The 144179-nt window shown below is 41.4% G+C and overlaps 4 protein-coding genes and 1 long non-coding RNA gene across 9 annotated transcripts in view; 3 read left to right on the top strand and 2 right to left on the bottom strand.

Annotated features, from left to right (window-relative positions):
* Positions 1-3274, bottom strand: part of LOC117507376 — a 9095-nt gene extending 5821 nt beyond the window's left edge. Inside the window, exons 1-3 of one of the 4 annotated variants that reach the window (XM_034167227.1) lie at positions 3157-3274; positions 2864-2967; positions 89-1154 (exon numbers count right to left, since the gene is read on the bottom strand). In XM_034167227.1, the coding sequence (XP_034023118.1) occupies positions 89-1068 (980 nt within the window). In that variant the 5' untranslated portion in view covers positions 1069-1154; positions 2864-2967; positions 3157-3274. Of the gene's footprint in view, positions 1-88; positions 1155-2863 lie in introns of all 4 variants that reach the window. The other 3 variants (XM_034167224.1, XM_034167226.1, XM_034167223.1) reach the window with 3 other exon arrangements.
* An 11682-nt stretch (positions 3275-14956) lies between these two features.
* LOC117507378 (dysbindin-like) lies at positions 14957-67365 on the top strand. The gene is made up of 4 exons (XM_034167228.1): positions 14957-15173; positions 66569-66721; positions 66786-66929; positions 67145-67365. Exons 1-4 carry the CDS (start codon positions 15131-15133, stop codon positions 67354-67356), a joined length of 552 nt encoding a protein of 183 aa, XP_034023119.1. The 5' UTR covers positions 14957-15130; the 3' UTR covers positions 67357-67365.
* On the top strand, positions 26527-40849 carry LOC117507379. Its single transcript, XR_004559699.1, has 3 exons — positions 26527-26966; positions 27413-27415; positions 40839-40849. It is a non-coding gene; the product is annotated as an uncharacterized LOC117507379 (long non-coding RNA).
* Positions 67366-70216: 2851 nt separating the features above from the next.
* Positions 70217-89401, bottom strand: LOC117507989 (protein LSM14 homolog B-like). The gene is made up of 8 exons (XM_034167712.1): positions 89190-89401; positions 73674-73837; positions 73445-73574; positions 71294-71485; positions 71135-71212; positions 70893-71026; positions 70697-70827; positions 70217-70597 (listed from the first exon to the last, which is right to left on the bottom strand). Exons 1-8 carry the CDS (start codon positions 89314-89316, stop codon positions 70456-70458), a joined length of 1098 nt encoding a protein of 365 aa, XP_034023603.1. The 5' UTR covers positions 89317-89401; the 3' UTR covers positions 70217-70455.
* A 32268-nt stretch (positions 89402-121669) lies between these two features.
* The window catches only part of LOC117507380 (transcription initiation factor TFIID subunit 4-like), a 52264-nt gene continuing 29754 nt past the window's right edge, over positions 121670-144179 (top strand). Inside the window, exons 1-11 of one of the 2 annotated variants that reach the window (XM_034167230.1) lie at positions 121670-122778; positions 127235-127368; positions 127668-127787; positions 135852-135941; positions 136168-136290; positions 136464-136553; positions 136639-136851; positions 136998-137139; positions 137261-137366; positions 138550-138719; positions 138802-138932. In XM_034167230.1, coding sequence (XP_034023121.1) covers positions 122310-122778; positions 127235-127368; positions 127668-127787; positions 135852-135941; positions 136168-136290; positions 136464-136553; positions 136639-136851; positions 136998-137139; positions 137261-137366; positions 138550-138719; positions 138802-138932 — 1788 coding nt within the window. In that variant the 5' untranslated portion in view covers positions 121670-122309. Of the gene's footprint in view, positions 122779-127234; positions 127369-127667; positions 127788-135851; positions 135942-136167; positions 136291-136463; positions 136554-136638; positions 136852-136997; positions 137140-137255; positions 137367-138549; positions 138720-138801; positions 138933-144179 lie in introns of both variants that reach the window. The other variant, XM_034167229.1, reaches the window with a different exon arrangement.

Here is a 144179-nt window from a genome sequence, read left to right on the forward strand (position 1 = left end):
ATAACAACAGCTACTTATGAGATGTCTGCTGTGAATGATGAGTAACAGCGAGATTATCTTCTCTCTCGCTCTCTTGTGTTTTACCTCTGACTGCTGGTTGTGAAGCAGGATGAGGAGGCGTGAGATCGATGAGGAAGAGGATGAAGGACTGATGCTCTGCACTGTGCAGCAGCTCAGGCGGAGGTTTGGATAGGCCAAGGAGCCAAGCAGGAAGTCCTCCGTCTGCAGGTGCTCCACCCTTCTGAGCCGCCCGTCCCTGAGCTCGATCAGCGAGCCCGCTACAAAGTGAGGAATCAGCCACGGGAACTGGCTGTTTGAGGAGGAGGGATGCTCAGAAGAGAGGTGCACACGCAGTCCTGCTGGGACATCCTTTGTGGAGCTGTCAGCCTTGTTTGTGGTATCACCATCTGAACCTCTGACAGAGAAAGGTGGTTTGACAGTTGATGTATGCAGTAAATCAGGTTGACAGAGGGATGCTACAGAGTCTGATTTATCAAGTCTGGCAAAATGCTCCATTTTAATGTCATTTCTCTCTATATGCAGGCTTTTGCTCTGTCCATTGCTCCGCCTCTCTGTGTTTAAGCTCTTGTCCCTCGATGCCTTGAGTGTGCCTGAGCAATACCCCCTCCCCACCCCACTGAAACCCTCAGTGAATAAAGAGACAGGGCTGAACCTGTACAGGTGGTGCGAGAGCCTCATCTGGAGCTCGTTGGTGCCAGAAAAGTGGCTGTGATGCTGATAGTGGTGGGAAAAGTAACAGTCAGTGTTCAGTGGGTTGAAATCCGTCCACTCTGGGCAGACACTGAATGCAGAGAGGTAGTGAGGTTTAGATCTGGTGGACTTGTGCATCTGTGTCCAGGAATGGTGCAGTGGAAGAAGCCGTTTAGGTATGGGCCGAAAGGGACCCGTTTGTTTTGTCCGAAATCCACTGTGGCTCTTGTATGGGTACGGCACCTTGAATGTTGCAGTATCACACTGCGGCTGCGTGGAGCTGAGCCTTGGGTCCCTCTTCTTGAGTGGGAGGTTGTCCCTGACCGGTACTAGAGCCGGGGTTGGTGAAATGCTCATTGGCTCACTCTGGTACTGCAAACCCCACTGCAGAAACTGAAGAGGCGGTGTGAATGTGGAGCACAGATCTCACGGATCTCTCTGATCTTGAAAGAAAGAAAAAAAAAAAAAACGCAATTCAGTCTGTCTGTTTCTCTGTCAATCACTCTGGACAAGTTGCTTGATAAACGACAGAACACTTTTCTTCCTGTCTTTCGTCTGTCACCTTGTAAACTCGTAGGCAGTTAATACCATTTTGACATCTCAACAATGACTTCAGCATCAACTCCAAATTGAAGCTTTCAAACCAGCAATTGCAATATTGATGGGGGTTAGATTGACTGACATCTACCAACTCCCTTGTAAAAAGTACTATGGCAACCAAGTGCAACAGTGTGGTTGGAAAGAATGCTCATAGTGAGTACAAGGCAATGCAGAAGCTAACAGTGTAAATGCAAAACATTTCTGAAGTTGAATGTATATTTTTAACAGTAAAATTTTTTGAATTAAAAAAAACCTGGTGTGAGAGTGCAAGGACAGGTGCTGCAGAACGTGACCCACTTTCCATACCTGGATGTGCAATTACATGCTGACATCAATGATGAGATCTGACCAGATAGGAACGGCCTTTAGCCAGCTTTGCACTTGTGTTTTCAACAACAGAGACCTTTGACACAAGACAAAAAGCCGGCGTCATGTCAACCCTGCTGTATGGATCTGACAACTGGACAACCTACTGCCGCCACCTGAAGATCCTTGAATGATTCCACCATTGCCACCTGAGAAGTAGCCTCTGCATCAAGAACCAGCTTCAGCGGGTGGGTCATGTTGCTGGGATGGATGACAGCTGTCTTCCCAAGCAGATCTTCTACTTTCAGCTAAGTGAAAGAAAACAGTCCAGATGAAGGCAGAAGAACCACTACAAGGACCTCCTGAAGCACAACCTCAAGAGCTGCTCCATTGACTGGAAGACCTGGGAAGAACAAGCAAGGGACAGAGCCAGCTGGCAAATAAAGATTCACGGGGGAATGAAAGTCTTCAAAAAAATGTGGGCAAAAAATACAGAGGAGAAGAGGAAGGAGAGAGGGCAAGATCCTGAATGGCAGAAGCCTCCCGCAGCAACCACATGCAGCATCTATCAGAAAGAGTGCGCATCAAGACTGGGCCTGTTCAGTCATCCCTAGGTCCACTGTCCTCTCTGGGAATTGTCCAACTGACCATCTTCCTTGCTCCTGAAGGATTGCCATGATGATGGCAGTCCTAGGAACACCTAAGATGCTGCACAAAGAACCCTCGGACTTCCAGGTCTCTGGTAGAAGACCCAAGCTTGAGGAACACACAGACAGGCTATATTCTACTGATGAATCAAGTGGTTTTGAAGAATGCTATAGCTCTGTTCTCCAAGTGTACCTACTGTAGGATCCCTTCAAAATCCCATCCACATCCAGCCGCCCTCACTCTGTTTTTGAAAAGTACCCTTTCTTCATTATATTTACAACAGTGCAAGAATAGATGTTCTACAATATTACAATGTGCACAGAGCTGTGAGTGCACCTTTGCCTATTAAATAATTTCGATCAAACCTCAATCTTTTTATAAGTATGTGCTCTCATTTGCTTCTTCCTGTAATTGTCTTTGCCCTCACTGACTTTTGTATTTTATACCTGTATTAAGAGTATTTGTAAGTTAAACATTCCTCATGCATGCAGTTAAAGCAAAAAAAATGCATTTGGTTGAATGACTGCAGTGAGTAATTCCTCACTGTGAATTTTGGTTTCCCAACATTTGCCAAAGGAAATTTCATGTGTAGACTTACATTTTTCTTCTATGCATCCATCTCTCTGTCCATCCAGATACCATCAAACTGCACGTTCATGCAGGATGTCACAGATCTGCTCACCTGTCTGTTGTCCTTCCAGGCTGCAGAGTGAACAGGAGCATCCACAGAAGCTCTACAGAAGATCACACGCACTATCTTCCTCTTCTCTTTTCCCTCCTACTCACTTTTACATTTTGCACTCCCACTGTGCTCAGCCAATCCTCTTAACCTTTTTCAGACTGATTTCTGTCTTTTTTCTCTATGAATCACTCTCATCTGAATCGGTTCACCTCATGGATGGTACCGAGTAGCACTCCCAGCTTCTCTTCCATTTGTACTCACCCTCCTCTTCCTCTCTTCATGCTCCCTCTCGTTGGATGTGTATAATTAGAAATGAGACTGCTGTGCAGCTCCTCAGCTGATGGTAGGCGTGTGACTGCCTGATGGCTTTGGCATTTCGCCTGGAGTAGTCGGGTGAGAAAGAAAAGACCAACCTGGACATGAAACAGAAACTAAATTCTTTGTGAGAAAATGCTTTGAAGAAGAGTGGAATCTGATCACAGATCAGACAGGAGAAGTTTGTCTCGCTGCTTCTCAGCAGGATTTCTCACCGCCAAGTAAGATTAACTGGTTCATCTTGAATCACCCAGATGTTGCACAAAATGAACGCTTTGTACAGCTTTAAAGGGGTCATACTGTGCAAAGTAGTTCTTTTTTGAACTACCTTTGATGGTTCAATGGAACATCCATCCATTTTCTTTACCCACTTACTCCGATTAAGGGTCACAGGGGGACTGGAGCCTGTCCCAGCAGTCACCGAGCAAGAGGTGGGGTACACCCTGGACACAGATGGACAGTTTAAAGTTACGGATGGAACATGGAATTTACAGTGCATCCATAAAATATTCACAACGCTTCACTTTTCCCACATTTTGTTATGTTACAGCCTTATTCCAAAATGGAATAAATTCATTTTTCCCTCAAATTCGACTCACAACACCCTGTAATGACAACATGAAAAGTTTTTTTGTTTCATTTTTGAAATTTATTAAAAAACAACAACAACAACAATAATAATAATAATAATAATAAAACAACTAAGAAATCACAAGTTGTAACCTTTGCTCAGTATTTTGTTGGCGCATCTTTGGCAGCAATTACAGCCTCAAGTCCACTTGAATATGATACGACAAGCTTGGTGGACCTATCTTTGGGCAGTTTTGTCCATTCCTCATTGCAGCACCTCTTAAGCTCCGTTAGGTTGGATGGGAAGCATCAGTGCACAGCCATTTCCAGATCTCTCCAGAGATCTTCAATCAGATTCAGGTCTGGGCTCTGGCTGTAACACTCAAGGACATTCACAGAGTTGTCCTGAAGCCGCTCCTTTGATATCTTGGCTGTGTGCTTAGGATCATTGTCTTGCTGAAACATGAACCGTCACCCCAGTCTGAAGTCAAGAGCACTCTGGAGCAGGTTTTCCTCCAGGATGTCTCTGTACATTGCTGCATTCATCTTTCCCTCAATCCTGACTAGTCGCTCAGTTCCTGCCACTGAAAAACATCCCCACAGCATGATGCTGCCACCACCATGCTTCACTGTAGTGATGGTGTCTGGTTTCTTCCAAACATGACACCTGTCGTTCACGCCAAAGAGTTCAGTCTTTGTCTCATCAGACCAGAGAATTTAGTTTCTCATGGGCTGCCATGTGCCTTTTACTAAGGAGTGGCTTCCCTCTGGCCACTTACCACACAGGCCTGATTGGTGGATTGCTACAGAGATGGTTGTCCTTCTGGAAAGTTCTCCTCTTTCCACAGAGGAATGCTGGAGTTCTGACTTAGTGACCATCGGGTTCTTGGTCACCTCCCTGACTAATGCCCTTCTTCCCTGATCTGTTGTGTGGGCCGCTGAAGAGGAGGTACTGCTGGCCCACCACCACCAGAGGGCACCCTGCCTGGAGTGCGGGCTCCAGGCACCAGAGGGCGCTGCCACCTCACAGGAGCAGCCGGGGTGACAGCTGTCACCTACGACAGCTGTTACCAATCATCTGATCCGCAGCGGTATATCTGCAAGACGTCATCTCCACTTCTTTGCCGAGATATCGCTCTACCGAGGAGGTAACGTATCCAGCCAATCATATTGTCTTTTGACCATAAATACTTTTTTGCCTTCACGCAGAGAGTGAGTAGAACAGCAGGAGACTGTATTGGACCCCTTTTGGATAAGTACTCACATTCCTGCACTAACAGTGTTTTCTTGACGAGAGGTGGAGGTGGTTTTTCCACCATACGTGTTGCTGGGTGCAGGCGCACCCACATCTGACTGTTTCTGTTCCTCGCCAGCAGTACCAGATCCGACAAGCGGAGGCAGTGGCCACCTGGGAGTTCGGGACTTGGCGGCTCCAGTATTCCCGGGGTTCGGTGGCGTAGGAAATTGTGTGGTTCCGGTTCTGCTTGGGACAGACGAGACGTCTTCGAGCCTGCCCACATGACACCTTTGTGATTCGACTTTATTGTCTATTGTTGTAATCAGTTGTGTTTGTTGTGCTTATTTCACAACAGTAAAAGTGCTATTTGACTTCCTCCATTGTCCGTTCATTTGCGCCCCCTGTTGTGGGTCCGTGTACCTACACTTTCCCAACATGATTGCTCAGTTTAGGCGGGTGGCCAGCTCTAGGTAGAGTCCTGATGGATCTGCACTTCTTCCATTCACAGTTGATGGAGGCCACTGTGCTCATCAGACAGGTGTGTGTGTGCCTTTCAAAACCATGTCCAATCAACGGAATTTACCCCAGGTGGACTCCAATTAAGCTGTAGAAACATCTCAAGGATGATCAGTGTAAACAAGATGCACCTGAGCTGAATTTTGAGCTTTATGGCAAAGGCTGTGAATACTTACGTACATGTGATTTCTGTTTTGTTTTTTGTTTTCATCATTTTTCATAAATTTCCAAAAAAAGTTTTTTTTACATTGTCATTATGGGGTATTGTGTGTCGAATTTTGAGGGGGAAAAATGAAGTTCATCCATTTTGGAATAAGGCAATGACATAAAAAAATCGTGAAGTGCTGTGAATAATTTCTGTATATATATATATATATATATATATATATATACCACGGTCAGGGAGAATTCCATGTCTAACTGGCGTGCATTATTTTCGTAAATACGCACACGTAGTTCGGCGAGTTAAATCACTGTAATAATCACTCCGCTCTGGTCGTCACCATAGCAACGGACCAAACAGTTGGCGCAGATCAGCTGTGTTTTGACAAGTGAATGACAGAAACGCGATAAAAACATGGATTTCCAAGTGAATTTTAATATTGTTGGCCAAAATAAAACGTTTGAGGAATGGAAAGAGGAGAGCAAACGAGAAGAACAGCAAAAGCAACGGTGTAAAGATTTAACATCGGACGAACTTGACAAGATTGAAGACGGGAAAGAAGAAGAGGACGGTTCTATCCTTGCGGGCGGCCGAGCGCTCCGCATCAAAACAGCGAGCGTAGTTTCTGGACCTGTTTGACAGAGTTTGTCACAGCGCGACACAGCAGAGAGAGAAGAGGCGGAGCGGTGTGAGCGGCCCGCTGCGGCGCGAGCTCATAGGCTCGCGCGTCAGAGACAAAACATAAAATAGTCCCAAATACTCGCACATTTTTATCAAGTTCTGTCAACTTAAATAAATATTTGTGTGTTAGCTCACTGTGTGGGACCATGGTATAAGCAGATTAAACAACACGAAGCTGTGCATTACACGGTTTGAATGCACTTGGCGGAGTAACACCACTCCGCTTCGCGTTGTGGTGTTTCAGACTCCGCATTGTGCATTATATATATATATATATATATATATATATATATATATATATATATATATATATATATATATATATATATATGAGTAAGCCAATATAGAAAATTAATGGATGGACATCATATATCTGCTTTCTATTGAACAAACGACCTTTGCCCTTGAGTGGCCTTGAAAGGCCAAACTCAAAATTATAACTGTTTTAACTCAAAGAGTTTATAGCAAAGATGGATTAATTTTGGGCACAACTGCTCAAATGTCCTTGCTCCACAGAATCAAATATTATGGTATCACTAAATCACAGAGAAATAATTTGCAATAGATTGTGAAGTGGGGGTGTCACACCCTCTGGCTACCATTCTAGTATTTAGACTGCATCACTTTTCAGTCTGCCTGTGGTGTGTTCAGCTATAAACCTGAATAACTGCTCTTCAGACACTTGGTGGCAGTAACTTGTTGAAAAGGGGATATAATAAGACACCTTTACATATTCAAAGGTAAAATTTAAGTATTAAAACCAACTCATGGAAGCAATTGGAGTGTTTTAGTGGCTGCACAGACATCAGAAGTAGTGTCACCCTGCCTGAGTGCTTTCTGCCCCCCCAACATTCCACTGTTTGCTCAAACCTTTTATATCACTTCCATCTACAAGAAAAAAAGAGGACTCAGTTGTCGCTTGAAGGCTTTTTGTTGAGTGGCACAGCAGCCTGCGTCGTCTCTGCTCTTCATTTTGTTCATTTTGTGGGACCTCAGCAGGTGAACCCCCAGTGGTGGCACAGCCCACGCGTCATTTAGAATGAGGTACAGAGGACTTCACACTTTGAGTCATATTGTTTCATCTGCCCACTCTCTCTCACACACACAGACACACAAGAAAGTTCACCATTGCCTTGAAGCCTCTGCCACATCTAGCACATTTACACCACAACCACTGACATTTGCACAGTTTGTTTTTATTGATAGAAATTGCCCGTCCCTCCCACCACTTCCCAACTGCTGCATTTCACTTCAGCCCGTGTTTGCAGTTTCACTCTGTGGTTTTGCACAAATGGCAAGCGAGTGTTTTGGCAGCTGCCCCACATGTGCACATACATATTTAGACATTTGCTGGTCAAGCTGAAGCATCAAAACCGGTGTCCCAGTCAGCCGGTTGGCTTGGGGGGGGGCTCTTTTAAAATACAGTCGTGAACAAGTCTGTGCACTTTTGAGCTTTTACATGTTTTAATTTGTTATGACATCAAATTAAAGGCCTTGTAAATATTTAAATTTCTAAAATGACATCTTTAAACATACAATGAAAACTAATATCAACAATGTAATATAGTATATAAAACTGTTAAAGCCAAAACAAAGGTATGCATAATTAAGGACTCCCTGAAGTATAATACTAGTAAATAATCACTTTTACAGCCAGTTTTATCTAGACAAGTCAGGGGATGGATACATGAACATTTCCAAATCACTGAATATGTCTCGGATGTCATTTATCTAAATCCTTAATTAACACATGCAGTACAGTCGTGTATGGTAAATCTGTCTGGAGCTTGCAGTTCTCAAAAACTGCAAGGAGACTCACGACAGAAGCCACCAAGACATCCATGGGACCTCTGAAGATATAGGCTGTTGTGGGTGTGATTGAAAAAATTGTGCATCATGCAACTTTTGTCTTTTGCATCACCAGTGGCGGCTCCTGAGATTTTTTCTGCAGGTGCTATGGGGGAACTTGGCATTTTTATGAGTCTGCTATGGGCTCGTGTGTCACAGCGGCTCTCTGCTACACCTCTGCCACATTCATGGGCATGCGTACACATAGCCACATTCTGATCTGCGACAGTCACTAATGACATACAGAATGACCAAAATCACACACACAAACCTAGGTTACTGTTCAATACAAATATCCAGAGACATACACATGTAGTCTACAGCCTCAGGGAAAAAATGCCAACAGCAGGCAGAGGAAAAAAATCTTTCACCTACCATTGATGTCTTCATAACAGCACAATGCACCTGTTGTTGTGCTTAATAGCAAAAGCATCAATGATTTGGTTGCTGTCCAGAGGCCCGTGTTCTCTTAGGGTTAAATGCCAGGAGTGACGCCGGGTCACTGGTTTGTCTGTGCCTACTGCTGTTCCTCAGGTAGTTCTTTAGGCGACACAAACTTCACTTCTTTCCAATTCCACTCATGGATATTTGGGCAGTAAAAACTGAACCATTTCAGCAACTTGAAACTACACTCACTACAGTACGACATCATCATTGATGCTGAAAAATGCGTCCATGCCTTTGTCTCCTCTAGGCTTGACTACTGTAACTCCCTGCTCTTTGGGATCTCTGGAAAACAAACCTTCAAAGGCTCCAATACATTCAAAACAGTGCAGCTAGAATTCTGATGAGAGTACGTAAACATTACACCTATACTCCATAACCTTCACTGGCTCCCCATCAGCTACAGAATCCATTTTAAGATTGCTCTCATCACCCACCAATGCATCCATGGCAATGCCCCCACATACCTTAAAGACCTCTTCACTCCCCACAAATCCTCCTGTTCCTTCTGTTCATACAACACTAATCTTCTATGCCCCCCTCACAACAAACCTCACACCATGGGAGACAGGGCCTTCTGTTCAGCTCCCCCTCATATTTGGAACTCCCTCTCTGACCATTAGAGGGCTCCACAAACTGTGGAAGCTTTTTCAAAAAACGTCTCTAGACATACCTATTTAGACAGGCCTATCACAGGTCTCAATATTTTGAATCTGTTGCATCTTAGTCTTTTTATTTTATTATTTTATTTTATTTTGGTTTTATTTTAAGATTTTCTGTTTGTATTCTCTTATTTATCCTTAGTTTTATTTTTCCCCATGTAGCACTGAGATTTTTATTAATGAAATGTGCATTATAAATAAAACTTATTATAACTTATAAAGTTATTATATTTATCATGACATTGTTGAACGTGATGTCATTGAACATCATGTTACACTCATTTTGTGTAAAACAATCAGTTCTATTAATGAATGTTTATTTTCTTTTGAGTGAAATATTTAGAAATCTGAAAATGCCATGTGTCTTACTGTGGAAAACTGAAAGGATGATGTCATCGCCCTGCCTCTGTAACATGTTGAAAACAGTGTAATTTTACACTGTAATTTAGCATATTTTGTTTTTTTTTCTTCTTCTTCTTGGTGGTGGGACAAAGCACTGGCGTCCTCCAGCTCAATCTGAAAAACTCACCCAGAGCAGACAGACACTGAGGGATGTCTTTAAAAACTCCAAAAATAAAAACCCTTAAAAAAAAACCTTAACAAGTACGTAGTGTATATTTTGCCGGATACAGCAAACATGCACCTAATGATATTTGACCAGGTCTCCTCGCTGATTGGCTAGTTCAAATGACATCATCGTATAGGGTATCTCAACATGGCAGCGGCGTCCTCGGTATTGAGTGTTGGTGCCAATTTTTCATCCTTAAATGCCGTTTTGGGTGTTATGAAGTCGTTTGAATCGGAACAGAAAATCACCTACTGTGGAGAGATTCTCGGACGCTAAAAGCAGCTCAAAAATGTGGCATTGTTGTGCCCAAAATTATTTCCACCACCGCGCCCAAAATTATGTCCACTGGTGCTTTTCGCCACGCGGTGGAAATAATTTTGAGCACGGTGGAAATAATTTTTGCAGTCTTGGTAATTTTCTGTGTAGGCCGGGGATGAAAAACAAAACCTGCAAATTCAAGACAGAATAAAAATGAAAATACAGAAGTCCACATCTCTGTCAGTGTTATGTCTGCAAAACCTTCGATCAGTCCACCCGTGAAAATAGTGAAAGGTAAAATATGCCAATTTTCAATAATGAAAATCACCAATATCGAGCTACTATCATGAATGTGAAATAAGGAGATCTTAAACTCTGATCGCCTTTACGTTCCCACCCGACCACGGCCGTTCTGTTCCATCATGAATAAATTTAGACGGCCGGCAAAACAGTGCAACTCGCCATTTTGCCCGTGCCGTGTACAGCGAAATATCACCCAGTTCAACTTTGCCTAGGGTGCTGTCATGTTGAAATAAACTCTATGATGATGTCATTTGAACTAGCCAATCAGTGAGGAGATCCGGTCAAATATCGCTAGGTGCATGTTTGCCGTATCCGGCAAAATATAACCTGCCTAACAAGTAACTTCCATCATAACGAATTAATGCATTTTCAGACGTTATCTTCCAAAACAAGCGTATCGTGGAGAACAGTTTTCATTTGTGATGATGAATTCTGGTAACAGGTCAGATTAGAAGATTTACTGAATCTGTAAGCCAGCTTCTAAAGTTTTAGCTTTTGATGTTAGCTCCACGTCTTTTCTACATTTTTTTGTAGAAGCGTTACAGCGCTACACACAGGCCTGGCATCTGTACTACAGCATTTTCAAGCGGTTTCATTGGATTTATGAGAATGGAGATATTTTTTGAATGGAACACTTTTTGAAAATGACAAAGAAAAAGATTGTATAGTAGTAGTTCAGTTTCAGTGTAGACAAGGCCTTAAAAACATGGGATGAAAATAAATTAAAATAATAAATGAGGAATTATTTTCTTGGGGTTGCTATGGGGGTGGTATGACAAATCCAGGGGAGCTCTAGTGCCCCCTGGCGCCACCTATGTGCATCACCAGTCACAGCTTTATCGAGTAGTGGAACAGAGAAGGATTATCATTCATGAAAACAGATTCACTCTAGGCTTGAATCTCCCATGTGTCTTCTGGCAAACTGGCACTGTTATTTCACATCATCTTTTGAAGAAAGTCCTTCTCTGTTCCATTCCATGTATCCACCCCCTGATTTCTCTAAAGCAAACTGGCTGTAAAAATGATGATTTACGTGTGTTATACTTAAAGGTGTTCCTACTTATCCACACTGTTGTTTTATATGTTTTTATTAAATTTATGTGATATTGTAGAGATTTTAGCAATTTTAATATCAAGAAGTCAGTATTTTTGTTTATATTTTGATGTCCAAAAAAAAATTCAAATGTGTAAAAGCTCTATGGTACACAAACCTTTTCACATGACTATACCTCTGCTGTATTTCATAAAAAGACAATATTCTATGTGAAGCCTCTGCATTGTGTAATCAGCGAGTGCAAATGTGCTGAAGTGGAACTGACATCTGTTTTCCACTAGATGGAGGCAGCTTAACAGATTTTAGCATTTTGTAGTGTGACATGACAGTACATCTCTTTGAATCTCACCTCTTCCCATAACTTGAGAATTATGTGGTGCAGAAATCTGATTCCATTAAATTTAAGGTGTTCCTCAGGGCAGCAGAGTAGCATAGTAGTTAGCACAGTTGCCTCACAACAGGCAGGCCATGGGATCGTTTCCCATCTGTGGCCTTTCTGTGTGGCGTCTGCATATTCTCCCCATGTCTGCGTGGGTTCCGGCTTCCTCCCACATCCAAAGACATCCAGGTTAGGTGGATTGGAAACTTTAAATTGTGTGTGTGTGTGTGTGTGTGTGTGTGTGTGTGTGTGTGTGTGTGTGTGTGTGTGTGTGTGTGTGTGTGTGTGTGTGTGTGTGTGTGTGTGTGTGTGTGTGTGAGAGAATGTGTTTGTTTGTCTATATGTGTCCCTGCGAGAGACCGGTGTCCTTTCCAAGGTGTACCACACCTCATGCCCTATGACTGCTGGGATAGCAGTCATAGGGGCCCCCCCGTGACCCTTAATTGGAGTAAGTGGTTGAAGTTGTGTGTGTGTTCCTTGAGTGGTGTCTGGTTTATGAGAGTAGAAATCAATCGGCTTGACTGACACAGTACAATGGGGACGCCTGAGGAGCTCAGTGCAAATCTGAGAAAGAGGATTGTAGATCAAGAACACCAGTGTCACAGTGTCACTGTGCTGTGAACTTACCCACCTTAAAGCTGGATTAAAGTTTGCTAATGATGAGATAGACAAAGATAAATCCCATCTGGAGGGAAGTTTTGCTTTTAGTTGATACATGTTTTGGCCATGACGAGGTATGTATGAAGTGGTCATGGTGAGGCATTCAACCCCAAGAACATTGTACTAAGTGTTAACTGTGATGGTGGAATAATGAAAGAGAAGGACTACAGTTAAAAGATGAACATAGTTTGGTTTTCCAATGAGACAATGACACCAAATGCACATTAAAGCTGGTTGTGGAATGATTAAAGCAGGCCAACATTAAGCTTTTGGAAAGGCTTTCCAAAAGTCCTGACCTCAGCCCTGTCAAAAAATACCTGAACACTACTTCAAAGTCAAATCTGCAGCAAGTATCACACAATAAAACAGTAAGCACCAGAACCATACAGATGTGGACCTTTGTTCTACTACAAACACCTGTACAGCAACCTTGTGACTCCATAAGGTCTTCCTAGGTGTCGCTCAGCGTCACTTTTGAGATACGTGAATAGAATAGAATAGAATAATTCTTTATTGAACACCGAGGTGGAAAATTGTCTTTGGCTCACCAGCACAAAAAAGACAACACTAAAATACAAACATAGTCATACAATGTTCAACACTTTCACATACAGACACACGAAAGGTGTAATAAATGTTTTTTTTTTTGCGCGGAAGTGTAATTTAATAGCTCATTTTCTGAAAATTACTTGTAATACGATGAATACTGCAATTAGCTTGTTGCATTGCTCAAACCTTTGAGGATCAGGATGTGAGGTGGCACAGACATAACAATGTGTATAACGGTTACATAATGGTAAAAAAAAATATTTTTTTTGATTTTTGCAAATTTCTAAAAACAAAGCAAAAATGAAGAAATCATGTACATAAGTATTCACATACTTTGCAATGAAGCTCAAAATTGAACTTAGGTGCATCCTGTTTCCATTGATCATCCTTGAGATGTTTCTACCGCTTATTTGGAGTCTACCTGGAGTAAATTCTGTTGATTGGACATGATTTGGAAAGACACATACCTTCCAGAAGGACAACCATCTCTGCAGTAATCCACCAATCAGGCCTGTATGGTAGAGTGGCCAGACAGAAGCCACTCCTTAGTAAAAGGCACATGGCAGCTCACCTGGAGTTTGCCAAAAGGCACCTGAAGGACTCTCAGACCATGAGAAATAAAATTCTCTGGTCTGATGAGACAAAGATTGAACTCTTTGGAGTGAATGCCAGGAGTCATGCTTAGAGGAAACCAGGCACCATCGCTACAGTGAAGCATGGTGGTGGCAGCAACATGCTGTGGGGATGATTTTCAGCAGCAGGAACTGGGAGACTAGTCAGGATTGAGGGGATGACCCCACGCACACAGCCAAGATATCAAAGGAGTGGCTTCAGGACAACTCTGTGAATGTCCGTGAGTGGCCCAGCCAGAGCCCAGACCTGAATCTGACTGAGCATCTCTGGAGAGATCTGATAATGGCTGTGCACCAACACTCCCCATCCAACCTGATGGCGCTTGAGAGGTGCTGCAAAGAGGAATGGGTAAAACTGTCCAAAGATAGGTGCACCAAACTTGTGGCATCATATTCAAGAAGACTTGATGCTGTAATTGTTGCCAAAGGTGCATCAACAAAGTACTGAGCAAAGGGGGCAAATATTTATGTACATGTGAATTCTTAGTTTTTTATCTTGATAAATTTGCAAAAATAAAAACTTTTTTCTCATTGTCATTATGGGGTACTGTGTGTATAATTTCGAGGGAAAAATTAATTTAATCCATTTTTGAATAAGGCTGTAACATAAATGTGGACAAGTGAAGTGCTGTGAATACTTTCTGGATGCACCGTAATTATTACACCGCTACTGTTTGGATGTATTTGTGTCAAAAGTATTTTAGAATGCATTTAAAAAAAAAAAAACAGGTCTTCACAATGTGGACCTTCTGATTCCCTCATCCACTTTCTGGAGACAGGTTATCGGATCTTCATCAGAACCCAAAATCTCAGAGCTGATATGCAGTAGTAGTAGTAGTAGGCAGTAGTATTATCACTGCTATCATGTCACGAGGCATAATATTACAAACTTTGTGGTCATCCGATGACCCTGAAGGTGAAACACAGGTGTGACGCTGTATATGCAAAGAAATAAAGGATTAAGTGCAGTACAAAGAAAAAAGAGGTGTAAGGAAAACTCAAATAACAGCAGCATGAGTCTGTCTTTCAGTGGTATTTCCACTGAATAAAATCCCTCCTGTCCTTTTCTCAGCTTCCTCTCTCACACTCGACTCCTCCCCCTCCTTGCTGCTATTGGCCAGTTGTGTTGCTACACAAAGCCACAACTGGAGACTCTTTCTCATCCAAGAGGCTCAGTACCCAGAGTCCGCTGAGGGAAGGAGGCTTGGAGGGAAGCAGTGTGACGGCCGGCCTCAGTTAGTCTGGAGCAGAGAGACAAAGCAGAGCAGGTGTGAGATGATTACTGTCCTCTGCACTGAACTGTGACAGATCTGATCGTCTGTGCAGGTGAAGATCCTCTACAACATGAACTCCTCATCTGCCAACCTCCATGGCACACGCCTACCCTGTGAGTACTTCAGAAAGCAAAAGTTGACAAGTGGTGATCTTTGCATCTGGATCTGAAGAGATGCAACCATGAAAGCGTAGTAGTCTGCTGCTTTTATTTGCAGCTGCAGGTCAGGAGCATAGTGTGCAGAACATGTTTGCATGCGTGCGGTCATTTGTGTCTCGTGTCATGTTGTCTTTCTCAGCTTGTGTCTGCAGCACAGCCTTCATCAGCCTGTAGGAACCTAAATGAATCATTTAGAGGCACAGCAGGTCACAATACCGTGTGACAGGTCACGATGTGGAACGCAACAGTTCAGGCAGCGTGTTAAATAGCTGCTGTTGTAGTTGCTGCCTCAAGGGGCCGGTCCAAGTGCTCTGCCAGCCAAACTCAGACAGGAAAGCTGAATCATCTCCGTGAGTAATGTTCACTAATACCGAGTGAGTATTGGTCACGCTCTCCGTGCACATTCCCACACGGACTCACACATACGCTGAGGCAGGCCGTGGAGCTTCAGACAAAGAGCTCTTATGTCCTATGAGATATGGCATCAGACTGACAGGGGGGTCTGCAGTCTGTCCCTGAGACGTCCCAACCCAGACAGGACACGCAGACTCCAAAGAGAATTATCGCCTGTGGGATCAGATCAAATAAGCTGCAGAAAATGAACAAATGAATGAGTTCAGAGTGTGATTTCATGAGGCTGAACAGGATCAAGCTGTGACTTTGGAGAACTCCCCATCTGTTGCTGTGTCCTGTCATATTACAGTTTTGTGGGAATGTGCCAGAGAGGAGGATCACGGTGTGCTGTGGAGAAAAAGAGCAACCAGCTGTTGAACGCAGCTTTGGTGTTGAAGAACTTATTTCTGGTCTCCGTGTATATTTAGTTCAGTCCCTTTGGGTGTGACCCAGATAGAGGCACTGGAGACGTAAATTAAAGGCCAACAACAACAACAAAAAAGCAGACGATTGAGTCTTGTGGAACTGATCACATTATATGTGCATTTCTAGTCTGCTGCTCCAGAGTTTATCTTACTGTATATTCCAAAACGGAAGCAACACAAATGGGACCAATTTCGGCAACTGAGAAACAAGTGGGCTTTAATTATTACGTCCGCCAAGGATGTAATAATTTTATTTATTTGTCTGTCTGTCTGTCTGTCTGTTAGCAGGATTACGTCAAAACTACTGCACAGATTTTGAAAACATTTGCACGGCAGATACATATTAGGCCGTGGAAGATTCTGTTAAATTTTGGAGGTGATCTGGATCTGGATTCTGATCAAGATTTCACTTTATATAGGCTTTGAAGGATTACGTAAAAACAAACAAAACAAAACACTTCACAGATTCTCACCAAATGTTTACCACAAATACATATTAGGCCATAGAAGTCTCCATTAAACTGAAGTGATCTGGATCCGGTCTCTGGATCAAGATTTCACTTCATATAGGCTTTTAAAGATTACATCAAAGCTACTTCACAGATTCTCACCAAATGTTCACCACACATTGGCCTTAGGCCTTGAAAGACTCCATTACATTTTGGAGGTGATCTGGATCCGGATTGTGGTTCAGGATTTCATTTTGTAGACTTTTAAGGATTATGTCAAAACTACTTCACGGGTATGACATCATGATGTAAAGCCAGGATCAGGAAGACACTATTTTGTTTCAGCTTGTGAATTAAATATCAGATTGCAACATCTCGATCAGTTGGACCATTTTGGATCAGTGTGCAATTATTGCATTGTGTTGTGGAATCCAGATCCAGGTCAAGTCTGGGTCATGATGTGAATCACATATCTTTTATTTTGAATCCTCGTCAAATTTCTGATTGCTGTTATTGTAGCTATTTTTACTACCAAGCAAAATTCTGCATGTTAAATTATCACTAGAAAGTGTCTATATATGTGTACACATTTCATTGTTAAACAAACACTTTTTTAGTGTTATCTTAATCACTGTCAGTGTTAAATCAACACTGACAACATTAATTTCACACTGTCAGTGTGAAATTCCAAAACGTTAAGAGAGTAGACGTGCTATAGTGTTAATTTAACAACGGTAATTTTGCTCCGTAAAGACAGTTATATGCATTTGTGCACTTCTTATTTATCAGCAGTTTCTTTTTCTACACTGTTAGAAAACGTTGAGAGGCCATCAAAAATTTAAAAGCAATCAAAATATTTTAATCAGTGCAGTATTTCATTTGGAATGATAACACAGATTTCTGTTTCACTCCAAATTGTGCAAATTTATTTAGCAAACTGAAAATAGACGTAATGTTACGTGTCTTTTAAAAAGAAAACCCTCCCAAATAATTCACAAAAACAAAACATGCTTTTACGATACCATGAGGTGTTTTTTCAGGCGAGTACAAAAAGACTTACTTCTGAACAGTTGCAATAGAATATTTTTTTTTGCTATTAAAGGTCGCATGATGTACAAAAAAAGTCACATAACATTCTAAAACACATGGTGCTGTATGTGTGGGAGGAGGAAGAGACAGAGAGCTTGTTAAACCTTGTAAGAGATGATGTTACAGCAATATTGGATAAAAAAAAATAAATGGAAATATTTAGCTATACTTACCCTTCCATTGCTGTGAGTATTGTACAGTAATTACAGTTTTTGTGACAGCCTCAGTAGAATAACAATTATTGCAAGAGCCAGTAGTCACATTCCATCACTCATTGGAAACTATCATTTTGATATTGCGTTTTTCTCAATATTCTAAACTAATTTTCGTGCAAATCTAAACGTCAGCTACTGTCACATGCTTTACAGCAGGCTGGGTAAGGTCGGGTTCAGGAACATGCACCACTGTCATCCATCACCTCATCCACCACGCCACCAAAGTGCCCGGGGTCCTGAATGGCAAACATTCAAGCAGACATCCGGTCCACGTAACCTCAGAGGATTATTCCAGCCCTGTCTCATGTTTTTTTTTCCGTGCCCCCATCACAAAAAGCACCCAATTTTCGTGAGACGGTTTTTATTTTGCTATAATTTAAATAAATTATAGCAAAATTAATAAATATAATTTTCCCCTTCTCCTAACTCTAACCATAACTGTAACATAAGTGTCTACCCTACCCTAACCATAACTCCCATACCCCATCACCCTTCATTTCGTGCCCCCATCATGAAATGAATTTGTGTCCCCGTTACAAAAAAGCGTCCCATTTTTGTGGCCTCACCACAAACCCATAGATTAATGTATTTTTTGTAATGCTGCCACGATCTGCTGTGAGACTGGGTTAAACATTCCCAGAGAAACATGCCACATGTCCAAAATGTTATAAAAAATTACATAATTTAATACTTGTAAGGGACACACTCAAAAACACTCAGCAAACCACTTCTTGTAATCACTGAATATACAGTAGATGAAATTGTCATTCAAAGTGTCTGGTAGCAGAGAAAGGATTGCTAAAGAAGATAAACATGCACCTGTTTACCTCACGAGTTAGCTGCTTACCTTAGCCTCTGTGTCATGATCAGAGCAGTATTCCAGCAAACACGATTAAGCCAATTCCCCGCTTATTGTGACAAGTCGCAAACTTTCTAAGCGAGGGTTCCATTCCAGCAATCTCACTAACGTCAAGTCTCGCTGAGTTACTGTAGTAACTTATACTTCTAAGTTAGTCTGGTCGCTACCAGGCTAATTGTCAGGCTTAGCCTGAGTTGCCGCTTAACCATACCTGTCAACTCTGGGAAATATCAGAGAGGGAGATATTTTTTGCCATAAACGTACCATGAATGTGCAACCCACCCTTGAGCCCTGTAGAGTGCTGTGCTGCATTTTTTTTCTTAGTTACTTTCTTATTAGTTAATTAATCCTAATTAATTAATTAATTTATTGCACAGTATGTAAAATAGCACAAAAAAAAGCCCAGTAGAGCTACGTGCCACTCTTTACAGGTTTGAGTTCATCTTTTGTAGGTTTGAAGTCACTGGCCTTCAATCTGAGTTGAGTTTGAATCAAAATCAAAGTCAAATTTATTGCCAAGTAAGTTTGCACATACAAGGAATTTGATCTTATTGGAGCAAAAGAAAAAAGAAAAGAAAAAGCAATTCTATAAGTTAAAGAGCCAAATAGACAAACCCATATTCACTGTTAAATAAATAAAATGGAATGGAATACCAAGGCACACGCCGAAACGTGAACAAGTACTGGCCACCACTTCAAGTTGGGCCAATGCAATGCATTCTGGGTAAAATGTCCTGATAAATTAATGTGTCCTTATTCTGAAGATTGCAGTGCTTCATGCTACTACTGTGGTGAACATATTGACGTTTCTTAGAGGTTGTTAAAATTATGTCCGTAGATATGTTTGATGTCTAAATTAGCATGACACCATAAGTGAATGGTTGGGTTGTATTATGGGCTTCAAAATGATGAAGTTTGTGCTGTTGGAGTATAGTCATGTTGGAAAAATTCCTGAAATTTCTCCTGCTTGTTCACAAAAAGCAACCAACTTAATAATTGAAATTTTTTTCTGGAGTCTGACGTATCACTCCATAAAATTTTTTATGGAGTGATACATAGCTTAAAGTTGTTTAAATTAATATATCACTCCATATTTTTTAAATTTATTTTATGGAGTGATACATAGTGTAAAGTTATTTAAATTAACGTATAACTGCCTAAAATTTTTAAAATTTGTTTTATGGAGTGATACCTTAGTTTAAATAACTTTAAACTAAGGTATCACTCCATAAAAAAACACTCTGAAAACACTAAGTCATTTAAAGTAATGTATCGCTGAATAAAAAAAAAGAGTTTAGCATTTTTTATGGAGTGATATGTTAGTTTGAAGGATGAAACACACAAGTCAGAAAAAAAAAATTAATTATGACATTATCTGCTTTTTGTAAACATGCAGGAGAAATTTCTGGGATCACTCCAATAGGACGAAGCATGGCATTTTGAAGTTCATGATCCAATCCAGCCATTTACTTATGGTGTCAAGTTGTTTCATGATTTAGACATCAAAAACACCTTCAGACATAATTTTAACAAGATCTAAGAAACTTCAACATGTTCACCACAGCAGTAGCATAAGGCATTGCAATCTGCAGAAAAAGGACACATTTATTTATCAGTACATTTTACCCAGATTGCATTACATTGGTATGATAATTGTACACATTTAGTCAATCAGCAGTTTCCTGCCAGCCTTTCTCTCTGAGATTGTTTATTGCTGCCATGTTACCTCTTTTCCTTATTAGATGTTCAAATTCCTCATAGGTCTCCATTATAAGTGCCTGCTCTGAGTCAGTGAACATTGCTGCTCGCTCTTTACATTTTGGCATTTGGAATCCAGCTGATCTGTGTTCGACCTCAAGGCCTGCCTATGAATGGTGTGCACACGCAATTAGTCGACTGCCTGAACCTGTCTTGACTTAGTTTGATTGCATGAACGTGGCTCGGCCTTTATGGAACTGCTTTTGCGCCACCTCATTTGTTAGGCTTATTCAAGTCAGGTGTTTCAAATTAAGCACCACTTTTCTGAGCTTGCTCCATGGAATGGGCCCCTGGACCTTTTGTATCATGTTTTGTTCTGTTTAGTTCTGTTTAGTTTAGTTTTGCTTGTTTTTTCTGTGGGTGATTTCTCTTGCTGGGTTTTCCAGCTTGGGCTTTGTCTGTCCCTATCTCTCTTGTCCGTCTCTCTTGGTGCTTGGTTGTGGGTGCTACACTCTGTCTGGGCCACACCCTGTTCTGGAACTTTCCACACACCTGTTTCTAATCTGTAGCTCATCACCTGGCTGTATTTAAGCTCCACTGGTTGCACTAGTTCCCCGTCAGATTGTTGTGCCTTCGTTTCCAGCTCTGTTTTCTAGTCCTCCTTCCACATTGTGTTTTGACCACCTGCCTGTTTATTCCATCCATGCCTTACGCCTGATGTTTTGGATTTGTTTGCTGATTTTGGACTGCCTTGCTGTGTACCAGACCTCACTGAATCTCTCAGTAAATGATTTTAAAAACCAGAGCTGTGTTGTCAAGTCCAGCATTTGTGTCCAGACGTCTCTGTCCACTAAATCTGATACTCTGGGCCACTTGGTGGTGGTGCTAGGTACTACGTCATTACAAAATAGGCTTATTCAAAGAGAAGGAAAAAAAAAGGACTGGAGTGGACATCATCACTGACTGAACTAGACATTAAGAAATATCTGGAGCCACCAACTTGTTTATGAAATGAATGAAATGACAGAATGTAAATAAAGCAAACTGCTTATTGCTTAACCACAAAAAATTGGGGAGTTGGACAGCAGGGTTTATCCAGTCTACTAACTGGAAAAAAAAAAGCTTCAGATTCACAGTTGCAATACCACAGCCATTACCTGGGTGATAACAGAGGCAACTGAAAGCCTGGAGCAATCATAGTCATAATCATTTTCAGTGCCAAGGAACAAAGCTGGTGAAATTGCTTACTTAGTACAAATGTATTTAAGAGAAGCCAAATGGATTCTATTCACAATAATTAATTTTCCCTCCAAAAACCAAATGCAAACACCCTGTAAATTGTGGCAATCCCCCAGAATATTGTGGAAACGACGTCAGTGTCCACTCCAGTCTTTTTTGATCTAGATGGCCTGTTGTATGCAGAAATTCAAGCCCCTCCTTGATATATATTTTTTTATTTACTCAACTTAAAAGCATTAGTTATATGTTATATTTCAAGTCTTATTAAATTCACAAACATCTGTGCAGCTGGTTGCCATAAGTTTTGATGTTTTCTCATTTTTTAAAAAACATGTATTGCTTTTGAATCGACTTTCCTTTTGTTATTGTTCTGTTGTGGGTATAAATTCATTTTGTGTCAAGATAAACCAGGCAGGATTTCGTTCTCCATTACTCGAGTTTGAAACAATTTACGTTGACAGATAGTAGTACTGATAAATAGTGAAATAGCCCAGTGAAGGTTTTGATTTGATTTGTTGGTGTCAGGCATGGTGGCGGCGTGGCTCATAACAGGTGGACACAAATGCAAGTTCTCACCAGGGATGGAGAAAGTACAAGGTTTAATCGTCAAAGCAAGCAGGGAGTCAGTACACAGGTGATCCAGCAGTGAGGCAACGATAACAGACAGGCAAAAGGCTGAGGCATGGTTCAACAGACAGGCACAGGTCAAAATACACAGCGTGGAAGCAATCAGAGACAAAGGCAAACTCAAGGTCGAAGGCAAACTCAAGGTCGAGGACAAAGCAAGGTCAAAAATCCGACAGGTAAAAAACAAGGCAAAGGAGTACTTGAAACTATGGCTGGAGAGTGACATGAAATCAACAATCTGGCAGTGAGTAGTGAGACTGTGAGGGCTTAAATAACTGGTGGTGTAATTAGAGGAGAAATGAGAAGCAGGTGTGCAGAAGGTGCTGGAAGGGGGCGTGACCAGGGAAGACAGGTAAGTGCAAAAGAGAGCTGTGAGGCAAAAGCAAAGTGAACTGGGGCAAGATAACTAAGTGACTGAAAAACCAACGGTGCAAAGCAAGTAAAGTATGGCATAAAACTAACAGTGTATAGTGTGACATGTTCCAGACAAGCAATAATGCGTGAGCAAAACAAAAGGGGAAACCAAACTAGGAAATAACGTGACTAATCCAAATAGCGGGAAACATGAAGATCTATGATTATAATAGAAACTAGAACAGGGACTGATACAGATTACAAACTGAGCAGAAAATAACTAACATGAAACAAAACCAGTAACCACAAAATAGATGATAAACAGAATAAACAAACGCAGTGACTACAGAATAATGTAATAAATAAAAGATAACTGATAAACAGAAAATAGAATAAATAACAAATGGAACATGATATGTATGACAAGAAACACTGAAGGTGAAAAATAACCAAAACCTGTGACTAAAGCATAATACAAGAAATGTGATAACTAGAACTAGACTTATAGGACCAGGAGTGAACAACCAATAACTGTTGGGAAAGTGTAGGAACACGGACCCACAACAGGGGGCGCAAATGAACGGACAATGGAGTAAGTCAAATAACAACGCTTTACTGTTGTGAATGTGCACAACGAATACAACCAATCACAGAAATGGACAACAGTCAATTTACAAAAGTGTCGTGTGGGCAGGCTCGAAGATAGGAGACGCCTCTCCAAGGTAAGACCGGTACCACACGGCTTCCTCCGCCACAGGACCCCGGGTATACTGGAGCCGGCAAGTCCCGAACTCCCAGGTGGCCACTGCCTCCGCGTGTCGGACCTGGTACTGCTGGCGAGGAACAAAAACACAATTAAAGGTGGGCGCGTTTGCACCCAGTAATCCACACGGCAGGAAAGCTACCTCCACCTCTCGTTGGGAAAAAAAAGGTCTGTTATCACTCACAAAGTCACAAAAGGTTACTGTCAAGCAGTCAGCTGAGAATATTACCTTCCAGGTAGAACGATATCTCGGCAAATGAGGTGGAGATGCCGTCCTGCTGATATACCCCACTGATGATTGCCGTCAGCTGTCTCAGGTGATGGGTGACAGCTGTCACCGAGGCTGCTCCCGTGAGGCTGGCGGCGCCCTCTGTGTGCCTGGGAGCCCGCACTCCAGGCAGGGCACCCTCTGGTGGTGGTGGGCCAGCAGTACCTCCTCTTCAGCGGCCCACACAACAATAACCAACTATAGAATAAAAGAAAACCAAAGAAAGAATCCGTGACAAAAGTGTAACATAAAGAAAAGCAATGAATAACTGAATGACTGCAAACTGAATAAGGTAACGAATAGTAAATAGTAAACAAAGCAATAAACAGAATCACACAGACTAACATGGTAAAGTATAAACTAATGAAAGGTAAAACCAGAGACTCAAAGAGGAAATAAGGCAATGAACGAAAATCTAGCCCCTGAGCCGGGGCTGGGAATGACAGTTGGCACAATTCAATAATATTAATAAAACACAAGACTCTTGATTAAAAAGGTATAAGTGGAGGGAAAACAACCCCAGAGGGTTTATAGAATGCCCTTGACCAGCAAATACAACAATAACAATGCAATTCATTAACAACTAAATGCACACAAGGTGACTCATTATACATAGAAGAAACTTCTATTTTGTAATTGCACATAAGCTAAAATAATAATAATAATAATTTTATATATATATATATATATATATATATATATATATATATATATATATATATATATATATATAATAGTTGTAATCTTAGTGGTTTATTGTGTTTATGAACATTTAAAAATTACTTCACACATTATATAATTTAGGATACACAATGTTGCTTGAAAGTTTGTGAACGCCTTGAGCTTTTTACGTTTGACTTTTTTAGAACATAAAAAACTACAACAAAAATGCTTTTGATATTAAAATTTAAAAAATTATGCCCTTTAAACTAAATGAAGGTTTTTTTTTTTTGGGGGGGGGGGGGGGGGGGGGGGGGGGGGGGGGCTTAGTGAAATACACAAATAAATGGATGTTCTTATTCTCTGCAAAACTGCAAAAACTGGTCATGAGCAGATTTCAAAGCAGAGACCAGATGAAATGTACAATGCTAATATTGTGTTCTGTGCTTCTTGAAGCAGCAGGAATACCAACATGGACACAGATTATTCTGTTACAAACAATGCCACCTGACGACTCAGTACTTTAATTGTGTTAGCATGATTAGACTATTACCCACCACAAATGGCTTCCTTACTAACATTATAACTATGTCAGTTCTGTAGTCCAAGCTGTCCAGCCTGAGGGACACGAGTTTCTCTCATTATTTCTCTAACAAGTCCACATACCCGCTGTTAAACACAGTCCTCCAAGTATCGACTGAGGTACGCCTCCAGGCATACACCGAGTTTTCACCACCGAGAAAGCCAGCTCGAATTTATCATGTGTGCATTCTTCCCCAAAGGTATAAATCAAAAAGGCACAAATCTTTATCCCACTTGCTCATGTTCTTAGCAATTAGAAATACCTGGGGAATTAACTGATTTTGTATGATTCAATTAAAAACTTCATTTTCACTATGCATTCACAAAACATAGACTCCAGCATGCTAACACCTGTCACTACGTGATGGAAAATTGCACCTTGATTTAAATGAACATAGTATTAGGTTTGGGTCTGCACCAGGTTTTGTAGATGATACAACTGTTCCCTGTGTAGGGAGTAAGGAAGTGTTAGGAGAATCTTCAATGGCATCACAAGGAATCACCAACAACAGACAAAAATATGATTGGTCTTGGTAAGCAATCTTGTGTGGCTAGGAGATTGAAAATGTCCATTTTATGGCACAAAAATACAACATTTGTGGTTAGAACTTTACATACACTCACCATGTCATGGTAATTATGGCTTTTAATAATTAGATTAGATTAGCTGAGCTAGAAGTTTATTGATCACTTGGGAAGACTCCCTCAGGGAAATTGAGGTTCCAGCAGTATTGTATAGCAGCACACAGGGTAAGAAGCACACAGAGTATCAAAAGTGAAAAAAAAAACAGTTTGCAAATATAAATACAATTACACACTATAAATACAAATTCAATTTATTTTATTTGTATAGCACCAAATCACAACAAAGTTGCCTCAAGGTGCTTCACACAAATAAGATCTAAACTTACCAACCACGAGAGCAAGCACACAGATAACAGTGGTAAGGAAAAACTCCCTCTGATAATTTGAAGAAGAAACCTCAAACAGACCAGGCTCAAAGGGGTGACCCTCTGCTTGGGCCATGTTACCGAATTGACAAAACAATTTACAAAACGAATATACAGGATATTTTGCCGGTGCACAGGACAGGAGAGTTGCAGAAACAGACACCACACCCATCTCTGGATGGAGCCGCACTTCAAACAGAGAGAAAACAACAGAATCAGGCACCAGAAAGACAAGAAATACAGTATAATTTGTCAGCATTAAACTGAAGAAATACTAAGGTGATCGCCGGCCACTAGCCCAAAGTTTCACTAAAAGACCCAGACTATAGATAAAGTTGAGGCCAGCGCAACTTACCAGACATACAGATCGCCACTGGTTTACTGGCTACTACTGTTCCTCTCATTCCTGTCCTCTGTCTTCCTGTTACTCCTCCTCCCCCTGAGTGAGGAGTTGTACAGTCTGATGGCCTGAGGGACAAAGGAGTTTTTCAGTCTGTTGGTCCTGCACTGGGAAGGAGCAGTCTGTGTCTGAAGAGGCTCCTTTGGTTGCTGATGATGTTGTGCAGAGGGTGACTGGCATCGTCCGTAATGTCCAGCAGTTTGTCCAGTGTTCTCTGCCACCATCACCAGAGAGTCCAGCTTCATGCCAACCACAGAGCCAGCCCGCCTGATCAATTTGTCCAGCCTGGATGTGTCCTTCTTGGATTTACTGTCCCCCCCAGCACACCACAGTGTAAAAGAGGATGCTGGCTACTACAGACTGGTAGAACACTGAAAGTTGATGTTGTCTTTGGCCTGTTCTCTTGCCAGGGTGGAACGATTGGATAGCATACACCATTAATGACTTAAAAAAAACAAGAACTGGGTGCACAAGTTTGAATTTATTTAGGATCTTCTCTAATCCACGCAGGGTCAAAAGCAAGCTACACCTACACCATATGCTTTTGGTAGCCATCAACAAGATTCTGGTATAATTTTGGCTGGATAGTTGACCATTCTTCTTGGCAGAATTGGTAGAGTTCATTTAAACTGTCTGGTTTCCTGGCATGGACCCGACTTTTAAAACGTAGTCCACACATTTTCAATAGGGTTGAGGTCAGAGGATTTGGGAAAGCCATTCCAGAACCTTAATGTTAGCCTGCTTTATCCAACCCACAGCCAGTTTTGATGCGTGTTTGTGATCATTGTCATGTTGGAACACCCAGCTGTGGCCAAGTGTCAGCTGCTTTAGCTGTTGACTTGAGGTGAGGCTGGTGAATTTGGAGGTAGGTCTCCTTCTTCATTATTCCATCCACTTTGCAAATGCACCAGTACCACTGCAGCAAAACAGACCCAAAGCATGATGCTACCACCACCATGCTTGACAGATGATCCAGTGTTCTCAGGTTTGAAAGCCTTTCTTTTACTCATCCAAACACACCTCTTATCATTGTGGCCAAATAGCTAAATTTTTGTCTCATCTGACCATAAAACCTTTCTCCAGAAGGCATTTGGCTTGTCCATGCAAGGGGTCGGTAGGTAGGTGTCGATTGTGGAACAGCTTCTTCTTTCTTAGTTGGCACCATCTCAGTCCATTGCGATATAAAACTCAATTATTTGTGGACAATGACGCTGGTGTTCTAGCAGGTTCTAGTTCATGGCCGGCCTGAGCCTGGGTGGTTCCTGGGTTGTTCCTGGACATTCTAACCAATTTCTGAAGTTGAAGATTTGGGTCTTTTTCCAGACATTGGCAAAGTGGTGGCACATCCGACTAAGTTGGACTTCTGTACAGTTGTTTGAACTGATGATCTTGGAATCTGCAGTTGTTTATAAATGGCTCCAAGAGACTTTCCCAACTTGTGCAAAGCTACAATTCTCCTTCTTAACGCTTCACTGAGTTCTTGGACTTTCTCATTGTTCTGTGTATTGGTCAGCGCAATGACTGCTGTCAAACACATCCTTCATATGCTGGCAAACAGACATTACCACACTGAAAAAAGACATAGTTGAATTAAGTTGTCTGAACTTAAGTTAGCAAGTTAGATCTAACTTACAAACTTAAATTCAAATAACTTAACTCTTTGAGATGTTACCAATTGAAATAATTTATTTAAGTTTGTTCTTTTTCATTGCAGTTGTTGTCAATCATGATCACTAATGAGGAGTTAATAGCCGTAAAAGACACCGCACCACATATTAAAAGATTTAAATGAATATATTGTGTATGTGAAGATTTGACCCTGCATATATAATTTTGACCCTGTGTGGATTACAGAAGTTCCATTCAAGCCTATGCACTCAATTCTTGTTTTTTTTAAGTCATTAATGATACAGGTTGTAAAAGTATTCCATCCTTGCAAAAGAACAGTTCAAAGACATCATTAAAAGCCCAAAATTACCATGACATTCATGTCCGTAATAAGTGTATGTAAATGTCTGACTACAGCTCTGTAGTATGGCAAGAAATAGGCAAAATGTAAAGCAGGCATACATTTCTTTACATTTGTTTTCATTATTTGGAGAAAAATATATATTTTTTTGTGCTGGATTCTGTCCTCATCCAACATAGTAGGTTCTATCAAAAACCTAAGGGTCACACATGTTCACATATCCATCCCCTGCTTTGTCGAAAGAAAATTTCCTGTAAAGTTTGATTCTGATCAAACTTTTACATACTGAATTTGGGGTTTTCATTAGTTTTCAGTTATAATCATCAAAATTGAAAGAAATAAACACTTGAAATATATCAGTCTGTGTGGAATGAATGTATACATTATACAAGTTTAACTTTTTGAATGGAATTACTGAAATAAATAAACTTTTTCATGATATTTCATGACCAGCACCTGTATATATCTTTTGTCCAATTACTTATGGCCTCTGAAAATTAAGGCAGTGTGCATCCAAATGGCTGTAGGTTTTACATGGTCAATGCAGTATTGTATTGGTTATGTGTAGGGAACAACATCAGTGCTCAGTCTGAAAGGTCAAAAACCTATTTAAAATTTTTTGATGACAGCCTCATGCTATTTAGATCTAAAATTTAATGATTAATGTCCAAATTTATGTTTTGTACTCTATGCATGGCCACATTTTTTTTTTTTACCATGTTTACTGGTTACAGTGCAAAAAAAAAAAAAAAAAAAAAAAAAGAGAAACAAAGAGAAACAGCTGAAAATATCACCTCCCAATTAATTAGAGTTAAAATAACCAGGGAGAAAAAGTGAAGCTGTTGACCTCATGCTGATCTCATGTTTGTCTGCTCACCGTCTGTGCCTAAAAAGAATTGCTTTTGGCACATTTGCATGTTTTTTTATATGGTTTGTTGCCTCACCAGTGATGGATATCATATTAAATTACATTTACTTTAGCTAAGTCAGTCTTGAACTTTCAGTGACTCTTGCTGTCTGGTTGCATTGCTTGAGGCTTTTTTTTTATATATACTGTAGGATGTTTATTGTCTAGTCATGATGGGTAAGAGGATTTGTAAATTTAGTGGGAAAATCCCCCAAAGGTTTAGCCGCAGTATTGTCATCTGATGGAGCCTATTGTGTTGATGCAAGCTCGTCATGAGCATGTGTTTGTGGGGATATGGAGGCCAGTGGGACAGGACACTGACCTACAAACGCTGCTATTGTCAGAGTGGCTTTAGTCCAAGCAGGAGGGAAGGAAGGGGTTAACACTGATGTCACTGTTGTCCTGTCAGACTGGGCTGATGGTGCTGGACACACATTTTATCCTAGCGAAAACAAGCAGACCTTCTATAGTGGGGGAAAAAAAGCACGTCCACTCACATACGTGCAGACCAGACAGGCACACAACAACCACTGGCATAAATAATTTACTGCTATTGCAATTGGAGCCAAGCCAATGGCAGCTTTCCAAGAGTGAGTCAAATTGAAAACTATGCAAACCGCATAGTTTCCAATCCAGAGTTATTATTGGGGATTTTATAAGAGTGAGCCATCTGTGTGTTCCACTGCAGCTCACTGCATTTTCTGTTTGTGAAAAATCAGTACGGTAATTCAATTAAAATCATTCATACCAACCCTACTCCACCCAATACTGAGCATTTTATTAGCCTCTTGGATTCTTAAAGGAAAACTCTCTCTTTTTTTTGAAGGATTGCTGTAGGAATTTCAACAGGATCCCTGTAGGAAAGAGGTCTTATATGTTTCCTACAGGGTTCTGATAGGAGCTGTTCCAATTTTTGTTAGAAATCCACAGGATTCCTGCAGGAGTTTTGAGTAGGGAAATCACAGTTTTCAATCGGCTCTTGAGACCTATACTTGACAAAACCTGTGTGATGTCACCCATATAGAGACTCGGAACAGCTGATGTGAAGCCCATGTCTGGCCGTCGCCATGTTGGCAGCAGCGCCAGCGCTGATTGTGGCTACGTCACTATGAACTCATTAATGCCTAAAGGCGTGGAGCATGGGTGGTTCAGTGTGTGATGAAAGAAGCCTGAACATGCCCATCTTCAATTCCAGCTAAGCTAACAGGCTAATCTCAGTTCAGGTGTTTAGTAAGTCATCTTTTTAGGGACTGGGTGGTGGTGGTCCTAACAGTTTAGATTGGTGTGGACATTAAAAGTTATGAGCCGCTTATTTTCTCAGTAATTATGCATTAACAGATCAGACAACAGATAGCTGCTAAAAGTGCTAACGCCGTTAACATACAACAAACATTAAATAAGATGAGAGTTTTACTCAGCATGCATATTGCAGCAGGCATGTGTTAGATCAGGGGTGCCCAAGTTCAGTCTTCGAGATCTACCTTCCTGACACTCTTAGTTGTCTCCCTGTTCCAACACACCTGAATCCAATGAATCCATTAAAAGCCTGCTAACGAGCCTTTCATTGAATTCAGGTGTATTGGAACAGGGAGACAAGAGTGTCAGGAAGGTAGACCTTGAGGACCGAACTTGAGCACCCCTGTTTTAGATGATCCGATAGGATGTTTCACCACAAAGCAAGACATATTATTCCAGGAATTTGTAATAAAATACTTCAAAAGACAGACACAACACTGTACAACCCTGTACTGTTTCTTATCCCAGGCTGTAAACATGCTTATTTCTGCTCTAAAGTTGGACATTTTAACATGAAGTTGAAGCCAGCCTCAAGTGGCCAGTCAAGGAACTGCAACTTTGTCTTTTTCTGGTAGGAGTTCTTGTGAGACCATCGAAGTTGACCGCTTGCTTGAGACATGCCTAATCCATACAGTTTCACCAAATCAAACCATAATGTTTGTATTGCTTTGTGATTGATGAAAATGAAGTCCAAGACATATCTTTACTTCGAAATTTTCCTGTATTGATCCTCTCTAAAGAAAACCAGCTGTAAAAGTAATGATTTCTATTAAAAACAAACCAATTATTTGCTATGTATCAGAGACGTCTGGACACAAATGCAGGACTCAACAATGCAGCTCTGGTTTTTAAGATTGTTTACTGTATGACATAACAGGGTCCGGTGTTGCAGACTGAACGGTCCGCCCCTAAAAATCGCTTCACCTTTTGCATCTGCGCATGCGTCATTTCGGACCACAGCAGCATGTCTGAGGCGGAGTCTCTTCACCCAAAGCAATCAAATGGATTAATTGGATTATTAACCATCAGCTATTAAAGATAAAACCACTTAAATCATTTTAAAGTCAGTTTTAAGCATAAACAAGGCCGTTTAAAGCAGAAACTCAACAAAATTCCGTGGCACTTTGAAATGACCGACGTGCAGTGAACATCACATCAGCTACCAGCTCGTTCAGGTGATAAGGCGTGGTCAAAAAAACAGGCAGGTGGTCAAAAAACATAACGTGGCAAGCAGGAAAAAAGAAGAAAAAAAAAAAAGGTACAGAACTTGAAGCGAAGGCACAAGGTGCAACGAACTAGTGCAACCAGTGAAGCTTATATACCTCCTGGTGATGTGCTACAGATTAGAAACAGGTGTGTGGAAAGATCCAGAATAGGGTGTGGCCCAAACAGTGTGCACTGCCCATCACCAAGCTCAAGGAGAGACAGACAAGAGAGATAGGGAAAGACAAAGCCCAAGCAGGAAAAAAAACCCAGCAAGAGAAATCACACACTGAAAGAACAATCCAACCAAAAATAAACAGAACAAAACAGAAAAAAACATGATACAAAAGTCCAGATCATGACACCATGTCTACATCTAGGCTCTGAAAATGGAGGCACTATGTATATAAATGGCTGTAATCCCTAACTGGTGACTATAATACTTTCGCTGAATTAAAGCTAAAAGTCAACACAAGAAGTGAGACTTGTGAGATATTGATCAGATTGCTTGCTAAATTTTATTTTTGTTTGTGAGGTTCTGAGAGTGTGTTTGTCCGAGAGAGATGGAGACAGAAAACTGAAAGACACTGATGAGTGATTGGAAGAATATGTGAGGAATGTCTATGTTTTCTTTTTCCCCCCAATTTATGAGGTAATAAGGGATTGCGCCTCACTATGGTGCTGCTGATAGTTGCTGTGTTGTTGTAAATTCTGTGTGTGGTTGTCAGTACAAAGTGCAAGAATTATGCACACATTCATGGCCATGTAAAGTCAAACCCAGACCTAATTCCTTTGACAGCTCCTGCTCAAGTTGGACCTTTGCTCTCATAGAAAAGACCACTTTAAATGAGGAGTTGGACAAATTTGTCGTAATTGTGATCCTTCCTGTTTTTATTCTTGTCTTGTGTGCAAATTTATGTGAACAAACCCCAATGTATAACTTGGGATAAAATTTCTTTCAAAGAAAATTAAAAAAATAAAAATAACCACAGGTATATACAGTAGTGTTCAGAATAATAGTAGTGCTATGTGACTAAAAAGATTAATCCAGGTTTTGAGTATATTTCTTATTGTTACATGGGAAACAAGGTACCAGTAGATTCAGTAGATTCTCACAAATCCAACAAGACCAAGCATTCATGATACAACCCCTGGCAAAAATTATGGAATCACCGGCCTCGGAGGATGTTCATTCAGTTGTTTAATTTTGTAGAAAAAAAGCAGATCACAGACATGACACAAAACTAAAGTTATTTCAAATGGCAACTTTCTGGCTTTAAGAAACACTATAAGAAATCAAGTAAAAAAAGATTGTGGCAGTCAGTAACGGTTACTTTTTTAGACCAAGCAGAGGAAAAAAATATGGAATCACTCAATTCTGAGGAAAAAATTATAGAATCACCCTGTAAATTTTCATCCCCAAAACTAACACCTGCATCATATCAGATCTGCTCGTTAGTCTGCATCTAAAAAGGAGTGAACACACCTTGGAGAGCTGTTGCACCAAGTGGACTGACATGAATCATGGCTCCAACACGAGAGATGTCAATTGAAACAAAGGAGAGGATTATCAAACTCTTAAAAGAGAGTAAATCATCACGCAATGTTGCAAAAGATGTTGGTTGTTCACAGCTGTGTCTAAACTCTGGACCAAATACAAACAACATGGGAAGGTTGTTAAAGGCAAACATACTGGTAGACCAAGGAAGACATCAAAGCGTCAAGACAGAAAACTTCAAGCAATATGTCTCAAAAATCGAAAAATGTACAACAAAACAAATGAGGAACGAATGGGAGGAAACTGGAGTCAACGTCTGTGACCGAACTGTAAGAAACCGCCTAAAGGAAATGGGATTTACATACAGAAAAGCTAAACGAAAGGCATCATTAACACCTAAACAGAAAAAAACAAGGTTACAATGGGCTAAGGAAAAGCAATTGTGGACTGTGGATGACTGGATGAAAGTCATATTCAGTGATGAATCTCGAATCTGCATTGGGCAAGGTGATGATGCTGGAACTTTTGTTTGGTGCCTTTCCAATGAGATTTATAAAGATGACTGCCTGAAGAGAACATGTCAATTTCCACAGTCATTGATGATATGGGGCTGCATGTCAGGTAAAGGCACTGGGGAGATGGCTGTCATTACATCATCAATAAATGCACAAGTTTATGTTGATATTTTGGACAATTGAAAGGATGTTTGGGGATGATGAAATCATTTTTCAAGATGATAATGCATCTTGCCATAGAGCAAAAACTGCAAAAACATTCCTTGCAAAAAGACACATAGGGTCAATGTCATGGCACAGGGTCATTGTCAATGAGCAGATCTGATTTGATGCAGGTGTTAATTTGGGGGATGAAAATTTACAGGGTGATTCCATAATTTTTTCCTCAGAATTGAGTGACTCCATATTTTTTTCCTCTGCTTGGTCTAAAAAAGTAACCGTTACTGACTGCCACAATCTTTTTTCTTGATTTCTTATAGTGTTTCTTAAAGCCAGAAAGTTGCCATTTGAAATGATTTTAGTTTTGTGTCATGTCTGTGATCTGCTTTTTTTCTACAAAATTAAACAACTGAATGAACATCCTCTGAGGCCGGTGATTCCATAATTTTTGCCAGGGGTTGTATAGGCCCAACACCATAGTAGGAGAAACATGCCCATATCATGATGCTTGCACCACCATGCTTCACTGTCTTCATTGTGAACTGTGGCTTGAATTCAGACTTTGGGGGTCGTCTCACAAACTGTCTGTGGCCCTTGGACCCAAAAAGAACAATTTTAGTCTCATCAGTCCACAAAATATTCCTCCATTTCTCTTTAGGCCAGTTGATGTGTTCTTTGGCAAATTGTAACCTCTTCTGCACATGTCTTTATTTAACAGAGGGACTTTGCGAGGGATTCTTGCAAATAAATTAGCTTCACATAGGCTTCTAACTGTCACAGCACTTACAGGTAACTCCAGACTGTCTTTGATCATCCTGGAGCTGATCAATGGGTGAGCCTTTGCCATTCTGGTTATTCTTCTATCCATTTTAATGGTTGTTTTCCGTTTTCTTCCATGTGTCTCTGTTTTTTTTTTGTTTTTTTTTTCCATTTTAAAGCATTGGAGTTCTTTGTAGATGAACAATTCAATTCAATCAATTTTTTTATATAGCGCCAAATCACAACAAACCGTTGCCCCAAGGCGCTTTATATTGTAAGGCAAGGCCATACAATAATTACGTAAAACCCCAACGGTCAAAACGACCCCCTGTGAGCAAGCACTTGGCTACAGTGGGAAGGAAAAACTCCCTTTTAACAGGAAGAAACCTCCAGCAGAACCAGGCTCAGGGAGGGGCAGTGTTCTCCCTCAGCCCCAACCAGTCCCAGCAGAAGACTGCCCCTCCCTGAGCCTGGTTCTGCTGGAGGTTTCTTCCTGTTAAAAGGGAGTTTTTCCTTCCCACTGTAGCCAAGTGCTTGCTCACAGGGGGTCGTTTGACCGTTGGGGTTTTACATCATTATTGTATGGCCTTGCCTTACAATATAAAGTGCCTTGGGGCAACTGTTTGTTGTGATTTGGCGCTATATAAAAAAAAATTGATTGATTGATTGATTGATTGATTGATTCTGCTGGGACTGGTTGGGGCTGAGGGAGAGAACCAGGAAAAAGACATGCTGTGGAGGGGAGCAGAGATCGATCACTAATGATTAAATGCAGAGTGGTGCATACAGAGCAAAAAGAGAAAGAAACAGTGCATCATGGGAACCCCCCAGCAGTCTACGTCTATAGCAGCATAACTAAGGGATGGTTCAGGGTCACCTGATCCAGCCCTAACTATAAGCTTTAGCAAAAAGGAAAGTTTTAAGCCTAATCTTAAAAGTAGAGAGGGTGTCTGTCTCCCTGATCTGAATTGGGAGCTGGTTCCACAGGAGAGGAGCCTGAAAGCTGAAGGCTCTGCCTCCCATTCTACTCTTACAAACCCTAGGAACTACAAGTAAGCCTGCAGTCTGAGAGCGAAACGCTCTATTGGGGTGATATGGTACTACGAGGTCCCTAAGATAAGATGGGACCTGATTATTCAAAACCTTATAAGTAAGAAGAAGAATTTTAAATTCTATTCTAGAATTAACAGGAAGCCAATGAAGAGAGGCCAATATGGGTGAGATATGCTCTCTCCTTCTAGTCCCCGTCAGTACTCTAGCTGCAGCATATTGAATTAACTGAAGGCTTTTTAGGGAACTTTTAGGACAACCTGATAATAATGAATTACAATAGTCCAGCCTAGAGGAAATAAATGCATGAATTAGTTTTTCAGCATCACTCTGAGAGAAGACCTTTCTGATTTTAGAGATATTGCGTAAATGCAAAAAAGCAGTCCTACATATTTGTTTAATATGCGCTTTGAATGACATATCCTGATCAAAAATGACTCCAAGATTTCTCACAGTATTACTAGAGGTCAGGGTAATGCCATCCAGAGTAAGGATCTGGTTAGACACCATGTTTCTAAGATTTGTGGGGCCAAGTACAATAACTTCAGTTTTATCTGAGTTTAAAAGCAGGAAATTAGAGGTCATCCATGTCTTTATGTCTGTAAGACAATCCTGCAGTTTAGCTAATTGGTGTGTGTCCTCTGGCTTCATGGATAGATAAAGCTGGGTATCATCTGCGTAACAATGAAAATTTAAGCAATACCGTCTAATAATACTGCCTAAGGGAAGCATGTATAAAGTGAATAAAATTGGTCCTAGCACAGAACCTTGTGGAACTCCATAATTAACTTTAGTCTGTGAAGAAGATTCCCCATTTACATGAACAAATTGTAATCTATTAGACAAATATGATTCAAACCACCGCAGCGCAGTGCCTTTAATACCTATGGCATGCTCTAATCTCTGTAATAAAATTTTATGGTCAACAGTATCAAAAGCAGCACTGAGGTCTAACAGAACAAGCACAGAGATGAGTCCACTGTCCGAGGCCATAAGAAGATCATTTGTAACCTTCACTAATGCTGTTTCTGTACTATGATGAATTCTAAAACCTGACTGAAACTCTTCAAATAGACCATTCCTCTGCAGATGATCAGTTAGCTGTTTTACAACTACCCTTTCAAGAATTTTGAGAGAAAAGGAAGGTTGGAGATTGGCCTATAATTAGCTAAGATAGCTGGGTCAAGTGATGGCTTTTTAAGTAATGGTTTAATTACTGCCACCTTAAAAGCCTGTGGTACATAGCCAACTAACAAAGATAGATTGATCATATTTAAGATCGAAGCATTAAATAATGGTAGGGCTTCCTTGAGCAGCCTGGTAGGAATGGGGTCTAATAAACATGTTGATGGTTTGGATGAAGTAACTAATGAAAATAACTCAGACAGAACAATCGGAGAGAAAGAGTCTAACCAAATACCGGCATCACTGAAAGCAGCCAAAGATAACGATACGTCTTTGGGATGGTTATGAGTAATTTTTTCTCTAATAGTTAAAATTTTGTTAGCAAAGAAAGTCATGAAGTCATTACTAGTTAAAGTTAATGGAATACTCAGCTCAATAGAGCTCTGACTCTTTGTCAGCCTGGCTACAGTGCTGAAAAGAAACCTGGGGTTTTTCTTCAATTAGTGATGAGTAGAAAGATGTCCTAGCTTTACGGAGGGCTTTTTTATAGAGCAACAGACTCTTTTTCCAGGCTAAGTGAAGATCTTCTAAATTAGTGAGACGCCATTTCCTCTCCAACTTACGGGTTATCTGCTTTAAGCTACGAGTTTGTGAGTTATACCACGGAGTCAGGCACTTCTGATTTAAAGCTCTCTTTTTTAGAGGAGCTACAGCATCCAAAGTTGTCTTCAATGAGGATGTAAAACTATTGACGAGATACTCTATCTCACTTACAGAGTTTAGGTAGCTACTCTGCACTGTGTTGGTATATGGCATTAGAGAACATAAAGAAGGAATCATATCCTTAAACCTAGTTACAGCGCTTTCTGAAAGACTTCTAGTGTAATGAAACTTATTCCCCACTGCTGGGTAGTCCATCAGAGTAAATGTAAATGTTATTAAGAAATGATCAGACAGAAGGGAGTTTTCAGGGAATACTGTTAAGTCTTCTATTTCCATACCATAAGTCAGAACAAGATCTAAGATATGATTAAAGTGGTGGGTGGACTCATTTACTTTTTGAGCAAAGCCAATAGAGTCTAATAATAGATTAAATGCAGTGTTGAGGCTGTCGTTCTCAGCATCTGTGTGGATGTTAAAATCGCCCACTATAATTATCTTATCTGAGCTAAGCACTAAGTCAGACAAAAGGTCTGAAATTCACAGAAAACTCACAGTAACGACCAGGTGGACGATAGATAATAACAAATAAAACTGGTTTTTGGGACTTCCAATTTGGATGGACAAGACTAAGAGACAAGCTTTCAAATGAATTAAAGCTCTGTCTGGGTTTTTGATTAATTAATAAGCTGGAATGGAAGATTGCTGCTAATCCTCCGCCCCGGCCCGTGCTACGAGCATTCTGACAGTTAGTGTGACTCGGGGGTGTTAACTCTAAACTAACATATTCATCCTGCTGTATTTACCAACAGGGACTTAGAAGAGAGAGACCTAATGTTTAATAGACCACATTTAACTGTTTTAGTCTGTGGTGCAGTTGAAGGTGCTATATTATTTTTTCTTTTTGAATTTTTATGCTTAAATAGATTTTTGCTGGTTATTGGTAGTCTGGGAGCAGGCACCGTCTCTACGGGGATGGGGTAATGAGGGGATGGCAGGGGGAGAGAAGCTGCAGAGAGGTGTGTAAGACTACAACTCTGCTTCCTGGTCCCAACCCTGGATAGTCACGGTTTGGAGGATTTAAGAAATTGGCCAGATTTCTAGAAATGAGAGCTGCTCCATCCAAAGTGGGATGGATGCCGTCTCTCCTAACAAGACCAGGTTTTCCCCAGAAGCTTTGCCAATTATCTATGAAGCCCACCTCATTTTTTGGACACCACTCAGACAGCCAGCAATTCAAGGAGAACATGCGGCTAAACATGTCACTCCCGGTCTGATTGGCAAGGGGCCCAGAGAAAACTACAGAGTCCGACATTGTTTTTGTAAAGTTACACACCGATTCAATGTTAATTTTAGTGACCTCCGATTGGCGTAACCGGGTGTCATTATTGCCGACGTGAATTACAATCTTACCAAATTTACGCTTAGCCAGCAGTTTCAAATTTCCTTCAATGTCACGTGCTCTGGCCCCCGGAAGACAATTGACTATGGTTGCTGGTGTCGCTAACTTCACATTTCTCAAAACAGAGTCGCCAATAACCAGAGTTTGATCCTCGGCGGGTGTGTCGTCGAGTGGGGAAAAACGGTTAGAGATGTGAACGGGTTGGCGGTGTACACGGGGCTTCTGTTTAGGGCTACGCTTCCTCCTCACAGTCACCCAGTCAGCCTGCTTTCCCGGCTGCTCGGGATCTGCCAGGGGGGAACTAACGGCGGCTAAGCTACCTTGGTCCGCACCGACTACAGGGGCCTGGCTAGCTGTAGAATTTTCCACGGTGCGGAGCCGAGTCTCCAATTCGCCCAGCCTGGCCTCCAAAGCTACGAATAAGCTACACTTATTACAAGTACTGTTACTGCTAAAGGAGGCCGAGGAATAACTAAACATTTCACACCCAGAGCAGAAAAGTGCGGGAGAGACAGGAGAAGCCGCCATGCTAAATCGGCTAAGAGCTAGTAGCTACGCTAAGCTAGCGGATTCCTAAAAACACGCAAAGTGAATAATGTGTAAATAATTTAGAGGTGATTCAGCAGAAGGAGTGCTTTAGTTAAGGCACGTAAAGATTACACTGGGAAACAAATCGTAATCTAGATAACTAGATCAATCTAACTGCGCAGATTAAACAGCTAACAGATACAGAAAAACACCGCTGTGCTCCGGAACAGGAAGTGATACAATACCGCAGTGAGAGCCAACCACCAGTAGAGGCAAGCCTATAATTTTTTGCACCTGCGTATAGGTTTTCCCATCTCCAATCAACCTTTTAATCAAACTACGCTGTTCTTCTGAACAATGTCTTGAACGTCCCATTTTCCTCAGGCTTTCAAAGAGAAAAGCATGTTCAACAGGTGCTGGCTTCATCCTTAAATAGGGGACACCTGATTCACACCTGTTTGTTCCACAAAATTGACAAACTCACTGACTGAATGCCACACTACTATTATTGTGAACACCCCCTTTTCTACTTTTTTTTTTTTTTACTAATAGCCCAATTTCTTAGCCTTAAGAGTGTGCATATCATGAATGCTTGGTCTTGTTGGATTTGTGAGAATCTACTGAATCCACTGGTACCTTGTTTTCCATGTAACAATAAGAAATATACTCAAAACCTGGATTAATCTTTGTAGTCACATAGCACTACTATTATTCTGAACACTACTGTAAAAAGATCACAAATAGCATCTTATGGTCAATTTAGTGAAACTAAATAGAGAATAAAAGAGAGAAACCAGCGCTACACATAAGTGCAATTTGGACAAAACAAAGTTTGCTTTTCTTACTAACACCACGTCACATCAGTGCACGAGTCCATCACAGTGGTTCAAAGGTCAGAATCAAAAACAGGTTCAACAAAAGCTTTGGGTCCTTTGTGGTGATCTGAGCAGACTGTCAGATGGAATTTGTTCCATTTAGCGTCACCAGCCTACATCTACATTCCCAACACTTTGTAAGTGCATCATTCGGGGATCAATCAACCCGACCATCTCTGAGTCTGACACCATGAACTCATCCGATCAGCTTGTTAGCAGACTGCCGTTGAGCTCTGCTGCACTTTCACACCAACATCCTACAGTTGGCTGATCTCTTTCCCGACACACACGTTTGCCTCCTGAAGTTCACAGCTCCCCCACCCCGACCCAGTTGCCAGCCAAAGTAAATTGTTAATGTTGAAGCAGCAGCCAGTGCGCTTGTTGGGTTTCAACCAAACCAGCACTCCCTCTGTGTTTCAGGTACGTCCCAGTAATCTGGTGTCACAGTGAGGCGGTTTGGTACTGCACTGACCGTGAGAAACCTTTTCAACCATGTACCATGCGCCGGAGACACGTCAGGACTGTGGGTCTGGCAGAGCAACAGACGCTGTTGATTCTTTTTTTTAATACCATACATGGATGTCTTCTTTTGTATTTGAAGTGGAAAAAAGATGGATGATTTCTGGAGTGTTTGGCCCTGTAGCACAACAGAGGAATAGAAAGTGACACTGTAGTACTGTGAGGGTGCAGTGCAACATGTTAGCACCACACATTTGGAATAACACTCGAGGATGGAAGTGTTGTTCATTTTGGCAAAGCTTGACAAAATATTGAAATACACAAACTGTTGTCTTTGGTATCCACTATCTCTCTCTCTCGCTCTCTCTCTGTCATACACCCCTTAACCCATGGTTTTGTTCATGGGCTGAGCAGCTTTTTGGTACCACCAAGGGTGATAAAACAACACAATCCAGCTTCAGTGTACCTTAGACCCCCGTCACAGATAGGAAGAACAAGCAGGAACCAAGCAGAATCAGCCGGAACGGGACAAAAACCCAAACGTCGAGGCGCAGTCGGAAGGGACAGAAAATCAGACAGTCTTGTGCAACTGCCAGACCAACCAACAACAATGTGGGCGGAGCCAGTCCAGACTGATTCACGCATGACCGCAGCCCAAACGTTATTGGACAACAGCAGGTAGGCACGGACTGCTGTCAGACATCACCAGAATCATACATAAAGAGCTCAGATTGCTGGACGGATACTCCCGAGTGCTGTCACTCACTCACTGACACCCACTCACTCACTGATTCGCTCGCCCACTCGCTCCCTCACATGCATTGACCTTTGAGCAGGATATTGCGCCGCCAGGATGGACATGTGTGGGACACACATGATGGACTGTCAGCACTGTGCTGATGGACACAGCATGGTGACGGCGATGTGTTGAGCACATGGAGTACATGGAAGAGTTGTGTTCTGCACTGACTGGTCAGACTACCGGCGTGCCCCAGGACGGCGCCTGACATGGGATATTTTAAGTCATGGTGGACGAGGCATTTGTGAGCCGCTGTTGCCAGCAAACGGACTGCATGGAAGAGCTGTGCTCCGCGCTGTCCGGTTGGATCACCAGCACGCGCCGCACCGCGGGACTGCACCTGATGTGGGATATTCTTTATACGGTGGTGGATGAGGAATTTATGAGCCGCTGTTGTCAGTAAATGGAGTGCACAGAAAAGCTGTGCACCACGCTGACTAGTTGGATCATGGGCATGCGGCGTGCTGCAGGATGGCGCCTGACATGGTAGTATATTTATGCCGTGGTGCATGAGGCATTTGTGAGCTGATGTCATCAGCACACGGCACAGCTGGGGCGAGAGGGGCTTCCCTTGTGCTGTGAAACGCACCTGAGGTGGTACCGAAGGTGAGTTCACATGCTTATTTATGGTGTCATGGGCTGGCAAAACAGTTTCACCATCATTCCTCTGACCGAGTTAGATGGTAAACATGTCATAATCTGTGTATTACGGGGGTGACATCCCATACAGCTGTGTTGGGGGTGCCATGCCGAGCCTCTGACATGCACAATGATGCATGGACTTGCAGTGACAGACGGTGCTTTTGGTTTGATTGTGCAATGTTCACATCCACTTCACATGACGGATGTGTGCCATATACATGTTGCATATCAACATGTCCTTTGCCTATCCTTGTCCCGCTTGTGCACGTTTGTGGCACAAGCGGGGCATGCTGGCAGGATCTAACATTCCCGAACCATTTCAGGGTTCCTCCAACTGCGATCAGATTGTACCAACTGTTATGACACCATACGAATATGTAGATTCCAGTGGGATTGAGCTTAGACTGCACGTAGACTGATGTAGATGGGTGTCCCACCTGGACTGCACTACAAGTGTTTTGCACATGTGAAGAGGAAAAAATGGTGCAAATTATTGGTTGAGCTTATAGGATTTTAAAACGGAATAATTTGCACCACCTGTTATGCTTAATTGCCACATTATGTGTTGACATGTATATCATAGAATCCAATGGATGTTGAACTTGTTTACCATTATGTTGGACAGCAAGCATTCAATGCAATTGAAGCTATTTCTTTTATAAATTCTATCAATCAACAATTTGCATCGCCCTTTACCGAAATGGGACCAACTCTAATTGTCCTTTGATGCCATTTTTGTTGTTTTTAGCCCATAAATTATTCATGTTAGACTGTAGAAAGTTCAAACTATATATCTTTTAGGAATCCTTTTGATCAGACAAATTATGTGGTATACTGCTCAACAGGCTCGACTGGAACTGGAACATTTAAAAATTTTAACACCCACTTGGCTATTGCTTACTCTGGGAGGATTATACATTTTTCTGTAAACCATGGTATACTGATGCTGAAATATAAGTGATGATTAATCAAGTGGTAGCGATTAGGTTTAAACTTTCTGCTGGGCCACGGACTAGTTGTTACTCATATATCTTCATGGGTGAGAAAAATGCTGTATTAATCTGTTCCATCCTACTTGATAATTTAACCATAATCCATAACACGTCATCTGTCCTGGTGAATTTTATCTAAGTAGGTCTGTGTGAGTCCAGCTGAGTTTGACTACTTGACAGTCAAGAATGCATGGGATGACACGAGCATCACAATGATCAAACAGTGGGACAAAACTGTATTAATCTGTCCTGTTGTGATACATTTGAATTTTGCCTGGATTGGGATGCTTCAGATTTGTCCATGCCAAATTCAGACTGGATTATGTACAAACAGTCCCACATTGCCTTCCCATGTGATGTCACAGACTGTGTGGGAACATATTGATATAGAAATCCTACTGCAAAGGTTACAAAGGTTCACGTAGGAATGCGAACTCTCCGCTGTTGCCGGATAGAATGTTTTCTATAAATGCAACTACTTCCATGTCAGCAAGAGGCTTAAAACTCTTCGGCCTGTTTGAAAGGAATCACAGTGAGAGTCTGGAAACTGCTCTATAATCAGAGCCGAGGAGGAAGTGATGGTTTCCACTGAGGTTTCTGTTTAACTACTCCTTATTAAGGCGTTGCAGCCTGAGCTGCTCCATCAATCAGCAAATGTAAAAACAAAAGGATCATCTGAAGAGGCACTTTTCTCCCTCGACCCAGTCACAGGGGAGTCTGCCTGTGAGCTCACTTTTTCATTTGGCTCAGTGATAGGCTAATGGCAGCCTGCGGGTGACAACAAGCCCTTCTTGTCCTTCATTTAGCCTCCAGATCAATGGCTTGCCTCTGCTGTTTGTGTAGTTGGTGGTTCTCGCACAGTAGTCCTGTCCTTGAAAAAGTGACAGGGGAAAGAACCACGTGGCACGCATCACATGACGGCCCTAAATAGCTACTCAGTGACCTCATTCGGTGCTTGTGTCCCTTATACAAAATATACAATGGACCTTTTAGGCGCACGCTATAATGGAAGACAACTGGACACTGATGGTAACTGAATTCCTCCAGGGTGATGAGACAGAGTAACTCTTGGCAGCAGTAACTGGATTTTAAGAGAAGTCATCATGACAGTATTTTCACGGAAATCTAACAAAAGCGTGACTGTGAAGTATTCTTGCAGCCCCCACTTAGAGATTTTCAAGAGCACTTACCTCATCCAACACTTCACAATTCAATCTCTATGTTAGTGATAAATTACACAAATACTGTAAAAACAATTTTCTTGAAACTTGGTGAAAGGGTGGGTTATGTGTCCAGAAAGAAACCATTAACTTTTGGAGCAGATCCAGGATTTGTTTATTTATTTGTTTATTTATTTATTGCTTTCCTTAACACCATGAGATTCTTGGAATTATTCAACATTTTCATGAAGCTCTCAAAAGAAAAATTAGGCATGTGTAGAGTGCTAATACCTTACATTATCTCTTGAGAATTTCACAGAAATGCTGAAAAAACCCTTATCTTTCAATCTTTACATCACAATAAAAAATTATGTATAAAGTTAAAAATAAACTTTTGCCACAACTTGTCCAGGAGGGACTCCAGTTATAATTTGAGAAGAATATTATTTTTTGAGAAATTAATGGTCTGGACTACTGCAACAAGTCATTGTGTTTCTGTTTAAGGTGTTAACATCTGGAATAACTGTCCTGACAATATCAAAGTATTTGGTACTTTAGTAGGCTTTAAAGGGCTTTACAAGAATTATAAAATTGCTTGTTATAGTTTGAAGACTTAGGTTTATCAGTTTTGTTATTGTTTTCAGGCTTGTGTGTTGTGTGTCATTGTTTGTCTGGTTGTGTTTTTAAATTTTAGTTCACTGATTAATTTTACATGCTTTTTTGGTATTCGTCATAGTGTGTGTGTATGTGTGTATGTATGTATGTATATATATACGAGGTCTGTGAGAAAAGTAATGGACCTTATTATTTTTTTCAAAAACCATATGGATTTGAATCACGTGTGATTACATCAGACATGCTTGAACCCTCGTGGGCATGCGAGAGTTTTTTCACGCCTGTCGGTTACGTCATTCGCCTGTGGGCAGTCTTTGAGTGAGGAGTGGCCCACCCTCTCGTCATTTTTTTCATTGTTTAGGAATGGCTCAGAGACTGCTGCTTTGTTTGATAAAAATTTTTTCAAAACTGTAAGGCACAACTGAGTGGACACCATTCGATAAATTCAGCTGGTTTTCTGTGAAAATTTTAACGGTTGATGAGAGATTTTGGTCTGTTAGTGTCGCTTTAAGGACGGCCCACGGCGCCTGATGGCGATCTGTGCTCCGAGGCGGCAGCGTCTCGCTGTTTCAAGCTGAAAACTTCCACATTTCAGGCTCTGTTGACCCAGTAAGTCATCAGAGAACAGAGACGTTTCAGAAGAGGTCGGCATGAGGAGTTTATTCGGACATTCCACTGTTAAAGGAGATTTTGTAATGAAAGAACGTGCGGGCAGATTCGCATGTCGGGCCGGACCCGACCGCGGGGGGTCGCCACAGGAAAAACACCTCCATTGGAAACCTTAACCAACAAGTTGGAACATGCCCAGCTGTTAAACAATTTCTCAGATACTCACTTGTTGAAAGCCATCAAAAGCCGCCTGAATTTTACAAACGGTTTCCAACACGGAGGTGTTTTTTCTGTCGCGGCGCAGACGGCTTTGCGGCGTCGTCACGGAACCAACGCAGCGAATCTGCCCGCATGTTCTTTCATTACAAAATCTCCTTTAACAGTGGAATGTCTGGGTAAACTCCTAATGCCGACCTCTTCTGAAACTTCTCTGTTCTCTGACGACGACCTGGGTGAACAGAGCCTTAAATTAGGATGTTTTCAGCTCGAAACAGCCAGACGGACGCCACCTCCAACCGCGCCGCGCCGATCCGCTTTGTGGGCTGTCCTTAAAGCGAAAGAAACTCCACAATCTCTCATCAGCCGTTAAACTTTTCACCGAAAACCAGCTGAATTTCTCGAATAGTGTCCACTCGGATATCCCTCACAGGTCCTGAAAAAATTTTGATAAAGCAACGCGCGCCGTCTCCAGCAGCGTCTCAGACAAAGAGATTCCAACGGGCGGGGTGAAGCACTCCTCAGTCTAAGCCTGCCCACAGGCGAATGACATCACCGACACGCATGAAAAAACTCACGCATGCGCACGAGGGTTCAAGCTTGTCTGACGTAAAAACATATGAATCAAATCCATTTATTTTTTGAAAAAAATAAAAAGGACCGCTTTTTTTTATCACAGACCTCGTATATACACATACTCACTCATCTTCAACCGCTGTTTATTCCAGTTAAGGATCACGGGGGGCTGGAGCCTATCCCAGCAGTCATAGAGTGTGAGGCGGGGTACACTCTGGACAGGACGCCAGTCTGTCGCTGTATATATATATATATATATATATATATATATATATATATATATATATATATATATATGTGTGTGTGTGTGTGTGTGTGTGTGTGTGTGTGTGTGTGTGTGTGTATACTAAGCATGGAGGTCACATTTTTTTGTCCTCAATGTTCTCTAGATCTGCTCACCTCATCATCTCTATGCGCTCGATCTTCCCATAACCCATGTCTCTTTCATCAATCCCCTTCATTGTCCACATTTTTTGGTTGATTAGAACCACCGATCTGTGATATATCGCCAATTTCTACCAGATGCCGTTTTCGCCTAGAGAGTACAAATCCGTCCAGCTTCCATGGGAAAAAACATCCGCAGATTCCAAATCTGCCATCACATCTGCACCAGCTATTATTGGGCAATACGGGCCACGTTTTGACACCGAAAATAGCACTCGGGCAAGCCCCCCCCAAATGCATAAAACAGTATAGTTTTGTGAAAGCATTGCTTCTTAATTATTGCAAACAAATGTCAGCATGTTTTTATGACACTTTCTTTCCAGTCTTGCCTTGAATTTCATGCATTCTCATAATTTATTATATAATCTGTCATTCCCATACTTCAGTATACACTAGGTGGCGCTGTAACTGCTGCAAATGTCTTTTATTGCCACCTGGTGTTGTGATAGATAAATAAATTTTATTGACAACTTCATAACATAATCAGAAAAAATTAATTAATTAATTACATTGATTTTAATTCATTATACTACATTAATTAATTAAAAGTTACATCCAGGGGAGGTGATGGTCTAGTGGTTAAGGTGTTGGGTTTGAGACCAGAAGATCCTGGGTTCAAATCCCCGCCTGACTGGAAAATCACTAAGGGCCCTTGGGCAAGGTCTTTAATCCCCTATTGCTCCCGGTGTGTAGTGAGCACCTTGTATGGCAGCACCCTGACATTGGGGTGAATGTGAGGCATTATTGTAAAGCGCTTTGAGCGCTATATAAATGCAGTCCATTTACCATCCATTTTCATTACACTACAGAGTCAGTCATTTCATAATTATTAGGACTTAAAAATGTGTTTAACCTTCTTAAAAAAGGGCACAGTGTGTCTGTTACTTCAAAATGCTTTGAAAGCTTTCTTTTGGAAACTAATATGTTGGCTCAGTATACTGCTGCACACTTTCCGGGTCAGTGATGGGTACTTTGCTAGTGTGTGTGTGTGTATATATATATATATATATATATATATATATATATATATATATATATATATATATATACACAGTAGTGTTCAGAATAATAGTAGTGCTATGTGACTAAAAAGATTAATCCAGATTTTGAGTATATTTCTTATTGTTACATGGGAAACAAGGTACCAGTAGATTCAGTAGATTCTCACAAATCCAACAACACCAAGCATTCATGATATGCACACTCTTAAGCCTATGAAATTGAGCTATTAGTAAAAAAAAAGTAGAAAAGGGGGTGTTCACAATAATAGTAGTGTGGCATTCAGTCAGTGAGTTCGTCAGTTTTGTGGAACAAACAGGTGTGAATCAGGTGTCCCCTATTTAAGGATGAAGCCAGTACCTGTTGAACATGCTTTTCTCTTTGAAAGCCTGAGGAAAATGGGATGATCAAGACGTTGTTCAGAAGAACAGCGTAGTTTGATTGGAGATGGGAAAACTTATACGCAGGTGCAAAAAATTCAAGGCTGTTCATCTACAATGATCTCCAATGCTTTAAAATGGCCAAGAGACACATGTAAGAAAATGGAAAACAACCATCAAAATGGATAGAAGAATCACCAGAATGGCAAAGGCTCACCCACTGATCAGCTCCAGGATGATCAAAGACAGTCTGGAGTTACCTGTAAGTGCTGTGATAGTTAGAAGCCGCCTGTGTGAAACTAATTTATGTGCAAGAATCCCCGGCAAAGTCCCTCTGTTAAATAAAAGACGTGCAGAAGAGGTTACAATTTGCCAAAGAACACATCAACTGGCCTAGAGAGAAATGGAGAAATATTTTGTGGACTGATGAGAGTAAAATTCTTCTTTTTGGGTCCAAGGGCCGCAGACAGTTTGTGAGACGACCCCCAAACTCTGAATTCAAGCCAGAGTTCACAGTGAAGACAGTGAAGCATGGTGGTGCAAGCATCATGATATGGGCATGTTTCTCCTACTATGGTGTTGGGCCTATATATCGCATACCAGGTATCATGGATGAGTTTGGATATGTCAAAATACTTGAAGAGGCCATGTTGCCTTATGCTGAAGAGGACATGCCCTTGAAATGGGTGTTTCAACAAGACAATGACCCCAAGCACACTAGTAAATGTGCAAAATCTTGGTTCCAAGCCAACAAAATTAATGTTTTGGAGTGGCCTGCCCAATCCCCAGACCTAAATCCAATTGAGAACGTGTGGGGTGACATCAGAAAAGCTGTTTCTGAAGCAAAACCAAGAAATGTGAATGAATTGTGGAATGCTGTTAAAGAATCTTGGAGTGGAATAACAGCTGAAAGGTGCCACAAGTTGGTTGAATCCATGCCTTGCAGATGTGAAAAAATCATGAAAAACTGTGGTTATACAACTAAATACTAGTTTAGTGATTCACAGGATTGCTAAAAAAGCAGTTTGAACATAATAGTTTTGAGTTTGTAGCGTCAACAGCAGATGCTACTATTATTGTGTCACCCCCTTTTTTACTTTTTTTTTTTTACTAATAGCCCAGTTTCATAGCCTTAAGAGTGTGCATATCATGAATGATTGGTCTTGTTGGATTTGTGAGAATCTACTGGTACCTTGTTTCCCATGTAACAATAAGAAATATACTCAAAACCTGGATTAATCTTTTTAGTCACATAGCACTACTATTATTCTGAACACTACTGTGTGTGTGTATATATATATATATATATATAGAGAGAGAGAGAGAGAGTTGATTTTTGATTTGTATGTCAAATAAATAAATGCATTTATTCATTCATTAATTCATTCAATGTTAAAGAAAGTGAAAATATTCCTAGATTCATCCATTAAACATGATCTGCTCCACAAGTTAATAGTTTCTCTCTTGGTCTATAACTCACCCTTCCACCAAGTTTCAATCAGTTTAGTAGTTTTTACGTAATCTTGCTAGCAGTCAGACAAACAGCACTAAAAACATTACCTCCTTGGTAGATATAATCATTTGTATTCCTGTAAATTTATACTTTTGTTGATATTTTTACTACAAGTATGTTTTACTGATGCAAGTGTTACAAATAGGGGTAACTAAAACACACCAAATGTCCTCGTCGAGGTGATATTTTGTTTTCTTAAAGCTTTCTGAGATTTAAGTTTCCAATATAAAGGCTGAATTTCAGTGAATGCACTTGTTTTCTGATTTCCTGTAACTGGCTGTGTGCGTAAGGAGTGCAGGCCAGTCCCCTTCCCTTACATTTTGGCTTTTGTCTCGCTCTGAATGGGCTCTTTCTGTTTCTCCTTCAGAGTGGAGGATCTGGGTTTGTCTTTATGTGTGGGGAGGCAGAGTGGCAAACACAAACATCCGGCCTTCAGTGTCCGTCTCTGTCTTTCTGTCTGTTCCAGCTGGGACTGAGACTTGAACTGTGACCCTCTTCCTCAACTCCCATAGCTCTCAGAGGAAGGAAGGAAGAAAGAAAGAGCAATAGAAAGAAAGACATTCAGGTGGTAGCTCATGCCTGAATGTTGCATTTAGTGCTCTTGATCACACACACACACACACACACACACACACACACACACACACACACACACACACACACACACACACACACACACACACACACACACACACACACACACACACACAGTGTTTGAAGTTCTTACAGAGTGCACGTGGAATTTTCCCATGTGAGCTTTTGCATCAATCAGAGGTCACTGGGGTCACCTGAGGATGGGGGAAACTTATCGATCAAAGTAGTAACACAACTTGATAGGGAAGCAAAATCAATCTGGAGATATGCATCTGTAGGTAACCTTTAACTCCTTACTGGACTTTATGAAGAAGTAATCGATGCCATGATCCATCAGTGTGTGGAAAAAGAAACAGGTTGAGATTAAGTACTTTGCTACAACCTGTAACCAAAAAAAAAAAAAAAAAAAAAACAAACAAACAAAAAACACCCCAAAACAAGTATTTCTTGGACACTGCTGTGACTTAAACATGGTAACTCTTTTTAATGAAGGGTGGCCATTCACCGTTAACAAACCCCATGTTTTGTCTGACTCCATGTCCTCGGCTGGTCACACAAAGGAAATGCTCATTTTGTCTGATGACACATCTCAAACAGTCTGCACCAAATTGCTGCTGACATCTTGCCTTGTCAGCATTACTTCCTTTGCTTCTACAGGACCCTGTAGACAAAAGAATCTCTTATTGTGCATCAGGGCAAAAGAAAAGGACTATTCAGACACACACGCACACACACACACACACACACACACACACACACATATACTAAAAGACGCAAATGGTGCAAAGGCGAGATGCTGCAGTGACACCTGTTGTACAGACTGAAGGACTGACATCCTCTCAGAGATAATAAATACCCTGCAAATGACTGAATGCATGCAGGCAGACTCTTCTCTTGCATAATCCAAACTTCACATTTCATCCCAAATGTCACATCTCTAGCAAGGGACTCATAGTGACACTTGCTTTCCGTCTTCATTTTTGGCAATGAGCAGCTATGACGTATGCACCCAGAGAAGAAAAGATGAAAATGACAGTCGGAAAGAAGAGAGGAAAAATGCTGCTATCTTAGGATGTGATAGAGTCGACAAACTGTTAAATCCAATTTGACCTGTGAAATAAAGGAGGATGTGCAGAAGAATGTGGAGGACGAAGGTTGCACAGCAACAGCCGCAGCTTGGTGCAGAATGATATGAGCAGATACATGACATGGGTTTGTCAAATATTTTTTATTTTGTCAAACTAAAAGAAAAAGAAACGATCTTTCAGCAATGGACACTACAAAGGTTATGCCATGATTTTATTTTATTTTTAAAAAAGCTTGATTTGATCAAAATGTACTGCAAAATAACTGCACAGTGACCACAAAGATCCTATTCATTATCTTAAGAAAAGAAAGAAGGAACAGATTAAAGTAAAGTGCTGGCTTGTATTCTAATTTGCCAAAGTTGCAAGAACAATGTACATGTACATTTTCTCTCAAAAAATTTTGAAAGGGTAGTTGTAAAACAGCTAACTGCTCATCTGCAGAGGAATGGTCTATTTGAAGAGTTTCAGTCAGGTTTTAGAATTCATCATAGTACAGAAACAGCATTAGTGAAGTGAAATGATCTTCTTATGGCCTCAGACAGTGGACTCATCTCTGTGCTTGTTCTGTTAGACCTCAGTGCTGCTTTTGATATTGTTGACCATAAAATTTTATTACAGAGATTAGAGCATGCCATAGGTATTAAAGGCACCGCACTGCAGTGGTTTGAATCATATTTATCTAATAGATTACAATTTGTTCATGTAAATGGGGAATCTTCTTCACAGACTAAGGTTAATTATGGAGTTCCACAAGGTTCTGTGCTAGGACCAATTTTATTCACTTTATACATGCTTCCCTTAGGCAGTATTATTAGATGGCATTGTTTAAATTTTCATTGTTACGCAGATGATACCCAGCTTTATCTATCCATGAAGCCAGAGGACACACACCAATTAGCTAAACTGCAGGATTGTCTTACAGACATAAAGACATGGATGACCTCTAATTTCCTGCTTTTAAACTCAGATAAAACTGAAGTTATTGTACTTGGCCCCACAAATCTTAGAAACATGGTGTCTAACCAGATCCTTACTCTGGATGGCATTACCCTGACCTCTAGTAATACTGTGAGAAATCTTGGAGTCATTTTTGATCAGGATATGTCATTCAAAGCGCATATTAAACAAATATGTAGGACTGCTTTTTTGCATTTACGCAATATCTCTAAAATTAGAAAGGTCTTGTCTCAGAGTGATGCTGAAAAACTAATTCATGCATTTATTTCCTCTAGGCTGGACTATTGTAATTCATTATTATCAGGTTGTCCTAAAAGTTCCCTGAAAAGCCTTCAGTTAATTCAAAATGCTGCAGCTAGAGTACTAACGGGGACTAGAAGGAGAGAGCATATCTCACCCATATTGGCCTCTCTTCATTGGCTTCCTGTTAATTCTAGAATAGAATTTAAAATTCTTCTTCTTACTTATAAGGTTTTGAATAATCAGGTCCCATCTTATCTTAGGGACCTCATAGTACCATATCACCCCAATAGAGCGCTTCGCTCTCAGACTGCAGGCTTACTTGTAGTTCCTAGGGTTTGTAAGAGTAGAATGGGAGGCAGAGCCTTCAGCTTTCAGGCTCCTCTCCTGTGGAACCAGCTCCCAATTCAGATCAGGGAGACAGACACCCTCTCTACTTTTAAGATTAGGCTTAAAACTTTCCTTTTTGCTAAAGCTTAAGCAACATGATTCACGAGAGGATGGTAAAAAAAGAAAAGAAAATATAACAGGTGTTGCTACTTACACTGTTGTATAAATAAACTATATTTCATACGGAGTCTTACAGCTGTGCAAGGTGTAGCAACTTACTCCCTCATCTGTCATAAATCCTGTTGTTGTCTGCTGTGTGTGTGTGTGTGTGTGTGTGTGTGTGTGTGTGTGTGTGTGTGTGTGTGTGTGCGCGCATATGCGTTCAGTCTCCCCCCCACCTGATTCCACTCACTGTGCGCGCTGATAGGCATGAACTTTAATATGATATTAGGTTATTGCGAGGGAACGCAATAGAAAAAAAACACAAGACTTTACATGAGATCACTGTTTGCTCTCTCCGGTGTTTGCTCATGGACAGTGCGTGAGGTAATCAGCGCGTAGACGCTTGTAGCGCTGCTTCAACAGCGCGGAACCCTCACGAGTCACGACGGCCGACCAAAATATCAAACAGGTTTGATTTTCATCCGACCATACGATTCCTGATCGGGGGGTGATCGTGAGATGTTAAACGCAGCTCGTTACTCCATGTAGACTGCACGATGCAGGACGCACGATTAAGCTGAAACTCGACGCGATCTAAAAAATTCTGGCACAAGTGAAAAATCAGCTGAAAAAGGGCCAAAACTCGCACAGTGTAAGCCCAGCCTTAGGTGGCTCTGTTGGTGAGGAAACAGTCACCGACAGCTCAAAGGATGACACAGTAACCTTTGCAGAATCAAAGGATACCCTGATTGCAGCCCTTTAGAAGCCAAGTGAGGAGTATCTGGGTTTGCAATTGTCCTGGATCAAGACAGAGCTTATCTCGGCAGTGACAGTCATGTCTCTGGGTCCTTGACCTTTGAGATTGAGAGACCAGTGGGAAGAAGTCACAAAGTCGCTGGACAGGGTAGAGGGTCCTTGGGTACAGCTAAAATGACTTTGTGTCAAGTGAATGTTTATTTAGGGAGACTGGTATAAGAAATTCCACTTGCCTTGTGAGGTGACATCAGCTGTGAAAGTTTGGCCATGTGGCACTTTTTCTTTGGGCATGATCCAGCATGCAAGTGGCTCAATGTTAAGGACCACAACAACTTGAAACGGGCAAAGGGACCCACACATTTCACCTGCATAGATGTTACTTTCAAGAGGTGGGAATGGACCAGTTGTCTCTCTTGGAAGCTGCCATCCAGAACCCAAGGTGCTTCCATAGTATGGTGGATGTGGTGATCATAGTGCATGCTCCCAGACCTGACTTGACCACTCATAAGTCTTCCTGCCAAAGCCCTATTAGTACAGGGAAGAGAAACATAGAAGTAATTATTGTCACGCATTTAAATAAATTGTTAAATAAATTAAGGCTTGTCCGGAAGAACAAAAACTGTCCCTACTTCTTAAGTAGCAATATTCAGCAATATTCTTTCATTGCTTTTACGGTTTGAATATTGTAGTCACATTGAGGAATGACTACAGCATTTTTATTCAATATGTCTGTTGAAATGATAGCATCTAGAAGTTTGCTATCACAGCTAATTTGCAATCAGTATGGAGCTAATCATACTCAAGTTGGTAATGTTACCACTCCAAGTTTAAACTGTCCAATAAGGTCACACATTGGGAAGCAGGATGATACTACTTTACACATTCATAGAACACATTATTTGCTACCATACAAACTGATTTCAACACAGCTAACTTTAGCTCAAATGGCCACTAGCCACTTAATTTTGACTTAAAGATGTGTATTTGTACTATCCATTTTAACACAGTATATGCTTCTATGGTACAGAAATTTACAAACTTGAACATATCACTTCTATGGTAGCCGCATGTAGAGTATTCAGATAGGCCACAATAACTATAGATAGTGGGACATAAGCCCATAAATGGATAATTTATGGAGTGCATTTGTACTGTCCAGTATTAAAATCTAAAATATGAATCTAAAAGATGACAATTGAGAATGATCTGTGTTTTGAATAGTTCATATTTTCGTAGGACAGAATTTTATGAAATATATAAAATGAAAACTGTCACCCTGAGAGTGGCCAGTATCTTGCCAAAAGGTGAACAAAAAGACTACCACATGGAATGACCGCCATGAAAACGGACTGACGGGCAAGGGAATATAGTATATTCATGCCAAATTTTGAGGCAAAAAAGCACAAATTATGGCCAGCAAAGCCTTTTCTGGTGATTTTGGTGTTTGACCTTCCTGTGACCTTGACCTTTAACATTGAACCTTTTGTGTGCTGAAAGGTATGTCCATAGAACTGCTACATGTGATTATACAAGAGTCTGGAATGATGATTTACACACTTTGTCACACCTTTAAAAATCAAAATTTTTCAAGTATTTATTTAATGATGACATCATCAAATGACAGCACAAATTACAACCTTTGCTATCTTCTGAATCCCCTCATCATGCCCTTTAATTTGATGTATAACATGACATGTTTTGCTGCAATCTGAAGTTTTACCTTATTTAGGTGACATTTGACCTCAAGCGAAACCCTGAAGGTCAAGGTCAACCATTTATCCCAGGTAATGGCTTATGGACAAGGTGTGTCACTATGTTCATGCCAAATTTGGAGGTACAATTTCCAAAATTGCAAGTAGGAAAGTTGTTTCGTTGAATTTCATGTGTGATCTTGTTGTGACCTTGACCTTTGACATTGATTCTTTTGTCTTATGAAAGGTACCTTGCTTGGGCTGTGATATGTGAAGTTGCAAAAGTCTGTGATGTAAACTGTGTGCTGCACAGCTAGTTAATGAAACCCTTAAAAATCCAAATTTTGCATGTTTTTGCATGATGACATCAACAAATGATGTCATAACTTAAAACCTTTGCTATCTTCTGGATCAACTCATCACATCCTTTAATTTGATGTATTACACGACATGTTTTGCTGTAATCTGAAGTTTGACCTTATTTAGGTGACCTTTGACCTCAAGTGAAAACCTGAAGGTCAAGGTCAATCGCTTATCCCAGGTAATGCTTATCACTATGTTCATGCCAAATTTGGAGGCAAAATTTCAAAAATTGCGAGCAGGGAACTCGTGTAGTTGAATTCAGTGTTCGGCCTTGCTATGACCTTGACCTTTGACGTTCAGCTTGACCCTTTTGTGTGCTGAAAGCTATCTTGCTAGGGCTGCTATATGTGAAGTTGCAAAAGTCTGTGATGTAAACTGTGTGCTGCACAGCGAGTTAATGAAACCCTTAAAAATCAACATTTTGCATGTTTTTACGTTTTGCTGAAATCTAAAGTTTGACCTTATTTAGGTGACCTCAAGCGGAACCCTGAAGGTCAAGGTCAATCACTTATCCCAGGTAATGGCTTACGGGCAAGGCCTCCAAATTTGGAGACCAAATTTTAAAAATTGCGAAAAGGAAAGTTGTTTCGTTGAATTTTGTGTTTGACCTTGCTGTGACCTTGACCTTTGACCCTGAGCTTGACCCTTTTGGGTTCTGAAAGGTATCTTGCCAGGACTGCTATGTGTGAAGTTGCAAGAGTCTGTGATTTAAACTGTGTGCTGCACAGCAAGTTAAAGGTGAAAAAGGCAATGATTACAAACAAACAAAAAACAAACATAAAAAAATCAAACATACGAGGTCTGTTAGAAAAGTATCCGACTTTATTTTTTGCAAAAACGGAACAACTGGAGCAGCGCGACTGCATCAAATTTTGCCAGAAACTGGGTGACAGCCAGGTGGAAACCATTTGGATTATTCAGACGGCTTTTGCTGGCTTTTCAGTCGTGTGACTATCCGAGAAGAGGTGGGCATCAGTTTTCGGAGACCAGCATGTCCTGTGAGACTTCAACACGAAGGCGCTTTTGCTGCTCCATCAGCTTAGTGCCGAAGCCATCAGCATGAATTTCGCTGCAACTATTTTCACGGCCAAATCTTCTGTCACAGTGGAATGTGCTGAAAAAGTGCTGATGTCCACCTCTTCCGCAATTTCTCGGATAGTCACACGATGGTCCTGCATCACCACAGCGTTCACTTTGGAAATGATCCGGTCATTTCAGCATGTTGATGGCCGACCGGAGCGCAGCGCGCTCTCCACCGTTGTGCGGACGTCTTTAAACCGGTTGTACCGCTCCTTAATCTGTGTGATGCCCATAGCATCGTCACCGAAAGCCGTCTGAATAATCCGAATAGTTTCCACCTGGCTGTCGCCCAGTTTCTGGCAAAATTTGATTCAGTCGCGCTGCTCCAGTCGGTCCGCCATTTCCTTGCAAAGAAACTCCGACAAGAGACTACACCCATCCTCACACAAAGGCTGCTTACAAGCAAATGACACAATCGACAGGCATGAAAAAATTCACGCATGCGCACGAAGGTTCAAGATTGGCTCATGCAAGCACACGTGATTCGAATCCATCAGGTTTTTGCAAAAAATAAAAAGGTCCGATACTTTTCTAACAGACCTCGTACATACTGAATAACATAGCTTGCAAAACTTAATTTTGGCAAGATAATAATCTAACACTGCCATTCGTGGATGTTGTCTATGTCCCTTCTTGGTTGTCAATCTGTGGTGCCTATGGGAACAAGAATGTAACATTAAGAAGCATATTTCCACAAAAGGTAAATTAGAGGCAGGTGACACACAGTGACATACGCAGTCATCCAGAGAAACGACAAGCGGGCTCCTGCAGTCTTTTCAACTTTTTACTTGGAAATTATATATAAACTAAAGCACAATACTGCAACTAACATTTCAGATCCATAATTCCAAGCACATGATGTGGTGTCAAAACAGCTATTTCCAACTCTTCCCTTTCCAGTGTCAGTTTGCATGGATTTTCTGTTTCTGTTTTCAGCCCATGGGTAATCCCAGGTTGGATCTATGCCCATATACTGGATTCCCATAAGTGCTGTCAGTCTTTTCAACTCTACCCCTTTGAGTTGTCCTCTGTGTCCCTGTCCTTAAAAGCTGTCTGCTGCTCTGATCCCGGCTCCAACAGAGTCCTGGTGCCCAAGAGGCAGCCTGTCAAACAGGGGCCGATCAGAGCTGCAGTGACAGGCGCGCAACCTACCGTCACCGCAGACACGTGCCCGGTCAGGACACATGGGAACAAACTGTGCTGATGCAGCATTCAAAATTACACAACCTGTACGTGGATTTAGTTTGCATAACTTTTTTCAGTAACAACTTTCTCCTAACCGCAGCTCGTGCTTTTCATGAGAACGTTAAGGAGTGGACGTACCACAGGGACCACACTGGAATCCTCTCGTGAGCTGATGCGTTTCTCGTCTTTACTGATGTATATATAGAACTGCAGATTACAAAGCAGATCAGATAATCTTCACATTATTCTTCAGACAAGGCCTGACAGGCTTATCCAGTTAGTTCAGTCCCAGTCTGCAGGGCGTGAAGTAATGTTATCAAAAGAATGCTTGTTGATTTAAGAGAATTAATTTTCATTAATAAATTAGATTTTTTTTATGGGGGAAAATGCCTTTTTATTTATTTATTTTTGCAATATATCAAAGATCCTCATGTCACCCATTTTTGAGTGAGACTAAACACCGACAGGAGCTGGTGGGAGCTGATAGGAGGCCTAGAATCAATAGTCGTACAATGTACATGTATTCTGCTGTAAAAAAGCTTTTGGTGTCGCTAGCATACAAAATCTACAAAATTTTCAGATAGATCTTTGAGTATACAGTGGTGTGAAAAAGTGTTTGCCCTCTTGAGCTTTTACATGTTAGAAATTTTTTAAGACATCAACAAACAAAACAAAAAATTCAGGCTTTGTATATTAAAATTTCTAAAATTACACTTTTTAAACTCACAGTGAAAAGAAATAGTGCAGCAGATAAGAGAATATTTAGAGCGGAATCCTGCAAATGGTGATAAAATCATCAAATTCGGTAGAAATACTCCTCAGACAATCCTCTTTTGAAAAAAACCGATTGGCCACTTGAATTTTCAGTTGGTGTTCAGGTAGAGGTCAATTGAAGAATTACACAGGAGTCAAAATTAAAAGATGCTCCCATCATATTGAAACCTATGCCACATTACTTGCCTGATCATAAAGATTCCAAAAAGGCATGGTTTGGACGGTCTGTAACTGAATTCTATGGAGTTATGGGATAAAAACAGCAAGAATGGTGACAAAGGTCAGTGTCGGTTTGTACAGGGGTCAAAAGTTAAAGTTGCTCCAATTTTGGTAAAAAGTGATGCAAATTACTAAAAGGAATAGTTTGGACCATGTATCATCCTTACTTATCACGTTACGGGGTAACATATGTCACATGTCATAGAATCCAATAGACGTAGACCTTGATTGACCTTTACTTTGGAGACCAAGCATTCAGCACTGTCAAAACTATCCCATTTATTAATCCTATTAGCTCAACCAATTAATTTCTCCTGCATGTACAAGCAGGAGAAATATTCAGCTCAAATACTGATTTATAAATCAGTACATTGCATTTCAAATGATTTCATATTAGAATTATAAAATGAGTAATTAAAAAATCAGTTTGTTTTTTTCAAAGGAATAAAATGCAGCACTGTTACAATTTGCCTCACTTGTACTTCAGCTGTGCATCAAAATTATCTAAATCTAACATTCAAATAAATTGTGGACCTCTTTCTCCTGGAAAGGATACTACATCTTGTTATGTACCTGACCATAAAAAAAAAAAAAAACTTCATATGCAGTCTTTATCAGAAAGATTACAATCTGAAATTAAAAAATGTTATGATGGTCCTTAAGTCACTTGACTTTTAACATTAATTTAATTTTGGATCTATATTTATGCTTGATTGACTTTTTACTTATACAGTAATACATAAGGGGTAGTACCCATAATTATTTGGCATTTATCTGAAAATCAGTTATGTGGGAAAGATACAAATTTAGAGTAAAGCTTTCACACAAGCTGATTAAGAGGGGCATTAATGGTAAACTAGTGAAGCTCGTACCAATCTGGGACTCAAAAGCCACTTTTAAAAAAGCAATTTACAACAGTAAGGGCCCCTTCACACATAGCCGACTAGCACACGAAGGAGGAATTGCATGCCAGTCATGAAAACTTGCAGCCGCCTCAAACGCCTTGTACACCTTTCACTACAACTACTCATGCACACCAGTAGCCAAAAGACAGAGCGTGCCCTGTGAGAGCCCATTCAATCCATCTCGTGGCAGGTATCGGCCAAATTCCAGGTGACACACATGAACATCCAACACCATTCACTGGACACTTAGAAAATGTTTGGCCGTTCGCGCTGTCAGCACGAAAATAGTGAGCACACGATCACTTTCAAGCTGGATGTGAAATCTGTGTAAGTGCACCCACAACTGTGGAGTTGCCAAGCAACACACGTGGCGTGCCAGAGTATCGGCTCCCCCCACAACACGTGCCGTGCGTGTGTATCTCACGTGTGTTGCAGTCCCCCACTCCCCCCAACACGTGAGGCATGTGTGTTTCGCGCGCCCCCCATCCGCAGCATGAACTACTGATATGTATGTACAGATGAGGAGCAGCCAGCCATGTCTGAGCGCACACAGCACAGTGAGCCACCTCCCAGCTGATCGCTGACCAGAGACTCACTGACAGCTGCAAATGACGGCTCAGTGCACACGACCTGTCACATTAAAAACACAGAGGCCACAACAAGGACAGGTATATTAAGAAGTACTACACTCACTACATACACAATTACATAACAAATAACAAAAACAAATGATCACACAACACAGAAACAGAGTGACATGTTGGTGTGCACGCTGAACTGACAGGGAGCATGGCTGCCAACAGTAGCAGCTGTTGAGATCTCTGGTTCTGGACGTCACGGCTGGAGAACACGTACCATGTTTTGAAGGACATGACCTAACAACTGTTCACTGTGATGCGTGTCTTCTTGCTGTCCACACGTGAACATACATAAAGACATATATCGCTGTTGCGATGGGCTGCAGTGAGTGAGCGCACGGTGTGCACATTGACAGGCTGTCTCAGGTGAAATGGATCGTCAGATCATAACATGCAGCGGGCGATCTGAATGTCACGTCACCCACATGAGCTCTGTTCCACATGACGCGGTGTCTGTTCTGTGGCACGCCGCCCACAGGACATGCATGTCGGGCCTGATGCTCGCGGGGCCGGCTTGATATGCCAGACCAGCAGATGTGGACATGATCAAAGCGCACTACTTCATTCATGTCATGTTCTGACTATACGAGGTCTGTTAGAAAACTATCCGACCTTTTTATTTTTTGCAAAAACCACATGGATTTGAATCACGTGTGATTGCATCAGCCAAGCTTGAACCTTCGTGTGCATGCGTGAGTTTTTTCACGCCTGTCGTTTGCGTCATTCGCCTCTGAGCAGGCTTTGTGTGAGCAGTGGTCCAGCCCCCTCGTCGGATTTTTATTGCGAGTAAAATGTCTGAATGATTTGGAGTTTTGCTGCATCAAATTTTTCCAGAAACTGTGAGAAACAGCCAGGTGGACACCATTCAGAAAATTCAGATGGCTTTCAGGGACGATTTTATGGGGATCACACAGATTAAGGAGTGTTACAGCCAGTTTAAAGACTGCCCATAGCGGCTGAGAGCACGCTGCGCTCCGAGTGGCGATTGACAGGCTGAAACGACCAGTTCATTTCCAAAGTGAAGGCTGTGTTGATCCAGGATGTCGTCTGACTACCAGAGAAATTGCAGAAGACATGGACATCAGCACTTTTTTGGCAGATTGAGACAGACGTGCGGAGGAATTTGCGCGTCAGGACAGAGCTGCACGGCGCAAAACAACGCCGTGATGAAGCATCACAGGACATGTTCTGGCATGTCCAGCTCATCCACAATTTCTCGGATAGTCACACGAGTAAAAGGCCACCGAAAGTCATCTGAAAGCCATCTGAAAGCCGTTCCTGTGAGACCAACACGGAGGTGCTTTTGTCCCGCGCCATTCGCGGCTCTGTGGCGCATTCCTCCGCTCCTCTTTCCATGACAAAAACTCCTGTAACAGTGGAATGTGCCGAAAAAGTGCTGATGTCCACGTCTTCTGCCATTTCTGTGGTAGTCAGACGACGTCCCGGATCAATACAGCCTTCACTTTGGAAATGATCTGGTCGTTTCAGCCTGTCGATTGCTGCTCGGAGTGTGGCGCGCTCTCAGCCGCTGTGGGCGGTCTTTAAACCGACTGTAACACTCCTTAATCTGTGTGATCCCCATAAAATCATCCCTGAAAGCCAACTGAATTTTCCGAATGGTGTCCACCTGGCTGTCTCTCACAGTTTCTGGAAAAATTTGATGCAGCAAAGCTCCAAATCGTTCAGACATTTTACTCGCAATAAAAAATCCGACAAGGGGGGTGGACCACTGCTCACACAAAGCCTGCTCAGAGGCGAATGACGCAACCGACAGGCGTGAAAAAACTCGAAGGTTCAAGCTTGGCTGATGCAATCACACGTGATTCAAATCCATATGGTTTTTGCAAAAAATAAAAAGGTTGGATAGTTTTCTAACAGACCTCGTATGTCTGTGACCATGGGTCATCTACAGAGGAACTGATGATTCATACTTGTATTGTCCGCTTGATAAGAGGTATTCAATAAAATGTGGTGTGTTTTTATGGTGTGTGGTTTTATTTTGATTCAGCAGAGGCAAGATGTGGTGCAACACATTCCAGCTGTTTTTTTTCTCCATGACAGTAGCACGATGTGGTGAAGCACGTTCCAGCTGCTCTCACTGTGTTCGTGCAGGCGCACAAATGTGCACAAAACCACCACTGGTGTGTCGTGCATGCCTGTGCAACTGTGCGTCCCTCACAACAGCAGATGGAATGTTTTGTGGTTCCCCGTTTTGCGTTTGGGTAGCGGATTTTCTTCCAGTTTCTGCATCTTTTGTGTTTTGTGTGAGGGGGCCTTAATAAAGGATACTTTGGACTGTCTACATGGAGAATGTTGATTTCCATGGGAATTTAAGTGCTATTCATACATAATATTTTTTAACCAGGTTACTCCTATTGAGATCGAGAGCTCTTTGCAAGGGAGACATGGACAGTTATAAAGTTTCCAATCCTGCATGTCTTTAAATGTGGAAGGAAACCAGAGCCCACGAAGGAAACCCCCGCAAACACAGGGAGAACATGCAAACTCCACACAGAAAGGCCACAGGTCGGAATCGATCCCATGACCTTCTTGCTGTGAGGCAATAGTGCTAACCATTAAGCCACCACACTGCCCAAATTTAAAGGAATTAGGCTTCCTCTCGGCTCCTGTCGGTGTTTAGTCTCACCGTCCATTTTTTCTGATAAAGTTTTGCTTTTGAGATGTTGAGAACAGTCGAGACTGTTTGTGCTGTTCACACGGTTACTGATACAGTAGTGTTCAGAATAATAGTAGTGCTATGTGACTGAAAAGATTAATCCAGCTTTTCAGTATATTTCTCATTGTTACGTGGGAAACAAGGTACCAGTAGATTCAGTAAATTCTCACAAATCAAACAAGACCAAGCATTCATGATATTCACACTCTTAAGGCTATGAAATTGGGCTATTAGTAACAAAAAAAAAAAAAGTAGAAAAGGGGGTGTTCACAAGAATAGTAGCATCTGCTGTTGACGCTACAAACTCATAACTATTATGTTCAAACTGCTTTTTTAGCAATCCTGTGAATCACTAAACTAGTATTTGTATAACCACAGTTTTTCATGATTTCTTCACATCTGCGAGGCATTAATTTTGTTGGTTTGGAACCAAGATTTTGCTGGTTTACTAGTATGCTTGGGGTCATTGTCTTGTTGAAACACCCTTTTCAAGGGAATGTCCTCTTCAGCATAAGGCAACATGACCTCTTCAAGTATTTTGACATATCCAAACTGATCCATGATACCTGGTATGCGATATATAGGCCCAACACCATAGTAGGAGAAACATGCCCATATCATGATGCTTGCACCACCATGCTTCACTGTCTTCACTGTGAACTGTGGCTTGAATTCAGAGTTTGGGGTTTGTCTCACAAACTGTCCGCGGCCCTTGGACCCAAAAAGAACAATTTTAGTCTCATCAGTCCACAGAATATTCCTCCATTTCTCTTTAGGCCAGTTGATGTGTTCTTTGGCAAATTGTAACCTCTTCTGCACGTCTTTTATTTAACAGAGGGACTTTGCGGGGGATTCTTGCATATAAATTAGCTTCATACAGGCATCTTCTGTCATAGCACTTACAGGTAACTCCAGACTGTCTTTGATCATCCTGGAGCTGATCAATGGGTGAGCCTTTGCCATTCTGGTTATTCTTCGATCCATTTTGATGGTTGTTTTCTGTTTTCTTCCACGCGTCTCTGGTTTTTTTGTCCATTTTAAAGCATTGGAGATCATAGTAGATGAACAGCCTATAAGTTCTTGCACCTGCGTATAAGTTTTCCCCTCTCCAATCAACTTTTTAATCAAACTACGCTGTTCTTCTGAACAATGTCTTGAATGTCCCATTTTCCTCAGGCTTTCAAAGAGAAAAGCATGTTCAACAGGTGCTGGCTTCATCCTTAAATAGGGGACACCTGATTCACACCTGTTTGTTCCACAAAATTGACAAACCCACTGACTGAATGCCACACTACTATTATTGTGAACACCCCCTTTTATACTTTTTTTTTTTTTTTTTTTACTAATAGCCCAATTTCATAGCATTAAGAGTGTGCATATCATGAATGCTTGGTCTTGTTGGATTTGTGAGAATCTACTGAATCTACTGGTACCTTGTTTCCCATGTAACAATAAGAAATATACTCAAAACCTGGATTAATCTTTTTAGTCACACAGCACTACTATTATTCTGAACACTACTGTACATCAATGGAAATGTACATATTAACACAAAAGACATCAGCATCGTTCTTCAGTTATCCAACCATCAATAATCTTCTCCATTTCGCTCCCTAACTTTGAAAGACTCATGGACATTTTCCCATCAGTCTGCGTTTAAGTGCTGCTTCACGCTCGGCCCCAGCTGGTGATATTTACAGAACACCAATTTACTCAGATCAGTAGGATCCTCCTAACTCCTGTGCACTCACACTCTGCTGCACACAATCTCTGGATCTGTCCTAATTCTGTAAATGTACAGGTCATGTCACTGTGGTTATTCGGACATACTGTTTAAAGTTTAAACAGCATCATGATGGAAACCAATTAATTACTAGTTTGATTTCTCAGCAGGAACTGTGAGGAAAGAAATGAGGTTTAAATTATTACATTATCAACTGCATACAACTATGTGCAAAAGACTGAAGCACTTGAGTGTTTCAGTATAAGTGTGATTTTTTTCTTTTTCTTTATTAGTATGACAAAATTTGACATTTCAAATTCAAATCAAAATTTTCAAATTAAAACAAAATATTGGCACGAATATAAGAAAATCTGGATTATAAAACCTCCAACCCGTTTCAAGACAGTTTTGAAAAATAAATAAATAAATCAAACCACTTTTTGAAGAGCAAATCATGTTTAGAAGAAGAAATGTATATTTTTTTTAAACAACCAGAGGGTCACTTGTGTCATGGGCATATAGCGGCCCTACTGCTGCTGGCACTTTTTAAAAATTAGTGTGTTAAAGGAAGCAATGTACATTTTCAAGATGAAATCTTTTTTTTAGGTTTACAGTGACTACATGACAAATGCTATAAAAGATAATCAGTGAATCATGAACTGATCAACATGTTCCTGTGAAACCATGAGATAGATTATTCACTTTTTAAAACTAGACTTATTTTGTTGAGCCTTTTATATTTAGCACCCTACCATTTTTGATATTTAGAAGCTTTTCATTAATTTTTCATCATCTTTGCTGAATGAACATTTTTGTGACTGTGCCTCAGATTCTGTCGTTTTATTAACTGCGGCACAGGTGTGATTGACTTGTTGCTGTCAGGACTCGGGGATATGTACTGCATGCAGCCCTTTTACATCTCATTTATGGCTCAATGCTGCCCCCTGGTGGCCAGCAAAATTTTACCTCCGGATTAAACTGTCACGTCATTATTTCCATACATTACTGGGTGATTCTTAGACTACGGGCACTTATGTCCTTTGATCATATTGTATGAAAAAAATGAAAAAGGGGAAATTTCACACTTTTATAGTTATCTTTACAATGAAAGTGTGTTAAGAAATTTGTTCTAGTAGTCTATGATGACTTTTTCACCTTTTTTCAGCATCATTATATGCAAATATTGCCATTTTGTGCTTGTCCACACCCAGACTTTTGATCTTCAATGATAAAAATGAATGGTAAAGAAATGTTTTTTCTAATGTTTTAAAATATCTCAATAAAATATCAGTAAAATAATCAAAACATAATTGGGGTATTCAATGTCATACAACTGTTGTGATTTTTTTAAAACAAAACGTAGTTGTCCCACACTATTGCCGTAATTTCCACCACAACACTGTAATGTCCCTTTAAACAGTTTGTATGAAAGATTGTTTGGGTAGTTTCTATGGAGATAAACAGTGACATCAGAGCACATGTATATAGCGCCAAATCACAAACAGTTGCCCCAAGGCGCTTTATATTGTAAGACAATGGTGTGGTGGAAATTACATTTACAAGGCCAATAGTGCCCGTAGTTAAAGAATCACGCTACTGTGGTTTCACCTCAACTGAACTTTCCGCCTCGCTTTTGCGTCTCTCCAGCTGAGACGGAGCGAGGTCAGAAGGTCACCGATGTGGATGCGGCGCAGCAACTCAAACTGAGAGACAGACAGCGCTTCTTTGAGGAGGTCTTCCAGCATGATGTGGATGTATACCTCTCATCCGCACATCTTTGTATCAGAGACTACAAGAGACGTGAGTATGAAACCCAGACACGTGCACACACAACACACATCTTATAATTCGTCTCTGCTTCCAGCTCCTCTCAGCAGCATCTCATCCATGGAGGTGAATGTGGACATGTTGGACCAGATGGAGCTGTTTGACATATCTGATCAGGAGGCCTTGGATGTCTTCTTCAGCGCTGGAGGAGATGAGAGCGTGCTGCCCTTCCCGCTGCCAGGTGTGAAACGCAACAAAAGTATGCTCACTTTTTAAAAACTAGAATCAGAATCGAATTTGTTGCCAAGGAAGTAAGGACTTTGATCTTGCGTTGTTGGTGCATAAACATCAATAAAAAAGAAAAAACACTTCTATAAGAAGTAAGAGTCAAATAAGCAAAACTATGGTAACTAATGTGCAAATCTGCCCTTAACCTCATTTCTGTTTGACTCTCCGTCCAAGGAAACCACGAGGAAGTAGTCACAAATGGACTCTTTCGACATGTCCTTGAAAGTCTCGATGCCAAGTCCCGCCTATCATCCACATCAAATTCATCCTCCGACAGCCAGACCACCAATGCCAGCGGAGGAGACACGCTGTCAGACGAAGAAACACAAAGCAGCACAGGCCTGGGGAGAGCTCCATCCCCACAGATAGAGAAAAACTGAAGACTCTCCTTCGGACTCCGCCAAGGCTCATACAAGAGCCAACTTCAACTGAAAACAGCCTTTTTGCACACGACTGGCACGAGCTGTAGGTTGAGTAATTATTGAAGTGGTGACAATTGTAAATATGGACAATTCCTTCTTAGGTCTTCACCATCTTTATGTATTTTGCCATGTCATATTTGGCAGGACCTGCTGCAAATGATGGCTGATGGATTTACAACTAAGAGACTACCCATTACAATAACAATTAGTCTTTCAATGGCATATAATGAACTAAATTTAGGAATAAAGCCAATTTTGAAAGGGGCATAATTTTAGCCCAAATGTTTATCCAACTAATCATGAAGTTAAAGCTACCTTATTTGTTGGTTGCCTTTTGGATGTTAGTTTTTACACAAACATGAAGATCTTGATGTGACACTTCCTTCTGTACTGCAGCAGATTAATGAATCAGAAATCAATTAAACTCAGTTTAATTTCACTGAGTGTAGTTACATTACAGGCATTGTAAATAGTTTCAGTGACTAGCAATAACTTAATTGTTCCATTTGTCATTAGACAATTAAGATCCACTCTGCCTTTTAAAACCCCCATCATAGCTGCATTAGTATTGAGTTTGTAATTTCACCAAGTATATTCACCAACATTCTGGAAGACTTGGGCCTTAAAGTTCAAACTGGATTCCATCTATGAGGTTACAAACCAAGTAGTCTCACCTCACTGAAAGTTCACTTTTCAAAAGTTAAAGCTAGGGTAGGTACCTGTTCAGAAACACTTATATTGGGTGAAATGGCCCGTCTATCCTAGCAGTAGTTAATACATTATGTATTCAGAAAAGGAAAAAAAAAACGTCTGTAGCAGCTGTAGGATCGATAAAACTCCAACCAATATAAGCCCCACGGTCCGTTCTCAAAAAAAAAAAACCAATCAGATGCCTTCATGTCTAGTTCTTCCTGCTCACATCACCAGGCTCAATGCCGCCCTCTGTCCCTTCCTCTGCACATGCAGACTCATCTCATTTCACTGAAGAAGCTTGGTACAATGGCAGAGGGAATATAGCCAAAACTACCACTTCCACTGGATTGTGCCATGCCAGATTAATCATTTTCTCTGGAAATTGGCCATTGAAAACAGCTGTAATCACTTCCTGAAATTACACAGGAATGCTCCAGCTGTTCATGCGCACGCACCTAGTAAGCTGCAGAAAGCATTTTGAGCCATCTACAAAGGTAATTATTTGTCATGTTAACCTTGTCATGGCTTGGTAAAACAGTTGTGTGTTCTTTCCTTCTTGGGTGCAGCTGTTACAGTACATTTATAACATTTAACTTCTTGTTATGATCCTTCAGACGAGCTGCACTCTGATGCGATCCGCTGATGACACCACTCGCTCTGTTCACTTTACTCCAATTGAGCTGAAATATTCAAAAAAAAATCACGCATAAATGTCGTACTACATGGTGCGATCTAATCGCCAACACAATGTGCAGCCCCTTTCACACCGGGCCTGCTTCGAGTTGCTTCATGCTGCGTCAGGTGCGTGCAGCAGGAGGGCAGATGAGGTGAGAATGCAGGGGAGAACCTGCAGGCAGTTTGGCTGCAGCCAGACTGTGCACTCTCTTCTAGTTTATATTTGTTCTTGTGCAGGGCTGCGCTCTAATTTCTGTTAGTTTATTTTTCTTCCTTTGACCGCAAGCTGCGTTCAGGCGCACGAATGAACTGTCTGAGTAAATGGACATGTCCTATCTCTGGCAATCAGTCTGATTAGGACTTTTGTCCTTTAACACAATTTGTTTGAGGGGAGAGAGGAGCTGTCTGCAGCCAGGCATTTTTTTTCTTTTAATTGTTCACATGTGCACGTGCGAACAAATTGTCCCTGAGTGGACTGGAGATGTCTGAACTTTTTACCGAGTGTTGACATGTCCTGTCTCTGATAATCAGTCTGAGCAGGACTTTAAAAGCGAGGAGCTGCAGCTGTATGGTGTCAGATCAGTGACAAAACTCCACTCGCGCAAAGGTACTGTGTGAGGACCAGCGCTCCCACTGCCCTCTCGAACTTTATTTCTGCTCTTGCGCAGAGAATTCCTGCTCACTTGCTTGAAATTTATAGCACTATGGGGGCAGAAACCAGGTCGCCACTGGCTCTGCTGCGATTGGCCGTCTTTGGAGAGTGAGGTTTGATTGACAGCCCTCCTCTGACGTGGAAGTCAGACAATGGCAGTAAGCGATCACCTCATTTCTGCTTAAAACTTCACTCCAGTCATCTCAGTGACTGATCTCTGAAGCTTCTGTACAACAATTTCCACATAAATTCAGCATTTCATAAGAAATTATAGAAAGTCCTAAAAAAAAAAAAATCACCACCCGACACTCGTCTGCAGACAAACTCTGCACACCCAAACCAATCAAAGGGAATAATGTGATTAACCATCAGATGACAAATGGCCTCTTAAATCAAGCGCAAACTCAGTGTCATAAGTTTCAAGTGAGCGAGCAGAAATTCTCTGCGTGCGAACAGAAATCAAGTTTGATCAGGCAGGGCGCTGCTCCTTGCGCGCAGCACCTTTGTGAGCACAGATAATTTGCACACAGTATCTATGCGAGTGGGGTTTTGTCACTGATCTGATGCCATACAGCTGTAGCCAGGATAGCCCCACAGTCAGATGCGCTTTCACGTTTCTGGGGGCGTGGCTTTGGACAGCGCACTGACAGGGCGAGAAATGTAGGAGATGCTACTTTCAAATCTTCCTAGCTCTCCAGGACTACCAACTCTAGCTTTAAATCTCACATTTACCAACAGCTGGCACATAATGGACGTAGATCTGTTTATGCAATATTTGGGGAGAAGTAAGAACTCAAGAACATCCATAAAGGACTTTTATTTTGACAGCCTAGACAATTTCATGACCATAGTCAAAAGAAAGTTTGACAAGCCAGGCTGCATGCCGTGACTTTTTTTAAAGTCAAGAAAACAAATTGCTCTCATTACATAAACATTTAGAGTACAATATGCAATGCAGATTTGAAAGCAAAGGAAAATAAAGACATGAGAGATGCTATTAAATAAGGAGAAAAAAAAATTCAAATAACCAAAAACCTTCACACCCTCCCACTACCCATTTTAGGGAGTGGGCGCTGTTGGGTGGAGCTTCGTCCCCGGCGTGCTCTGCCCCTCAGAAAGCGTCCAGGCACCCCAAATGTTTCCATGTTCAGCTTTTTCTCCTCAGCCCAAGTGGTCCTGCTGTGTATCCACACAAGATAAAATGTGGAAATGTGACAAAACCAGTAACTACACAAGATTAGTTTAATAAAATGTAACAAAAACACCACCAATAACCACCTGGGCTTAAGGTCTGAAGACACATTGTCAAAGAAGCATTTTGCCTTATCGTAGTACTTGGGGTGAAGTATTTCCTCCATCACATCCTGGCTGTTCTCGTGCTCACTAGAACTCATCTGATCTGCATGAAACTGCATATTTTTTTTAAAGAAGAAACTTGTTAAGGTGAAATTAACTTGATCAACGTACCTACAGCCTCCTTTGTCAGATCATCCTCAAACTGAGCATTTGCTGTTTCAAAGTCAAAGTCTGACTCAAACTGTAAAGTTTTAGCTTTTGAGTTTTTTGCGAGAAGTTGGCCTCTGCTTCGGTTCCTGGATCTGCGATTGCCTGAAGGAGAGAGAAAAAAAAAAAAGGGTTTGATTGCAAGAACTCTTTACCTGTTTTTTGTACCAGGATAGTTTGAGTTGAGAACAGTTTTAACCAAGCAAAACTAACCTTGCTTTTGCCTTCGTTTCTGGTTCTCAGGTGGTTTGTCTTCATCCTTCCCTATGCTGGGCTGAGATTCCGCCTCAACTAAATGAGCAAATTAAGTTGTTAATATGGTTGTTCAAGCCAGTGTTTTTTTACCCCCGCCCCCTCACACACAGAGCTTACTGTTGGGAACATTCTCCTTCTCTGCCTGGGAAGTATTCTGGGCTGTGGGCTGCATTGAGTGGACAGGTCTTTGTACCTGCGGCTGGGTTGACAATTTTACCCTTTTCTGGCTACCAGTGGTCAATGGCACAGTTTGGACAGCTTGTTCAACCATGGGAACCCTTCTGGTTGGGATGCTGCGAATTCCAGGTACTACAGAAGTAGCAAAAGTGGGCAGTGATCAGCTATGAATGATTCAGTGACTGTACTGTCCATGAGCCTGAAACCACTTGACGTAATCGGTACCACTTAAGAGGACTAAACACCTTACAGTTCAGCCTCAGGATACCATGGCATACACTGTGTACAGTGGCCATCAGAGTCCCAACTGCTGCCAGTTTGGGGGGGTGTCAATATTTAAAAATCCTCCATTCAGATTTAGACGTATGCCACCTTATGTCTGATTGAAAGAGATTGGCCTATCGAATGACAATGTTGGGAGTTGTGGGGTATAGGCAGCAAAAATAAATTGTGTAAATGTCAGTTTTAGCTTGTACAGGGGTCAAAAGTAAAACTCGCTCCAATTTTGGTGAGTGAAGTTACTTGTTCCACCAATAGGTTTAACCTTCCTGTGATGTTTGGGTCAAATCTGGCCATTTTACAAATTAAAAACACTCAAATGTGTTTTACATCTGACTGCCTCAAGGCCTCATAATATACTCCACACTGTGCCCTTGAACATAATTGTGATCACTTAAATTTTGTGTGGTTCAGTCACCTTGTTACGCCTGTGGTGTTCCAGGTCAAACGTGGCCGCCATAGAAATGAATGGGTATCCAGATTATATTCATCAAGAGAGAAAACCTCCCCATACACACCAACACATTTCAGACTGAACAGTGTCTTGTAGGTACATGCATCTTTCCTGCGCTTATGTGCTGACACCCCCCACATGAACCACCTTCCTGATGAAACAATGCATCACATCTTCACATAGACCACCAAAATTTAGCTTGATCTTTGCCTTGCACTCCTTTTACTCCGAGCACAGTGAGTAGGTGACTGACCAGGCGGTTTTCTGTCAGAGACCCTGGACTAGATTTTAGAAGATTAAGAACTGAAGGTGAACCAGAGATAGGAGAATGTCTTGGAAGCAGAAGACACCGATTTTGATCCAGACTGAGAAGCCTGACCAGTCAACAGATGGAGGGGAAGAGGCACCTGAGGAGACATTCCACTCCAAGACTGGAGACTCGCTCTGGTCTTCATTCCCCAGGACAGAGCAGGTAGCTAGTGGACATAATTAGATTGCGGCTGCAATGTTTTAGAGTGTACTGGAGATGACAAACCTGGAGGGGAGGCCTATGTTTGTGGACAGCTGGAGAGAACTGGACCTGGTTTATCTCCAAGCCTATATGGGTCTGTTGATTCTAGCAGTATATCGCTCAAACAAGTTGTCAGATTCCACACGTGCATGAAATCACATGCACACGACTTCATGTTGAGTTTGATCTCTGGTTTTCCATTACATGTTTATTTTGAAATGCATTTTCAGTGCCTAGGCCTATTTGTATTTTCACTGCAATTAACCACTACTGAGACATTGTTCACAGCTATAAAGAGTGTTAAAAAAAAGTTTATTAATGGTTCTTGTGTTAATTTAAGAGCAGCTAAAACAGACTGGTTAAAGTAAGGGGAGTGAACACAGCAGGGGGGTTAATAAATGGAACAGTTGTGATTGTGTTTGGTCTCCAAAGTAATGGAAAAATGAGGTCAACATCCACTGGGTTCTTTGACATTACTGTATAAAGTGACACCAAGCATAAACTATTAGCCCACCAATGGTTCACATCACTACCAAAAATTGGGCTATCTTGAACTTTGACCCCTATACAAACTGAAAATGACCATTAGTAACTGTCAGTCCCAACTTTACCTTCCTGGAATCTTTATGATTAGACAAAATAGCATGTTTTTTCCAATGAAAGAAGCCTTTTTAATGTTATCCCTGTGTCCTACAGTGACCATAGATTCCATCCTGGGATGGCTACCATACATTGTGCAGGTCACTGTATACAGAAGCTGGATTGTTAAGGTGTTCAGTGCCCTTGAAGTGGTACAGAAAGCCTGCTTGGTCCATGGACATTACACTAGTAGTTCTGCATACCGTACCTAGACCCAGTGCAGCAGCATACTGCTGGTTAAGGAGAGAACTAGCAGCCATTTGGTTGTAGGTGGGCACCATGTCCCTGTATGGACTCCAGCGTGGGTGATGCACACCAGATGGGCTCCCAATAGAGGACTGGAACAAAAAAAAGAATGGGCCAAATGCCAGTCAATAGTTATCCATTGCGACTGATTCTACATAATGTAGTGAGAAACAGCTCTGAAAGCACCAAACCTTTACAATAGCAGGGTCATGAGGCAGTCCATAGTGTGGTTTTGGTGGTTCAGACACTGTAATATCCTTGATGTCACTCCCTCGGAAGATTATGTACTCATAGGTTTCATCTTTAGGAGGTACTGGCCTGTCAGTATGCCGGTCTTCTGTCCCACACGATTTCACTGTTTGACACATGGCACCACACTGTTTAGGTCTTCCAAAGGAAGTAATCAGTGGCAGAGGGCCACTAGAGAGCAACAGAGAAACTTCTAGCATACCTACACACTGAGATGACAACATGCAATGTCTCAGGGTGACATGGTTTTAACTGACAGGTGATATCGTTTCCAACTCTAGAGTAATTAAATTGTTAAAAAAAAATCAAACCTCAACAGTAGACTGCAGGATGTATGGCTTTAGTGTAAGAGTTATAGGATGTTTTCTATAGATGCAAAAACCTATAAAAATTGATCTAAGATATAGCTTTACTGCAGATACAGAAATGATAGTGATACAGGAAAGTAAAACAGTCTGGGGAGCAAAATGAGCAGAGGATCCAGTAAGTTAGGATCACCGAAGCCGATCCGCCATCGCCAATGAGTGTTGTGTTGAACTATTGTCTTTTGGCCAACAAAGATGGCCAAAGGAAAGTACTTCGTTACATGCATCAACTACAACGGACCCAGTAGTAACTTTATAGGCAGTGAAGTCCAGCTCATGTCAGGCAAGTAATTGTTCAGGCTTATACAGTGTATAGGTTCTATCTATATCCTTCAAGCCTTTATATCACAATCATAGCTGTAAAAATATCAGGTTATTTGATATTATAGAGCTGATCAAGACAAATTTTAACTATTCACCTGTGGGTCATGATAAATTACATATCAAATGTAGATAAATTATTAAATCTTTAACTTCAGGATCTGTTCCTAAATGTTTCAAATCTGCATTGATTAAACCATTACTTAAAAAACCTAATCTTGAGCAGTGGTGGGCACATAATCAAAACATTAACTTCGATAATCAGATAACTGAAAAGTTATCTTTGATAAAGATAAAACAATAAACCACCCAAAAATGTATCGGAAGTTACAGATAATTGATAAACTCCAATATTGTCTCTGGTACATTTGCAACCACTAATAAACTGAATTTGAGTTTTAACACCACAATAGCTTCTAGTAATAAGAGTAACAGACGCAACAATGAGGCCACACGTTTGTCTTTGAACATTCTGCCCCTGCTGGCAGCTCTTGTTTACTACACAGCTTCAAGCACAGAGGCACCCTGAGAGCAGCCATAAAGCCAGCTCTATCACAACGCTCCAGTCAGGCGGAGGTCTTGGAAAATAAAGTCATGCTGACTTATGGTTTTGATTTATAAAAAACAATACCGATAGAATAACTCAATGTCAATTCTGTCATTTGTACAAAGTTAAAATATATCTTTTTAATGTTAATAATGCACTAATTCTGAGGTTTTGTAAGATTGCAAAGGATTCTGGGTAAAAGTGCCTCTGCTAAACACTGATTGGTTCAGTCATTCATTATGTAAACCAACACATTAATGTGACGTGTGTTGGTGTTTACAGATGAATGTGTTTTTGTAAAATATTCCATTTTTTATTTGTAAAAACAGGCATTTTTATGGAGCCCTGGAAGTGTCATCGCAAAATGTTTTGCATGTGGAGAGAATGTGCGCTCATTTTATTATATTGTGCCGTGCGCCCGTTTGATGATGTAAAACGTACACTCAATTTTGTCTTGACAAATGTTGGCTTTACACTGTGTGAGTTTTGGCCCTTTTTCAGATCTTTCATTCGTGCGAGAATTTTTTGGACCGAGTTTCAGGTTAATCGCGTGTCCTGCATCGTGTAGTGTACATGGAGTAACAAGCTGTATTTAACATCTCACGACCACCTCCTGATCGCCGATCGTATGGTCCAATGAAAATCAAACCTGTTTGATATTCTGGTCGGCCGTCGTGAGGGTATCCTGCTGCTGAGGGGCTACAAGCATCCAACCACTTGCACTGTGCCTGTGCAAACACTGCAGAGCTATCTTCAATCAATCAATTTTATTTATATAGCGTCAAATCACAACAAACAGTTGCCCCAAGGCGCTTTATATTGTAAGGCAAGGCCATACAATAATTACGTAAAAACTCCAACGGTCAAAACGACTCCCTGTGAGCAAGCACTTGGCGACAGTGGGAAGGAAAAACTCCCTTTTAACAGGAAGAAACCTCCAGCAGAACCAGGCTCAGGGAGGGGCAGTCTTCTGCTGGGACTGGTTGGGGCTGAGGGAGAGAACCAGGAAAAAGACATGCTGCGGACGGGAGCAGAGATCAATCACTAATGATTAAATGCAGAGTGGTGCATACAGAGCAAAAAGAGAAAGAAACACTCAGTGCATCATGGGAACCCCCCAGCAGTCTAAGTCTATAGCAGCATAACTAAGGGATGGTTCAGGGTCACCTGATCCAGCCCTAACTATAAGCTTTAGCAAAAAGGAAAGTTTTAAGCCTAATCTTAAAAGTAGAGAGGGTGTCTGTCTCCCTGATCTGAATTGGGAGCTGGTTCCACAGGAGATGAGCCTGAAAGCTGAAGGCTCTGCCTCCCATTCTACTCTTACAAACCCTAGGAACTACAAGTAAGCCTGCAGTCTGAGAGCGAAGCGCTCTATTGGGGTGATATGGTACTATGAGGTCCCTAAGATAAGATGGGACCTGATTATTCAAAACCTTATAAGTAAGAAGAAGAATTTTAAGTTCTATTCTAGAATTAACAGGAAGCCAATGAAGAGAGGCCAATATGGGTGAGATATGCTCTCTCCTTCTAGTCCCTGTCAGTACTCTAGCTGCAGCATTTTGAATTAACTGAAGGCTTTTCAGGGAACTTTTAGGACAACCTGATAATGAATTACAATAGTCCAGCCTAGAGGAAATAAATGCATGAATTAGTTTTTCAGCATCACTCTGAGACAAGACCTTTCTAATTTTAGAGATATTGCGTAAATGCAAAAAAGCAGTCATACATATTTGTTTAATATGCGCATTGAATGACATATCCTGATCAAACATGACTCCAAGATTTCTCACAGTATTACTAGAGGTCAGGGTAATGCCATCCAGAGTAAGAATCTGGTTAGACACCATGTTTCTAAGATTTGTGGGGCCAAGTACAATAACTTCAGTTTTATCTGAGTTTAAAAGCAGGAAATTAGAGGTCATCCATGTCTTTATGTCTGTAAGACAATCCTGCAGTTTAGCTAATTGGTGTGTGTCCTCTGGCTTCATGGATAGATAAAGCTGGGTATCATCTGCGTAACAATGAAAATTTAAGCAATGCCGTCTAATAATACTGCCTAAGGGAAGCATGTATAAAGTGAATAAAATTGGTCCTAGCACAGAACCTTGTGGAACTCCATAATTAACCTTAGTCTGAAGAAGATTCCCCATTTACATGAACAAATTGTAATCTATTAGATAAATATGATTCAAACCACCGCAGCGCCTTTAATACCTATGGCATGCTCTAATCTCTAATAAAATTTTATTGTCAACAGTATCAAAAGCAGCACTGAGGTCTAACAGAACAAGCACAGAGATGAGTCCACTGTCTGAGGCCATAGGAAGATCATTTGTAACCTTCACTAATGCTGTTTCTGTACTATGATGAATTCTAAAACCTGACTGAAACTCTTCAAATAGACCATTCCTCTGCAGATGAACAGTTAGCTGTTTTACAACTACCCTTTCAAGAATTTTTGAGAGAAAAGGAAGGTTGGAGATTGGCCTATAATTAGCTAAGATAGCTGGGTCAAGTGATGGCTTTTTAAGTAATGGTTTAATTACTGCCACCTTAAAAGCCTGTGGTACATAGCCAACTAATAAAGATAGACTGATCATATTTAGGATCAAAGCACTAAATAATGGTAGGGCTTCCTTGAGCAGCCTGGTAGGAATGGGGTCTAATAGACATGTTGATGGTTTGGATGAAGTAACTAATGAAAATAACTCAGACAGAACAATCTGAGAGAAAGAGTCTAACCAAATACCGGCATCACTGAAAGCAGCCAAAGATAATGATACGTCTTTGGGATGGTTATGAGTAATTTCTCTAATAGTTAAAATTTTATTAGTAAAGAAAGTCATGAAGTCATTACTAGTTAAAGTTAAAGGAATACTCGGCTCAATAGAGCTCTGACTGTCAGCCTGGCTACAGTGCTGAAAAGAAACCTGGGGTTGTTCTCATTTTCTTCAATTAGTGATGAGTAGTAAGATGTCCTAGCTTTACGGAGGGCTTTTTTATAGAGCAACAGACTTTTTCCAGGCTAAGTGAAGATCTAAATTAGTGAGATGCCATTTCCTCTCCAACTTACAGGTTATCTGCTTTAAGCTGCGAGTTTGTGAGTTATACCACGGAGTCAGGCACTTCTGATTTAAAGCTCTTTTTCAGAGGAGCTACAGCATCCAAAGTTGTCTTCAATGAGGATGTAAAACTATTGATGAGATACTCTATCTCACAGAGTTTAGGTAGCTACTCTGCACTGTGTTGGTATATGGCATTAGAGAACAAAGGAATCACATCCTTAAACCTAGTTACAGTGCTTTCTGAAAGACTTCTAGTGTAATGAAACTTATTCCCCACTGCTGGGTAGTCCATCAGAGTAAGTGTAAATGTTAAGAAATGATCAGACAGAAGGGAGTTTTCAGGGAATGCTGTTAAGTCTTCAATTTCCATACCGTAAGTCAGAACAAGATCTAAGATATGATTAAAGTGGTGGGTGGACTCATTTGCATTTTGAGCAAAGCCAATTGAGTCTAATAATAGATTAAATGCAGTGTTGAGGCTGTCATTCTCAGCATCTGTGTGGATGTTAAAATCGCCCACTATAATTATCTTATCTGAGCTAAGCACTAAGTCAGACAAAAGGTCTGAAAATTCACAGAGAAACTCACAGTAACGACCAGGTGGACGATAGATAAATAAAACTGGTTTTTGGGACTTCCAATTTGGATGGACAAGACTAAGAGTCAAGCTTTCAAATGAATTAAAGCTCTGTCTGGGTTTTTGATTAATTAATAAGCTGGAAGATTGCTGCTAATCCTCTGCCTCGGCCCGTGCTACGACCATTCTGGCAGTTAGTGAGACTCGGGGGTGTTGACTCATTTAAACTAACATTCATCCTGCTGTAACCAGGTTTCTGTAAGGCAGAATAAATCAATATGTTGATCAATTATTATATCATTTACTAACAGGGACTTAGAAGAGAGAGACCTAATGTTTAATAGGCCACATTTAACTGTTTTAGTCTGTGGTGCAGTTGAAGGTGCTATATTATTTTCTTTTTGAATTTTTATGCTTAAATAGATTTTTGCTGGTTATTGGTGGTCTGGGAGCAGGCACCGTCTCTACGGGGATGGGGTAATGAGGGGATGGCAGGGGGAGAGAAGCTGCAGAGAGGTGTGTAAGACTACAACTCTGCTTCCTGGTCCCAACCCTGGATAGTCACGGTTTGGAGGATTTAAGAAAAATGACCAGATTTCTAGAAATGAGAGCTGCTCCATCCAAAGTGGGATGGATGCCGTCTCTCCTAACAAGACCAGGTTTTCCCCAGAAGCTTTGCCAATTATCTATGAAGCCCACCTCATTTTTTTGGACACCACTCGACAGCCAGCAATTCAAGGAGAACATGCGGCTAAACATGTCACTCCCGGTCCGATTGGCAAGGGGCCCAGAGAAAACTACAGAGTCCGACATTGTTTTTGTAAAGTTACACACCGATTCAATGTTAATTTTAGTGACCTCCGATTGGCGTAACCGGGTGTCATTATTGCCGACGTGAATTACAATCTTACCAAATTTACGCTTAGCCAGCAGTTTCAAATTTCCTTCAATGTCGCCTGCTCTGGCCCCCGGAAGACGATTGACTATGGTTGCTGGTGTCGCTAACTTCACATTTCTCAAAACAGAGTCGCCAATAACCAGAGTTTGATCCTCGGCGGGTGTGTCGTCGAGTGGGGAAAAACGGTTAGAAATGTGAACGGGTTGGCGGTGTACACGGGGCTTCTGTTTAGAACTACGCTTCCTCCTCACAGTCACCCAGTCGGCCTGCTTTCCTGGCTGCTCGGGATCTGCCAGAGGGAAACTAACGGCGGCTAAGCTACCTTGGTCCGCACCGACTACAGGGGGCTGGCTAGCTGTAGAATTTTCCACGGTGCGGAGCCGACTCTCCAATTCGCCCAGCCTGGCCTCCAAAGCTACGAATAAGCTACACTTATTACAAGTACCATTACTGCTAAAGGAGGCCAAGGAATAACTAAACATTTCACACCCAGAGCAGAAAAGTGCAGGAGAGAAAGGAGAAGCCACCATGCTAAATCGGCTAAGAGCTAGTAGCTGCGCTAAGCTAGCGGATTCCTAAAAACACACAAAGTGAATAATGTGTAAATAATTTAGAGGTGATTCAGCAGAGGGAGTGCTTTAGTTAAGGCACGTGAAGATTGCACTGTGAAACAAATCGTTATCTAGTTAACTAGATCAATCTAACTGCGCAGATTAAACAGCTAACATATAGCAAAACACCGCTGTGCTCCAGAACAGGAAGTGATACAATACCGCAGTGAGAGCCAACCACCAGTAGAGGCAAGCAAGAGCTCGCAAAGATCAAGCAAGCCAAGTCTTGTAATGTTATTTGTCGTTTTGTTTTTAAACTTAATTTGTAAAAAAAAAAAAATCCATTCGCAAAGCCTAAAAGTTGATCTGACAACCATCTGATATAACCGGGGTCAAAATAAGTAGGACACTGCCATCTACTGGTGCCCAGATGCTTAGTACTTAGAGCAAATACTGCCTTGAACACTACTGGCCAGTAGAGGCCTGAAAAACTTGCCAAAACAAAATCCCAGATAATCCGTGTCTGCTACATTTAAGATGCGTGGAATTTAACAAACGCAAATACAATAAAGTCTACAAACCCAGAGAATATATTCACAAGAGTTTAATGCTGCTGTCCGTACAGCCTCAACAGAGTGAAATGCATTTGTCCTGTCGTGAACATACTGAGATTAGACTATCCTACCCATAATGCACTGCTGGACACAGCATGTGCTCACTAAAACCTTAAGATTAGCACATTTAAAACAAACATATCTGATATTTTCACTTTATAAAATGTCAGACATGACTAATTTTAAATAATGTCCAAAATTAGTTTGGTTAAAATTTGAACCATAAGTTAAACATTTATGCCTCTGGATGACTTGGGTGATATTGCCAGCATATCAGTAAGGTGTTAAAGGAAAAATTTTTTGAGACCAGTTCTCTTTTGCCTGCAGGGGACAGAGTGGTTTCTTATGGAAGCAGCTCTCTTCTGTTTGCAGAGGGTAGAACTATGCATTTGTTAGGAAACTTAACAGGTAGGTGCTCAACTGATTTTAAATTTTGAAAGTGTTTGTTACTGTTCATCTTTGTTTACTATGTTATCGGACAACAATGTATCAAAATAATTAGTCCAATAATTGTTTTTAAAGTTATCTAAAACGATAATCCGATAATGAAAACATTATCTTCGATAATTATCTGTTATCGGAACTGTGCCCACCACTGATCTTGACCCTAGTGTACTGAAAAATTATCGGCCGATATCAAATCCTTTTGCTCTAGAATTCTGTTAAAGTGGTGTCACGGCAGCTCGTGGACTATCTTACCAAGAATAATCTGAGCCACTGCAGTCTGCTTTTAGAAAATATAATTCCACAGAGACAGCTCTCACTAAAGTGGTGAATGATATTCTGCTTGCAATGAATTCGGACACCACTATGGTTCTTGTGCTGTATTTGATACCATGGATCATCATATTCTACTTGATAGGCTGGAAAATCATTTTGGGATGGGAGTGCCCTTGCATGGTTGATGTCATACTTGACCAGTCGTTCTCACTGTGTTTTGTACAACACTACCCCTAACTTTAGTGACATGAAATTTGGGGTTCCACAGGGGTCTGTATTAGCCTCCCTGCTTTCCTCCCTTTATATAGCACCCGTTGGGCACATACTGTGGCACTTTGGGATTACCTTTCACTGCTATACTGATGACTCAGTTATACATACTGATAACTGCTGGTCATCTCATCCACATAAAATCCTTTGAAGATTGCCTTGCATCAGTGGATGTCTAGTACCTTCCTACTTTTAAACTAAGACTTAAATGATGGTTCTTGGTCCATTGAGACATTGGCATCAATTTGACCAGTTAACGCTTAGCCTAGGCTCATGTATCATACATCACACTGAAAGTGAGGAACCTAGGGGGTAATTTTTGATCCTACATTGTCCTTTGACCTCCACATTACAAATATGAGGACTGCTTTGTTCCACCTGAGTGTGTTCACAATGCTGGGCATCAAAACCAAATACTTTCAATAGTCCGGCGGCTAAGGGAATCATGCACTTATACAAAAGCGCCAAAACTTTAGAGGTACTTTACAGTGTCCTGAAGTATATAAGATCGGGAGACATTGAATCCATAAACGTCTACACTCTTAAAAACTTGGGTTTAAGAGAATAACCATTTTCAGCCTTCTACAGCATATAATTCATGACAAACTCTTATCCAAATGTCTAAGTTCATAATATAAACTTGAAGGTTATGAAAAAATGAATTAAGGCTAAGTAGGGATGCTTTGAATGTAGTTCAGTGTGCTTACACTCTTAGAAAGCGTTAATCTCGGGAACGTGATTAAATATTGTCTAACTCATTGTGAATATCAATATACCTATGCAATATAGCTGTTTCTGAACATAGGGCAAAGGAAAGATGCTACTCATGCACTAACATATTTAGACTAAAATAAATGTTTGAACGGAAAGCAATGCTTTATTTTACAAGAAATAAATTGTTTTTATGGCCATAACCATTATTGTTATTTTATGTTATTGGTATTAAGACAATCACCATATTTTTTTAACTGAAAACATTGTAAATACCTGGTTGGCAAACTTCCTAGATATGCACAAATGTTTCATGAATATTTTTAATGAACTACTCGACAGCTTTCATGCTAGGAAGATCACAGTGACAATTTTATGTCACAGAGGTAGAGGCCTGTTAAAGATCCCTACAGGCCTGAAATGAGTCCTGTACCTCTTTCCATTTTGAAACATACCACTCTGCTAATGTATAAGGATGTATGATGACGTCGCATGATATATGATCACATAAGCTCAGTATAGCTTTGCACTAGCCATTCTCTACAGCTTAATGTCCAATCTTGATCACTGCCCCCCTACATAACCATATGATCGTATCGTCATATGAATAGCAAAATATACACTGTATTATAACCATGCAAACATCCTTTTTAAAAAAAAAGCAGGATACAGGGCTAAAATCAAAAGTCAGCCACTTTGACATGACTTAATATAACCTAAAGAGTCCCTGGACAAAGTTTGGCACTTTTCTAAAGAAGTGCACGATTCTATCCCTTAACTGCTGGACTACAATTCAAGTTTCAGAAACAAAAAACTCATTTTTCAAAGAGGTTATTGGCCTTATTGTTTTGCCACTGCTCCTAGGAGTCTGTCAAGACAAATTCAGGTGGCTGGTGTGTTTAATAGTCCCACATTGAGCATTAATTGACCAAAAATGATGGTTTTTCCAAAATAATGTAACATCTTTGATATAAAATCAATTCAGCTGGACAGAAATAAGATGTACACCTAATAATCATTAGGAAACATTTACAGCATCCTTATTGTTTCCAGTTTCCATTGATATAACGTGGTACTTTCGGGGCAATTGCAGCTGGTCCGTCCTGTTTTTCTTCAATGAAGCATAATGCAAAAATACCAAAATTTACCATACACAGGTCACCTTGCATTTAGTGGATAAAAAAAAAAAAAAAAAAAGGTTGACTTAAGTGTGATGAAGACATACTGACAAGCATACTCTATGACGTCCATGAAAAAAAAAAAAAAAAATTCAAGTGGCCAAATCCCCACAACCAATGAACCAGACAAACGTGGGACTTTTCCTTTGGTACTGTATATTATTTGTATGGAAAAGGTATTTGTGGGTATTCTTAGACTACGGGCACTTATGTCCTTTGATCATATTGTATGATAAACAGAAAAAAGGGGAAATTCACACTTTTAGTTATCTTTACAATGAATGTGTTAAGAAATTTGTTCTCGTAGTCTATGATGACTTTTTCACCATTATATGCAAATATTGCCGTTTTCTGCTTGTCCCACACCCAGACTTTTGATCTTCAATGATAAAGAAACGTTCTGTTTTAAAATATCTCAAAATATCAGTAAAATAATCAAAACATAATTGGGGTATTCAATGTCATACAACTGTTGTGATTTTTTTTTTAAAAATGTAGTTGTCCCACACTATTGCCGTAATTTCCACCACAACACTGATGTCGCTTTAAACAGTTTGTATGAAAGATTGTTTGGGTAGTTTCTACGGAGATAAACTGACATCAGAGCACATGTATATAGCGCCAAATCACAAACAGTTGCCCTAAAGCGCTTTATATTGTAAGGCAATGGTGTGGTGGAAGTTACATTTACAAGGCCAATAGTGCCCGTAGTTAAAGAATCACCCTTGTATGTATAATTTTGTATAGTCAGTGTTTACAGATATTTGTGCATTTTTCACAAGTTGCATTTACTTTTGCATGACAAGTCTCTTAAGGCTCATTGATTGTTCTTTTTAATGATACTGGAGATCATTTTTCTTCATTCATTGCCAATATAGCGTGAGGAAAATAAGTATTTGAACAGATTTTGCAAGTTCTCCCACTTAGAAATCATGGAGGGTTCTGAAATTTTCATCTTAGGTGCATGTCCACTGTCAATCTAAAAAAATAAATCTGTAAATCACAATGTATGATTTTTTTTTAATAATTTGTATGTTACTGCTGCAAATAAGTATTTGAACACTTGTGAAAATCAAAGTTAATATTTGATACAGTAGACTTTGTTTGCAGTTAGAGGTCAAACGTTTCCTGTAGTTCTTCACACCGCAACAGGGATTTTGGTCCACTCCTCCATACAGATCTTCTCCAGATCTTTCAGGTTTGGAGTTTCAGCTCCCTCCAAAGATTTTCTATTGAGTTCAGGTCGTTCAGGTCGTTCTCATCCTCTAAACATGGTAAGTGGAGTTGATTCCAAAAAGCTCTATTCTGGTTTCATCTGATCTGTTTTGGGATGATAAAATCATTTTTCAAGATAATGCATCTTGCCATAGAGCAAAAACTGAAAACATTCCTTGCAAAAAGACACATAGGGTCAATGTCATGGCCTGCAAATAGTCTGGATATTAATCCAATTGAAAATCTTTGGAAGTTGAAGAAAATGGTCCATGACAAGGCTCCAACCTGCAAAGCTGATCTGGCAACAGCAATCAGAAAGTTGGAGCCAGATTGCTGAAGAGTACTGTTTGTCACTCATTAAGTCCATGTCTCAGAGACTGCAAGCTGTTATAGAAGCCAGAGGGGGTGCAACAAAATACTAGTGATGTGTTGGAGCATTCTTTTGTTTTTCATGATTCCATAATTTTTCCTCAGAATTGAGCGATTCCATATTTTTCCCTCTGCTTGGTCTAAAAAAGTAACCGTTACTGACTGCCACAATTTTTTTTCCCTGATTTCTTATAGTGTTTCTTAAAGCCAGAAAGTTGCCATTTGAAATTACTTTAGTTTTGTGTCATGTCTGATCTGCTTTTTTTCTACAAAATTAAAGAACTGAATGAACATCCTCTGAGGCCGGTGATTCCATGAAGCATCAATGCAAGTGCAGAAATGCCAAGTGCAGTTCAATGAGTGCATGCTAAGTGCAATCAGTGTCACAGGGTGCAAGTTGTAAACATGTTTATTTTGATCGGTGGCTTCAGAATCCTCATTTGGACTAGAAATCTTGAAGTGTACAGATATAGCCCTACTCTATAAAGCTTTCCGAAGCCAAGTCACCATAAGTTTCCTGATTTTCTGTCAGTTCACATTCTTTCAAAAGCTGTTTGTCAAATTTGACATTTGATAAGTAAAAAAAAAAAAAAAAAATCCATGTGTCAATTATTCTAGGGTGTGCTGATGTTGGGTTTAGGATGATTCCTTTTTATGCACAGCCTGGTATGATTTCCATGGAAATTCACATCCCAATCTGATAAATCAAGATGGCTACTACATGCATGGCAGCCATATTGATTTTATTTTCTGCCTTATAAATCTTAAAAAATGCCCGGTCCTTTTGTTTTCATTTTCTCAGGGTACTAAAAGTATGTTAGGGTGTTAAGGATGTTTCATATAGATTTGTGGCATGCTCCAATAATCAAGATGCCCCCATGGCAGCCATCTTGATTTTGGTTTCCACTAAATAACTTGTTAATATCTTGTCAATTTGTTTTCATTTCAAGGTATGTTTGGATGCTTAATACGGTGTTTTCAATTGCATGTAAATCCTTAAAGCTATGGTCCATTCCGTGTAAAACCGGGCTTTTTACTTTTAGTAAATTACTCCTATAAAACCTTGCCCTTTAATTTGATGTATCAGCAACTAAGCTAAATAGGATTCGCGATAGACCACATTAGAAAATGCAAAGTTGTCTTCTAAAAGTAAACAAAAAAAGGAAATTAATTGTGGCACTCTTAATTCAAATGGACAACAGCTTTAACATTGTTTGCATTTCAGTGCTCCATGCATAGAAAACATATGTAAATCCTTGTTAGATTTTTTTGATGGTCTATATGTCCCACAGTGTCTGTCTGTCACATGCACATTGTTCCATAGTGTCCGTCCATCAGATATTTTAACATTCTCTACAGAAAACTATACCCCTTCCAGCAAAACCTCTTGCATCAGGCTTGGGCACTACAGAAGGCATGTCAGTTTTTTTTCTTCTGGTTTTGTTTTTACAGCAAGTGAAATAATGAACCCGTTTAAAAAAATTTTTAACAGATTGTTTCACACTGCTGCATGGTGCAACAACTGGCATCAATGAAACTGCAGGAAGCTAGCATAGTTCATACCTATTTGGAAATGTGTCTTTTGATCATCTGAGTAAGGACACTTTTGTGGGGCAGGGATCATTATTTTGGCAAAATATTCCAGTTTTTGGGCCTTTTCATGCAAAAGAGTGACCAGGATTTTATTCGGAGAATAAAGATTGTTTAAAAAAAAAACAAAAAAAAAAACACACACCCACCATTCTCAAGACCCAAGTGGTCCATACTCAAAAACAAATACATGTTCCACTTGTTTTGAAGAATTTATTATTTTTTTCCCACTGTTGCTGTTACATTTTGATGCCCGGCTTGGTGAACACGCTTACTCGCGAAATATAGTGAGGATTCATCCCATCCTGTCTATGGCTGATGCTGAGACCCTGATCCATGCATCTGTTTCTTCTAGATTGGACTACTGCAATATTCTATTTTCTGGTTTACTGCAGTCTAGCATTAGCAGTCTCCAATTGGTTCAAAATGCAGCAGCCAGACTTTTGGCACAAAGAAAGTTCAACCACATTACACATTTTGGCATCCCTTCACTGGCTTCTTGTCCCTGTGAGATCCGATTTTAGTGTTCTGCTACTAGTCTATAAAACTGTTCACGGACTGGCACCTCCCTACCTAGCTAACCTAATTAAGCCTTACGTACCGGCCCAGGCTTTGCTTTCTCAGGGTGCAGGACTACTTTGTGTCCCTAGGGTGCCCCTGTTCTGTGGAATGATCTCCCTGCATCAACAGTCAGATTCTGTGGAGACTTTCAAGTCCAGACTTAAGATGCAGTTATTTTCCCTTTTGTATGGCTAGCATAGTACTATGCTTTTTACTCTTAATTCATTTTATTAAGAAATGGAGCATGCCACGGCCTCAATTTTACCTAAATTCTGTGTATTTTACTTAAGCTTAGGGCTCGTGGCCGGCGATCACCTTAGTATTTCCTGTTTTTGTTTAATGCTAACAAATTATACTGTATGTCTTGTCTTTCTGATGCCTGATTGTTTTTTCCTCTCCGTTTAAGGCGCAGCTCCATCCAGAGATGGGTGTGGTATTTGTGCTGAGACCCTCCTGACAACATTTCCTGTATATTTGTTTTGTGAATTGTTTTGTATTTTGTGTCTAGCATGGCCCAAGCAGAGGGTCACCTCTTTGAGTCTGGTCTGCTTGAGGTTTCTTCCCCAGAGGGAGTTTTTCCTTACCACTGCTGCTCTGGGGGTTAGTAAGGTTAGACCTTACTTGTGTGAAGTGCCATGAGGCAACTCTGTTGTGATTTGGCACTATATAAATGAAAATAAGTTGAAAAATTGAAAGTTCGTATGTCTAGTGGAGTTTTGATTGTCAACCTTAAACCAGTGGTGGGACAAAGTCATCAAGTCATAAATCTGCAAGTCCCACATCAAGTCTCAAGTCAGCTTGCAAACAACTGGTGGCCATTATGACTTGAGACTTGCTGATTCATGACTTGATGGTTACTTCATCCCACCTCTGCCTTAAACTATGATTAACAGCCAGTTATGAAAGGTCTAAACTACAAAAAAAGTGACTTTCCACCTGTATTTTAACATTCAAGGATTGAAAAGGAGCAGGTGTTAAACTAAAAAACAAACAAAGAAAATGCACTGTTTTTTCCAACTTGTCAAATGAGCTAGACAAGCTCTTAAATGTTTCCTAGTTCTAAATTAACTTAAATACGTATTGAGCAGTAAGAACTTAATTGATCACTGCCAATAAAATGAAGTGACAAAGAGCAGGAACAGTTACGGCACAAGAAATGTTTGCAGCAGACTTTTGGTGCATTGAGAGAGTTTCCAGCACAGATGTTCCATGCAACACCAGAATGAGTATACTTACTGTAAACTGACCCACTTAGGAAGTTAAGACTTCCAGAAGTGCCCAGATGGGCTTGCAGTTTATAAAGTCAATAGTCCACTTACACAACTTAAAGCCCAAATCAGATTACACAAGCTCCCTTCCAGAAGTGGTACCAAGAGTCAGAATCTACAAACTTCCATTCAGCCCATTCTGTACTGGGTCAAACATGGACACAAGATACCAGTATTAAACAAAGTTGTACTGCAAGTATAGTTAAAGTCAACCAGCAGCAAACAACTACAACACACCTCAAACAGGTTACCGTTAGACTTTTCACCACAATGCCACATGTAAATGGTTAAGTACAAGTTTGACATGTTACACGGATTGGACTTTAAAAGCATATGAACTGTAACAAGTCAGATTCTCTTAGATCAGCATAAAATATTTTACAATTACAGTATCAAGTGTTCACTTGTGACATTTAGTACAATTGCAAATACCACACACACAAAACCAGTCCAAAAAAGGAAAAGTCATGAATTTTCAGTTCATTAAGTGACCAAGTATATTTCAAATTTATTCCAAGTGCTCTGAAATGAGGAATAATTTACACAGGGGAAATTACACATTTAGATGACTTTAAGCAATTTCTATTTAATAAATAGGAAAAGATCAACAACTTCAATGTCCAGAAATTTGAGCTTACCTTTGGCCAAAGCAACCGTGGACCTTTCTGTGTCCACAGAGGACAAGATGCCCTCATACCGAATCTGCGCCTTCGATATCAAACTGATTTTACTGCCGATATAAGGTGTTCCGCCTGAAGCGCTCATGTCTACCGAAACAAAAGTACTTCAAACTGACGAACCAAACAACATTAACCGACTACCAACAGCTGCCTTTAATAATGTGTAATTAAAGCGCAGCTGCCGCCGCCTCACTGCACCTGCGCGCGACACCGGGGCCGTTTGTTTTTCGTACCCGCGCGCGCCGCCGCCGCCGCCAAAAGAAACTAGACGGAGTTAAAATGGACTAACATGACTGGAGCTGCAGTTCATATCTTCGCTATATTGAATGGTTAAAATAAGTCGTATGCCTGACGACGAGAAACCACCACATTCATTTATTTTTTTTCTCACACTTCCTTTGAAGCACAAATTGCCCACCGCCCAAACATCTAGAATAACAAAAACACTGATGTCGTTTCGTCATTTTATTCATATCACTTGTTTTAATAATAATAATTATTATTATTTTATTTTATTTCCATTTCATGCCCTGAGAAACACCAAGTGAGAAGTTCTCAGATGAAGCCCTACCTGAAGAAGAAAAAGCTGCAGTTCCTTGACTGGCATATATATATATATATATATATATATATATATATATATATATATATATATATATATATATATATATATTTATACAGTTATGCTCAAAAGTTTACATACCCTGGCAGAATTTTAGGTTTTTTTGGGGTTTTTTTTGGCCATTTTTAAGAGAATATGAATGACAACACAAAAACTTTTTTTCTCTCATGGTTAGTGGATGGGTGAAGCCATTTATTGTCAAACAAGTGTTTCCTCTTTTTAAATCAAAATGACAAGAGAACTACCCAAATGAACCTGATCAAAAGTTTACATACTGTACGTTGCCCCCTTTACATCAACGATAGCTTGGAGTCTTTTGTGGTGGTTGTGGACGAGGAATACTGAATATGTTTCGGACTTTATTTACATCAGTTACAAAGAAATACAAACAATATGGCACTCTATGGTAAATCTGCATGGAGTAGACAGGTCTCAAAAACTGAGTGACTGTGCAAGAAGTAGAAGAGTGAGGAAAGCCACCAAGACACCCAGACAACCCAGGAGAAGTTACGTGGCTGTGATTGGAGAAATTCTGCACAGTGCAAGCTTTGCATTTTGTATCAGCAGTTATCCATCTTCATGATGAAGTGGTATAGAGGAGGATTCTCTTAAAAAGAAGACCTGAAAGTTTAGCTACTTGTACAAATTGCCAGAAGGTACATCTGAGATGCAAGCCTGGATTTGATCTGTTTTGGTGAAAGAAAATCCTACTCCACTCTACTCCACTAGAGCAGAGAAGGATTACTATAATGAGTTGGAATGGCGTGTGAGTCCAGAATGTGTTTGAATCTTTGACCTCAACAATTTTTAGAAGAACTCAGCCTTTTTTTTTATTATCATTATTATCAGTATTATTTTATTACTATTTCTATTTTGTCATTTCATTTTAAATGGACCACAATGGAAATAAGTGTTTTCACTTTCTTGTGTCATCCATATATTTTTAGTGTATTTACAATTATATTATGTACTTACGTTGAACATGCTAAATAGAGTCACACATGTATGCAGGCATGCACGCATGCACTAATGCTTTTAAAAATATGATTTAATAACCACCCAAACTGAGGTTAGGCTGTTAGCTTAGGAGAAAAATTTGCAGTGGAGACCTCAGGGCTGCCTGGCAAGGGATTAAGAATATGGCCTCCATTAACCAACATGCTAATGAGACCAGAACAACTATTAGTGTAAATGGAGTTGAAAATTCTGACCTGCCGAACACTTAACTGTTTCTTCTGCAGATTTCAAAATTCATATTTCTCTGAGAGAATATCCCTTTGTAAAAAGTCTCTTGATCCTCTTAATGAAATAGTGATATCTCAGGAATGTGTCACAACCTTATTCAAGAGAGTGAAGTATGTGGAATGCCACAAGGGAGTTGCCTTGGTCCTTTATTATTTACAGTTTTCATGAATGATTTAACATATATTTTAGATAAAGCTAGTGTAGTGATGTATGTGTTGGGAAAGTGAAATGCACGGACCCACGCCAGGGGGAGTAAATGAACGGTCAATAGGAATTCAAAATAAATGACAATTATGCAAATGTGCAACACAACCAAATATGCTTGAGTTAATTAATAACCAAAATGGTGACGCGTGGGCAGGCCCGAGGGTAGGAGACGCCTATCCAGAGAAGAGCAGGGACCCACGAAGTTCCACCGCCAATGGAGGCCTGCAACAACACACCAGAGCTGCCAAGTCCTGATTTCCCCAGGTGGCCACCGCTCGTGGCTGTCAGACCTGGTACTGCTGGTAGAAGCTAAAACAGGTTAGGGTGGGTGTGTGAACACCCAGCAAATAGTCAGCAACTCACAGAAATCCTCTTGGAGGAATAAATTCAGATACTCCCAGAGTTTAGAGGAAAAACTGGAGGATGTGCAGTGTCAATTGTTATACTTAGTAAGTCAGAAGTGAGGAGTGGAGACGCCAACTCCTCCAACTTCCACAAACTTGGCTACAAGCTGCAATTATAAGTCACAACTGCAAAGACTTCAGTAACAATAAATGTGCGTACGGCACAAAACGGCTGAGTTGGTTTACCTGCGTGGTAAGCTGATTTTATGGAGGAGGTGATGAAATGATGACAGACAGCTGACAGCCAAAACGGTGCACCTGGAGGATCCACCTGGTCAGTGCGCCCTCTGGAGCCCGAAAAGTGCCAACAAGCAGGGCGCCCTCTGGTGGTGGGCCAGCAGCACCTCCTCTTCCGTGGCCCACACAACAGTATGCTGATGATTCAACCATTTATACATCAGCACGCTCACGCAATGAATTACAAACTGTTTTAAATGTGGAACTGCACGATGTACGAGGGCTGTCCGTAAAGTATAGGTCCTTTTTATTTTTTTCAAAAACTATATGGATTTCATTCATATGTTTTTACGTCAGACATGCTTGCACCCTCGTGCGCATGCGTGAGTTTTTCCACGCCTGTCGGTGACGTCATTCGCCTGTGAGCACTCCTTGTGGGAGGAGTCGTCCAGCCCCTCGTCGGAATTCCTTTGTCTGAGAAGTTGCTGAGAGACTGGCGCTTTGTTTGATCACAATTTTTTCTAAACCTGTGAGACACATCGAAGTGGACATGGTTCGAAAAATTAAGCTGGTTTTCAGTGAAAATTTTAACAGCTGATGAGAGATTTTGAGGTGATTCTGTCGCTTTAAGGACTTTTCACGGTGCGAGACGTCGCGCAGCGCTCTCAGGCAGCATCATCAGCCTGTTTCAAGCTTAAAACCTCCACATTTCAGGCTCTATTAATCCAGGACGTCGTGAGAGAACAGAGAAGTTTCAGAAGAATTCGGTTTCAGCATTTTATCCGGATATTCCACTGTTAAAGGATATTTTTTTAATGAAAGACGTGCGGACGGGTCCGCGCGTCGGGACGCAGCAGACGCGGCGCGGCGGCACAGGAAAAACACCTCCGTGTTGATAACCATTTGTTAAAATCCAGTTGGCTTTTGATGGCTTTCAGTGGAGTGAGTATATGAGAAATTGTTTATCAGCTGGAGATGTTCCAACTTGTCCTCAAGGCTTCCAACAGAGGTGTTTTTCCTGTGGCGGAGCGTCGCGGCGGCTGCGAGCCGACGCTGCAATCCGCCCGCACGTCTTTCATTAAAAAAATCTCCTTTAACAGTGGAATATCCGGATAAAATGCTGAAACCGACTTCTTCTGAAACTTCTCTGTTCTCTCACAACGTCCTGGATCAACAGAGCCTGAAATGTGGAGGTTTTAAGCTTGAAACAGGCTGATGACGCTGCCTGAGAGCGCTGCGCGACGTCTCGCACCGTGAAAAGTCCTTAAAGCGACAGAATCACCTCAAAATCTCTCATCAGCTGTTAAAATTTTCACTGAAAACCAGCTTAATTTTTCTAACCGTGTCCACTTCGATGTGTCTCACAGGTTTAGAAAAAATTTTGATCAAACAAAGCGCCAGTCTCTCAGCAACTTCTCAGACAAAGGAATTCCGACGAGGGGCTGGACGACTCCTCCCACAAGGAGTGCTCACAGGCGAATGACGTCACCGACAGGCGTGGAAAAACTCACGCATGCGCACGAGGGTTCAAGCATGTCTGACGTAAAAACATATGAATGAAATCCATATAGTTTTTGAAAAAAATAAAAAGGACCTATACTTTACGGACAGACCTCGTAGTTGACTGGGTAACATCTAACAAGCTAGTGTTAAATAGAGTAAAGACTAACTGTATGATTATTGGGTCCAGGTTCAAGGTTACTTTATTTGTACCAAAAGGTAAGTTTTGTTTGGCAGTGAGTCACTACTTTCATAACAATCATATAAACACATAAATACCGATAAAAAATACAATAAATATAATAAAAATACAATGAGCAGTGCAAGTACAGGCCAATAGCATGGCCCCCAGAAGAAAGTCACAATGTGCCTGCCATCTCAATGCAAAGTAGCAAATAAATTAATTAAATATGCATTCAAAGTCATCTGTTAAGAGCACTAATAGCAGCAGGAATAAAAGTGCTCTTGTAGCGCTTAGTTCTGCAGGAAGGAGCTTTATACCTTCGTCCTCAAGGGAGCAGTTCAAACTGATCAAAAAGAGGATGTGAGGCGTCCTTTAGAACTGCCTCAGCCAATCTCTGGACCTGCCTCATGTACAGAGAGGTTGGATACAGCTGAGATTCTCCTCCAATGATTTTACAATCTGATTCAGACTGTTTATGTTTTTAACTGACAAATTTCCAAATCATGACACCAGACAGAAAGATAAAACAGATTCAATATAACAACGATAAAACATAGTTAACAGTGATTTGTCAATGTGAAAGGATGCCAGTTTTCTAAGACAGAACAAGCACTGGTATCCTCTTTTACACACCACTTCACAATTAGACTCAAAGGTGAGTTTGTCATCAATGACAGTACCCAGATATTTATAGGTGCTCACAGTTTCTACAGCCTGACCTTTTGGGAGAGTTGCTCCATGTTTGTGGGCACCCTTCCTAAAGTCAATGACCATATCTTTAGTCTTCAACAGTGGTGTCAAAAGTACACACATTTGTTACTTAAGTAGAAGTATAGATACTGCAGTTTAAAAACACTCTGGTAAAAGTTGAAGTATCAACTTGACCTCTTTACTCAAGTAAAAGTAAAAAAGTATGTGCTCCAAAACCTACTTAAAGTATAAAAGTAACCTTTAAAAAAAAAAAAGGTAGATGCCACTATATGAATTGAAAGCTTAATTTAAAAACTGATTCGTTCTACATGTGGCCCAAGACCCAAAACTACCCCCAACACCACCTGCACGAAAATGTTTCAATTCTAGAAGCTCCGAAATGAAATCTGAGACTATTCCAGACAATAAACTGGAGTGAGTGCTGAATGCATTTAGGAGAGAAAAAAAAAAATACAACTTTCCTTATTCAAATTCATTCCAGTAGTATTCTGCTCTTACTTGCAGCAGTTTTCTAGTTTGGCAGATAGTTCTGGAGGAAATCACTGAAGAAATTAAACTAAAAATATGGTTTGACCAAAACAAACTGTCATTAAATAAGACAGGGATGAAGTGGAGGTGTAATAGTCACTAGGTGTTCACAGGAAACACTTATTTCTCTATGTATTTATTTATTTATTTATGTTCATTGTTAGTTGCTTTTATATTTTCTGTTTTGTTTCTATTCAGGTTCTTTTTGCCTCTTTCTCTAGAATTGTATATAATAATCAGATTATTAATATATAAACAAAAATAAATTTAAGAAATATTACAATTTGAAAACAAATGCACCCGAACGTGATGACAGCTGCTTAATGCTAAGTTTTAACATTGAAAATGCCATAGACATGCTAACGCGTTAGCGTCGCTCCCGTTTTTAAGTTATAAAATACATCAACTGTTTCAGAAGACCATAACAGGTCGGTTTAACATAGAAAAGGTAAAAAATACTCACAGAAGTATGCTCTTTAGGGTTTTAGCGTGGGAAAATTAAGCGAAAGAAAGAAAGAATAAACGAAGCAATGGTCGAAGCGTTGCTTCAATCTGCGGACCACTGCTTCAATTGGTTCATGGTTCAAAGCAAAGCCGCGCTGCAGAAAAGTTGATTACAGGCGCACATGATGATGATGATGAATATATATATATAAACATTAAACTGAAGCCAAGAGTAACGAGGCTGTTTGTTTTAAAAATGTAAGGAATAGAAAGTACAGATACTTGTGTGAAAATGTAATGAGTAGAAGTCAGAAGTAGGCAGAAAAAATAAGTAATGGAGTAAAGTATAGATACCTAAAAAGTGTACTTAAGTACAGTAACGAAGTATTTGTACTTCGTTACTTGACACCTCTGGTCTTCAATACATTCATCTGTAGAAAAGACTTCTCACACCAGTCCAAGAAATCATCTACAACAGGACCGTGGCCAACCTCATTGTCCTGTAGCAGGCTGACAATAACAGTGTCATCTGCATACTTAAGAATAGTCCTCCCATCCCTCCAACTTCTGCAGAGATCAGTGTATAAAATGTACAAAAGTGGAGAGATAGCACTACCTTGTGGTGACCCGGTGGAGGACTGGGTCTGATCAGACAAGACCCCATTTACTCTAACTTTTTGTGTCCTGTTAGTGAGGAAGCTCAGAATCCAGCCCACAAGATTGCAACTTAGATTAAAATGTTCTAAAAGTCTTGAGGCTAAAATGTGGGGCTGAATTGTGTTAAAAGCAGAAGAAAAGTCAATGAATAAAAGTCTGGCATGTGCACCTTTTCCTTCAAGGTGTCTAAAACGTAAGTTCATTAAAGTGACTGTGGCATCCTTGACCCCTCTATTTGGCCTATAGGCAAATTGCATAGGGTCCAAGTTGGCACCTACTTGATTAATAATTTCAGTTCTCACCAATTTCTCAAAGGTTTTCATGACAATGGACGTCAAAGCTATAGGCCTAAACTCATTTAGAACTTTTGGAGTACAATTTTTGGTGGCAGGGACAACAACAGCATCTTTCCACACTTTTGGCACAGTTTGCATTTCCAGAGACATATTAAAGATAAAATGGAAAATAGGACTCAGCTCTTTAGCACAATTTTTTAAGAGGTGACTGCAAACATTATCAGGGCCCTGACTTTTTGGTTTGAGGGCACAAAAGGATTTTCCTACCTCTTTTTGGGAAATAAAAAAGTGCTGACTGTCTTTCACTTTATGCTTTATTTCCTTAATCTCTGAACTGTGAGCTAAGATATCAAACCTAGTGTAAAAACTATTCAGAGCATTTGCAAATTCAACATCTGTCTGAAAGTCCTTCAACAAGGTGATGGATCTGGACTTGGGCTCTTGAAGCCCAGCTATTGTTTTCATACACGACCAAGCAGATCCAAGATTTTTTTTTTTTTTTTTGCCATCTTTTCCTCTATTTTCCCTGCATAATTTCTCTTGGCCTTTCTCAGCACAATTTTCACTTCTTTAGTAGCATTGTGTAATTCCATGACTGACCCAGATCTATGAGCCTCTCTCTTAGATTGTAAACTGGATCTCACAGACTTTGTTACCCAGGGTTTGTTGTTAGGATATATTTTCACTTTTTTAGAAGGAATCAACATATCCTTACAATACACCACATAAGAACAGATCACATCAGCCAGTTCATCCAGGTTATCGCCACATGCTTCTTTAAATATGTCCCAATCAGTACATTCATAGCACTCCTGAAGGCAAAGCCCCGCATCACTGTTCCAGTCCTTAATTTCTCTAGTGGAAACCTTCTCCCTCTTAAGCAGAGACTTATAGTAAGGCAGCAGGTGCACAAAATAGTGATCCCCAGATCCAAGAGGAGGCAGGGACACCGACTTATTGGCCTCCTTAACCGACCCGTAACAAAGATCGATAGTTTTATCCTGCCTGGTAGGGCAGGTAACGTACTGATACATATTGGGGAGAGTCTTATCCAAGGACACATGATTGAAGTCATCAAGCAAGAGGATTGGAGCGTCAGGTGAGTGAGACAGTTTCTGCACCACATCAAAGATGACAGAACAGGCAGAGTTGGCATTAGCTCTCGGATGTATGTAAACCACAGTGATGAAGAGCTGTGGAAATTCATGGGGCAGATAATAGGGGCGAAGTGACACTGAAAGAAGTTCTATGTCTAGCGTGCAGACGCGCTCTCTAACAGTTACAGACTTAGGGTTACAGTATCGCTCACTGACATACAGACACGCCACCCCCCAGTTGTGTTATTACGAAAAACCCTATATTAAACATTAAAATTAATAATATGATAAATCAAGTACATGAGACTAAGCTGCTGGGTGTAACGGTAGACTCAAAATTATGGAAAAAACATATGAATAATATTTTTGTAAAAATGGGCAGGGGTATATCGATTATGAGAAGACATGCAAGGTTTTTAAGTTCTACAACAAATTCTGCTATTAAAGCATTATTATTAGTATACCTGGACTATTGCCCAGCAGTTTGGTCAAATGCCACTGGAGAAATGATAAATAAATTACAGATTATTAAAAATAGGGCTGCTTGTATAGCACTGAAGTGCAGTTATAGGGCAAATATCATTACAATGCATACAAATTTAAACTGGTTGTTAGTCAAAGACAGACTTTTATATTCACTGATCATTTTTACTGGAAAGATTATTGTCACTAAGTCACCTTGTATTTTGTTTAGGAATTTTTCTTTTAGTTCAGAAAATCATAGATACATAACCAGACATGCTGTGGCGGGAAACTTTACAGTACCTGTAGCTAGAACTAATGCCATTTGCTCTATTGACGTTTCAAATCCCGCAAAATCTCGGAGAGGTCACCGCGCTGCGAGATCTCAATTGAGAACTGCATTGAGACCAGTGGCGGCTGGTGAAAAACAGTCTTGGTGGGGCTGCTGTGCCAATAGATTCCCTTGCCTTGTCCAGTACAGGCGTTCAAGTGAACAGTCGGAAAATTACTACAATTCCACAATAATCATTTCATGTCCTTCTCAAAATCAGAAGTTTTACAGATAAAGTTAACCATTTACAGCTATATTAGGCCCCATTTCTACTTTGGAAAGCATCAGTATCAAATACAACACTCAAGTTCTTGAGCAAAGAACATTTCACCATTTGACACCAATTACACACATAATACACCAAACTGTACTGCACTGCCATTATCTTCAGACAAACAGATCCTGGGGTTCACAATGACACCTCCTTAACAAAAGAGAAAATATCACCAAATTTACACTCTTTTAAAATATGGAAAAAAAATTTCAATTGACAAAAGAACATTATGTACATACTACAATGTTCACACCACCTTCCAAGAGAGAGAGAGAGAGAGAGAGACAGAGAGAGAGAGAGAGAGAGAGAGAGAGAGCGAGAGAGAGAGAGAGAGAGAGAGAGAGAGAGAGAGAGAGAGAGAGAGAGAGAGAGAGAGAGAGAAAATTAAGGTAATATTTTGCATGAACATTACTGAGTGGAATGGAGGCAAACTAAAGACGCTTGAAAAACTTAAATAACTTGACTAACTAATAACACCAAAACCTTTAAATTCAATTGGTTAAAATTAATTAACAGCGTAGAGGACAAAGCAAATTAAGTATACAAAACCACTTAATTAAATGCGTTGCTAAACTTGGGTTTGTCTTACTATAAGTGTTGTGTGTACTCAGTGGCTGTTAGAATTTCTTTTAAAAACATACAAATTGCTATTTTAGGATTTTGTTTTGTTTTTAAACTGAGCAAATAATTTGTTTTAGAGTGTGGAATACTCCAAGAATATTTCACTTCTGTGAACTGATCCTCATAACGTGTAAAGTGAAATCAAAATACCAGCATGGCTGCAGCTTTGAACACTGTTACAAACAGCCCCGGCCTCCCCTGTTACCATTATAACTGGTCTGCTGTCCCAATAAAGATCACAGCTTTGACCCCCTAAAACAAACAAAAAAACATCACTCATTCGTTTTATCTTAAATTTTCATCCTCGTTTCCACACCAGGAGCAACATTGGGGAATAAATCCGAGCAGCCAGAGGAGTCAGTCCGCAGCTGGCAGAGGTGGATGCGCTCCTTTCCACCCCGCAGTAAAGAGCGCAGATCAGCAGCCTCCGTGACGTGTGCGCGCTGACAGCGTGAATGAAGCCTGACACGGTTTATAACGAGTCAGACAAACGTCTCTCCTCCAACCGGGATGTGCAACTGTCATTAAACCATGAGAAAGATCCGCACCTCCATGCGCCTCCAGAAGGATCCCCGCGAAACTTTGGTGTCATTGATTTGATTAGTTTTGTCCTATTTTAAACCTCCGAAGAGTTCTTTAACTTACTCCAGCAAAACACACGGAGACAAAATAAAAATAAATAAATAAATAAATATAACCCAAACGTCGTCGTCACCATCATCTCTTCCTGACTGACTGACTGACAGCAGCAGCGTCACACACACTCAACAAAAATATAAACGCAACACTTTTGGTTTTGCTCCCATTTTGTATGAGATGAACTCAAAGATCTAAAACTTTTTCCACATACACAATATCACCATTTCCCTCAAAAGCAATCTTCCATTCCAGCTTATTAATTAATCAAAAACCTAGACAGAGCTTTAATTCATTTGAAAGCTTGACTCTTAGTCTTGTCCATCCAAATTGGAAGTCCCAAAAACCAGTTTTATTTGTTATTATCTATCGTCCACCTGGTCGTTACTGTGAGTTTCTCTGTGAATTTTCAGACCTTTTGTCTGACTTAGTGCTTAGCTCAGATAAGATAATTATAGTGGGCGATTTTAACATCCACACAGATGCTGAGAATGACAGCCTCAACACTGCATTTAATCTATTATTAGACTCTATTGGCTTTGCTCAAAATGTAAATGAGTCCACCCACCACTTTAATCATATCTTAGATCTTGTTCTGACTTATGGTATGGAAATAGAAGACTTAACAGTATTCCCTGAAAACTCCCTTCTGTCTGATCATTTCTTAATAACATTTACATTTACTCTGATGGACTACCCAGCAGTGGGGAATAAGTTTCATTACACTAGAAGTCTTTCAGAAAGCGCTGTAACTAGGTTTAAGGATATGATTCCTTCTTTATGTTCTCTAATGCCATATACCAACACAGTGCAGAGTAGCTACCTAAACTCTGTAAGGGAGATAGAGTATCTCGTCAATAGTTTTACATCCTTATTGAAGACAACTTTGGATGCTGTAGCTCCTCTGAAAAAGAGAGCTTTAAATCAGAAGTGCCTGACTCTGTGGTATAACTCACAAACTCGTAGCTTAAAGCAGATAACCCGTAAGTTGGAGAGGAAATGGCGTCTCACTAATTTAGAAGATCTTCACTTAGCCTGGAAAAAGAGTCTGTTGCTCTATAAAAAAGCCCTCCGTAAAGCTAGGACATCTTACTACTCATCACTAATTGAAGAAAATAAGAACAACCCCAGGTTTCTTTTCAGCACTGTAGCCAGGCTGACAAAGAGTCAGAGCTCTATTGAGCTGAGTATTCCATTAACTTTAACTAGTAATGACTTCATGACTTTCTTTGCTAACAAAATTTTAACTATTAGAGAAAAAATTACTCATAACCATCCCAAAGACGTATCGTTATCTTTGGCTGCTTTCAGTGATGCCGGTATTTGGTTAGACTCTTTCTCTCCGATTGTTCTGTCTGAGTTATTTTCATTAGTTACTTCATCCAAACCATCAACATGTTTATTAGACCCCATTCCTACCAGGCTGCTCAAGGAAGCCCTACCATTATTTAATGCTTCGATCATAAATATGATCAATCTATCTTTGTTAGTTGGCTATGTACCACAGGCTTTTAAGGTGGCAGTAATTAAACCATTACTTAAAAAGCCATCACTTGACCCAGCTATCTTAGCTAATTATAGGCCAATCTCCAACCTTCCTTTTCTCTCAAAAATTCTTGAAAGGGTAGTTGTAAAACAGCTAACTGATCATCTGCAGAGGAATGGTCTATTTGAAGAGTTTCAGTCAGGTTTTAGAATTCATCATAGTACAGAAACAGCATTAGTGAAGGTTACAAATGATCTTCTTATGGCCTCGGACAGTGGACTCATCTCTGTACTTGTTCTGTTAGACCTCAGTGCTGCTATTGATACTGTTGACCATAAAATTTTATTACAGAGATTAGAACATGCCATAGGTATTAAAGGCACTGCGCTGCGGTGGTTTGAATCATATTTGTCTAATAGATTACAATTTGTTCATGTAAATGGGGAATCTTCTTCACAGACTAAAGTTAATTATGGAGTTCCACAAGGTTCTGTGCTAGGACCAATTTTATTCACTTTATACATGCTTCCCTTAGGCAGTATTATTAGACGGTATTGTTTAAATTTTCATTGTTACGCAGATGATACCCAGCTTTATCTATCCATGAAGCCAGAGGACACACACCAATTAGCTAAACTGCAGGATTGTCTTACAGACATAAAGACATGGATGACCTCTAATTTCCTGCTTTTAAACTCAGATAAAACTGAAGTTATTGTACTTGGCCCCACAAATCTTAGAAACATGGTGTCTAATCAGATCCTTACTTTGGATGGCATTACCCTGACCTCTAGTAATACTGTGAGAAATCTTGGAGTCATTTTTGATCAGGATATGTCATTCAAAGCGCATATTAATCAAATATGTAGGACTGCTTTTTTGCATTTACGCAATATCTCTAAAATTAGAAAGGTCTTGTCTCAGAGTGAGTAATTCATGCATTTACTTCCTCTAGGCTGGACTATTGTAATTCATTATTATCAGGTTGTCCTAAAAGTTCCCTAAAAAGCCTTCAGTTAATTCAAAATGCTGCAGCTAGAGTACTGACGGGGACTAGAAGGAGAGAGCATATCTCACCCATATTGGCCTCTCTTCATTGGCTTCCTGTTAACTCTAGAATAGAATTTAAAATTCTTCTTCTTACTTATAAGGTTTTGAATAATCAGGTCCCATCTTATCTTAGGGACCTTGTAGTACCATATCACCCCAATAGAGCGCTTCGCTCTCAGACTGCAGGCTTACTTGTAGTTCCTAGGGTTTGTAAGAGTAGAATGGGAGGCAGAGCCTTCAGCTTTCAGGCTCCTCTCCTGTGGAACCAGCTCCCAATTCAGATCAGGGAGACAGACACCCTCTCTACTTTTAAGATTAGGCTTAAAACTTTCCTTTTTGCTAAAGCTTATAGTTAGGGCTGGATCAGGTGACCCTGAACCATCCCTTAGTTATGCTGCTATAGACGTAGACTGCTGGGGGGTTCCCACGATGCACTGTTTCTTTCTCTTTTGCTCTGTATGCACCACTCTGCATTTAATCATTAGTGATCGATCTCTGCTCCCCTCCACAGCATGTCTTTTTCCTGGTTCTCTCCCTCAGCCCCAACCAGTCCCAGCAGAAGACTGCCCCTCCCTGAGCCTGGTTCTGCTGGAGGTTTCTTCCTGTTAAAAGGGAGTTTTTCCTTCCCACTGTAGCCAAGTGCTTGCTCACAGGGGGTCGTTTTGACCGTTGGGGTTTTACATAATTATTGTATGGCCTTGCCTTACAATATAAGGCGCCTTGGGGCAACTGTTTGTTGTGATTTGGCGCTATATAAAAAAAATTGATTGAAATTGATTGAAATATTGTTCACTTCTCCTTTGCTGAGATAATCCATCCCACCTCACAGGTGTGCCATATCAAGATGCTGATTAGACACCATGATTAGTGCACAGATGTGCCTTAGACTGCCCACAATAAAAGGCCACTCTGAAAGGTGCAGTTTTATCACACAGCACAATGCCACAGATGTCGCAAGATTTGAGGGAGCGTGCAATTGGCATGCTGACAGCAGGAATGTCAACCAGAGCTGTTGCTCGTGTATTGAATGTTCATTTCTCTACCATAAGCCGTCTCCAAAGGCGTTTCAGAGAATTTGGCAGTACATCCAACCAGCCTCACAACTGCAGACCACGTGTAACCACACCAGCCCAGGACCTCCACATCCAGCATGTTCACCTCCAAGATCATCTGAGACCAGCCACTCGGACAGCTGCTGAAACAATCGGTTTGCATAACCAAAGAATTCCTGCACAAACTGTCAGAAACCATCTCAGGGAAGCTCATCTGCATGCTCGTCGTCCTCATCGGGGCTGGACCTGACTCCAGTTCGTCATCGCAACTTCGCACAGCCATTGAAGAGGAGTGGACCAACATTCCACAGGCCACAATTGACAACCTGATCAACTCTATGGAGATGTGTTGCACTACATGAGGCAAATGGTGGTCACACCAGATACTGACTGGTATCCCCCCCAATAAAACAAAACTGCACCTTTCAGAGTGGCCTTTTATTGTGGGCAGTCTAAGGCACACCTGTGCACTAATCATGGTGTCTAATCAGCATCTTGATATGGCACACCTGTGAGGTGGGATGGATTATCTCAGCAAAGGAGAAGTGCTCACTATCACAGATTTAGACTGGTTTGTGAACAATATTTGAGGGAAATGGTGATATTGTGTATGTGGAAAAAGATTTAGATCTTTGAGTTCATCTCATACAAAATGGGAGCAAAACCAAAAGTGTTGCGTTTATATTTTTGTTGAGTATATATCACTGACAGTAGCAATCTAACGTTTCCGCATTTTTGTAGCAAGGGCTAAAATTCCGGCACCCCAAAGCCATTAATTTTGGCAATGTTGATTTGCCAAATATTTATTAATTTTCCCTAGCAACTACATACAATTGGTTATTTCGCTGCACTTCAAGGGCGCTTTGAATAACCGCCCAAGACGAGGAATGATACGTTCTCTGCTTCTGTCGGTGGAAATGCAGTGTTGAATGAGAGTCAGTTGGAGGAAGTGTTGTTTTAATCATTCATATTACATGTAGGCACGTACTATTAAGTAAAACTGACATTGATAATACTTTTTAAATATATATATTATGACTTTTCCCCTCCACATCTAGGAGGGCAGCGCCCTAGCGGCCCCTATGGGCCAGCCGCCATTGATTGAGACGCTCTGATCACGCTGCACTTTAACCAGGGCTTAATTTGAGGGGGAGCAAGCCGGAGCGCGCTCCGGAACCTCGGACGTTGGCTCCACCAGCTATTTATCCCTTTATCTAAGGCGATGGTGCCCACGCCATATTTTCCATATGCGTTTTTTTTCTTTTTACCGTAACTCCGCCATAGTTTGTCCAATCCGAATGATTCAAAGGGCATTGTAAAGCTAACACCAAGGGCTTTCCAATGATATATGGTGTATTACGGTAAACATAGCCTGTGATGTCATAACGCAGAGGGAAAACACGGAAGTTTCACACTAGTGCGCCGCTGATTCTCATTACCGTAAATTCTCATGTAAGCCCTCAATCTGAAAAATTTCAACACTGACAGCAAGCCAAGAACCCGTGCTCTCCAACAGTATGCTATATGTTGCATATATTACGGTAAAGTGCGTTCGGTGACTTTTGCAACGAGGGAAAAGTATGAAAAAGAGCGCAAAAGTGACAGAAAGGTACAGAGACAGACAGCAAAGATAAATTTAGTAATTTCTGAGGAAAAGGCAGGGTGTTAATGTCATTTGTGAAGGTGTGTGTGCGTGTTTGTGTGGGTGTGCAGTTTATTTTATGTGTGACGCACAGCATTGTTCGCAAGCCCCGCCCTTCTTTTTTTTTCCTGCACCGGAGGCACCCATCCTCTGCGCTCCGGGACCTCCCACTTTACAAATTGAGCACTGACTTTAACCGCTGCACACGGACAACACCATTAACATCGCAACATAAAACTATTTTTTTATTGTGCCCAAAACTCTCGTGAATATATTCTCTGGGTTTATATACGTTATTGTGTTTATTTTATGTAAACGTGAGAATCACAGGCTGTCTCGCCGATATTTTCAATGGGAGCTGCTGTGAGCTGCGCTCGCTTCCCGATCATGTCGTTCTGGGGGAAAGTGAAGTTTGCTCTTTAACATCTTGATTATTGTTCTTTACAACACTGTTTGTCCTCTTTGTTCGAGACTAATATATATGTCTGAAATTCGGTTTGCGTTTATTAAATTTCACGCAGATTAACAGACACGGATTATTTGTTATAATTGTTTTAGCAAATTTTCAGGGTATCATGCAGCAGTCTCTTATTAACTTGACGAAAAGCATAAAAAATACATTTTTGTAGTATAATATTAATTTACAACTGTCATCGTGTTGATTCTCTATATTGTTTGACTGCAGCGACTCTCTGGCACGCAAGGGATTATGGGATACATCAATAGGGCGAATTAAGAACACTCATCTTTAGGGGTATGAATGAATGGAATTTATTACCTGATCATATCAAACTCATTTCAAATTAATGTTTTTTTTTTAAACTTCTAAAGCTGCATTTATTAACATAATGAGTAATCTGGGTTTAATCTTATCTATACATGGAGAGGTTGTATCTATTGGTGTACCTTTACACATATATAGACTATTTTTTTCATATGTGTGTAGACTTGACCATGTATGATGATTAATTTGATTGGATTTTTTTTATTTTATTTTTTACTTTTATACTTTTGAATGCATTTTTAATTTATGTTCATTGTGTTTGTAAATCTGTGTGGACCCCAGGAAGAGGGGATCCTAATAAATAAACAAATAAACAAAGACAAAGGAAAGCTGCTGGTCCAGATGCCATCTGTGGGTGGACTTTGCACCACTGTGCTGACCAGCTTAGCAGAGTATTCACTAGACTTTTCCAGATGAGTGCTGACCTGGGCCAGATCCCCACATTATGGAAAACATCTTCCATCATTAAATCTAAAAACTCCAAAGAGCTTAAGGAATTCAAACCAGTGGCAATGACGTCACTAGTAGTGAAAAACTTTGAGAAAATTCTGAAAAATATTACTGTCTTTTGTGAATGATAAACTAGATCCTTTGCAGTTTGCTTACCAGCCAAAGAAAGATGTGGAGGATGTGAAAATTTTCATAATGAACACTGTGTACAAGCACCTGAATAAACCACAATCTCATGCGAGACTTTTATTCGCTGATTTTTTTGTCAGCTTTTAATAAGATGCATCCTCACATTTTGATTGAGAGGCTGTCATCTTATTTTAATCTCCCTGATCAGCTTCTCCTTCTGATTTAAGCATCCTCACTGAGAGGGTCCAGCAGGTGTTTGTAAATGGAAATATGCCCTCTACAATTGTGTCAAACACCTCAGGGATGTGTGCTGTCCCCTCTGTTGTTTGAACAGATTTCTTGTTAAGTTTTCTGATTACACTGCCCTCTTCTCTCTACGGCCCAGAGTCTGATCATGGTCCTGCACTGTCTGAGTTTGTTAATTGGGGTGATGATAATTTCCTTGAGCTGAATGTGTCCAAAACTCAAGAAATGTTAATTGATTTCAGGCATACCAACATGGGACACAAAGCTAGTGTCCTACACGGTGTAGAAGTCCAGAGGGTTGAGTCTTATAAATACCTTGGAACAGTGTTTGACTATCAACTCAAGTTTGACATCAACACTGAGTCTATTGTCAAATATGGACAACACAGAATCCATCTGATGAGGAAGCTGAGCTCTTTTAATGTTAGTGTCAAGATTTTAAGTAACTTTGATTGCTCATCTACTGAAAATCTGTTAACATTCTCATGCATTTGTTGGTTCAACGGATTGTCTTTTAAGGACAAAAACAGCCTGAATGGCATTGTCAATGTTTGCTTTAAAATAATTGGGATCAATTTACAGCAGGCCACGGAGCAGGTGATTAGAGACCCTGCAAGGCTTATGGCAAATGTGGGTGTGGAATCCATTAGCTTTGCCGGGAAATTAGTGCAGAAAATCCACTATGGTGATAGTGCAGTTTATCTGCCAGGGAGGGAAATTCAACAAGTTGAGACTGTGGCCTGCTTCCATAGACATGTCCATAAAAATCATAGAGGGATATGCTTGGGAAACTTAATACCCATTACTACATTGGATGATGCTGAAATTGAGGATGGTCCAGTGGTTGTTCCAGCAATAGCAAAGATTTCGTGTCTACTACCTACAACGCGCATGGAATGTCTCAAACCTAAACCTACTTCTAGGCATCTTATATATGCTACTCTGGAACCACCCCTAAATCCAAACAGTTCAACTGTCAACCCCACTGAGGTCCTTAGTCTGGGTATCATTAACATAAGATCACTGTCCTCAAAATCATTGTTGATTAATGATCTAATTATTGATCATCACTTAGATATGATTTGGTTATGGGAAACCTGACTTAAACCTACAGCTGTCCTCCCCTTAAATGAGGCCTGCCCACCAGCATATACATAGTCACATCCCTCGTGATGTGAAGCAAAGCGGGGGTGTTGCTCTTATTTATAAATCTAGGTTTAGGTTATTAGCTGTTGGGGGTCACAAATATAACTCATTTGAGCATCTGATTCTTCGCTCTGCTCAGGATATTACGCATTGCCAAGGTCAGAAGAATAAAAAACAGCTGTATTACTTTGTCACTGTATCTAGGCCTCCTGGCCCATATTCTGAATTCTTAGATGAATTTGGTGCATTCATCTCTAACTTGTCAACTAGTGCAGATAACATTCTGATCATTGGTGACTTTAACGTTCATATAAATAAGCCGTCTGATCCCCTCTGCAAATCATTTATGGAAATTGTAGATGCATTAGGATTACTGCAATGCATTCGGGACTCGACGCACATAAGTGGAAATACCCTGGATCTGGTTCTCGCATGTGGTATTGCTGTCACAAATATTGACATCATGCCTTTTACATCAGTGGTCTCTGATCACTCACTTATTAAGTTTACAGTTTTGCTGCCATGTTTAGTGGAACAACAACCTTATTTATCACTACGGCAATGCATCAACTCCTCAACTAAGATTGAACTCGAAGCTAGACTGCCTGATGCCTTAGCTTCAGATTTGGCAAATACCCAATCAGTAGACAGATTTGTGGATAGTTTAAACTCAGTGCTCAAAACTACACTTGACATGACTGCGCCACCTGTGTTAAAACCGTGCTCCCCCAAATCACAGTCACCTTGGTTCAATGATTACCTGCGTGTCCTCAAGCATAAGGTAAGAGGTCTAGAACGGAAATGGCATCATTCAGAATTAGAAGTATTCCACCTTGCATGGCATGATGCTATCTTAGACTATAAGCATGCATTACTGGCTACAAAGCGGGCCTATTACTCTGATTTGATCAACAAAAACAAGCATAACTCAAAGTTCTTGTTCGACACAGTGGCAACACTTATTCATAGACAACCACGTGTAGTTCACTCTCCTTTTACAGCACAAGATTTCCTGGATTACTTTGAGAAGAAAATAGAAGACATTAGGTTAAACATATCCCAGCATGCCTTAACCCAGCCACTACACCCTACTATTGAGATGGGCACCATTACTGAGGTATTACCTAGATTTACAGAATTTGATAGTATCTCACTAGGCATGCTGACAAAACTCGTAACATCAACTAAAAGCACAACCTGTTTATTTGATCCTATACCAACAAAACTGTTTAAGGACCTGTGGCCCACACTTGGGCCGACTGTGCTGGAAATTATTCATCTGTCTTTAACTTCTGTATCTGTTCCTAAATGTTTCAAATCTGCAGCGATTAAACCATTACTTAAGAAACCTAATCTTGACCCTAGTGTATGAAAAAATATCAGCCCATATCAAATCTATCATTTTGCTCTAAAATTCTGGAAAACATGGTGTCACGGCAGCTCGTGAACTATTTACTGAGAATAATCTCTTTGAGCCACTGCAGTCTGGTTTTAGAAAATATCATTCCACAGAGACGGCTCTCACTAAAGTGGTGAATGATCTTCTGCTTACAGTGGATTGAGACACCACTAATGTGCTGGTGCTGTTAAATCTCAGTGCTGCATTTGATACCGTGGATCATCATGTTGTACTTGATAGGCTGGAAAATCATTTTGGGATTACTGGGAGTGCCCTTGCATGGCTGACGTCATACTTGACCAGTCGTTCTCACTGTGTTTTTTTTTCTCTCGTTTTATTTATAAAGGGACTATGTACAATAAAAACATAAATGTTTCCATTTGATGCATTGTACCAGAGTTAGCTTAAAGCTAATTTACATCTGCAGTCCCTTGGCAAATCACAATGTACAGTTGTGTACAGTAACACTACCTCTAACCTTAGTGACATGAAATTTGGGGATCCACAGGGGTCCATCTTAGGCCCCCTGCTTTTCTTCCTTTATATAGCCCCCCTTGGGCACATATTGCGGCGTTTTGGGATTACCTTTCACTGCTATGCTGATGATACTCAGTTATACATGCTGCTAACTGCTGGGAATCTCATTCACATAAAATCCTTAGAAGATTGCCTTGCATCAGTGAGAAGTTGGATGTCTAGAAACTTCCTACTTTTAAACTCTTATAAGACTGAAATGATGGTTCTTGGTCCAGTGAGACATCGGCATCAATTTGACCAGTTAACGCGTAGCCTAGGCTCGTGTGTCATACATCACACTGACAAAGTGAGGAACCTCGGGGTAATTTTTGATCCTGCATTGTCCTTTGACCTCAACATTAGAAATATTATGAGGACTGCTTTCTTCTACCTGCAAAATATAGTGAAGATTTGTTCCATCCTGACTATGGCTGATGGTGAGACCCTGACCCATGCATTTATCTCTTCTAGATTGGACTACTGCAATGTTCTATTTTCTGGTTTACTGCAGTTTAGCATTACAGCTCTCCAACTGGTTCAAAATGCTGCAGCCAAACTTTTGACACGAAGCAGAAAGTTCAACCACATTACACCCATTTTGGCATCTCTTCACTGGCTTCCTGTCCCTGTGAGATCCAGTTTTAAGGATCTGCTACTATTCTATAAAACTGTTCACGGACTGGCACCTCCCTACCTAGCTGACCTAATTAAACCTTACGTACCGGCCCGGGCTTTGCATTCTCAGGGTGCAGGACTACTTTGTGTCCCTAGGGTGAATAAGAAGTCTGCAGGTCATAGAGCTTTCTCTTATTGTGCCCCTGAATGATCTCCCTGCGTCAATAAAACAGTCAGATTCTGTGGAGACTTTCAAGTCCAGACTTAGGACGCACTTATTTTCCCTTTTGTATGACTAGCATACTGGTATAGTTTTGTTTTACGCTTTTTACTCTTTTAATTAATTTTATTAGGAAATGGAGCATGCCATGGCCTCAACTTTACCTAAATTCTGGGTCTTTTAATAAAGCTTAGGGCTAGTGGCCGGCGATCACATTAGTATTTCTTCTGTTTTTCTTGTTGTTTAATGCTGGCAAATTACACAGTATTTCTTGTCTTTCTGATGCCTGATTCTGTTTTTGCTCTCTGTTTAAGGTGCAGCTCCATCCAGAGATGGGAGTTGTATTTGTGCTGGCAACCCTCCTGTACTGCACACCAACAGCATTTCCTGTATATTCATTTTGTGAATTGTTCTGTGAATTGTTCTGTAATTTATGTCTGTAGCATGACCCAAGAAGAGAGTCACCCCTTTGAGTCTGGTCTGCTTGAGGTTTCTTCCTCAGAGGGAGTTTTTCCTTATCATTGATGCTCTGGGGGTTAAGTAAGGTTAAACCTTACTTGTGTGAAGCACTTTGAGGCAACTCTGTTGTGATTTGGTGCTGTATAAATGAAAATAAGTTGAAATTGAAGCAAAGGAACTTGCATTCATTTTGGGAGAATCAGGTGAAAAAGAAAGCTAAGTGTATTCTCAGCCAACCTGATCACGTGCTGTCCGGTCAGGTCACGGTGATACCTTCAGGCCGCTGTTATATGTACCATTGGGAAGAATGAACAGATACTCCAAATCTTTTATTCCTTCACCTATCAAGCTGCTGAATGCAGACAGCAGTCATTTTAAATGACATTTCCTTTATCGGGCATTGTACAAGATATCATGTTACGATTGTTCTTATTATTGTCTAATTATCTTTTAATTACTCATGACTTTACTGAGCTTTGTTGTCTCAATCTGGAGTGCTGTTTCTGACACACGCTGTGTGTGGTTTTATGATTGTGCTGCAGATGGATTGCCCTTTTCTCTTTTTCAATAAATTTGTTTGAATTTGAAATTGAGCTGAGCTGGTTCAGACTTGAACATATGGGTGTGTTGAGGTTTCTCTAGGCTGCATTTTAATGACGACATCAGGAATGTCACAAATATAAATTCATGACCGAGGATCACGAATTTGAATAGAATTTCATGATTCGGGGCAGGCGCGTTACACGCTGTCATGGACTGTTGCCACCTGTTATCATGCATTACGAATAATGGCATGAATCGCTGATGATTGATCTGGAATCATTGCGCACATTCACGAATACTGTCCACACTCACCTCACAGTCATTCCAGATCGCTCTACATCATCCAGATGGATCCACAGCAGGAACAACAGCAAGAGGAACAACTGTTGGAGGAACAATTGCAGGAGCACCCTGAGGAGTATCAGGATCAGCAGGAGTATGAAGTGCAGGCCCTGGTCTAGAGTGAGACTTGGCCAACTAGGCGCCACTTTGTTTCTTTGGCATACTGCAGGCAGGAAAACAAACTGAAGTAATGTGGTGCAGCACGTGTGAGAAAACAGTGATTCGTAGTGGATCATAGTGATCCATAACACTGCGTGAAAGCGCATGACAATTGTGTCAGTTCTTCACAGCTCTCGTGTCTATTCGTGTAACAACACGTGATAGTATGGGCTCCAAGAACCATCAAGAATACACCATGAATGCTATCACACTGTATTATGTTGTGGTTACACATAGGCAATTACACAACGTCCCAACTTCATTGGAATTGGGGTTATTCCAATGAAGTTGGGACGTTGTGTAAAACGTAAATAAAAGCAGAATAAAATGATTTGCAAAGCCTCTTCAACCTATACTCAATTGAATACACCACAAAGACAAGATATTTGTTGGGGAAAGTGAGGAACACGGACCCACAACAGGGGGCGCAAATGAACGGACAATGAAGAAAGTCAAATAACAAGGTTTTACTGTTGTGAACACGCACAACAAACACAACAGATCACAATTGTGAAATAAACCAATTCCAACGGTGTCGTGTGGGCAGGCTCGACGATAGGAGACGTCCGTCTGAGTCGAACCGGAACCACCCGATTTCCTCTGCCACCGAACCCAGGGAATACTGGAGCCGCCAAGTCCCGAACTCCCAGGTGGCCACTGCCTCCGCTCGTCGGATCCGGTACTGCTGGCGAGGAACAGAAACAGTCAGATGTGGGTGCGGCTGCACCCAGCAACACGTAGGGTGGAAACACCACCTCCACCTCTCGTCAGGAAAATACTGATAAGTGCAGGAATGTGAGTACTTATCCAAAACAAGTCCAACACAGTCTCCAGCTGTAGTATTCACTATCTGTACACAAGCAACAAAGGATTACTGTCAAGAAGACAACACAATTGGCTGAGTACGTTACCTTCCTAGTAGAACAATATCTCGGCAATGAGATGGAGATGCTGTCCAGCTGATATACCCCTCAGCTGATGGATGTCAGCTGTTTCAGTTGATAAGTGACGGCTGTCACCTGGGCTGCTCCTGTGAGGCGGCAGCGCCCTCTGGTGCCTGGATCCCACACTCCAGGCGGGGCGCCCTCTGGTGGTGGTGGGCCAGCAGTACCTCCTCTTCAGCAGCCCACACAACAGGACCCCCCCCTCAACGGGCGCCTCCTGGCGCCCGACCGGGCTTGTCCGGGTGGCGGCGGTAGAAGTCAGCCAGGAGGGCCGGGTCCAGGATGAAGCTCCTCTTCACCCAGGAGCGTTCTTCGGGGCCGTACCCCTCCCAGTCCACCAGGTATTGAAAGCCCCGGCCCATCCGTCGGACATCCAGAAGCCGGCGCACAGTCCAAGCCGGCTCGCCATCGATGATCCGGGCAGGAGGTGGCGCCGGACCGGGAGCACAGAGGGGCGAAGTGTGATACGGTTTGAGTCTTGACACATGGAACACAGGATGGATCCGCAGTGAGGCTGGAAGCCGAAGCCTCACTGCGGCGGGATTGACGATTTGGAGGATCTTGTACGGTCCTCTGTATCGGTCCTTCAGTTTTGGGGAGGCCACTTGTAGTGGAATGTCCTTGGTGGACAGCCACACTTCCTGCCCGGGGCGATACGTAGGGGCCGGGGTCCACCGCCGGTCTGCATGGGTCTTAGCCCTTGTCCGGGCCCTCAACAAAGCAGAACGGGCGGCACGCCACACCCGACGGCACTTCCGCAGGTGGGCCTGGACCGAGGGCACACCGACCTCTCCCTCAACCACCGGAAACAATGGGGGCTGATACCCCAAACATACCTCAAAAGGGGAGAGGCTGGTGGCTGACGACACTTGACTGTTGTGGGCGTACTCTATCCAGGCCAGATGAGTACTCCAGGCCGCCGGGTGCGCGGCTGTCACACAACGTAGTGTCTGCTCCATCTCTTGATTGGCCCGTTCTGCTTGCCCGTTGGTTTGGGGGTGATACCCGGACGAGAGACTGACCGTGGCCCCCAGTTCCCGGCAAAAACTCCTCCAGACATGCGAGGAGAACTGGGGGCCGCGATCGGAGACGATGTCTGATGGTATCCCATGCAGCCGGACGACGTGGTGGACCAGGAGGTCCGCTGTCTCCTGGGCCGTTGGGAGCTTCGGGAGGGCCACAAAGTGGGCCGCCTTGGAGAATCGGTCCACTATCGTGAGGATGACGGTGTTTCCCTGGGACGGCGGGAGGCCCATGACAAAATCCAGGCCGATGTGAGACCAGGGGCGATGAGGTACGGGCAGCGGCTGTAGCAATCCCGAGGACTTGCGGTGGTCGGCTTTGCCCCTGGCGCAGGTGGTACAGGCCTGGATATAGTCCCGGACGTCGGTCTCCAGGGATGCCCACCAGAAGTGCTGCCGGACGACTGCCACGGTTCTTCGCATCCCAGGATGACAGGAGAGCTTAGAACCGTGACAGAAGTCCAGGACCGCAGCCCTGGCTTCTGGTGGGACGTAGAGCCTGTTCTTCGGCCTGGTTCCGACGTCCGGGCTTCGTGCCAGGGCCTTCCGGACGGACTCCGGGATGATGGGATCCGGGGGATCCGACGGCTCCGTTTTGACTTCGTCTTCATGTACCCGGGACAAGGCATCCGATCTCTGGTTTTTGGTCCCGGGATGGTAGGTGATCCGGAAGTCAAAACGTCCGAAGAACAGTGACCAGCGGGCTTGCCTGGGATTCAGCCGCTTGGCGGTCCTGATATACTCCAGGTTCCGGTGGTCAGTGAAAACCGTGAATGGCACGGACGTTCCCTCCAACAGATGTCTCCACTCTTCAAGAGCCTCTTTCACCGCAAGGAGTTCTCGATTGCCGATGTCATAGTTCCGTTCGGCCGGGGTCAACCTGCGGGAAAAATAGGCACACGGGTGAAGGACCTTATCGGTCTTCCCGCTCTGGGACAGCACGGCTCCTATCCCTGAGTCCGAGGCGTCCACTTCAACCACTAACTGGCGACTAGGATCGGGCTGCACCAGAATGGGTGCAGACGAGAACCGGCGTTTCAACTCCTTGAACGCGGCATCGCAACGATCCGACCAGGTGAAGGGAACTTTTGGCGAGGTCAGGGCTGTCAGGGGGCTAACTACCTGACTGTAGCCCTTAATGAACCTCCTATAGAAATTAGCGAAGCCGAGGAACTGTTGCAGCTTCCTACGGCTTGTGGGTTGGGGCCAGTCTCTCACCGCCGCAACCTTGGCCGGATCGGGAGCGACGGAGTTGGAGGAGATGATGAACCCCAGGAAGGACAGAGACGTGCGTTGGAACTCACACTTCTCGCCCTTCACAAACAGCCGGTTCTCCAACAACCGCTGTAGGACCTGACGTACATGTCAGACATGGGTCTCAGGATCCGGAGAAAAGATGAGTATGTCGTCAAGATATACGAAGACGAATCGGTGCAGGAAGTCCCGCAAGACATCATTAACCAATGCTTGGAACGTCGCGGGAGCATTTGTAAGACCGAACGGCATGACCAGGTACTCAAAATGACCTAACGGGGTGTTAAATGCCGTCTTCCACTCGTCTCCCTTCCGGATCCGAACCAGGTGATACCCATTCCTAAGATCAAGCTTGGTGAATATCTTAGCTCCATGCAGGGGCGTGAACACCGAATCCAACAAGGGTAAGGGGTATCGGTTACGAACCGTGATTTCGTTCAGCCCCCTGTAATCGATGCATGGACGTAATCCGCCATCCTTTTTCCCCACAAAAAAGAAACCCGCACCCATCGGGGAGGTGGAATTCCGGATCAACCCGGCGGCCAAAGAGTCCCGGATGTAGGTCTCCATTGATTCGCGTTCAGGTTGTGAGAGGTTGTACAGCCTGCTGGACGGGAACCCAACACCTGGAACCAAATCAATGGCACAATCATACGGGCGGTGCGGGGGAAGGGTGAGCGCCAGATCCTTGCTAAACACCTCCGCAAGGTCATGGTACTGCACCGGAACCGACCCTAGATTGGGCGGGGCTCTGACCTCCTCCCTGGCCTGGGAACCGGGAGGAACCGAGGAACCTAAACATACCCGATGGCAGGTCTCGCTCCACTGAACCACTACCCCGGACGGCCAATCGATCCGGGGATTGTGTTTCAACATCCAAGGGAATCCTAAAATCACACGGGAGGTGGCCGGAGTCACAAAAAACTCGATCTCCTCCCGTTGATTTCCCAACACCACCAGAGTTACTGGTGGTGTCTTGTGAGTGATTGGAGGGAGTAGGGAGCCATCTAGCGCTCGTACCTGCACAGGCGAGGTGAGTGCCACCAGAGGGAACCCTATCTCCCTGGCCCATTTGCTGTCTAGCAAATTCACTTCAGAGCCCGTGTCCACCAGTGCTGGGGCCTTCAGGGTTAAATCCTCATACGGGATGGTAACTGGGAGTCGTGTGGCGATGTGGGTGTGTCCCACGTGAATGTCTCGGCCCACCCTTAGCCCAGTTTCTAGGGGCGGGCGTTGGTGTTTAACCGCTCGGGGCAGTCTCTTAATTGATGCTCAACCGAGCCACAAACAAAACACGCCCCGTGGGCCAGCCTCCTTTGTGTAACCGGTGCCCTAAATGTTGCCCTACTCGTGTCCATAGCTTCGTCAGCAGGGGGGGCTGTAACCGCACGGAGCGCAGGGGCCGTGGAGCGTGGGGAGGGCGGAACGCGGTCGGAACCGGAAGGGAGAGGGACGACGCGTGCCCGGCCACGCCCTTCGTCTCGTTCCCGACGGCGCTCTTCTAACCGATTGTCTAATCGTATGACAAGATTGATGAGCCCATCTAAATCCCGCGGTTCGTCCTTAGCCACCAGGTGCTCCTTGAGAACCAACGACAGTCCGTTTACAAAGGCGGCGCGGAGGGCAGTGCTATTCCAGCCGGACCTCGCAGCCGCGATGCGGAAGTCGACTGCATAGGCAGCTGCGCTCCGGCGCCCCTGTCTCATTGACAGCAGCACGGCTGAAGCGGTCTCTCCTCTATTTGGGTGATCGAACACTGTTCTGAACTCCCTCACAAACCCATCATATGTCTGAAGGAGCCGTGAATTTTGCTCCCAGAGCGCTGTAGCCCAAGCGCGTGCCTCACCACGAAGCAGATTTATCACATAAGCTATTTTGCTAGCGTCAGTCGCGTTACATGACGGGACGCTGTGCGAAGACGAGCGAACACTGCATAAGAAAATCTGCGCACGTCTCCACACAGCCTCCGTACGGCTCTGGGGGGCTTATGTATGCTTCAGGGGAAGGTGGGAGGGGTCGTTGAACGACCAGTGGAACGTCGCTGTTACGCACAGGGTCGACGGGAGGGAGAGCCGCAGCGGCGCCCGGAGGGCGCGCTTCCACCTGCGCGGCGAGAGCCTCCACCCTGCGGTTCAGGAGGATGTTCTGCTCAGTCATCAAATCCAACCGAGTCGTGAAAGCGGTGAGGATCCGCTGCAACTCACCCCTCCTGCGGACGCCTGTGCGCCCTGTTCTTCCATTGGCCGTTCAACAGCCGGTTGACGCCCCTCGGGATCCATGACGCTGGCCGAGATATCCTGTTGGGGAAAGTGAGGAACACGGACCCACAACAGGGGGCGCAAATGAACGGACAATGAAGAAAGTCAAATAACAAGGTTTTACTGTTGTGAACACGCACAACAAACACAACAGATCACAATTGTGAAATAAACCAATTCCATCGGTGTCGTGTGGGCAGGCTCGACGATAGGAGACGTCCGTCTGAGTCGAACCGGAACCACCCGATTTCCTCTGCCACCGAACCCCGGGAATACTGGAGCCGCCAACAGAAACAGTCAGATGTGGGTGCGGCTGCACCCAGCAACACGTAGGGTGGAAACACCACCTCCACCTCTCGTCAGGAAAATACTGATAAGTGCAGGAATGTGAGTACTTATCCAAAACAAGTCCAACACAGTCTCCAGCTGTAGTATTCACTATCTGTACACAAGCAACAAAGGATTACTGTCAAGAAGACAACACAATTGGCTGAGTACGTTACCTTCCTAGTAGAACGATATCTCGGCCACGAGATGGAGATGCCGTCCAGCTGATATACCCCTCAGCTGATGGATGTCAGCTGTTTCAGTTGATAAGTGACGGCTGTCACCTGGGCTGCTCCTGTGAGGCGGCAGCGCCCTCTGGTGCCTGGAGCCCGCACTCCAGGCGGGGCGCCCTCTGGTGGTGGTGGGCCAGCAGTACCTCCTCTTCAGCGGCCCACACAACAATATTTAATGTTCAAACTGATAGACTTTTTTGTTTTTGTGGAAATATTTGCTCATTTTGAAATGGATACCTGCAACACATTTCAAAAAAGCTGGGACAGGAACTTATGGGACTTAAGACAGGAAGCAGCAGAACCAAAAGACATGGAACTTCCCAGGCATCAGATGTCTAGCGTTCCTCTAGCATCTCTTCTAGGACTGAGCCATCATCCACCATGACTGTGGTGGGACAAGGTGTCATTTTGGAGGAATGAAGTGCTTTGATTCCTCTGTAAGAAGGCCGAGTGAGTCTGTAAGTAAGTAGACAACAGACATTGAGATTCCCTTAAAAACACCTCATTGCCTACTCTCAGATCCCTGACTGCCTGCTCTCTCAGCTCCCTATACAGCTTAGAATTTCTATGAAGCGGTGCACTATGACTCCTGTGGATAATAGTCAGAGTGCCCTCTGATTTACAACACCTCTTCCAATGAACACTGGTGACTCCAATACAATCCCCATCAATGGCAGAACTCCTGTATTCCATTCAGCCAGAGGTGGAAAATCTGGCTTCACTGAGAAAAAGTCTGACCATACTGCACCTACCTGAACACCTAAAACAGATGATTTCACTAATTAGCCTATCATTTACCTGCCCGAAAAGTCGGTGAATGAAACAAATATGTGGTAGGACTTTTACTGACACTGAGGTTTTCCACCTCTGCATTCAGATTACCAGGTGTGTCTGTGAGTTTGTGAATCCTCCAATCAAACTGAACACAAACCTTTAGAAATAGTCTGATCTTGATGCCTAAACATGTTTAATATTGGGACCAGGCAGACGTTTGCAAGACTTCAACTACATCTTCAAGGAAGCCACAAGTCTGAGGTCAGAATTCACAACCTGGTCACTTCTATAGATCCTACAGTTCTGGAGACGTGTCCAGCATTTTGCCAAGAAAAGAATAGTCAATCTCCTCAGCAAGTTATATAGCACGTTATTCCAATTACACAACTTCATGGTTGAGTGGTAGATATGGACCATCTTAAAAAGAATAAATGAACTTTCAGCTACAATTTGCCAGAAGACACACAGGATGCTCAAGCTGACATTTGATCTGTTTTCTTGTCTGAAAATCCTGCTCTGTTCCACTCCACTATGAAGCGCTTGCTGGTGGTAGGCAGAGGCTACACAATGCACAATTTCTCTGATCACATTCACAGAAGCATATAACTCCTTCACAGCTGTCATTGGTTTCTTGGTGGATTCCCTCTCCTGGTTCTTGCACTGTCTGTTTTGAGAACTGTTTGGGGCAGATTTACCACACTGAACCATATTGCTTATCTGCCAGAATGCACATGGGAGACTCGAGCCTGAATTTGTTGTTTTCTTGTATGAAATTCCTTCTGTATTCCACTCCACCATGAAGCTGTTACTGGTGGTAGTGACTGCAAAACTGAAACAACATTACAAAACCTTTGCAATACCTTTGTTTCAGAATATTGTTCCGGAGTCTGTATCAAAAAAGAAAGAAGTCATGCGTCTTTGCTAAAGAGGTCCTCTTTACATCACAGACTGTTAAATGGCCTGCATATAACACTTACCAATCTGAAACCAAAGCCCAATCACCATACCCTCCCTTCAAACTACCACTTTGCCCTTTCCCTTCATTTTGCACATGAAGGGAGAGTACTTGGTCAAATATTCGATGCTTTTTACATTCCCCCCAACACACACACCAGCATGCTGCCATACAAGATGTTCAACTACACGCCAGTAGCATCTTGGGGCTTAAGGACCTTGCTCAAGAGCCCTTAGTGACTTTCAGGTTTAATGGGGATTTGAACCAACGATCCTCTAGTCACAAGCCCACTGCTTTTACCTCTTGCCAAACATTCCATTGCACTTGCTTGTTCTGGTGTTGAAATGATATAATGTACATGAATGGACTTTGAGAACAGTTTAAATGCTGTGAAAAGCATTTAAACAAATGAATAACCAGTCTACACAAGCAATCTGTACAAATCAAATTTCCTCTTCATACAATAAACCAGATGTATTTTGTACAGTACATTTAAAAATACAGATATATTACTTAACTTATTGATTGATTCTTTGCAAGGGACAGATCCATTTGGCTTTGAGATGTCAATATGGTAAGATCTTGCAAAAGACTGAATCCTTTCTGAAAGAACAGTTCCATTGAATTTCATATTTTGAGTGTTTCATTTTTCCCATCACTAGCTGGAATGTTCAAAAATCTCCATCATGCATTAATTACGTGAACTTCAAGTGAACATTGTGCAAACAATTCAAAAACACTGTGTGTGAGTGTGAATGATTGCGTCAATGCACTGCATCACAGCGCAGCGTATAACGAGATGCTAAATCTATCATAAACATAATTTTACAGCTACTCATAAGAAAAGCTACACATGAAAAATGGGAACAAAAACAAAACTGTTGCGTTTATAATTTTTGTTCAGTGTATATTGCATAGTCAGATACGTGAAATTAAATAACATTGTGAGATACAAAATTTCTAATTTATGGTGCTGTTGGCCATAATTATAAAAATGAAACAAAAAATTGCTTGAAACATTTTAGTTTGCATATAACAGGTCTAGAATATATAATTTCATTTTCTGAAATATTTGACAAAGATAATCATCTTTTTCATGACATTCTTTTTTTTTTTAAATGCACCTGTATTAGAATCATGTTAGTTTGTCCATTTACTTGTTTCCACTGTGCATTAAAAATGGCTGTAATTCCTCAGTGGTTCATGGGATATTTTTATTTAACCTACTGAATTAAGGGTGAAGTTTGCACTCCAAGCACATTTTCATTGTTTAATCTCGATTGGAGATTTCTGATCACCTCCAAAATTCAGTGGAGTCTTCCGTGCCCTAATATCTACCCACTAAACATTAGACGTCTTATTGACATGCAGATCATGTCTATATTGTGTTTGTAGGGTCCATAGAAGTAATCCTTCAAAGCCTATATAAAGTAAATCTTGATCAAATTCCATGCAGTAATTTGGACGTAAGCCTGCTAACAGACAGACCAATAAATAAATAAAAGCCAATGATTTTATTACGCCATCGGCGGATGTAATTAAATATCCAACTATGGACCTGGTCGTATTATAACATTCTGTATGTTTTAGATAGTTATTTAATGGAGTGACATATCTTTGTAGCTCAAGTAGGGATTGAACTCCATGGACCAATGTACTATCAAGGGAATCCCCCCCAAAACCAAAATGATTATATATATATAAAACCTAGACTTCACCTTGCTACAAGATTTGATATAGATTTAGAGTCTGAATATTACTAACATATACCATTTTATTTAAGTTAAAAGTGAATCATTATGTATGTCAAGTCGGTTTATGTAAAGTCACAACTCTGGGTTTGAGTCACTTTTACACCTCGTGACTAGTGCATCTCAAAAAGGAGGTGGGCGTGGCCTCCTCACGCGCCTCCATATAACACCAACTTGTCTCGCGCTGGCTGGCCAAAATACTGCAGCCATCTTGCATAAGGCTTCGACCAGGACTAAACTCTAAAGTGCGGTCCATTAAATGGTTGCAAACCACGTTCTTCCTCTCCTAAAAGTCACACGGCTCGACGTGGAAAAGGACCACCGGCGGCGGAACCGCAGGCACGCCGTCGACGGCCCGATATCCGATGAAATCGTTTGGTGTGCGGTCCGTTCGACACGCTCCGCGTCGAGCTTCTCGAGGAATGACAGCTGAAGCCATTAGTACCGCCTTTTACAGGGCTGCTCAGCCAATCACAGCTGACGTCGTGTTTGTCGCGCGTGTGCGTACGTCACTCGGATGAGCAGCTCATTTCTCACAAGCTCGCAGGAGTGTGAAGATGGCGCTTGTGTGCGGGCCGTTGGATAAGCTGTTTTTACACACACACAGGTGAATGAAGCGCAAGTTTGTCGGGCTATACGCTCTCGAGACTCACAAGTGTCCTTGTCTCACAACAACCACTCGGTTAGACACGAGGCAGCTGGTAACTAGTGCCGAGACAAAATAGCGCGAGCTAAGGTCCAGCTGGGACTTGGTCAAGACCAAAAGCAGGTACGCTGGAACTGCTCATGTTGTTTTGCTCTTTCTCTCCCGGTTTACACAAAAAACAGAGACCGGAGTTGACAGGGAAAGTCAGTAAAGTTGTGCTCCTTCTGAGCAAGTTAAAGTGCAGGAGGTCTCCTCCTGACGACCTCCTCATGGTTCAGCTATGGATGTGCCGACCGACTCGACCACGGGACTCGATCCCTGTCATAAGAAAACACTTGTAGCCGCTGGCGTTGTAGCTCCTCTCCCAAATCAGCAGCAGAGTAAAGTGGGCTCGCTCTCTGCACAGACTTTCAATGGGAGCCCGACGATGATGAACTCTCACGTTTCAGGAAGTGCTGCCCCCGTGCCGAGTCCAGCTGTCAACACAAGCAGCCAGACGGCTATAAGCATGCAGAACAACAGCCAGACAACCAATTCTGTGTCGCACATCATCAAGGCAGAGGCTCCCACCACAATCCTCCACTCAGCTCCACAGCAGCCTCTGTCTCCTCATGCTGTCTCAGCTCCACGGGCTCCAGTAGTTGGTGGTCTCGGTGGAATCCGACCCCCCACATCACAGATGTTGGTGCCAAGGCTGTCCCAGAACACCCCGGGACAACCCAGTGTACATAACATCCAGATCCCCCCAGGCAAGTGGCATATAAATTTTTAACTATTTTATGTGTTATCCAAAAAAAAAAAAAAAAGGACGCAATTCCTAATTAGCCTCATTTTTAAATACAATCAGATAAGATTCATAGCATTAAATTCAGACTGCACAGTATGGGGGGGAAAAAAACTGATGCTACCTGAGTTTCCATTACAGATTTAAATAAAAGTTGAGTGATAATTTCAGTATGTTAATGAAGCAGAATAGCAAAATGACATCATTTCCATTAACTGATGGAATGTGACTGCCAGGTTCTCTGTTAATGCGAAAACAGTTATTCTGGTAAGATTCTCCTGAGAACTGTTAATCCACTAAAAATGGTGACAAAATGGTAAGTCCCAAAAATATTACCATGTCATTTTTTTCCACCCAATGTTGCCATAGCATCAACATGTACAGCTTTGTGTATTTTATAATGTTTTTGGCTTTATGTATGGCATGTGACCCTGTAATACAAGCGAAGCTCGCTCTATGGTACAGGGAGTCCCAAACAGCAAGTGCCAAATTTTGAGTCTACAGTGAAACAGGAAATGTCAAATTTCAAACACTTCCTGGATTGACAGACGAGATTCCATGGAATCTCGTGGGAACTCAGTGGCAAGTTCACACTGAAACAGGAAGTACCAAATTTTGAGTGCACAATAAAACAGGAAGTGCCAAATGTTGAACACTTCCTGGCATGGGTTGGGCTAGAGTGGAGGCCAGGGTTGCACTGGACTCCCCTGAAATCTAATTGGACACAGATGATTGCCATGTCACGGCACAGCATGTCTGGTTGGAAAGAGCTGCATTTTGAAATCAGTGAGTCACATTGACTGCTAGGGTCCTCCTGTCCAGTAGATGGTATTGTGTACCACAAAAAGTTCTAATCCATCTTAGTAGAAGAAGAAAAATGTTCACCTCAGATTTGAACTGAACACGTTGTTTGAACCATGGACTAATAATGACACAAATGTTATATTGGTCAGTAAACGACTGTATTTTATGCCAGAAATGAGGTCCAGGTTGTTAAAAGTGGCATTTCTCCTTTAATTCAGGTTGCCTTGTATACGCGTTTTTCTCCACTGATTTTTTTTTAAACGAGCAGGCAAATTAATGTCTTAATTTGCTGTCTGAAGGACTTAAATAACCGCTTAATTTTGCTGTCTGAGTGACACCAGGATTATGCATTTCACTTAAAAACACACATGCCACGGAGTGTTTCTCAACTGTACTCAAAAGTATTGGAACACTTGGCATTTCACACATTTTCATTTGTTTATGCCATTTCAAAAACAAATAAATAAATAAATCTAAATTTATCTTCCTTGAATTCAAGCTGAAAGCAAATGTCTACAACTTGATATAAATTAATTAAAAATATAAAATCCAGCTTCCTGATGAAGTGGTGTAGAGGAGGATTTTCTTAAAAAGAAGACCTGAAAATTCAGCTATAATTTGCCAGAAAGTACTTCTGAGATGAAAGCCTAGATTTCATGTTTTGGTGAAAGAAACTTTTGTATTTCTTCATAATTAATGTAAATAAAGTCCAAGACATATTCAGTGACTTGGAAATGTTCATGTTTCCATCCCTGACTTGTCTGAAGAAAACTGGCAATGAAACTGATTATTATTTATAGATATTATCAAGTTTTATAGATTTTCTTTCAAAAAATACAAAAAAATAGAAAAATAAAAAAGATAATGTTATTTCTAACATTATCTTCCTCATTTTTTGTATTTCTTGTATTTTTAAAATGTGTGAAATACTAAGTGTTCCAATACTTTTGGAGGGCACTGTAGTCTAACCTTATGATGAGTGCAAAATGAGTGTGGTATTGTTACTGTTTTGTTTAAGAATATTTAATTTCACTGTTGCTGCACCTTGTGTGAAATCAGTTATATTGTATATTATATTGATATGACAATATTGCAATATGAGAATTTGCCCATATTGTACAGCGCTACTGTCAACTAGCTGAATACTATGAATATTAATTTACATCTACATTAAAAAAAAAGTGCCTAAAGTGGCAGGGTGTTAAGAGGGCTGTAATTAGTGGGGTGGGGGGTCTGTGGGGGTTGGGGGGTGGGGGTCTGTGGGGTGGAGTCCCCCCAGAAGCTGAAAGGCATAAAAAGAAAAATGCTTAAAAAGGCGGGGGTCTGGGGGGAGGGGCCCACAGAAGCTGAAATGTTTCAGCCATGCTCATGCTCCCAAGACCCATTTTAATGAAAAAAGTCTTAAGGACATAAATGACATGGTTAGATGGTGAGGAGCTTCCAAGCATGTGAGAGGCAAATAAAGAAAAATGCTTAAAAAGGCAGGGGTCTGGGGAGGTGGAGCCCCCCCCCCCCCCCCCCCCCCCCAGAAGCTGAAAGGTTTTAGTCATGCTAATGCTCCCTTTAAGCATTTACTTAAAAAAAAAAAAAAAAAAGTCTGAAGGACTTCGCTCGTTCATGTCTGCGACATATACATATTAGTAGAAAAACTGTTTACATTGCTGTTTTTGACATAAGGCTTTTTTGAATTGGCCTGAAAAGCCACCTTGCATAACAACTTTTTTAGCAGGTTTTTCCTTTATGCATATTCTCAGTTAATTACTTCAGTTTGCACATTTGGAGGGTAATGAAAACCTGCCTGTTCTAATACTCCTGTTGTCCGCGATTACATACGTACGTGAACAAATATAGGAATCTATATATTAAAAGCTAAGTGGCCTCTGTGTACGTGTATGCATACATGTGTGTATGGCTTTGATCACCGAGAAACTAGGGAGAGCTGACATTTGCTGTTTGGTATGCTTATGTATTGTGGGTCAAGGATAAATGCCGCCAAAACGGAATGTTTGATAGGACTTATATTTTTGGAGAAACTACAGACATTAGCTAACAACAGTGAACAATGGATGTTGATAATTACATTCTGGACTCACACGCCATTCCACCAGGGGGTAAATCATCTATATATTAAAAAGAAAGTGGCTTCTGTGTATGTGTGTATGTGTACCTTTAAACATGGAGAAACTGGGGAGAACTGGTACTTACTGTTTGGTATGCTTATGTATTTTGGGTCAAGGATGAACGCTGCTAAAACAGAATGTTGATAGGACTAACATTTTTTGAGAAATTATGGATATTATGTCACAACAGTGAACAATGGATGTTGCTAATTACAGTCTGGACTCATACACCAATCCAAATCATTATAGAAAATAGAGCCCAACCAATATGGATTTTTTGTGGCCGATGCCGATAACGATATTGGGATGATAATCGATAAATCGGCTGATTTGCCGATAGCCGATAAATCAACCGATATTATTATTTTTTTTAAATGAATAAAATGTTCTTTTTTTGACCCTTAACAAAATAAGGTATGTGCTAAAAGCTGAAGCTTTGTCCTCATATTGATTAGCTTTATAACAGAAGAATTTTCAAGTTCAAAAAATGCAATCAAGAATTAAACCTTTGTGAAATTAGCAAATACATATCCTTAAAAAGAGTTGTGAAATACATCTGATCTTGTACCTCTTGTTGCTGCAGCTTAGATATAGGTTCAGGATAAGGATATAGAGCCTTATAAACTTAGTTGTATGCTTTTTTCAGCCGATCAGTGCAGTGTGACGGCGAACTACGGGGGTCGGTGATGAACACATTTAAGCAGGGGTGTAAGCAGCTCTCAGTTGAATGGAGTCAGAGCTCCATCTACTGGACATATGGTGCAAGGACATTTTACATTGCCGACAAACATTATTTCAGTAACTGTTCTGTTTATGAGAAATTATCGGCGTTCTATCGGTAAAATTTCAGCCTTTAGTGAGTACTTTGAAAAGGGCTTATATCGGCCGATAATATCGGCCGGCCGATATATCGGTCGGGCTCTAATAGAAACTTTGCATAATGTATTACCAACCTTGAAAAATGTCAGCTACCTGTTTTATAAACACTACCCAATCTAGAGTCTGTGGATCCCCATGGGCAATACACTAGTTTGTATTATATAACTTGAATAACTCTGGTGACAAAGAATAACATTCTGCATTGATTCGGGGGATGTTGTAGGGGAATGCATACACAGAAAATAAAGTATCAGTTATAGAAAAAAAGGCTGTTGTGTTGATAACGTTACAGTACACAAACCACAAATTGCTATTAGTATGGCACCCATTGTTATTTCAACTACCCAGTGTCACAGTTCATATGCAACCTTAAACCCAACCCTAAATTATGTGCTTGAAATTTATGCGTTGCCTTCTGTACAGCTTCAGCAGCATGATGCATCTTGCGTTAATCACTGTGGTTTCTTATGAATGCTGTATAATCACAGCAGTTTGTTGTTGGATGCTGTGTGTGAAAAAGGAATGTAGTTTAACAACAGTTTTAATTGTTAATTTTCTTCTCTCCTTAGCAGTTTTTACTATTGAACTAAATGTTGACTGTTTTGTGATTTGCTTCAGGGATGGTGCTTGTTCGTAGTGAGAGTGGACAGCTGCTGCTGATTCCTCAGCAGACTCTGGCCCAGATGCAAGCACAAGCACAGGGAAGCGTGGCACCACGGACGATGACACCAACAAACATGCCTCCAAGCCAAGTGAGTTAACACACTGAGCTGAAAAACGCCTTTTATTGCAACCACTACTTCTCACTCGAACATACACACGCTACCTGTCTGCCTATAGCGCTGGAAAGCACCTGTTAATAAGTGAAGTAGTAAATCAGCTGTTAGTCATGTGGGCATGTGGGAACATGGGTGGTTGTTATTTGTTGGTAAGGTAGGTTATTCCTATTTTCACAGAAAACAAATGTCTTGAATTTAAATTTTATCAGGGATTTATAGTTTATAGATTAAAAATGTATGTTGAGATGTTCATGCATTGCACCTTGTCTCAGATCCCAGGAAACTCCATTGTCAATAGACAAGTGGCCCCCAGCACCATTATCCGGCAGGGTTGTCCAAACCCAACATCAATGAATGCTACCACAACTCTTCACAGGCCACCTCTTCTTCAGGTATGCAAAATTTCTTCAGTCACAGCCACATTAGATTGTAACTTCTTCAGGGTTGTCTGGGTGTCTTGGTGTCTCCTCTCTAATCTCCTACTCCACACAGATTTACCATAGAGTATCGTACTGTTTCTATTTCTTCACAACAGTAACAATTTAATGTTGTGAAGTGCACAACAGAATACAGACAAATACAGTTTTGGTACCACAGACAATTAAATGTTGAGTGACGTGGGCAGGCTTGAGGATAGGAGACGTCCATCCTGAACCGAGCCGGATCCCACACGGCCCTCACCGCCAACGGATCTGAAGAACACCGGAGCCGCCAAGTCCTGGAGCCCCAGGTGGCCACCGTCTCCAGCTGTCAGACCGGGTACTGCTGGCAGAGAACAGAAACAGTTTTGATGAGTGTGAGTTCGCACACTCAGTAATTCCACCGTCTGTGTTCTTATGGGAGGGAGCACCTCCACCTCCAATCACACACTCGTGCAGCTCCTGTCTAACTACTTATCCGGTTGGGGTGTGAAGCGAAGCCGTCGCTGATCACACCAAACGCCAATCCCACAGATAAGGCAACACCACAGGAAAACGGCTGCAAAGAAGTTCAGACTATTAATCAATGTTTTGTTCAGCAGAGAAAATTACCTCCAAGGTAGCTGATTTCTCGCCGGGGAGGTGGAGTTGCAGTCCGGCCTTTATGGTGGTGGTGATGTGGATGAGTGACAGCTGGTGCTGATGACGGGTGACAGCTGTCACTCCCGGTTGCTATGACGCCCTCTCCTGCTTGAAGCCCGCACTTCAAGCAGGGCGCCATCTGGTGGTGGTGGGCCAGCAGTACCTCCTCTTCAGCGGCCCACACAACAGCCTGGGTCTTAACAGTGAATGTAACCAAGATCAAAATTATGATATTCCAAAAAAGACACAGCCTCCAGTCACACAAATATAATTTCTTCCTGGATAAAACAGCCCTAGAACATACAAAAAACTACACCTGCCTTGGAATAAACATCAGCACCACAGGCAATTTCAACAACGCTGTTAATGATAGTAGAGAAGCTTGAATCTTCGACTGGACTGGGTTGCTTGACATGAGGACGTTTCGCTTCAAATCACAGAAGCTTCCTCAGCTAAAATTCTTGCTCTGGTAGTCTGACTTCTGTCTTGTCTCTTGTAGAGAAGAATAAACCAGAAGCCAACAAAAGCTGGAGTTTTTAACCTAACCAGACCCCTCCTACCGAGAGGCCGACTGCTGTAGGCTAGTGACTAAACAATAGCTCTAATTAGCACCTATTGTGCTCTAGTTAGCACGTCAAGCAACCCAGTCCAGTTGAAGATTCAAGCTTCTCTACTATGGAAACCACCTGGACAACTGAGAGCCTACACAGAAACGCTGCTAATGACCTGAGAGACAAGGCAAGAAGGGCTTTTTATGTCATCAAAAAGACCATCAAAGTAGACATCCCAATTCAAACCTGGCTCAAATTAATGGACTCCATCATAGAACCCATTTCTCTTTATGGTTGCGAGGTCTGGGCCCCGATTGCCAACCAAGATTGTGCAAAATGGGACAAACATCAAATTGTGACTGCTTGCAGAATTCTGCAAATCCATCCTCTGTGTCCAACAGAAAATACCAAACAATGCATCCAGAGCAGAATTATGACGATACTCACTAATTATTAAAGTTCAAAAGAGAGCAATAAATTTTATGACCACCTTAAAAATTGTAACCCCAGTACGCTCTGTAAGAAAGCCCTGATCCATAGAGAGACTGTAGAGAGATGTCTCCTCAGCCAGCTGGTTCTGGGACTCTCTACACAAACACAAGCAGAGCCACCAAACACAAACACTATTAGACTAAATTATAAGAAAACAAAAAGAAAACTAGAGACATTCGTTATGAAATGCCCCGCGCGCAGTACTATTTTCCATGTAAAGTACAGTAATATGTACATGTGTGGGGTAAGTATTTGGTTGAACCCTCATGTGTTTGATGTAAACTGGGATACACAGTGGAAAAATTGGAGATTGACATTATATTTATTTAGAGGATGTGGCCAACAGTGACCATAAAAAGTCGGTAGCCTTCAAACAAATGCAACTATTGGTAAAGTACTCCTCCAAGGCATGTACCCACCAAATATAAAATTTTTGCAAGCAATAGGTGCCGAGGTACATTGCGGCGAACAAATTTCAGGTGAAGGATTTAACAGTTGTGACCATTGATGACCTTGAAAAGTAGGTCAAGGCCACCGACCTTCGAACCCATGCGAAGTACTCCTCCAAGGCATGTACCCACCAAATATGAAGTTTCTGCCAGCAGTAGGTGCGAAGCTACGTTGCGGCAAAGGATTTGGCAGTCGTGACCATTGGTGACCTTGGAACGTAGGTCAAGGTCACTGGCCTTCAAACCCATGCAAAGTACTCCTCCAAAGCATGTACCCACCAAATATGAAGTTTCTGCGAGCAATGGGTGCCGAGCAATGTTATGGTGAAGGATTTGACAGTTGTGACCATTGCTGACCTTGATAAGTAGGTCAAGGTCCCTGGCCTTCAAACTCATGCGAAGTACTCCTTCAAGGCAAATACCCACCAAATAGGACGTTTCTGTGAGCAAAAGGTGCAGAGCTATGTTGTGGCAAAGGATATGATAGTTGTGACCATCGGTGACCTTTAAAAGTAGGACAAGGTCACTGGCCTTCGAACCCATATGAAGTACTCCTCCAAGGCATGTACCCACCAAATATGAAGTGTCTGCGAACAATAGGTGCCGAGCTACGTTGCGGCAAAGGATTTGACAGTTGTGACCATTGGTGACCTTCAAAAGTAGGTCTATGTCACTGGCCTTCGAACCCATGTGAAGTACTCCTCCAAGGCATGTACCCACCAAATATGAAGTTTTTGCGAGCAATAGGTGCCGAGCTACGTTGCAGTGAATGAATTGCGGCCGGACGGACGGACGACTCGGATGCTACAACCCCTGGCAAAAATTATGGAATCACCGGCCTCAGAGGATGTTCATTCAGTTGTTTAATTTTGTAGAAAAAAAGCAGATCACAGACATGACACAAAACTAAAGTCATTTCAAATGGCAACTTTCTGGTTTTAAGAAACACTATAAGAAATCAGGAAAAAAATTGTGGCAGTCAGTAACGGTTACTTTTTAGACCAAGCAGAGGGAAAAAAATATGGACTCACTCAATTCTGAGGAATAAATTATGGAATCACCCTGTAAATTTTCATCCCCAAAACTAACACCTGCATCAAATCAGATCTGCTCGTTAGCTGCAGCTAAAAAGGAGTGATCACACCTTGGAGAGCTGTTGCACCAAGTGGACTGACATGAATCATGGCTCCAACACGAGAGATGTCAATTGAAACAAAGGAGAGGATTATCAAACTCTTAAAAGAGGGTAAATCATCACGCAATGTTGCAAAAGATGTTGGTTGTTCACAGTCAGTTGTGTCTAAACTCTGGACCAAATACAAACAACATGGGAAGGTTGTTAAAGGCAAACATACTGGTAGACCAAGGAAGACATTAAAGCGTCAAGACAGAAAACTCAAAGCAATATGTCTCAAAAATCGAAAATGCACAACAAAACAAATGAGGAACGAATGGGAGGAAACTGGAGTCAACGTCTGTGACCGAACTGTAAGAAACCACCTAAAGGAAACGGGATTTACATACAGAAAAGCTAAACGAAAGCCATCATTAACACCTAAACAGAAAAAAACAAGGTTACAATGGGCTAAGGAAAAGCAATCGTGGACTGTGGATGACTGGATGAAAGTCATATTCAGTGATGAATCTCGAATCTGCATTGGGCAAGGTGATGATGCTGGAACTTTTGTTTGGTGCCGTTCCAATGAGATTTATAAAGATGACTGCCTGAAGAGAACATGTAAATTTCCACAGTCATTGATGATATGGGGCTGCATGTCAGGTAAAGGCACTGGGGAGATGGCTGTCATTACATCATCAATAAATGCACAAGTTTATGTTGATATTTTGGACACTTTTCTTATCCCATCAATTGGAAGGATGTTTGGGGATGATGAAATCATTTTTCAAGATTGTGCATAGGGTCAATGTCATGGCCTGCAAATAGTCCAGACCTTAATCCAATTGGAAATCTTTGGTGGAAATTGAAGAAAATGGTCCATGACAAGGCTCCAACCTGCAAAGCTGATCTGGCAACAGCAATCAGAGAAAGTTGGAGCCAGATTGCTGAAGAGTACTGTTTGTCACCGACTGCCACAATTTTTTTTTCCTGATTTCTTATAGTGTTTCTTAAAGCCAGAAAGTTGCCATTTGAAATGTCTTTAGTTTTGTGTCATGTCTGTGATCTGCTTTTTTTCTACAAAATTAAACAACTGAATGAACATCCTCCGAGGCCGGTGATTCCATAATTTTTGCCAGGGGTTGTATATGTCCTCGCGGCGCAAGTGCTGCATGGGGCATAACTATGTGACACGTGGAAAAAAAAATCAACCAAAAACCAGAGAAATAGAATGCTCTTTGGCCCTAAACAGGCAGTACTCTGTGGCAGAATACCTGAATACTGTGACCAACCCAAAACTCAGGAAATCCTTGACCATGTACAGACTCAGTGAGCACAGCCTCGCTGTGGAGAAGGGCCACCACAGACAGACCTGGCTCCCCAGAGAAGACAGACTGCACACCCACTGCTTACAACACGAGATGAAGACTGAGCTGCACTTCCTAACCACCGGCTCGCTGTACCAAGACATCAGAGACACGTACTTCCCACAGATCACAAACACCCAAAAACACTTTGGGAGCATGACCAACATCAAAAAACGTCTTTATCTGTTGGGTGATGTACAACAATGTGCAAACACAGCAGCAAGGTTTGTGAGCTGCTGCAACACAAAAAGTAGGCGCAATGTACATAAACCACCATAAACCCAAAACAGGAGATTAACCTGCTATGTAATTTTATCTATATATAATATAACACATTTTATAGGATAGTATATTTTTACACTGAAAGCACAATTTTTATGACTATTTCAATCCCACATCTGCTGTTTACACATGTATTTACTGTAGAATATTGTTAACTGTATGTTAACGATATTCTATGTATGTATCTTATGTATGTAATTTTTTTTTTTCTATGTAACACTTGCTTTGACAATGTAAACGTATGTTTCCCATGTCTATAAAACGCCATTGAAATTGAGGGAGAGGAGCAGTGAGAAAGCGCGCACACTCGAGACAGGCAAAGAGATAGAGGGAGGAGAAACAGGCAGAGAGAGAGAGAGAAACAGAAAGAGAGAGAGAAATCACACAGGCAAGAGGGACAGAGGGTGAGAAAGAGAGATCCACCTGAGCTAAATTCTGTTCTCTGTGTATTTCTGGATTGTCGCTTTCTTGATACGGCTCCATGGATTGCATAAAATCAAATGCACATGGCGAGTGGGGGGTAGGGAGGGAGGGCCAGCAATGAGTTTTTTTATGATACTTTTGTGACATATGCACTTCCAAGCTGTAGGGGGAACTCCGTAGAGAACAATGTGAAGAAAAAAAAAACTGACCAAACTTGTATAGGTTTCCTTTAAGATATTTAATAAATAAATAAATAAATAAAATTGCCACTTGATGATAATAATAATGATCACACTAATGACAGTGAATGTATGTTTAACAAATAAAATGTCCTTTAGTCAGTATCACGCTGCATGTCCTTGTTTCTACTATAGTGGTGAAGTAAGAGGAATTGATGAACCATATAAAAAAAAAATACTTGACTTTTGAGATTATGGAGAAATGGATTTCTCCACTTTCAGAAATGGAGAAATTCGAGATTTCTGATGTCAGCCAATCCGGATTCGGATCATCTTCAAAATTCAGTCTTCCGTGCCCTAATATGTATCTGTGGCGCAAATTTGGTGAGAATCCGTGAAGTAGTTTTGATGTAATCCTTCAAAGTCTATATAAAGTGAAATCTTGATCCAGAATCCGGATCCGGATCACCTCCAAAATTCAGTGGAGTCTTCCTTGCCCTAATATGTATCTGTGGCGCAAATTTGGTGAGAATCCGTAAAGTACTTTTGACGTAATCATTGATCCCGAATTCATATCCATATCACCTCCAAAATATAATGGAGTCTTCCATGGCCTAATATCTATCTGTTGTGAAAATGTCTTTAAAATCTGTGCCGTAGTTTTGACATAATCCTGTCAACAGACAGACAAATAAATAAGCACACGCTGATGACCCGTACTGGCTGATACTCAGATTACTTGGATCGGCATTGGGGCAAAAAAACAAACCCTGGTCAAGACATCCCTAACAAACATTTCCAAGCCACTGAATATATCTTGGACTTCATTTACATCAATCATGATGAGTTACAAAAACCATGGTACTACATGGAACATATATCTCGAGTCAGCAGTTCTCAAATGCTGAGTGATCATGCAAGAAGGAGACAAGTGAGGGAAGCTAATAAGACACTCATGACATCTCTGGAGAAGTTATAGCCTTCTTTGGATGTGTTTGGAGAACCTGGTGATAGTGCAGGTTTTGCCAGTTGCATCACCAGTCACAGCTTCACAGTGAAGTGGAACAAAGAAAGATTTTAAAGTAAGGAAATATATCCAATCTTTGCTCGAGTCTCCCATGTAGCATCTGCCAAACTAGCTGAAGTTTAATGCCTTCTTTTTAAGATTTTTTTTTCAAGCCAATATGAGCCATTGAGGACCTGTTCTCATAATCTGGGCCTGCTTTAATTTATTTATACAGCATCAAATCACAATATGTCATCTCAAAGGGTCACACATGAACATGGTCAAGAAGAATTTAGCCACCGCATGAGGAAGTGCATTGATGACAACTGTAAGGAAAAACTCCTAAGCGGACCAGACTCGTTAACCATTTAATTGAAATTTAACACATGGTGTACCCCACATCATGAGGGTTGTTAACACAGGTTGCCACATTTGTGCCCATCCTTGCAGATTGGCTTGTCATGAGGGTTTGATACATCACTATGGCAACCTGAAAGTGCTACTGTACTCTTATGATTCCAGTAATAAGCCTTCAAACATTTTAACAACTGAAATCGCACACTCAAGTCCTTTTCATGCAGGGAGTGGGTACGTTTATAGAAGGCAACCTGAGAGATTTGACATTCACTCTTTGAATTTTTGTTGCATATATATATTTTTTGTATTGCCAGTACCTTATTCACACATTATGAATACAGACCCTGAAATTATGCCTTGTAGTTCCCTCTTCTGTGCACGTTTTCTGTGGTATGTCACAGATTAAGAAAAATAACTGACATACATATTAAATAGGTAATCAGGAATGGACAGTTGTTGTGCTTTGTGAGAGTGAGACACTTACACTGTCTCAGATTGGCCGCTCTCCTGGCACAGAGATGGTATGCTTCATATGGAGAACAAAGCAAACAGCAATAAATAAACATTACTGTCAGACAACACATGCTAACAAAGTTGACAAATTAATGAAGAATTTGGCAAAGACGCACATTGTGTTTGTTCCAGAACACAAGGAGGGAAAGAAAAGAGCAGCTTGTACTAACAGTAGTGCATGTCAGTATTGTCTGAATCGCTTGGAACACAAGATAACTTGTTCTAAACAAGGTGTTACTTTAGATGAAGCTATTCTGTTACAATCAGTAGCTCACCCAAATCATGTCTTTTTCTACAGTTAGTATAAATAATACAGAAAAGACACGCACATCTGAAATGTATAAAAAGGCATGCTGGATCAAAAGTAACAGATCAAAAACAGAAAAAAATCAGCACAACCAGGGCGCTCCCTTGCAGCGCCCTGGTTGTGCGGATTTTTTCTGTGTTTTTTTTTTTTTTGTTTGTTTGTTTTTCCCACAGTTAGCCCATGACAGAATCATTTTTGTCATGGGCAAAAAGACTGATCAACTTGCTCCATCTTTTATTCTCTCAGACACTCACACACATACACAAACACCAGAAAGGAATATTAACACAGAATACACAGCCTTCATCCTAAGAGTGAATGGGGCCGAACATAATTGTCTCTCACTTCACAGAGCTCAGTCGAGTCTGCTGTACCTGGAATGACTCCCAGGACAGTCACCCAATCAGCTGGGACCACAGTTACCGCGGTAACAGTGAGCAAAGTGAGTTGTGAAATACCCAGTGGCTCAGATAGAGCACCAAGAGAACTGTGACTGTAATGAAGAATGAATACGTTGCTGGTATAAATTTCAGTAGACTTGCAGAATCACTTGATGCATGCTGTGATGCATAATGTTCGCCCTGTCTTTTTTATCTCTGTGTGTGATCTGTGTTTGCTGATGTGGATGTGATCTTTTTTTTTTTTTTTTTTTCTTTTTTTTTTGGTAGGAGACGATGGAGAATGTGAAGAAATGCAAGAACTTCCTTTCTACTTTAATTAAGTTGGCATCCACAGAGAAGCAGTCGGTGGAGACTGCAGCCATTGTGAGAGAACTGGTCAAGGACCTGCTGGTGAGTGACTGGTACATACAGAAGACACATAGCACATGATCAATAAACACAAAATGTCTTTCACACTTGACAGCTCTTTGACTAAGGAATATTGTAAAGTAAGAATTGATTTTAAAGAAATGAATGCGGCTCCGTGGGAGTGCTCATGTCTCATCCTTGTGTGTTTGTACTAGGAGAGCAAACTGGAAGCTGAGGAATTCACCAGCAGACTGTACAAAGAGCTGAACTCCTCACCTCAACCTTACCTCGTGCCTTTTCTCAAGGTATAAAACCCTAGTTTCTGCCATTACTTTAACTGATATGACCTCAGTTTAAAATGCATTTGTGTAAGGATTGTATGTTTTGCAGAGAAGCCTTCCAGCCTTAAGGCAGCTTACTCCTGATGCAGCAGCCTTCATCCAGCAGAGCCAGCTCTCCCAGCCAACCCCAGGTCCAATCTGCTGCATCTCACCCACCCCCAACACTGTGGTCCTGAGCAGCCCAGGCCCTCGCCTCACTACCACACTGAGCAGGCCTCAGCTACAACCAGGCATCAACAAGACAGGGCTGACCTCCTCACTGGTAAACTGACTCTAATGTCGACAGATCTCAGATCAGCTTTAATCTACTCTCAGCTCTAATCTAATCTACAGCTTTGAGTTACCTCTATTTCCCATACTTGTCAGTGTGATGTTGACATGAATCAGTCGTTGAAACTTCACGTTTAGGTTCTGCAGGCTCAGCAGCAGAGAGCAATGTTGAGACCTCAGGTAACTCTGCCAACAACCCCCATGGTGACGCTCAGGAATCAGGCCCCTGGTTGCATCATGCTAGGGCAGCCACAGGTGCAGTTTAAACAACTGCAACCAGGTAAGCATGTACCAGTTCTGTGTCAGCATGTGTGTCCTTCAGTGAGCGGACAATGGTATTTGTTATTATCAGGATTTTGTGTATTTGCTGTTGCTTTATTTGCACATTTTCTGTCTGACAGCTCCTGTGGTGAGGCCAGAGGTGCTTCCATTTTCTAAACAAATCTCTGTTGCTTCCTTGTCACTGGCTCAAAAGAACAAACTGAAGGAAGCAGGAGGCACTTTCAAGTAAGAGCAGAAGTAGCGTTTAAAGATATGAATTAAAACAGTTTGAAATCCAAATGTTATTATAAATATGTTAACCAAGTTCTGTCGGAGCATGTGGTGGTGTCATAAGCTGTATCCGCCACACTTTAAGAGCCACCCTGGGTCCTGGTTAGCAACCATCCAGGCAGAGCCCCAAGCCATCTACCAATGGCATTCCCCTGGACCTTTTCTAGTTGTTTCCATCCTGAACAGCGAGGCACCTGTGCACCAGATCATGCTCACGGAAGCGCATCACATGGCCATAGTATCATAGATGATGTTCCTGCACACTGCAAGTAGAACACCTCATTGGGGTCTCCTGAAGTACTCACTAAAACACAGAACCATTCCAGGTATAACCAAGGAATCTCCAGAGAGACCTAGTACCAAACGCATGCTGTCATCACCTTCAGATCTGGATACCATGTTGTAACATCGGATGCAGCAGGACCCTAAAGCTGGATCTTCTTTCTCTTGCAAAGATATCTAGATCTCCAAACACCTCTGTCTGCTGACCTCATGACTCCATAAGCTCTTCTCAGGTGTGACTTCAACTTAGAAGCTGAGGTCCCAGAGATATGAATGTCACTGCACAGATAAGTCTCTAGAAGTAAGCACTTTCACTGTATTCATTCATCATAATGATAGAGTCCAGGGAGTCATTGACAGCCTGGATCTTAGTCTTGAATCAAGGCAGTTTCAAATCTTGGGCAATCTCAGTCCTCACTCAGCTTCTCAAGTGCTGCAATCAGGGCATGCATTGATTTGGCAAAGAATACAGTATGATCCACGTAGTCAAGGTCAGTGAATGTTTCCTCACTGGCAAAGGAACATGTAAGTATTGAGCAGATTAGGAACCTGTGCACACGACGAACACTGGCAAATGCCATGTTTCAATATGAAGAGGCCTGAGACTCTACTCTGCACAACACACAGTGCACATGTATAAGCCATCTGTGATGTCCTGAAAGTTGTTGCTTATTCCATAAATTTAATGTGCAAACTCTTGTACAGGGTGACAAAAGTCTCCTGAAATTATATGTAATGTCTAATTTAATTAATTTCTAGTTGTTGATATTATGCATCTCATGACTATGAGCAGTGTACCTTTGTGGGTTTATCATCACTCATTTTGTTTGAGTTTGCCATTTGTATCTGTTTACAGAGATGATGATAATGTTAATGATGTGGCCTCCATGGCCGGAGTGAACCTATTGGAGGAAAGCGCTCATATCCTGGCAACCAATTCGGAACTAGTTGGAGCAGTGACACATTCCTGTAAAGATGAGGCATTTCTTTCCCTCGCAATGTTGCAAAGGAGAATGCTGGAGATAGGTAAGACATGGGCACTATTTCACTAAACCGCCTTCCTAAATGCATCCCTTAAAACTGAGTTCTCTTGCTGCTGCTTCTCCAGGTAGGAGGTTTGGGGTGACCGATCTAGATGTTGATGTGGTAAACTATGTCTCCCACGCTACTCAGCATTGGCTACAGGACCTGTTGGAAAGGGTTTCCCTAATGGCCCAGCAGAAGAACTTCAATTTCAAGGTTTGTTTACATGAACAATGGCCATCTAGGAGCTAACAGTCTATGGATTTTGTTGTAGCTGATCACCTGAGTAGGTCATTTCACTGATGAGCATCACTTTGATTTGAGTTGAGGAGTGAAATAAACTGCTGAGGTGAGCATTTGGATTGAAAACATGCAGACTTGGCTGCCGTGTACCCATCCCACGTTTAGTGCCTCATTCTGAAAAGACTCCCTGTATAATTCTCTACCATAAATTTAAGAGTATAAGATGTACTCTTAGGGCCCTATCTTGACAGTGGATGCAAAAACGCTTTGGAAGAGAGCCCAAATCCATTTGGGACATGTATGAACACACATTGCTATTTGAGCTCCAGGAAATGCCAGGGCGAAGCCAGGCACTGTCGACAAAGGGGTTGGATTTACCATGTTCATTTGGCATAGGTGTGGTGTAGTCCAAAAATAACATCAACCAGTCAAGCGTGGCACTTTTCCTTTTAAAGTGGACTTCACCAGCGCACAGCGCTTTGGTGTTGGGAAGGCAGCTAAACTAAAAGGGAGTTCATCAGAGGTAGTTTTTCCTTACTACTGTTGCCTGTGTACTTGCTCTAGGGGTTGGTATGGTTAGACCTTACCTGTGTAAAGTGCCTTGAGGCAGCTTTGTTGTGATTTGGCACTGTGTAAAATTAAATAAATTGCAACTGAAATAAATTGAAATTTAAAGGATTTTTGGTGCGCAAATGAATTAGTGCCAAACTGTCAGAGTAGACAGTAGCCACTAAAGCTCCCTGAAGTGAAGCATTGCAGCATTGTGAGGCTTTTTCACTGAGTTGTTACTCTTATCTATATTCTAATAGCCAAGGGGCCTTTGTGTGTGTGTGTGTGTGCGTGTGTCTATGGTTTTTATCACGCAAAAACCAGGAAGAGCTGGCATTTGCCATTTGGTATGCTTATGTATTTTGGGCCAAGGATGAATGCTGTGAAAATAAAAAGTTGATAGGACAAATATTTTTGGAGAAATTAGCAATTTTAGCTTACCAGTAAACAATGGACATTGTGCTGCAATGGGAGTTCATGGTTTTGAGGTTTTAAATGTTTTTTTTTTTATTGTGGTTCATGTTAGTTTAACAGTGTTGTTAGTGTTATTGTTTTATTGTGTTTTTGTAGCTCAATTGATTTAGTCAGTTAAGTCTCATGTTGCTGTTACCATGAGTGACTTAAGTGTCATGTTAGTACCATGAGTGAAATGTGTAATGTTTTTAATGTCTTCTGTCACCGTCTTTGTCAAATTAAAACCACCTGTTTACAGCAGCTGTGCGTGCATGTGTGCAACTTCAGTCACAAGAGAAACTGTGGACAGCTGATATTTGCCGTTTGGTATGCTTATGTATTTTGGGTCAAAGATGAACGCTGCGAAAACAGAACATTGGATGTTGCTAACTAATTTCTGGACTGCCATGTCATTCCAGCAGGGGGTGGTAAGTAATCTTTATATTAAAAGTGTGTGTGGTGAGTGATTTTATTTAGTAGGTTCAATGTAAGTACATAATATAATTGTAAATATGTTAAAAATACAAAATAATAATATGTATATGATAATATGAACCTAAACAGTTTATAAATACATTGAGACAGTAAATAAACATTTAAAAAATTACATAATTAACAAGAAATAAATGGGTTGAGTTCTTCTTCTAAAAATGGTTGAGGTCTAAGGTTCTAAAACATTCTGGACTGACACGCCATTCCAACTCATTATAGAAACTTTGCTTAATTTATTGCCATCCTTGAAAAATGTCAGCTACCTGTTTTATAAACACTACCCAATCTAGAGCCCATGGATCCCCACGGCCAACACACTAGTTTCAATTAATGTTTGTTTTTCGATTAATTTTTCATCATGCATTTTTCAGAATCTGTGTTACCTGAACAATAGATTTCTGTTTGTGTGCATGACTGAGTTAGAGATGGCAAGTGAGGGAGAAATACCCCCCCATTAAATGTTAAGCTTTGTTCTGCCTTCTCCCACCTTTTTTTGGCCTCCCTGCAGTAGCCACAATGCACCAACATACCAGTATACTGTTACAGGTTGTGCATGTGATCTAAAACTACTTACTGTATGTGAGCTGCATATGAGTTAGTGGTCCTGCAGTAAACCTTCAAACAGGAAAAAAAAACCCTGCAGTATTTTACACGTTTCAAACCTTGGGCTGTGTAAATAAATAAATAAATAACCAGACAAAAAAAACAAACAAAAAACATGTGGTCTGTAACAGCAACTATGCATTATACTGCCATGTTCATACAGTTATATGCAAAATTTTGCGCAGCACTGATGATTTTCAGGATTTTCCTTTATAAATCATTGGTTGTCTGAATCAGAAATTTCAGTTAAATATATCATATAGCAGACAAACACACTGATTTTTGAGAAGTGAAATTAAAGTTTCTAGTATTTACAGGAAGTGTGCAATAATTATTTAAACAAAATTAGGCAGGTGCTTAAATTTGGGCACCCTTGTTATTTTATTGATTTGAATATATTTAGCACTAATTATTGGAACACAGAATTGGTTTGGTAAGCTCATTGACCCTTGACCTCCTTACATAGGTGAATCCAACAACGAGAAAGGGTATATAAGGTGGCCATTTGCAAATGTTTCTCCTCTTTGCATCTCTTCTAATGAGTGGCAACATGGGAGCCTTTAAACACCTCTCAATTGACCTGAAAACAAAGACTGATCAACATCATGGTTTAGGGGAAGGATACAAAAAGCTATCTGAGATTTCAGCTGTCACTTTCCACTGTGAGGAACATAGTGAGGAAATGGAAGACCACAGGCACAGTACTAGTTAAGGCCCGGAGTGGCAGGCCAAGAAAAATCTCAGATGAGCTGAAGCGAAGGATGGTGAGAACAGTCATAGTCAACCCACAGAGCTGCTCCAAAGGCATACAACATGATCTTGCTGCAGATAGTGTCTCTGTGCATTGTTCAACTATACAGCGCACTTTGCACAAAGGGATGCGATAATGCAGAGGAAGCCTTTCCTGCATACACGCCACAAACAGAGTCGCTTGAGGTATGCTAAAGCACATTTGGACAAGTCAGCTTCATTTTGGAATAAGGTGCTGTGGACTGATGAAACTAAAATTGAGTTATTTGGACATAACAAGGGGCGGTGTGCATGGCAGAAAAAGAACACAGCATTCCAAGAAAAACGCTTGCTACAGTAAAATTTGGAGGTGGTTCCATCATGCTGTGGGGCTGTGTGGCCAGTGCAGGTACTGGGAATCTTGTTAAAGTTGAGGGTCACATGGATTCTAGTCAATATCATCAGATTCTTGAGAACAATGTTCATGAATCAGTGACAAAGTTGAAGTTGTGCCGGGGCTGGATCTGTCAACAAGACAACTACCCTAAACACTGTATAAAATCTACTCAGGCATTCATGCAGAGGAACAAGTACAACGTTCTGGAATGGCCGTCTCAGTCCCCAGACCTGAATATTATTGAAAATCTGTGGTGTGATTTTAAGCGGGCTGTCCATGCTCGGAAACCAACAAACCTTAGATGTTTTGTAAAGAAGAATGGTCCAAAAAACAATGAAGGCATCTCACGTAAGCATGTCAGCTCCAGCTGTAGCTGCAGCCTGAAGCTGCATTGGCAGTACACACAGTGCTAAATATAGCATTTGCAAAAAACACTCCATATTACACAACAAGTGTAATATGGAGTGTAGCAACCCCTGATGTAGCGACATTATACCTGGCCAATGATATGATTCATAAAAACTGTGGAAAACAAGGTTTATAAGATGCAGAAAATATTTCTCCAGAAATTTGCAATGCCAGGATTTCAACAATTGGTAGAAATAATGTAACCAATACATATGTATGTCTCTTTAGATAGAGACATACATACATACAGATAGAGTCTCTATATATGTACGTGTATATTGTTTGAATTAATAGTTGAAATGCTGGCAGCACAAATTTGTGGAGGGTCTGATTATATTCCATATTCCAGTTTGCATACATCATCACTAATCAGTCAAGGCTGTGGGTTCTTTGAACATATTAATTATAAGCTGACAACAAAGGTTTACTTTATATCCACCATGCATTTTCTTTGAATCATATATTTTAAATAGAAATTGGAATATAAAATGTCAAGATTGTATGTGACAAAAACAAAATGAACAACAACAAATAAAACTTAAAATTTTTCAAGTGACCATACCTCTTGGTGTTATCGGTATACCACAGAGTAAAATAGTGAATTATGTTGCAGAAAGGTCTAATCCAGTGTTTTGATGTGGTTAAAAAAACACATCAGATTTCATATTGTCTTAACTTTTATTATTTCACTTTTTGTACAGTATCCAACATGCCAGTCTGTTACACACAAGTTGCATCTAAAAATTATCTACAAAGATCCTTTGCTTTTTCGACAATATTTCTGCCAAAATCAATAGTTCCATCTTAAATGTGTGTGACATTTTTAAGAGTTTGCTTTGCAAAACAGTCAGAATGAATGGATGAAGAAAGAATATCATAAGGGTGAGCAGTGGAGCAGCCACTCTTTTGAGCTGGGTGGCTAGGGCTTTTTGAACCAGCGTTTATTTTGGGATGGGATTTATGCAATAGCCTGGTGTAATTAAAACAAACAAACAAACAAAAACAAACAAAAAAGCTTCTTTTAGGTTTTGTTTCTTTAATTGTGGAAGACAGTTTGATTATACTGTTCAGTAATTTGCAAAATAATCTTAAATATCCAGCATGACAAAGAATTGTTAAGGTTGTGATCATGCCTCGGGACCACCGATCCCCACCATTGTATTTGTGTTCAGACAACTTTATTGATCCTAAATAGGACATTTAATTTGCAGCTCACCCTGCCCACAATCACATCACAGCATTCAGTGTTGTGTGTCAAGGCCAAAGAGGTTATATATGAGAACTAGAGAACGCACTTGCACTGAGCCGTGTGCCGGCAAGGAGGCATGATCGCCATTTTAATTCTGGGCAAGTTAGTTATTTGCATGCATAGAAGTTCAAGAAATAGGTGGAATATGCCGGAAAGCTGCGCATGTTGGCAAAGCCACAAACGGAGGAACAAGGGAGACAATATTTCCTTCCATAAGTAAGTGGTTTTGGTTCTTCTTGTCACTTTGTCCGTGATATTTGGATGATAAACAGCTGTATGTTTCCTGCCGTACCTGTGTCACCCGATGACACGGACCATTAACTCTTCACTTATGTCTAGT

This window comes from Thalassophryne amazonica, chromosome 3 (genome assembly GCF_902500255.1).
Source record: "Thalassophryne amazonica chromosome 3, fThaAma1.1, whole genome shotgun sequence".
Taxonomy (NCBI): domain Eukaryota; kingdom Metazoa; phylum Chordata; class Actinopteri; order Batrachoidiformes; family Batrachoididae; genus Thalassophryne; species Thalassophryne amazonica.

Bases quoted from the DNA above. Each gene is read 5' to 3' on its own strand.
- LOC117507378 (XM_034167228.1), top strand. From the start codon at position 15,131: ATGAACTCCTCATCTGCCAACCTCCATGGCACACGCCTACCCT. The intron at 15,174-66,568 runs GTGAGTACTTCA...GCGTCTCTCCAG, and splicing joins CCATGGCACACGCCTACCCT to CTGAGACGGAGCGAGGTCAG. The intron at 66,722-66,785 runs GTGAGTATGAAA...CTCTGCTTCCAG, and splicing joins TATCAGAGACTACAAGAGAC to CTCCTCTCAGCAGCATCTCA.
- LOC117507989 (XM_034167712.1), bottom strand. From the start codon at position 89,316: ATGAGCGCTTCAGGCGGAACACCTTATATCGGCAGTAAAATCAGTTTG. The intron at 73,575-73,673 runs GTTTGGTGCTTT...TTTTTGTTCCAG, and splicing joins ATGACCCTGCTATTGTAAAG to TCCTCTATTGGGAGCCCATC. The intron at 70,828-70,892 runs GCTGTAGGTACG...AAAAATATGCAG, and splicing joins AGGATGATCTGACAAAGGAG to TTTCATGCAGATCAGATGAG.